This window comes from Capricornis sumatraensis, chromosome 1 (assembly GCF_032405125.1).
Source record: "Capricornis sumatraensis isolate serow.1 chromosome 1, serow.2, whole genome shotgun sequence".
Taxonomy (NCBI): domain Eukaryota; kingdom Metazoa; phylum Chordata; class Mammalia; order Artiodactyla; family Bovidae; genus Capricornis; species Capricornis sumatraensis.
The window spans coordinates 10,674,920-10,788,764 of record NC_091069.1 but is presented as its reverse complement, the minus strand read 5'-3'; the positions used below and the strand labels follow the sequence as shown (position 1 = coordinate 10,788,764).

The window sequence follows — 113,845 nt, the reverse complement described above, 5'->3', positions numbered from 1 at the left end:
ATACAACAAAAGTTGTAGAAATAATTTGAGTGGACATTCCCAAGCTGGTGTTTTAACATTTGACTCTACCAAGTCTTAGTTGCAGCATGCAGGATCTTTAGTTGCAGCATGTGGGATCTAGTTCCCTGACCAAGGATTCCTTCATTGGAAGCATGGAGTCTTAGCCACCAACCACCAGGGAAGTCCAGGGAGTTGTTTTCAATATTAGCAGCTCCTCAGAAAGAGGTGTACTGTGGACTTTGGGTATGGAGAGCCACTGGGGACAGGGGCAAAGATTGGCCTTTGTCTCTCCCCACGTACCCCTACCCCTACCCCTCTGCACACACTACTTCAGGTCATTTTTAATGATTGTATGGAAACTGATCTGAAAGGACCTCCTGTCCAGATGCTTTAGGCAACACAACAGAGGTCCAGGCCTCAGAGTAAATCACACGTCAGGTCTGTTCCACAAATTAACCTTGCAGCCTGTTGCCCCATGTATAAAATGTCCATCTTTGGACTGAACTGTATTTCATGTTAGCACGACAGCCTGCCCTTTGTTATCATACTTAAATTGTTCTCACTCTTGTACCAGAGGTAGAGATTGACATGGTTGAGATTCAAAAATATACCTTCACATCCTAAAATTAGGAATTGAATCTAAGTGTGTAAAATTATCAGTGATTCATCACTTATCAAATCTCAAGAGAATCCAAGCAGTTGTAAAGTGTTGAGTAAAAAGAAGGCCACTGTAAGTTTTTGAAAGGTAAGGGTAAGCAGGAAGTTTCAACTATGCTCAAGAAAACTCCGCTCTTGAAATGGTCCTTGCCTAGTTAAGCATATGGACGAACCAACCTCCCACCCCTTTTCTTAGATTAGGTTAGGCAGGTTTCCCAAAATGACTGAATATTTAAAGAAATGTTTCCTTACCTCAAAGCCCTGAACACTCCCAACACATGAGAGTCTAACCTTAAATGACTAACCTAATTAGAAGCTTTATCACAAAAATTAGACCAGCGTAAATAACAAACATTTATTGGTGTCACTTATGGTAGAAAAAAGTTCCTACACCAGATACACATGACCCAATTGTTAAATAGAACATTTTCAAGGTGAACACACGCCCTAACCCAGCTTTTTTTAACCCACTTTTGATGACAGCCAATTCTTCCTTGCCCCCCACCCCAAGACATGTGAGCAACTGCTAATGAAAAGCAGTAAACAGCCACTTGGGCTATAGCATTTTCAACTCCACTCCAAGGTGAAGATTCCAATTACATTCGAGACTTAAGTTCTCTTAATTTTCTCCTAGCGAAAGTTCCTGAGTCCAGTATTTACAATATTACAGCACTAGCTGAGCAGTGTCTACAACTCATCTTTGTCTGCTGCTTCCTCCTCATTGGTTGGGGGAGGGCCTGCACTTCCATAGAGTTTGCTGATAATTGGCTGAACAATTTCTTCTAGCTCCTTCTTTTTCGCTTTGAAATCTTCAATGTCAGCATCTTGGTGACTTTCCAGCCACTCAATCTTTTCTTCTACAGCTTTTTCCATGGTCTCCTTATCTTCTGAGGAAAGTTTACCTCCCAGTTTTTCTTTATCTCCAATCTGATTCTTAAGAGAGTAGGCATAGCTTTCCAATTCATTTCTTGTGTCAATGCGCTCCTTGAGCTTTTTGTCTTCTTCAGCAAACTTCTCAGCATCATTGACCATTCTTTCAATTTCTTCAGGTGTCAGGCGATTTTGGTCATTGGTAATTGTGATCTTATTTTTGTTGCCTGTACCTTTGTCTTCAGCTGTCACTCGAAGAATGCCATTCACATCTATCTCAAAGGTGACTTCAATCTGTGGGACCCCACGAGGTGCAGGAGGAATTCCAGTCAGATCGAAAGTTCCCAGAAGGTGATTGTCTTTCGTCAGAGGTCGTTCACCTAGAAGTCACACACACACAAATTGTTAGTTGTCACTGATAAACGTTAGTACATTTGGATCTCTACATTTAAGTCTGCAGTGGGAAAGGCACTCTTATCAACTTAAAGTGGGTTGTACTGGATCTGAAAAGAGCAGTGAATTAAGTTACTAGTACTGTTAACAGAATTTTGCCTACTTTATAGCAGTATGAACTTTGCTCGTTGTATTTTAGAAGCCAGCTCTGAAGGCATTTTTAATGGAAAAGAGTGCCAGACAAAAAACAGATTTTAGTCCTGGCTCTACCAAACTCAACACTAAATTAAGGCCTTCTCACCTGAAAACAGCAGACACTTCTCTCCCTAGTCATTTCAACAGTGTATATTAAAAAAAGTCAAACTCTTCAAACACATTATCATGGTATTAACAAATGTAAGCAATTACCTTCATAGACCTTGATGGTAACAGTTGGTTGATTATCAGAGGCTGTAGAAAAGATCTGAGACTTCTTGGTGGGCACCACAGTGTTCCTTGGAATCAGTTTGGTCATGACACCTCCCACAGTTTCAATACCAAGTGTCAGGGGACATACATCAAGCAGTACCAGGTCACCTGCAAAAATAAGTTAACTGTGTTAAGTTCCAATTCAGGAGTCCCAGGAGCAATACCAAGCAGTCCCCACGATCAATAAAACTATCTTCTCCATCTTGCCATTTGGTTAGGTTCTATGCAAAATCATTTCAGAAGCAGTGAATTAAATACAGCTGCTAAGGATCTTGAGACTTCCAGGTCTTGTCATCACTGTACCCTTCACTAGCTCTTTGAGCTTGCTGCTTGTGTTCTATTGCTTTCTAAAGCAACAGCTAATACTCTTCTGATTAAGCTACTGAAGCACTGTGGACAATGCTGACAGACTTACCTGTATCTTGATCACCAGAGAGCACACCAGCCTGGACAGCGGCACCATATGCCACAGCCTCATCTGGGTTTATGCCACGGGATGGCTCCTTGCCATTGAAAAACTCTTTAACCAGCTGTTGAATCTTTGGGATTCGAGTAGAGCCACCAACAAGAACAATTTCATCAATATCAGACTTCTTTAAATCAGAATCTTCTAACACTTTCTGGACAGGCTTCATGGTTGAACGGAACAGGTCCTAGAGTAAGAGACACAATCACTGTGATGATGCCTGTCATACCAACAAACAGTCGAAGTCCCTAAATGCACTGTCCCAAACTCAGAGTCTAACTAGATCTCATTAGCAAAACAAGGAACATACCATGTTTAGCTCTTCAAATTTGGCCCGAGTCAGGGTCTCCGAGAAGTCTTCTCCTTCATAGAAGGACTCAATTTCAATTCTTGCTTGATGTTGGGAAGACAGGGCCCGTTTGGCCTTTTCTACCTCACGCCGGAGTTTTTGCACAGCTCTGTTGTCCTTCCGAACATCTTTGCCAGTCTTCTTTTTGTAGAGCTTGATGAAGTGTTCCATGACACGCTGGTCAAAGTCTTCTCCACCCAGATGAGTATCTCCATTAGTGGCCACGACTTCAAAGACACCATTATCAATGGTGAGAAGAGACACATCAAAGGTTCCACCACCCAGGTCAAACACCAGGATGTTCTTCTCCCCTTCCCTCTTATCCAGGCCATAAGCAATAGCAGCTGCTGTCCTGTTAGGGGAATGAGAAAGAAAAAACAAACCTTACTTAACTTTTACCTTTCCACATTTGGCAAATGTGCCATACTTTTGAATTTAACACTTACGGCTCATTGATGATCCTCATGACATTCAATCCAGCAATAGTTCCAGCATCTTTGGTTGCCTGGCGTTGGGCATCATTGAAATATGCTGGTACAGTAACAACTGCATGAGTAACCTAAAATGGTAACAAAAGGCAGTCAGACATATTTTATCATAGTTTAATCTTTAAGTTACAATCATTTTAAGATACATAATTATATGTATGTGGACTTGCAAGCAGTAAGTGATAAATGAAAAGACCCTAGTATTTTGTTTGATCTCCAGTAAAACATGCAAGTAATTAAAACTGATATACATGGATGTCAGACTTTTAAAATGATGAAAGATCTACACAACACAATCAAAAACAGTAATAATAAAACTGCTCAACACGGTTCTAGAAAATACCTACCTTCTTTCCCAAATAAGCCTCAGCAGTTTCCTTCATTTTAGTGAGAACCATGGCAGAAATTTCTTCAGGAGCAAATGTCTTTGTTTGCCCACCTCCAACATCAACTTGAATGTATGGTTTAGTTTTCTTTTCAACCACCTATTTGAGAGAATAATTACTATTTTCAGACATAGAAGCAATGACATTTTAAACTTTAAAAGAAAGAGGACTGAGACTCACTTCCCTCTCCAAAGTTGGGTTTATTTTGGACCCTTTGAGCTGAATATTTGGGGCAGAAATATTTAAGGTGTAGAAGGTGCCTTACAATTACAAGCCACTTCAGTTTTAATCAGTCTCTTAATCCTAAACTACTGTCGACAGAATAGTTTTGCATGAAATTTCCTTGCCAACTTTACTATCTTCAGTTCTGAAATATACTAGGAGTATAAAATAAAATTACATACACACGACAACTATATCCCCCTTGCTCGTGCCTAAACTTTTTAATCCTAAATACTCCCATCACCACCACCCACTATCTATTTAGAAGGAAAAAACCGGTTCGAACCTTGAAAGGCAAGAACTTGATGTCCTGCTGCACGGACGGGTCGTTCCAAGTCCGGCCGATGAGTCGCTTGGCGTCGAAGACTGTGTTCTCAGGATTGGAGGTGAGCTGGTTCTTGGCTGCATCGCCGATCAGACGCTCCCCTTCAGGAGTGAAAGCCACATAAGACGGCGTGATGCGGTTGCCCTGATCGTTGGCGATGATCTCCACGCGGCCGTTCTTGAACACCCCGACGCTGGCGGAAAAAACCGAACGGAAGGAATCAGCACCACGATGCTCTGGGCAACCCAGGAGGCCACGCCCCATTTTCCCCTCTCCCCAAACCCCACTTACCAGGAGTAGGTGGTACCCAGGTCGATGCCGACCACCGTGCCCACGTCCTCCTTCTTGTCCTCCTCCTCCGCCCGTGCCGTGCCGAGCAGCAGCAGCAGCACCGCGGCCACCAGGGACAGCTTCATCTTTCCGGCACCGTCGGCCAGTAGGTCAGCAGGCAGCTATAGGGCTTCGCAGGAAAACCAGCCACAGGCCGCAAACACAGGAGCGCACCGACGTTACAGAGCTGAGGATGACAGGGCCCCGGATCAGGAGAACAGCGGACAATGCGAAGGGCAGGTCCGAAAAGACAGGCCTCAGCACCTACCTCTCAAACGCACGAAAAGATTAAGTTGAAGCGTCTGTGATGTCTCGGTCAGCGTCGACCGCGCCGTCGCCTACTCCGCTTATATACCCTCCCCCAGCCCCGTCGTGGAGGCCTCGGATTGGCGAAGGCGCAGCTCGTTGGACGTCGCTGATTGGTCCAGGCCACCAAGCTGGCCGCTGCGGATTCGAAGCGGCCTCCTCCGCAGCAAACGTCATCGCTACGCCCCCCGGGCTGACTCATTGGCTGTTGGGCGCGCCCAACAATCACCAATGAGACACAACATCCGCCCCGTGCTCCCGCTCCGTTGGTTTAACAGCTGCCTGTCAGTGACGGGATCTCTCACACCGAGGTGGTTTCCGCCGGTAACAGCTGAGGTCCCACCTCCACGCTGGGCCCTGAGGGGATCCGGGCCCGTCCGGCGTGCCAGATCCCCTCGAGGCAGTAGGACTTGAGTCAGTGCCTTCTCCATGACCCGCCCGCCTGACCTTCCTCCGTCCCTCTCGAGGGAAGCGGCTGTTTTCTCCTCCCCGCCTCCATCCCGTCCCAGGCAGGCAGGTGTCAGCGTAGATGTTGTAATCACCTCCGAACAAATTTCTCTGTCCTTTATAGCTGCCACAGGTACTAGTGTCCTGGGGTCTTTTGTTGCTCATCAGGCCGCTTCTCTCTAGTTGGGACCTAAGCTGGGCACTGCCCGGTCGCGAATCATGGCTCCTGCTACTCACATGCCCCGGCACCCGTGTTTCCCAGGTCTCCCCACATTGCCTTGCCCCACGGTAAGTCCCGGCACAGACCTGACCAAAGTAATTGGCTCCTATACAGAGTCCCCTACACATGGCAACCCTGCCCTTAAGAGCGTGCTAATGCCATCACTCCCACCTTGGCATGTATCATTTTTCTAGCTTGTCACCTCTTGTCTTCCCTCTCCTTGCCATCATTTCCTTTTGTGGCTCAGATTATCATTTACAATGCCTTCTTCATCCTTTATTGATACCTTTTTACTTTCACTTCTGGAAAAGGTCCTATTGTGCTAAACGTATTTAATGGACAAAGACCTCTGGATATTGCCATACTCTTGTAGCAAAAAGTATAAAGGCTGCTATTTACTTTAGCCTTACTATGTGCCAAACATTATTCTTTTGCCTTTTGGTCCTTACAGTTCAATACTTGGCATTTCCCATTTTACAGATGAGAAAATTGAGACTAAAGAGATTAATTGTCACAGAGCTGCTAAGTAATAGAGTTATTATTGATATCCAAGTAAGCTTGACTCTGTAGCCAATCCTCATAATAAGTTTTTAAATTTGTTTATTCTTTGGCCTCAGTGTAGAGCATGTGGGGTATTAGTTCCCCAACCAGGGATCAAACCCATGTGCCCTGCATTGGAAGTGCAGCGTCTTAACTACTGAACTGCCACAGAAGCTCCCAACAGTTTTTTAAAATTAAGTTCACTTATGCAACATATCATTTTAGAGGCCCTACTAGAGATGGGTCAAAGGCCTGATAAAAAAATATTTTGAGATGCTTACAGTAAATTTGTGGGACTTAACCACAGTCGGGAGCTAGTGACTCCAGTATTTTTTGCACTAAATGGTTTCCTGAGATTCATTGGTATGAGCAATACTATGTCCAAATAGCACTGAAACATCTTACACACAGTTGACTAAGATGCTGAGCCTAGGAGTCAGTACTCAGGAATTTTTCTTTCTCCTTTAGTGCTCCTCAAAGGTTATGCTGGTGACTCAGTGTTGACTCCATTTTTACAATTGAAGTTGCATCATGCATCTCTTTCACAGGGCTTGTAATACTGCTGTAACAACTACCCTTCTTCAGGTTACATCAGTCCATTATCAAGATAGACATCCCCATTCCACCACATTGCAGTTACATATCATTTCAAGCAAATTTTCTGTATGTATCATAGTCCATATCCTTTAAAAACAGCTCTCAATTTCAGCCTCATCCTTGATTAATGGAGTAACCCTTGCAGCTCTCCTTTTCTGAGATTTAGAAAAGTGGTATCTGGGCTAACTGCTAAAGAGAATTGAACATATTGGTGGTTGTAGTATTTTTAAAAGTCAAATATATTAGGTAAATTATAGTGTATTCCAAGGTGCAATCATTTATGGATGGAGTAGGAAAATCAGTAAATAAATCTAGTTTGCTGAATGTTAAATACCAATAATAATAACAGTGCTAAGTTATCAATATTTTAGTGCTAAACACTATGCTAAATGCTGTAAGTGCAATATTTCTTTTAATCCTTAGGTAAATATTTTTTAAATCCCTACTTTGGAGATAAGGAGTATGAAGCTCTAAGAGGTAAAGAAACTTGGCCAGGAGGTCACACAGCTGAAAAGATACAGAACCAGAATTTGAGCTTTGGCAGGTTAATTTTTAATTTCTGTAGTCTGGATTGTCATCCTGAACTTCAAGTTTATAAGACTTCTGTAGTTTTTAGGATATAGAGTAGTTACATAGTTTGCAAGTATTTTGATATTGGTGATAGACAAATGTAGATTTTTATCCAGTAATTTAAACAAGCTCAGTTTACTTGTGCTCTTATGGATAAGAAAATAAATTTCTATTTCCCATCTGATCTCAGAAAGCTAAGCAGAGTTACAGTTGATTAGGATTAGATGTTATTTAGCTCCTAAATCTTCCTTTCTGAAAGGGAATTAAAGGCATAGCGCAAGAAGGAAAAGGCCAATGTAATCAACAAGTTGAATATTTACACCCTGGTAAGTTCACATACTTTGTTGGAGAGAATATTCAGCTAAGAAGGCATATGACCGTGGAAACACACAACCTCCCAGAGCCTCAGTTTCCTCTTCTATTGAATGTCAGGAATTTCTGTCCTTCCTTGTCTTGGTGGCTTGTTTCAAGGATCAAATGAGATATTGTATGTGAAAGTTGTACAGTAGTGGTAATGCTATTATTTACCATGTAAATATACTATGAAAATAAATTTTAGAAGTCTTCAAGCAAACCACCTCTTGAGAGTGAATTTTCAACATTACTTTCTATGGAAAATAGTGTTTGGTGATCTCATTGAATTTGACAAAAATTTTTGGAAATGCTTTGAAAAGTGTTACATCTAATTACTCTCTTGTATTGGCTGCATAAGATGTCTTTTTTGATTAAGAGACCGAATAATTCCTCAGCCTTCATTAAACAACAAGAGAGTGAGAGAAAAGTATATCTCCCCAATACCCAAGCTGGGAGTAATAGGAAGTATGAATCCTATAAGATATTTTAGTACTTCTGATAGTGCAATGTATCATTCAATAAGTTTTTTTGTCTTCACTTAAAAAGTGACTTTAATAGTTAATAGAGAACCTTCCCCACACACAAGTGAAAAGTAACAGATGGTGTGTTTTCTGTTCTTCACATAAATATTTTTGGTGAAAGGGATTTAGGAGGATATATTGTGTCAGCGTGATAGAGAAGAAGGATCACGGAGTTCGCAGGCATAAAAATGAGTTCGAATTCTGTCACGAATTGGCATTGATTTCCCTGGTGGCTCAGATGGTAAAGCGTCTGCCTGCAATATGGGAGACCCGGGTTTGATCCCTGGGTTGGGAAGATCTCCTGGAGAAGGAAATGGCAACCCACTCCAGTATTCCTGCTTGGAGAATCCCAGGGACAGAGGAGCCTGGTAGGCTACAGTCCATGGGGTCCCAAAGAGTTGGACACGACTGAGTGACTTCACTTTAGGGTAAGTCACTGAATCCCTCTAACGCTCTGTTTACTAGTCTGTGAAGTCGGACATGACTGAGTGACTTCGCTTTTAAAATGGATGTAATTGTGCCTCCTCACAAAGCTCCTTATGATTGAGGTACTTGATTAATTATAAAGTATTTTATACATAAAATGTTCATTTTAAAAGTTTTCCTTTGAAGTACAGCAAGCTACGGAGGGGCCCTCCCTGGTGATCCGGTGGCTAAGGTTCCAGCCTTGCAAGCCTGGGGGCCTGGGTTTGATCCCTGTGCTTCAGGGCACTAGGTCCCACATGCCACAACTAAGGCCCAGTGCAGCCAAATAAATTTAAAAAAGAAAAGAGGAAGGACTGAACATGAAGAGCTACCTATTGATTTTGAGTGACAATATTTGATGTCTTAAATTTCTAAATTTTTAAAATAGGAAATATATATACATAGCATATAATTCAAAGGGTACAATATACAGTGAAAATAAGTTGGCCTGCCACCCAGTCCCCAGCCCTGTTACCCTACACAAGTGAAGGTTACTGCTCTCACTGCTTTCTGATAGTACCTTCTAGAGATGTTTTATTCACATGCAATGTGTGTGTGCGTGTAACTCAGTTTTAAAACCAATGGTAGAGGATAGTGCACAAATGGTTTCTGCTCCTTTATCCACTTAGCTGTGTTTCTTGGAGATTGTCACAAATCAGCTGCCTTCATTTTTTTTTAATGTCATACTGGGTGCCCTGAATTGAGTATCTACTACATGGTGAATGTTTTATACATTTTAAACCGTTTTATTATAAATTACAATGTGGATGCAGAAAATACAAATGTACAGTTTAATGAAAAACATGAAGTGAATCCCTAAGTATTCAATAACTAGGCCAAGGAATAGAATGTTGTCAGTACCCAGAAGTCCTCATTTTTTCCCCTAGCACAGTCCCCTCCTCCATGAAAAAAAGTGACTTTTCTGGACTTCCCTGGTGGTCCATTGATTAAGAAGCTGCCTGCCAATGCAAAAGATATAGGTTTGATCCCTGGTCTGGGAAGATTCTGCATGCCGTGGGGCAGCTGAGCCTGTGTGCCCACAACTATTGAGCCTGTGTTCTAAGAGCTGCAGCAGCTGAAGGCTGCACATCCTAGGGCGCGTGCTCTGCAACAAGGGAAACCACTGCAATGAGAAGCCCGCACACGGCAACTAGAAAGTAGCCCAGGCTCACTGTTTCTAGAGAAAACCTGCCCACAGCAATGAAGACTGAGCGCAGCCAAAAATAAATAAATAAATATATTTTTTTAAAGTGACTTTATTGTTACAGTCTTCAGAACTTAACCATGTAAAAATACTTCCTCACACATCATGGTTTAGATTCCTTTGTATTTTTTCACTTGATGTAACGGAACCCAAGAGTATATACACTCGTGTCTGGCTTCTTTCACTCACATTGTTTTAAAGTTTTATCCTTATTGTTATGTGTAGCTCTAATTCATTCAATTGTTTAGTATCCCCAAGACAGCACAATTTAGGTTGTATTTAGTATTTTGGCTATTATGAACAATGCTACTGTGAACATTCTTCATGATTCTTGGTACACACGTACACGAATTTCTCTACAGTGTATGACCAGGGTTTTGGCTAAGATCAGGTGTGTAGTATGGGGGCTTCCCAGGCTACACACTGGGAGGAGGAGGCCCCCCCTCCTCCCAATGCAGGAGGTGTAAGAGATGCAGGTTTGATCCCTGGGTGGGAAAGATACCCTGGACTAGGAAATGGCAACATGCTTCAGTATTCTTGCCAGAAAAAATCATGGACAGAGGAGCCTGATGGGTACAGTCCATTGGGTTGCAGAGTCCGACACAACTGAGCGACTGAGCATACACAAGGATCAAAAGGTTTCAGTCAGTTCAGTCATTCCGCCGTGTCCGACTCTGTGACCCCATAGACTGCAGCACACCAGGCTTCCCTGTCTATCACCAGCTCCCGGAGCTTGCTCAAACTTGTCCATTGAGTCGGTGATATCATCCAACCATCTCATCCTCTGTCGTCTCCTCCTGCCTTCAGTTTTTCCCAGCATCAGAGTCTTTTCCAATGAGGCAGCTCTTCACATCAGGAGGCCAAAGTATTGGAGCTTCAGCTTCAGCATCACTCCTTCCAATGAATATTCAGGACTGATTTCCTTTCCAAAGCCTGGAAAAACCATAGTTTTGACTATATGGAACTTTGTTGGCAAAGTAATGCCCTGCTTTTTAACATGCTGTCTAGGGTTTAAATATCCTCAAAAGGTTTAAATATGTTTCAAATATAGTAGATCGTGTTGAACTACGTTCCAAGTGTACACTCTCACCAGAAGTTTATGAGAAGTCCACGTGTTCATGTCATTGTCAACACTTGATATAAACTTTATTTGACAGTCTGAGGCATGTGTACTTGCTTCTCATTGTGGTTTTAATTTCTCTAATTTTAAATGGAGTTGTGTACTTATTCATATTTTTATTGGTCATTTTGATTTCTTTTGTAGGGTTCATAGTTAAAATGGCAACCCACTCCAGTGTTCTTGCCTGGAGAATCCCAGGGACGATGGAGCCTGATGGGCTGCCATCTATGGGGTTGCACAGAGTCGGACACGACTGAAGCGACTTAGCAGCAGCAGTTATGGTTTATTACATAACATATATTACATAACATAGCAATGAGATGGTTAGATAGCATCACTGACTTGATGGACATGAATTTGAGCAAACTCCAGGAGATAGTGGAGGACCGAGGAACCTGGTGTGCTGCAGTCCATGGTGTCGCAAAGAGTCAGACATGACTTAGTAACTGAACAAGCACAACAAAATAAAATTAGCAAAATAGGCACAGGGAAATCAGAAGTCCAGATTTCTAAGAATTTCCTCTCAGTGGGATAACATAAGACATGCTTAATTGCTCCAGGTTCCAAATAGGAAAAGGAGTACGTCAAGGCTGTATATCGTCACCCTGCTTATTTAAATTATATGCAGAGTACCTCATGAGAAACGCTGGGCTGGAAGAAGCACAAGCTGGAATCAAGATTGCCAGGAGAAATACCAGTGACTTCAGATATGCAGATGACACCACCCTTATGGCAGAAAGTGAAGAGGAACTAAAAAGCCTCTTGATGAAAGTGAAAGAGGAGAGTGAAAAAGTTGGCTTAAAGCTCAACATTCAGAAAATGAAGATCATGGCATCCGGTCCCATCACTTCATGGGAAATAGATGGGGAAACAGTGAAAACAGTGTCAGACTTCATTTTTTTGGGCTCCAAAATCACTGCAGATGGTGATTGCAGCCATGAAATTAAAAGATGCTTACTCCTTGGAAGGAAAGTTATGACCAACCTAGATAGCATATTCAAAAGCAGAGATATTACTTTGCCAACAAAGGTCTATCTAGTCAAGGCTATGGTTTTTCCAGTGGTCATGTATGGATGTGAGAGTTGGACTGTGAAGAAAGCTGAGTGCCGAAGAATTGATGCTTTTAAACTGTGGTGTTGGAGAAGGCTCTTGAGAGTCCCTTGGACTGCAAGGAGATCCAACCAGTCCATTCTAAAGGAGATCAGTCCTGGGTACTGAAGGACTGATGCTGAAACTGAAACTCCAATACTTTGGCCACCTCATGCGAAGAGTTGACTCATTGGAGAAGACTGATGCTGGGAGGGATTGGGGGCAGGAGGAGAAGATGAGATGGCTGGATGGCGTCACCGACTCGATGGACATGAGTCTGAGTGAACTCTGGGAGTTGGTGATGGACAGGGAGGCCTGGCGTGCTGCAGTTCATGGGGTTGCAAAGAGTGAGACATGACTGAGTGACTGAACTGAACTGAACTGAACTGAACAACGTGTGACAACATGTACAAAATGTTGCCAATCAAGGAAGCTCATCTGAGCCTAGGATTCCAGGATTTTTATTGGGGGTCGGTCAGGTATACAGTGCACATCCAGAGAGATGTTCACCAGAGAATACATACTTGTTAGTATAAATCAGACGAACTAGTACAAAGTGGCTCCAAAACCCCAGGCATGTGTTCTTGTTTTTTCCTTTTTCTATTCTTTTTCAAATTCCTTTCCCATGTAGGTTATTACAGAATGCTGAGCAGAGTTCCCTGTGCTAAACAGTAGGTCTTTATTGGTTCTTTACTTTAAATATAACAGTGTGCACATGTCAATCTCAAACTCCCAATCTATCCCTCCCTCCCACACTTTGCCCCTGGTAACCAGAAGTCCGTTCTCTTAGTCTGTGAATCTGTTTCTGTTTTTATAAATAAGTTTGTATAATTTTTTTTAGATTCCACATATACACGATATGACATATTTGTCTTTCTTGATTTATTTTCTGAAATTGTCCTTTTCTCGATTTAGAGTTTCTTATTTTGTAATTAGTTCTTTATATTCTACATATTAGTCATTTTTTCAGTGATATGTATTGCAAAAACCCTTTCACCACACTGTGGCATTTGTTTTCAACTCTTCCTAGTGTCTTTAAAAACCTTTTACTTTTGAAAGCATTGCCGACTTGCAGAAAGTTACCTTGCCATTAAAGGACTGTATAGTCAAAGCTATGGTTTTTCCAGTAGTCTTGTAAGGATGTGAGAGTTGGACCATAAAGAAGGCTGAGTGCCAAATAACTGATGTTTTTGAATTGTGGTGTTAGGGAAGACTCGAGAGTCTCCTGGATAGCAAGGAGATCAAACCAGTCAATCCTAAAGAAAATCAACCCTGAATATTCATTGGAAGGATTGATGCTGAATTTCCAATACTTTGGCCATGTGATGCGAAGAGCTGACTCACTGGAAAAGACCCTGATGGTGGGAAAGATTGAGGGTAGGAGGAGAGGGGCCAGCAGAGGATGAGAAAGTTGGATGGCATCACTGACTTAATGGACATCAGTCTGAGCAAACCCTGGGAGATAGTGGAGGGCAGGGAAGCCTGGAGTGCTGCGGTCCATGGTGTCACAAAGAATTGGACATGACTGAGCAACTGAACAACAAAAACAGCAGCAAAATACTAGAATCCCATGTACCCTTCACTCAGGTTCCTCCAGTGTAAGATGGAGGATGTAAGGTGTAAAGTGACATCTTAGATAGTTGGAAAAACTAGGAAGTTGACATCAGACCATTACTTTTAACTAGATCACACATTGCATTCAGTTTCTACCATCTTTTTAGCCTGTGTGTATGTTTGTATATAGTCCTATACAGTTTTTTTCCAAGAAGAATTATTATTTAATTTATAGCCCCGCTGTTTTATATGTACATTTATGGACTGTCCAAAAGCAGTAGTTTTTAGTAACCTTGGAAGTTTTAAATACTCTAAGCAGCTCCTGATATCAAGTTGTCAAATTCCTCACCAAGGACAGCCTTAGATAATCTGTGTGCTCCCAGATAGTAAGTATTCACCTGGCAGCCGTCTGTGCTTCAAGCCTCCATCTTTCACCTGCAAGGCTGGTGGTACTCATTTCTGCCAAATTCTGCACCTTGACACAATTATCAAGATCTAAACCTTAAGTGGCACTTCGGCGTTGACCTGATTTCACTCTTTGACAAGGTCAACATACCTGCAGTTATACTGTGAAGCCTTTCCCTTTCACACGCAAAAAATCCCCTCTTCTATTAAAAATTCCCTGACATACAATCGATGAGCAATAAACTCACCCCCATCGTCCCATCTCCTGACATGGAAAGGCAGACCTGGGGCCTCTGGGGCCTCCTGAGTTCTCACCGTCAGCGTGGTGGAGGCCACACCAGGACACCGCCCTCCAGTGTTCAGGACACAGAAACCTCGGGCCAGCAGGGTTGCGACAGGAACCTCTCCAGACCCAGGGAGTCTGCGTGCCAGGGACCTGGCCCTCAGAGGCCTGGTGGCAGCTCGCCCCAACCCACCCGAACCTCCGGAGAAGAACATCCCTACTGAGAGCAGAGGCTAGAAAGCAGTCTTATACTGTTTTATCTGATGGATAGATTCATGTAACCATCACTAAAATTAAGTTAGAACTTAATGCTATCTTTGATGGCCAGATAGTTTGACAAACGGAAAACATCAATTTTTTTTCTTTTATGGTTGTGCATTTCATGTCTTGTTTAAGAAATCTTTCCTTATCCTGAGATCAAGAAGATCTTGTTCTTAATTATCTGCTAAAAACTTACTTTTTATTGTTTTAATTAATTAACTGGCCATGTCCTGCAGCATGTGGGATCTTAGCTCTCAGCCAAGTATTAAACCAGTGCTTTGATAGTGCAAAGTCCTAACCACTAGACCACAAGGGAAGTCCCTAAAACTTACATTTTTAAACCGGTCTCTCTCAGATCTATATAATTTACTTGGAATTTATTTTTTGATATATGTAAGTTATACATAGTGTGAGTAAAATGAATTTTTTCCCATATGGATACTCAATTGTCCCAACACCATTTTTAATATCAGTGTTTTGTGAGCCCCTGTCTTAATTTCTATAGCTGTATAGAGCTGGACTTTGAGCGACACACAGGTTTGAACTGCATGGATCCACTTACACATGGATTGTTTTCAATAAGAAATAGTACAGTAGTACAGAATCCAAGGTTTGTTGAATTTGTGGATGTAGAACTGTGAATACAGAGGGCTAACTATAAGTTACAGTTGGATTTTCTGTTATGCAGAGGGCTGGTATCTCTAACCCCGCACATTGTTCAAGAGTCAACTGTAATAAATTTTGGTATCTGGTTGGATAAGTCCTTCCACACTGCTCTTCTTCAGGAGTGTCTTTGGCTAATCATGGCAATTGTATTTCCATATAAATTTTATTTTTTATTAAAATTTTATGTATTTGGCTGCACTGGGTCTTGTGTCATGTGGGATCTAGTTCTCTGACCATGGCTCGAACCTGGGCCCCCTGCTTTGGGAGCATGGAGTGTTAGCTGGACCACCAGGGAAGTCCCCCACAAAAATTTTGGAATTAACTTATAAACTTAGCAAAGTAAACTATTATTAAAAAAGCAAGTTACTCAATGAGTCCTATGCCATGTACTTTTTAAAATAAGCTTTATAAAGTATTAATTTTCTATTTAACTTATTTCTGTATTGTAGAGTTTTTTAATTTGCATGAATTTTGCATTTAAAATCTGCTATCAGGAGTAAACAATTTCCATTTTGAAATGATGTTATGATTTATCAGTTTGATATATTATGTAGCCATTAAAAGTGTTGATATCTATGATTTTCAAAAAGTACATAAAGTGTAAGCATGTTACTTTTTTGGTCTAGACATTTTTGCTATTAAAAAATCTCCACTTATCTATCAGGAGCTTAATAAACTTGGAAAACTTTAAGGACTTAAAGCTAAGAGTAATACAAGACAGTGAAACAAGTCATCAGTGAAAGATATAAGATATGATTACATTAAAGATACTTCATACACTGTAAGGGACTTCCTTGGTAGTCCAGTGGCTAAGACTCCATGCTTCCAATGCAGGAGGCCTAGGTTTGATCCCCGTTCATGGAACTAAGATCTCTCATGCCGCAACTAGGAGTTCACGTGCCACAACTAACGATCTCAACTGCAACTGAGACTCAGCACAGGCAAATAAATAAAAACAAAAAAAAAAATTTTGTTTTAAGATTCTTCATACATTGTGACTGAGTGCTTGCTTAGTCGCCTAGTCCTGTCCAACTCTGCAGCTCTTTGGACTGTAGCCCACCAGGTTCCTCTGTCTGTGGGACTTTTCAGGCAAGAATACTGGAGTGGGATGCCATTTCCTCCTCCAGGGGATCTTTCCAACTCAGAAATCAAATCCATGTGTTCTGTGTCTCCTGCATTGCAGGCGGATTCTTTACTACTGAGCCACAGGGGAAGCCCATACATTGTAATTAGTCGTCAGTTAAATTCAAATACAGATAATGCACCAGAGTTTTACGTTGCATTAACATTATAGCTCCTATCATTCTGTACATAACTTGCAATGGTAGAAAAATAAGTTTTATAGTAGATTTCATTGCCCTGAAGTATGAGTTGCATGATTTATGATCCTGTTCTACAGGAGTCATTTTTATCATTTCCAGTAGTCTCAAATTTTAGGCTTTTATCTGTTGTTCTCAATTTAGCCAATAATTTAAAATTCCTTGGCAAATGTTACAAAACTAAATGACTATGTGAATACATTAATACATTGCCTTAAATCAAAAGCTACATCAGCTTCACAGTAAACCTCTGAATATCTCTATTTCTGAACCTGCCAGCGGGGGCCAGTGCAGGACAGCCAAGGGCACAGAGCGTGGAATAAGGCTATGGCTGCAATCTTGTTCTCTACTTTCAACCGGACTGTGTGCGTACAAAAAAGGACTTTGTGAAGGAACTCTTTTCCACCTGTGTATAGGACAGCGTCCATGCCTGTCTTCCTGGATTTTCCATAGGTTTAGAAAAATTTTCCCATTAAGACATAACATATAGTTAATTCACATGTATTTTTTTTGTTATTCAAAGTGTGATGATTCAACCTAAATGCCTATCAATTGGAGATGCTAAACTAAACTAGGATAGAGTATACTATGGAAATATTGTATAAGATTCAAAACAATGCATTAGATTTTTATGTATCTATATGGAAAGATGCCAGGATTTATTATTACATGAAAAAAGTGTTACAGAACATGGAACAATATGTACAGTGTGATTCTATTTGTGTTAAACACCCCACCATTCGCCAAATCTGGATGGATACCTATCAAGGTGACAAGCTTGGCTCCTGGATGGAATTGGATGGGAATCAAGAGGAATTTTTGACCTCTTTATATTGTATACATTTAAAATTTTTAATTTTCTTTTTATTCATTTTTAAAATAAAGTTTTTCATTTTATATTGAGTATAGTTCATTTACAATGTTTTGTTAGTTTCAGGTGTACAGCAAAATGATTTAGTTATACATACTTCTATTATTTTTCAGATTCCTTTTCTATATTACAAAATATTGAGTAGAGTTCCCTGTGTTATCCAGTAGGTACTTATTGATTATCTTTGGCAACCCACTCCAGTATTCTTGCCTGGAAAATCCCATGGATGGAGGAACCTGGTAGGCTACAGTCCATGGGGTCGCAAAGAGTCAGACACTACCGAGCAACATTTACTTTACTAGTGTATATATATTAATCCCAACCTCCTAATTTATCCCTCTCCCCCACCTTTCCCTGATAGCTCAGTTTGGTAAATAATCTGCCTGCCATGCAGGAGACCTCAGTTTGATTCCTGGGTCAGGAAGATCCACTGGAAAAGGGATAGGCTAGCCACTCCAGTACTCTTGGCCTTCCCTTGTGGCTTAGCTGGTAAGGAATCCGCATGCAATGTGGGAGACCTGGGTTTGATCCTCGGGTTGGGAAGATCCCCTGGAAAAGGGAAAGGCTACCCACTCCAGTATTCTGTCCTGGAGAATTCCGTGGATTACAGTCCATAGGGTCGCAAAGAGTCAGACACTTTCACTTTCCCACCTTTCCACTTTGGTGACCATAAATTTGTTTTCTAAGTCTGTGAGTTTCTGTTTTGTAAATAAGCTCATTTGTATCATTTTTTAGAATCTATATATAAGTGCTATCACATATTTGTCTTCGTATGATTTACTTCACTTAGTAGGATAATCTCTAGGCCCATCCATGTTGTGTATCATATATATATTTTATAAGAACAAGAATGAATATATTACTTGTTGGATTGAAAGTAGACTTTATACAAGAAATGTAGTAAACAGAAAACAACCAAGTTAGCCTTTAGCATTGAATGTCTGCCAGCTGTTTGAGTTTGAATTATGTCAAAGTGTAGCATTTATATTTTGACATGATAAAAAGCTTTGGCCTGCATCCTCTGGTTTTACCCTAATAACAACCAAATGGGATAGAGGGGATTGATGATGTCTCTGTTTTACAGTTGAAAATACAGTCTCAGAATTAATTAATAGTAAAATTATGAATTCTCTGCTATACTGGTTTCTATTCATGTTATTCCTATATTTACTTATCACCTAGTTTATAATCCAATTGGCTCAGATGAGACACTAAAACTAATCTTTGCACAAACCAAGTAGGTACCATTGCTTCAAACTAATTCATTTCCCAAACACATGCCAAATAAAATTTCACATAAATGAAGTCTTTGTTTTTGTTTCTCTTTCACCTTGCTCTTCCTCTTCCTAATTTTTATTTCTTTCTAGATATGACCCTATTTTTCTTTCTGGTATAGTTTTCTCTCAATTAACTGTCATATTTCTTTCCTATGTATAGATGCACAATAATGTAAATTTTACTTTTTCCAGGGGCATGTACTTTTTAATCAGGATCTCTTGAGGAACAGCCTCCAAATTCAAATGAATGCAACTTTGGACTAGATGATCTCTGATACAGCTCTAACATCCAGGATTCAATGTTTCTATCACTAATGATGACATTTCAGGGAGCTATCATGGACATAAGGAAAAAATATTTTTATCTGGAAATACCAAAAGCCCCTCAAATCCCTTAGCCTAGCACCTGCTTTCTCATCTTGCCTCCAAGTACTGGCTGTGCACAAACAAAAGGAAAGAGAACACTTAAAAAACAAATTGAGTTCGTCACTGCTCTCTGCTTCTGTGGCAGAGTAGTCTGGGGATTATGAGTTCGAGAGTCTCAAGAACTGACCTCTAATCTAGATCCGGCATGATTTCTGTGGCTATGAACATGTAATTTCATTTTCTCTGTATGTCAAGGAAAGTTCTGTGATGTAGTGGAAAGAAAATGGCTTTAACCACAGCTCACTGTTTATTCATCCCATTCATTTTTTAAAAAAAAAGAAAATATGTATTACATCCTAAGTAGGTAGCATGGCAGGTTCCAGAGAGACAGTGGTGAACAAAATGGGGGTTCTCTCCCCTTGTAGTGAGGTGAAAGTCGCTCAGTCATGTCTGACTCTTTGCAACCCCATGGACTGTAATCCATGGAATTCTCCAGGCCAGGATACTGGACTGGGTAGTCTTTCCCTTCTCCAGGGGATCTTCCCAACCCAGGGATCAAATCCAGGTCTCCCACATTGCAGGCAGATTCTTTACCAGCTGAGGGACAAGGGAAGCCCAAGAATGCTGGAGTGGGTAGCCTAACCCTTCTCCAGGGTATCTTCCTGACCCAGGAATCAAACTGGGGGTCTCCTGCATTGCAGGCGAATTCTTTACCAACTGAGCTATCACGGAAGCCCTCTCTTCCTGTAAAGTGTACTATTAATTGATTCTGAACATCTTTTCATTTCCTGAGTTCACTTTCCTTTGTGTAAAAAGTGTTCAGAATAATCTTCATATTCCATAAGAATTACTGTTACAGTGATCCTTTTCTCCTTTTTTTGGCTGCGGTGGGTCTTCACTGCTTTGCATAGCTGGCTGGGGCGAGTAGGGGTTACTCTTTGTTGCCTGGGCATGGGCTTCTCATTGCGCTGCTTTCTTTTGTTGTGGAGCCTGGGCTCTAGGTATACAGGCTGCAGACAGGCTCAGTAGTTGTGGCTCTCAGGGCTCTAGAGCACAGCTCAGTCGTTCTGGCTTTCGGGGCTCTAGAGCACAGCTCAGTAGTCGCGGCTCTGGGGCTTAGTTGCTCTGTGGCATGTGGAATCTTCCTGGACCAGGGATGGAGCCCGAGTGCCCTGCATTTGCAGGTGGATTCTTATCCACTGTGCCACCAGGGAGTCCGGTGATTCATTGTTCTGATGTGCAGGTTGTGTTCCTTGGATGTACTAGCTGGAAGAAAATATTGAGAACTACTTATCTAGGTCAAGTTCTTCATTTATAGGTTGACAGAGGACTCAGAATGACTAACTGACCATCCCGGTATTCTTTTTACTTACTACATACTGCAATTTCTTCACAACCTTTAAGAACTTCTTGCAACTTTGGGGGCTCTTTCCTTCCCCTTTAACCTGGCCTGTGTGCTCCAGCCCATTTATAGCACTGTACTCAGTGTTAAGTGAGAGCAAACAGTGATCCATTTCATTTTGCTGGACTCTTCCTTAGTGATATGCCATTTCTTTCTTGAAATCCAACCATTCAGTAAATTTGAAGTGTTACTTCCTTTCTAAAGTCATGGCCCATCAATGTGATGAAGATTTTTACCAAGAATCTGAATGCACTTTATAACTTAGCTTATTATTATGATCCTTAATCTGTGTGATTATCCTTTTACCCTAAATAATTCTGTTGCTTTTTTCATTCACTGATTGCTGTGTGTGTGTTTGTGTGTTAGTTGCTCAGTCATGTCTGACTCTATGCGCCCACCAGGCTTCTCTGTCCATGGGATTCTCCAGGCAAGAATACTGGAGTGGATTGCCATGCCCTCCTCCAGGGGATCCTCTCCACCCAGGGACTGAACACAGGTTTCCTGCATTACAGGTGGACTCCACCATCTGACGGAGAAGGCAGTGGCACCCCACTCCAGTACTCTTGCCTGGAAAATCCGATGGATGGAGGAGCCTGGTAGGCTGCAGTCCATGGTGTTGCAAAGAGCGGGACACGACTGAGCGACTTCACTTTCACTTTTCACTTTCATGCATTGGAGAAGGAAATGGCAACCCACTCCAGTGTTCTTGCCTGGAGAATCCCAGGGACAGGGGAGCCTGGTGGGCTGCTGTCTATGGGGTCGCTCAGAGTCGGACACGACTGAAGTGACTTAGCAGCAGCAGCAGCTACCATCTGAACCACAAAGGAAGCATCTGGTTGGTTTGGACAATGTTTTATAATAGAGCTGTGGGATAATCTCTAATCGAATTATTGAGTCAGTTGAATGGCAATATGATAGCAATAATACCTGACGAGCTTACCACAGAATGCTCTTGTGATTAAAAAAAAAAGGCAATAAATCCGAGGCAAATTTTGACAATTTCTAAAGATAATACATCAAGGAGAATGACTAAATGGAAAGCAGTCTGGGAGCTGAATCATATTTAAGTTGTTCCAAAACTGACAATTATCACTTTTTTTTTTTTTTTGGTCTGGAGACGCCTAGTGTTGGAGGATATAATTATTGTGTTCAAGTTTTTGAAAGACTATCAGGGGGAAAATATTCTATATTGCTGTAAGCAGCATAACTACTAGCAGTGGAAGGAAGTAAAAGGGAAATAGATTTTGGTTCAGCAGGAGAACTTTCTAACGTTAAACGCTGCCCAACAGTTGAGCAGGCTGTCTTACTTAAGGAAGTGAGCGCTCTGAAATTTGAACTGTTGAAATAAAAGTTGGACGCCTATCTGGAAGGAGTGTACAAGTGGGAATTCATGCCCGGGAGGAAGTTGGACTAATGGCTTTTAAGGTGTCTTCCAATTCTAAGGTTTATAGGAGTGTTCAGTTAACCTGACATTTGAATATATGTGAATTGTTATTTTTAAAAGATTGTATTAAATAAATTGTCAATCGACCTAAAAACTGTATGGTCAAGTTTACAGTATGTAAAATTTGATAAACATAGTGGGACATCAGGTTTAAGACTGAAAACCCAGGTGTCATTAAAGGCAATTAGTGACACTTTTAACAGAAAGTAAGAAGAAAGCCATATGGGTTTCGAATGATGTGTTCTGGCCAAGTGACACTTGTCACCTAAAACATAAATGCTATAAATTGTTTTACTTTACACATGCTCAGACGGATTTTTTAACATTCAGCGGTACCGTACGCGACAGCAAGAGCGGGTCTTTGGCGAACAAGTCTCCGGAAGCCCTTTCGCGGTAACCCAGCCGCGGAAGACCGCTCCAGCCCGCGGCGGACTCGGGGGTGGGGGGTAGGGGGTAAAAGCGGAAGAGGCGCTGCTGGCCGCGGGTCCGAACTACCAGTCCCAGAGGTCCCCGCGGCTCTGCGCAAGCGCGATGACTTGGCGGCAGCGCCGCCGCAGGACGCAGGGAAGCCAACTAGCGAGTGGCGGCGGCGGGGGCAGCGGCCGTGGCAGTTCGCGGCGAGGGGACGGCTCCGAGGCCGAGTGACGGTCCGACGCAGACCTCGGTGCCCTCCTCCGCATGATCTTCTCGGTAAGTGCACGTCCCGGATCACCCCGCGCCCAGTGCGCGGGCTCCTTGCCTGGCGGCGGTGCTGCTCCGGCCTAGGGCCGCAGCCTGCGCCTGACGGCGGGCCACCGGGTGCAGCTAACCCCTGGGCCCTGGGCCCTTCCCTCCAGCGAGGGGAGACTGGGGGCCGGGGGCACACGATTCGGTCCAGAGGGGAGAGGAGGCGGCGCGCAGGGGACCAGGCAGCCTGGGGCGGACAAGAGGGAGGGACGCGTGGGGGATGGGACGGGAAGGGAGAAACAGAGGCGAGCGACCTGGCAGCTGGAGAACTGAGAATGGGAGGCGAGAAGGTGCAATATCCTCTGAGTGCCGCTGGTGAAGATGTCTTGGTTCGGAGACTCTTGACAAGCTGGACTCAACGGTCTGGGGGTGGAGGGGCAGCCCACCTACCAGAAACATACACACCATATTTGGCATCTTTCCACTTCCTGTTGGAGGTGTGTAAATAAGAAGCTGTCGGTTGCTTCCATCGCCTTTCCTTCAACTTCGTCTTTCATTGACTGGCAAAATTTTAAACGGGTGCTGGCTAAGCAAAGCAGAGAAATAAACAGGTAGTTCTGTCTGTAAATCTGCGTAAAAACAGGGAGGCGTGGTGGTCCGTTCAGACGAGAGGTAAGTCAAAGGAGAACTCAGTGTTTTTATTTTAAAATTTGTGCTAAAAATCAGTTTGAGCGAGGCTTTAAACTAGAAAGGATTTTAAACCTGGGATTCACCATTTGGTGGATAGAATTCAGGAGCTCCTTGAACTAGAATGAGAACAAAACACGTCTTTATTATCTGATAACTGTATTGTCATTATAAGCAACAAACCACAGTAGAGTTAGCGATGCCTGTGACTTTGTCACCAACATAAATAATAGATATTTTTGTGTCATGTTTACAGTTGTTGCAGGTATCTTAAAATATCAATTATGGTACACTCCAGTAAAACATTTTTAAAGTATCATTTATGCTTATAATTTCTTTGGATTATGGTATTATCAGACCCACTGTTAGACCTTGTTATTTGATAATAAAGGTACACATATATTAAAATATCAGGGTTTTTTTTTTCATTCTTTTGCTAATAGTTCAGTATAATTAGTTTCTTTTGTGGTCGAATATAGTTAGTTATGCATTTAAAAAGCAATCTGAGAAGGGGGTCCATAGGCTTCACCAGACTACCAAAGAGACCCATGGCTCAAAAAGACTTAAGAATTTCTGAAGCAGAAATAAGTTTTGGGGATCTGTAAGTTGGCTTGCAAGAATATTTGGATCATTAGATAAGAAAAAAGTCAAAGCAGATAGCACAATAGTGTAGATGAAAGAGGGAATTTTTGTAATCAGGGAAATAAAAAAATCTGACTGTAATCAGAGTAATAGTTTTGAAAAAGAGTATGGACCACAGATATTTCACTCAAGGTACTGAGGAATCAACAAAATAATCTGAGGAAGAAAGGGAAGTGAGTACTTTGGCCCTTAGATTTTTGTGTGAAGGCACCTCCTGGTTCTAAGTGATTAAAGGAATTGAGCCCTCCAAACTCTTATGTAAGTCTGTGAAAGAAAATTTTAGTGTGTGCTGTTTTTCTTTAAGTCATGTAGGCAGTGTGACTTTTAAAGGGGGGGAGGATATTCTAATTTTTCTATCTTTTTTGGGATGCGGGGTGGTGGGCCACACCGTGAGGATTGTGGGATCTTAGTTCTGTGACCAGGGATCAAACTCGGACCCTGGCAGTGAGAGCACTGACTGCCAGGGAATTCCCCAGACTAATTTTTCTATCATTAAGTGAAAACTGCAGGATCTCTCTTCCAGTCTGTTTTCCTGTTGCTGTTCTTTTCATACATGACAGAAAGTAAACGTACAGCTTAGAGTTGAAGAGTTACTAAGTCTTTTTCTTGAAATTTCATTTTAAATTCTTGTAGTTCAGCTGCTTTTTGGCCTCAGACTTCTCACTGACAAATCACTCTTAACATTTTTTCAGAATATGTGTGACTGGAAGTTTGCACCTGTTTGTAAAGCACCTGTCAGCATCTTGTGTGAGATATTTTCCCCTCTAAAATAATATCTGTAATGAAAAACCAGTGCAGCAGACTTTTTAAGAAAGGATTAGGGGAGGGTATGGAAAGCTGAGGAAGAGTCTTTTGTGAAATAGATGTTGGTGCTGAAATAGTTTGTGTTGACTTAAACACACCGTGTTACAAATCACTGCCTTGGGGAGGTCTTGCCAGATACTTTCTGTGTCCTTACACTGCCTCTTTCATCATTCTTTCTCCCTTGCCCCTTTATTTTATTTATAGCGTGTACCTATCTGGCATCATATAATTTGTATATTTATATATATTTATACCTAAAAGATCAAGAGAATTTAGATTGGAGCTACTGCCACTAAATGGGACAGTGGAGATTGGGGAGTGCTGTGTGGATATGTCATTTGAACTGGACATTCAGTCGTAGATGTGATTAGCTACAGGGATACTGGAGAAAGGCCTCGGGTACAGGGAACAGTTTGAACAAAGACAAGGACAGAGGATTTTGTAAATCAAATAAACATCTAAGTCAACAGCTCACCCCCACCTCCCTCCCATCCATCCATCCATCCATCCAGTGCGTTAGGTCTGTAAAAGGAAAAATGGAAGAAAAGATTATGTATAAAGGCAGTTTGTGATGAAGAAAGGCTGAGAAATCTAGGCTCCCCATGAGAGCGTGTGACCATTTGTCTCCAGATGGATCTCTCCCTCCTAGAGCCCACCATTGACATTGCTCCCAGGGAACCTGAAGTCTCTATGCTGAAGAACCAGAGAGGCAGCCTGGGGAAATGAAGAGTGTGGGGTGTGGAGTCAAACAAATCTAGTCTTGAATTCCTTGTCTGCTGCATAATAGCTGGATGATTAGGCAGTAAGTTATTTGACTTCTCTAAAGCTATTTCCTCCTCTGTATAATGGAGGTGATAAATAGTTGTCATATAGGATTAACCCCAGAAGTAACTTCAGGAACATGGCTTTCACTCAGTAATTGCTGGTTATCTTTTGGCGTTCCAGCTTTCAACGTGCTTTCACCCTTTTCCACCTTCATGCCACGTCCCTGACTTTAAAACAGCCACTACTCTTCTGGTGCCTTCTTGGGCGCTGTCACAGTGTTGTCACTTCCCACTTCCCCCAGTCGGCTTTGCTGTGAGTTTGTGAGCAATTTTCCAGTGGTGACACTTAGCACCATAGAAGGTGATACTGCCTGAGAATGGCATTCTGGAAATGGCAACAATATGTATTAACTTTTGTTGAGTGCACCTAACAATATAAAATTTGCCACTCTTTAAATGTAATGTGCTTCAGTTTAGATTAGTTTATTTGGAAAAATTACCCCTGATATTTGCAGAAAATTGAAGCAGGAAAGTAGATACATCCCCAACTGTAAGATGTTTCACTTTTATTTATTATTATTTTTAGTAGTGAGTGTACTGGGGAGTTGGTTACACATTCTCCAGGATAAAGTATGATTTTTTTGAGGGATTTAAAGTCTGATATATTAAAAAAAAAAGTCTGATATAAGTGGGATCCTTGGGGTAAATTGGGGGGATGGAAGAGAGGTTCAAGAGGGAGGGGATATATGTATACTTAGGGCAGAGTTACAGTGTTGTATAGCAGAAACCAGCATGACATTATAAAGCAATTATCCTCCAATTAAAAATAAGTTAAAAAAAAAATAAGTGGAATCCTTTTTACTTGCTTAGGAAAGACCAAAAATAATTGAAAAACAGTTTCTTCTCAAGTGACTAATTAAATTTTCCCCTTCAGCTTTATGTTTATTCACCACACACATTTCCTTCTCTGTAGTTAATGTTTTCTTAGGTAAGAAGGATTTTAGCTGTGTTTTTGTTTTTTTACATTTGAACTGCCTGGAACACAAATTCTATATGTTTGCATAGAATTATTTGTGGCTTTAAGTCTTAAATCCTAATCAAGAATTCATTTGTAAAGGAACAATTTCTGTATTGTGTACAGAAAAAGCTTTTGGCACAAATTGTTTGACTTGTGGTTTGTAAAATTACAGATAATTAAAATTTCCTTCTTTGTGTTTACCTATATTTTCTTCTTTTTTGGATTATGTTTCAGTATGTATTATGATTTTGTAAAAATATTTTCAGAAGGGGAGTTCTTCATTGTTTCTAAGCTGAAACCCAGTTTTGAACTCTGCAATTCAAAGGTCAAAAAAAGTGATGAATATCTGTTGATACTTCAAGTTCTCATATTTAATAAATAAATGGTTGACCAAATGTTTAAGAAAATACAGGCTTCCTAAGGGTCGTTATAATGCCTTTTTTCTTTTCTAAGTTTGAAGATAAACTAGATACTTGTTAAGTATTTATACCCAAAAGGAAAATATAATTTAATGCTATATATTAAGCCCAAATTATCTTTGTATTCACCTTTTCTGTAAGCCATTTAAAAAAGATAAGACTACGTAATAAAGAATGAAATATTGCCATTTGCAGTAACTTGAGTGGACCTAGAAAATACTGTATTTAGTAAGTCAGAGAAAGACAAATCTATGATATCACTTATATGTGGAATCTAAAAATAATGCAAATGACTTTATATTCAAAACAGAAACAGACTCACAGACATTGAAAATAAACCTATGGTTATCAAAGGGGAAAGGGGGTAGGGGGTTGATAGAATAAATTAGGAGTATGGGATTGACTGATACAGACTACTATATATAAAATAGATAAGCAACAAGGATTTACTGTATGGCACAGGGAATTATAACCAGTGTCTTATAATAACCTATAATGGAAAATAATCTTAAAAAAGATATCTATCAATATATAGGTAGATATCTATATGTATCTATCTTCTTGTGTGTGTGCCCAGTTGTGTCCAACTCTTCATGACCCCAAGGACTGTAGCCTGCCAAGCTCCTCTTGCTCATGGAATTTTCCAGGCAAAAATACTGGATCAGATTGCCATTTCCTACTCCAGGGGATCTTTCCCACCCAAGGATCAAACCCTCGTGTCTTGGGTCTTCGGCATTGGCAGGTGGATTCTTTGCCAATAGATAAAAGATGGATATACATATCTGAGTCACTTTGCTGTATACCTGACACTAACACAATATTGTAATCAACTATACTTCAATAAAAAGATGATAAACTATACAAGGCTTTAAGCAGACTGTAACTGTATAAACAGGCAAGATGTCTGCTCATTAATTTAAGATGTCTGTCTGAAAGGGTGCCTGCTTGGTCTTGCTCCGGTGTAATGCCTATACACCCACGCTGGAGACTAGTTGTCAAACGTGTTCAGTTCTATTTTTTCTCTTCCTAATTTATATTTTCAATTTATTTTCTCTGAATCTTTGAAAGGATTAATATTGGGGAATTTAAAAGACAGAACATTTAATCAAGGGATGTTAGCCTATTCCCTTTTTTTCGGGATCAGAATCAAATTATCTTCAGAAGCAATTCAAATTTTATCTAAGTACATCTATTTTAAAAGTTTTTAGGACTTAGGCTAAAGTCATCTATTTTCAGCCCACTCTGAACTGTCTCCTTTCACTTTCTAATGGAGAACTCTGACCCTTGTCTTAATTTTACTTCCACTGTTTATAAATCCTGACCACCTGACAAAAATACATTAGGTCTGAAAGTCATAGCACTTATGGTAGAATTGCGGAATGTTTACAGATGTGGAATTGTGTCCAAAAGGCTTAGGGAAGAATAGATTAATTCTTTTTACAGAATTTATTTCATCTTTACCTTCTTTAGAACCCAAGGAATCTAACTTTGATTTCTCTAAAACAAAGTGCTTTTTAATATCAAATTATTCAAGGGCCTGGTGGGCCAACTTGGATTCTGATGGAAAGTAACTTATTAAGTAAGCTTTCCTCTAAGTTTCTGTTTGTTGCTGTTCAGTTGCTAAGTCTGACTCTTTGCAACCCCATGGACTGCAGCATGCCAGGCTCCTCTGTCCTCTACCAACTCCCAGAGTTTGCTCAAATTCATGTAAAGTTTTTATTCCATCATTGCAAAACATCATGATAGCAGTAATGACAATAATAGCTAACATTTATTGACTTCTTTTTTTGTAGGCATTATGTAAACTAAAGTTAAAAATTCCATAATTTTATGGAGGCATCTTAATGGTTAATTTATTTTTGAAAAGCCATTTGACTAATGAGATTTATTTATTTACTTTTTTTGTGGTCCAGAATGTTCCTTTTAGGTAGAACACAGTGATAATAATGCTGTTTGAAGTTTGATAGTGTTTGTAATTTTATGAAGTACCATTTTGGAAAATGTGATGACACAGACATGTCAGTCTGCCGTTTACATGCTTTCCTTAAATTTGAGGGTGTACTCTTGGATCTTGAAACAGGCTTTACCAGTATTACAGCTCAGCAAAAATGCAGCTGAAGCTCATAGTTCTCTTTCTGCTCTTCTATCTGGTAGTTTTGTGCACCCACTGTATTTAGGGAAGAAACTTAAGTTTATGCTGGGGACGAAAGCTTCCTCAAAGCATGTGGGTGGTGAAATCTTTCTCTCAAAGGTTTGTAGAATGTTCTAAGGGTTATAGGATGTTTTTCACTAGTTTACCTTGATCTCCAGATTTCTGTATGTCTTAGTGAGTTGTCGTTAGAGATTGTTGAATAGGGGGAAATTAGATTTGGTGGTATACAGGGAGGCCTGGCGTGCTGCGATTCATAGGGTCGCAAAGAGTCGGACACGACTGAGCAACTGAACTGAACTGGAGAAGACTCTTGAGAGTCCCTTGGACTGCAAGGAGATCCAACCAGTCCATTCTGAAGGAGATCAGCCCTGGGATTTCTTTGGAAGGAATGATGCTAAAGCTGAAACTCCAGTACTTTGGCCACCTCATGCAAAGAGTTGATTCATTGGAAAAGACTGTTGCTGGAAGGGATTGGGGAAGGAGGAGAAGGGGACGACAGAGAATGAGATGGCTGGATGGCATCACTGACTCGATGGATGTGAGTCTGAGTGAACTCTGGGAGTTGGTGATGGACAGGGAGGCCTGGTGTGCTGCAATTCATGGGGTCGCAAAGAGTCGGACACGACTGAGCGACTGAACTGAACTGAACTGAACTTTGGATTAATTAAATTAATTAAGGCTTACATAACATGAAAGTTCCTGATGCGTTTCTAGATCAGGTGGATATTTTTGTGTTACTTACTGCCTTTGGAGGAGAAGGGGATATAATTTTAATACCATTGCAGTTCTGCTTATTAGTGTATAGTGTGTTATTGTTCAGCTGTACCTAGAAATTAAGTACTGTGTCCTTTTTGTTGGACTTCAAAATTTCACAGTTTTAATTATTCACAGAATTTGTCTGGTCCTGAGTGGAAACTGAGGCAAGGAAAAGTAATTAGCCAAAGGCTGCATAACTAGTGAGCAGCAAAACTGAGATTTGAGCTCAAGAAGTCTTGCTCTGGGATTTGTGTTTTAACTAACCTTGGACTGCCTCTGGGATCTTACCTTGCATATCGTTCTGCAGTTTGCTTTTTTCACTTAGTGGAACCTGATAGGCATGCGGGTCTCCCGCATTGTAGACAGATGTTTAACCATCTGAGCCACCAGGGAAGTCCTCCATGTACCTCTATCTCCTTCTTAGTAATTATGTGGCAGTACATGGAAAGCCGCTTCCCTGGCGGCTCAGTGGTAAAGAATATGCCTGACAATACAGGAGAAGAGATGCAGGTTCGATGCCTGAGTCAGGAAGATCCCATGGAGAAGGAAATGGCAACCCACTCCAGTATTCTTGCCTGGGAAATCCCATGAACAGAGGAGCCTGGCAGGCTACAGTTGATTGGGGTCACAAAAGAACATGACTTAGCAACTAAACAAGTCCATGGAAGGCGTACCATGATTAACTTAATGTCTTTCATGCTTCATCTTGTTTAACTGTCCCATTAGTCATGATTTCAAATAAGATTTTAAAAAGCCAAGATTTTAAAATGAAAATAGTGCGTCTACATTAGTATTTACTAAATAATGCATATTAGCTGTCCAGGTGTTTTATTCTGTCAGTTGGGTGGTCTAATAAAACCTGAGCTTAATCTACAAGCTGTTTGTTACGTGTTGAATTTCATTATTTTCACGGTTTTTCTTTTTTAGCTCTGGAAAAGTAATTAATGGATCGGGGCAGGGGGTAAAATTGACCTTTGGATTTTATTTATTTTTGGTAGGGTTTGGAGTTTTGATGTCATAACACGAAGTGCTGTACTCTTAATTTGAATTTTGGGTACTATCTGACTTTGAATTAGGTACTTACATCTTCAGAGCTGTGTGTCTTTCAGATCCTTGTACTTGTGCCAGGAATAGTTGGTACCAAGTCTATTTTTTTAAACAGTGTCTTACTTTTGTTTCAAAAATGTCAACCAAAGATATTAGAAAGTGTCAGTCGTTTCCATATTTTCCCCTCATGATACACATTTCTTCATTGTAAAGAAACGTCCTTTTTTTGGTACCTTAATAGTTATTTCAGACATACTCATTGGGAAGTTAGTAGGTGTCTCCAGCTTAAATTTTGTTGCTGTTCTTTAATCATTTTGGAACTGAGTTAGCAGCAGCTTGGCTGATTCCTAACTGGAGCATTGCTCTTCATCATTCAGTCGCTTGTTTATTAATTATTTATAAATTTATACATTGATTCAGTACCTGCTAAACACCAGTTCCGCTGCTGAGTCATGGAGATACCAAGATGACTGTGTCCCTGTTTCAGGGCACTTGAAGTTTTATTGAGAAAACAATGTTCTGTTGCAAATAGTCTATGTGAAAATATCTGACTCAGGAGGCTGGTAAAGGCTTCTCAGTTTGGGCTGGGCCCCGCTGCCTGAGTGGGACTTAACTGACCACGAAGAGGAGTAAGCAGAGGATTCTAAACAGAGGACATGCAGAAATCCAGTCTCTGGCAACTCAGAATTGTCATCAGAATGTCATGTATCCCTGTGAGAATGCAGGCCCCTCAAGAGCAGACCTTAACCTGTCCTGTTCATCAGCGCCTAGCACTTCACAGGTGTTTAGTAAACATTTCTTGAATGGGTGAGTGAAGCAAGTATGTTAAATACAGCCTTACTGTCCTTGTCTGTCCATTTTCTGGAAAGAGCTGAGCTCATTATTTTTAATACCTGATGATTTTTAGAATATGTAATTTAAAGAAACATAAAGTGAGTAAGAAACTATTCCTGCATCGAAAGAGATAAATCTTGCAAGAGGAAACACATGTAGACAAATCATTGTAATTCAACATGATTATATTTATTAAAAAAAATTTTGCAGTGGACACCCATCTCTGGTATGGGTTGGTTACGTCCCTGAAAAGTGGTGGGTAATTAAAATCCTATACAGCTAACATTGTAGTAGGTCATTAAAAAATGACGGTCATTTTTTTTGCCTTGTCACATTAGTATAAACAGTACATGAATACTATGATGAAATGTACGTATATAATGAACAAAAAAAGTAACTGGCAGTTCTGTCAAGGTTTAGGCAGTAGTATATAACAATGTTTACCATGCTTGATCCTTGAGTAACATCAGAATTTTTCCTGAATCTGCACACTGCTTTACTGTTGTTTATTTAAAATGTCTTTTTTTGGGCCCCTTAAAAATATCTTTAAAGAAGCTTTATGTTATTACCATAATGAAGGGCTACTATCTCTTGCCCTAAATAGAAACCAAGTTAAATATAATAAAAACACAGCAGTGTTATAAAACTTAGCTTGCTGCTGTTTGCGGAAGGTGCCGAGTTTGAGATCTGCTGTCCTTTAATTGAAAGGAGAGATTAGCAGGTGTTGGGCTTCCCTGGTAGCTCAGCTGGTAAAGAATCTGCCTGCAATGCAGGAGACCTGGGTTCGATCCCTGGGTTGGGAAGATCCCCTGGAGGAGGGCATGGCAACCCTCTCCAGTATTCTTGCCCGGAGAATCCTCATGGACAGAGGAGTGCTGCAGTCCATGGGGTCACAAAGAGTCAGACACCACTGAGCAACTAAGCACAGCACAGCAAGTGTTAGGGAAATGTTGAAGACAAACTGGGGCCTCGCTTAGGTTTTCTCCATGGTGTGAATAGGAGAACTGAAAGAGACTTTAAGATGGAGTAACTTTCCCACTCGGTGTCATAAGGGAGGAAGGATGTACCCTATTTGTTAGAGGCAGTTCCCCCAGCACTTAGCAGTGGGAAGAGATTTGGGGGCTGGGCCTCAAAGGAGAAATTTGAGTTCACGTAAAGATAAGGAGGATATAGGCTTCGTGTGTGTACGTGCGTGTGTGCACGTGGATGCTCGGGTGTGTCCGACTCTTTGTGACCCCGTGGACTATAGCCTGCCAGGCTCTTCTGTCCATGGGATTTTTTCAGGCAAGATAACTGGAGCAGGTTATCATTTCCTCCATCAGGGGATCTTCCCGACTCAAGGGATTGAACCCATGTCTCCTATGTCTCCTGCAGTAGGGAGGAGAGTCCAGGAATGAGACTACTCAGATGATGAGACTCTTCATAGTCTGAAGGGTTGACTGGAGGAAGATGATAATCTTGAATTTTCCTAACCTTTCCCAATGAAGGGCCATTTTGATTTTCTGTTCTCCCACATTGGAAGAAGGCAGAAGATACAGTCAGAGCATAGATCACTTTGACAATATTGATTACTGTCTGAGGTCACCTGCCCACAGGAAATCCCAGTTAGCTTCTAGAGACAGAGAGTGAGGTGACCAAGATTTTCTGGTGCCAGTTAGGGAAGAATTGATGCTTTTGAACTGTGGTGTTGGAGAAGACTGTTGAGAGTCCCTTGGACTGCAAGGAGATCCAACCAGTCCATCCTAAAGGAGACCAGTCCTGCGTGTTCACTGGAAGGACTGTTGTTGAAGCTGAAATGCCAATACTTTGACCACCTGATGTGAAGAGCTGACTCATTTGAAAAGACCCTGATGCTGGGAAAGATTGAGGGCAGGAGGAGAAGGGGACGACAGAAGATGAGATGGTTGGATGGCATCACTGACTCAATGGACATGGGTTTGGGTGGACTCTGGCAGTTGGTGATGGACAGGGAGGCCTGCCGTGCTGCAGTTCACAGGGTTGCAAAGAGTCGGACACGACTGAGCGACTGAACTGAATCTGGATTAGTCCCTAGTAACTTTTTCTAAACTTTCATATACCATTTCTTTAGTAGGATCTAGGTTATTTAGTCGGGAAGTCCAACTAAACTTGACTTTGTCAGACAGTTTGAAACTTTCGAAGAAGAGGAGAGTTGTCCAGCTACTGACTGACATATTAATAGTTGGAAGAGGGGTGAATAGAAGAAGCAACTTTGACGGTGAATTAAAGCACTCATTTTGGGGAGGCAGATGGCATGGTGGTTAAAATCTGCGTAAGCCAGGTACACCTGGATTCTAGTCTTAGCTTTGCTAGTTACTGAGTTGACCTTGGGCAGAATATTTAATTTCCTCATCAATAAAAGGTGGGTACGAATACCTTTCAGGAATGTTACACAGATTAAATGAGAATTTCCATATAAAGTACCTGGTTGGTCCCTAGTAAGGACAATCCTGAAATGCCCAGTGGTTATTATTGTTTCCTAGGCACGAGTACATTTTACTGCTGCTACTGCTAAGTCACTTCAGTCCTGTCCGACTCTGTGCGACCCCACAGATGGCAGCCCACCAGGCTGCCCCGTCCCTGGGATTCTCCAGGCAAGAACACTGGAGTGGGTTGCCATTTCCTTCTCCAGTGGATGAAAGTGAAAGTGAAGTCGGTCAGTCATGTCCGACTCTTAGCAACCTCATGGACTGCAGCCCACCAGGCTCCTCCACCCATGGGATTCTCCAGGCAAGAGTACTGGAGTCGGGTGCCATTGCCTTCTCCAGTACTTTACTACCCCCAGCCAAAACTCTGCTCTTCAAGCTCAACCACTATTACTTATAATGGCTTTAAAAATTTTGCTATTAAGTGGAAATTAATATGAAAACTGACATTTCCTAAACAATTCTGGCTGGGAAATTTATTTGCCTTGCTTCTTTTGACCAGGAATTAGTGCAAAATGTTAATACAGCTGTGGAACTTTTGCGTTAGGAGGTTTCTGTGTTTTGTTTCTGATCACAGTGAACTGAAAGAAAAAATATTCTTAGTGTGATAGTTTAAACAGTACAGTATGTTACCAGATGTTAGTGGGTTCTGTGACATCAGCTAATGATAAGTTACAGTGTTCACGTGCAGTTCTCAAATTCATATATTTTTTCTTACTGAGAGAAGTTGCTAAATTGTATGCTTAGATTTAGAATTATGTTATTTATGCAACAAAAAATTAAAACAGACTGTACTTTTGAGAACAGTTTAATTTACAGAAAAACCTAGATGAGCGTGCAGGGAGTTGCCATACACCCAGCATCATGTTCCTGTTGACATGGTGCATTTGCTGCAATCATTGAACCAGTATTGATAATTATTATTAATTAGAGTTCATACTTTATTCAGATTTCTTTGGTCTTTACCTGATGTCCTTTTTCTGTCCCAGGATCTCATCCAGGATATGTTACATTTAGTTGTTATTATCTCTGTAATTTTTGATTGGATCATCTTAATTAACCAAATTATTTGTTTGCAAAACATGCTTTATTCTCAAAAAAAGCCATACCTATGTGTGGCATATTATGTTAATAAAAATGCTCTTTGATTGAAGCTAGTTGGCCTTTAATTCCACTTTTAGTAAGCCTTTATGAGGGTAGGTTTCATCATGTGAGCAAGTAGTCTGTCTTAGCTTTTTAGTTATGTCTGATATTTCACACTTACTTTCATGGAAAGCTTCATTTTGGTTGCCTCTGCCGTGTGAAGGACATGGAGTATGTCTCATTGTGTCCTAGCGAAATGATAAAAATTACTCTGCCTCTTTTTTGTGGAGGAACTAAGATCCCACAAGCTGTGCTACATGGCTTGTGGGATTTTACCTCATTGACCAGGGATTGAACCTAGACCCTTGGCAGTGAAAGTACAGAGTCCTAACCACTGGACCACCAGGAAATTCCCTACCCTACCTCATAATTGATAAGAATGGTGATGTCCTATATCATAGATTATTTATACTTCACAATCTTCTCATGTGAACTATACTATTTAGCATATGAAGTAGGTAAGAGGTAAGAGCATTATCCCAGTTTTGAAGATGGGGAAGCAGAAACTTAGGTGAAATCACTAGCCACAGATCACGTTGCCAGTAGAAGTCAGAGCCCAGTCTTAAATCCCTCAGCTCTTCTTACTGTAGTTTTTTGTTTGTTTGTTTGTTTTAGTATCCTTTCCATTGTGTTGTATGAAATAATTTCTATAAAAAATGATACAGTAGTGAGTGTTTTTCTGTTACTGACTTACAGAGTTGATCTTGAGTTTATTAAATTCCTGAAGCCTGGTGATCTCAAAGATCCATGGGATCTCAAAGAACCGAGCAGCTGAACAACAGACAGATGATTAGATAAACTCTCGCTGTTACTTAAAAGTTTAAAACTCTTGGCTGCATATCATTAACTTGGGATGCTTTTGATTAGAAATTTTCATCAGCGAAATCATGAGACATAATTCTCATACCATAAAACATTTGAAATGATTTCCCCCTACTTTTGAGTCCTTGAGTTGCCGGAGTTCGTTCAGGCATAGTTGCTGACGTGTGTAATACGTGTTTCCTCCTTGGAACTTTGAACGCATTTTCTAATTCACGCATTTCACTTTATCTGGTTGTGCTTCCTCCCCATGCTCTGTGTTAGAGTAGGTATGCTTGCTTATCAGGAGTTGACAGGCTTTTTCTGTAAAAGGCCAGATAGTGAATGTTTTAGGCTTTGCGGGCATATGGACTCTGGTGGACTCTGGCAACAATTCAGCTCTGCTGTTGTAGCCTGAGAACAGCCATAGATAATATATAAACAAATGGACATGGCTGTGTTCTGGTAAAACTTTATTTGTACAAGTAGGCAACTGGTTGAATTTGACTCACAGGCTGTAGTTTGGCAGCCTCTCCTCTACATAATTGTAGGAACGATACCAAAACTCAATGTGCTTCACTTCTTCCAACTAAAATCTCCCTCTAGGCTCTCAGTGATAAGTCTTCCTAACATAAGTTAAAAAGGTTAAAATCTGACTTAACACGCATAGGTATGCTGCTGCTGCTGCTGCTAAGTCGCTTCAGTCGTGTCCGACTCTGTGCGACCCCATAGACGGCAGCCCACCAGGCTCCCCTGTCCCTGGGATTCTCCAGGCAAGAACACTGGAGTGGGTTGCCACTTCCTTCTCCAAGGCGTGAAAGTGAAAAGTGAAAGTGTAGTCGCTCAGTCGTGTCCGACCCTTAGTGACCCCATGGACTGCAGCCTACCAGGCTCCTCCGTCCATGGGATTCTCCAGGCAAGGGTACTGGAGTGCGGTGCCATTGCCTTCTCTGATGCATAGGTATAATTGATTTTATTTTTGTAGAAAATGTGGTTAAGTGGAACTGAGGTTAATATAGATTTTCAAAGTTCAATCATTGACCCCTCCAAAAAGAAATTATCTAACTTTGAAAATGCTTGCAGCTTTCAGGGAAAAAAAAAATCAGTTTGTTACTGTGAGATACACCTAAAGTTAATTTAAAAATTCTTTGATTTTTACTTAAGTTCTTTTTCTCAGAGCAATTTGTGATAATGCAGTAAGCAAAACTATATGAGAACTTCTTGTGTTTTGCCTGTGGTACTGGGGGCTGGGCATACACAGGTCTAAGAGAGAATTCTCATCCTTTGAGGGGACCCTTCATTCTTGCTGAAAGGACAATAGACATTAAAGATGAAAATAAAAAATAACAGTTCCAATTTAATGGTATGAATAAGCACTGCTTTAGGAGTTCATAGTTGGAATTTATCACTGGGGCAAACTGTATGGTTGGGAAGGAAGATTTCATTGAGCTAGGCCTTGAAAATTTAAAGGAGCAAATAGGATGAAGGTGCATTGAAAATAAAAATGAAGAGGCATAAGAGGGTTTGTATAGAGAAATAATGTGAGATTAGGACTGGAGGGGAGGGTTAAAGGAAAACTCGCCCTTAAACATTAGGTTAACAAGTTTGGAAATTATCCTCTAAGAAGTAAGGAATAAATGTTAATTTTGAATGTGTAGTATTTTTAATGTTTTCAGTACAATGTGCTTATTGTAGTTAACATTTATTGATTTTTTTCATAGTATTTACCTCTCCTCTTTTCCTGTCCATCAGAGACTACACACTTGTTCTTCCTATGTTATTTCCACCTCTGCTTATGAGGTTTCTAACATGAATATGTGACTGAAATGCCTCTTTTTCATTCATATATTCATTCAGCAGATGTGTACTGATGTGCATGATGTGATGGATTCTATTCTACTCAGTGTGAACAGAACTGGAAACAAATTGGGCATAAATCCCTCCTCTTAGGGAGTGTATATTTTCTTGGGGAGATGCTAAATATATAAGAGAGATAAGTGAAATGTATAGTAACCAGTGCTAACAAGTCAATCCTAAGGGAAATCAGTCCTGAATATTCATTGAAAGGACTGATGCTGAAGCTGAAGCTCCAATACTTTGGCCACCTAATGCGAAGAACTGTCTCATTGGAAAAGACCCTGATGCTGGGAAAGATTGAAGGCAGGAGGGGTAAGGGACAACAGAGGCTGAGATGGTTGGATGGCATCACCGATTCAATAGACGTGAGTTTGAGCAAGCTCCAGGAGTTGGTGATGGACAGGGAAGTCTGGTGTGCTATAGTCCATGGGGTTTGCAAAGAGTTGGACACGACTGAGTGACTGAACTGAACAAGAAAAATGAAAGCAGGGAGACATAAAATGAACATGTGATAGAGTGAGGGTTGGAATTTTATGTAGGGTGGTCGAGAAAGACTTCACTGAAGAAGATGACTCTAAGACCCAAAGGAAGTAACAGACCCAGGTGGGAAGCAGGTGGGAAGATACTGGAGTGGAAGTATGCCCAGCAGGTTTGAGAATCTGGCTGAAATAGAATGAATATGGGGGTTGGTAAGAGAGTGATCTAATGTCCTTCTTTGTGTGTCTTGATGAAATTATTAATAGTGTCTGCTTTCATTCCCAGTAGTGTCCCAGTTTGGATGGTAAGTTATATGGTCTGGTAATAGGAGGTGAAGTCAGAGAGCTAAAGGGGGATAGAGGCAGACCATGGAGAGCCAAGAAAAAAAGCTTTTGGAGGATTCTGAATACACTGATGTGATTTGACTTAGGCTTTCCCAGGCTTTCACTTAGGCTCACTGTGGCCACTGTGTTGAGAATAGGCTGAGAGCAACGACTGAAGCAGAGAGCCTGTGGAAAATCTCTTCTGATGCTTCAGTTTTCTCAGTAAAGTAGGAGGCAAGGGGCTGAGAATGAGGAGAGGGGAAGAGGTTGGGGATCTGAGGAGAGAGGATGGTATGGATTCATCGCCTGGGGACTGGGGAGTGGTGGAGGAGCTTGTGGGAGTGACAGGCGTGTGCCGTGCATCAGTGAGGGCTCGCGTAGGGCTTGTGATCGTGAGTTTGAAGTGATGCTAGCATGGTTGTGTGTGTCGGTTTTCTCATTTACAGGTAGAAAGTAGGAGTTGGGAGAGCATTAGGTTTAACTGGAATTGAGGGTTAGTCAAGTGAGGGGGCAAATTGCTTGCTTCCCAGGCAGCGCTAGTGATAAAGAACCTGCCTGCCAGTGCCAAGTAGATGTACTAGAGGTAGGTTCGATCCCTGGGTCGGGAAGATCCCCTGGAAGAGGACAACCCACTCCAGTATTTTTGCCTGGAGAATCCCATGGACAGAGGAGCCTGGGAGGCTATAGTCCATAGGGTCACAAAGAGTCAGACACGACTAAAGCAACTTAGCGTGCATGCACGGAGCAAATTGAGAGTGCATTCGGCAAGTGATCATAATGATTGACTATGGGATTTGTGCTAGTTGGGTAAGGAAGGAAGCAGAGACAGGAGGAGGCTGAAGGTTAGTTAAAAAAAAAAAATATATATATATATATAAAATAGGCTTAATGGCTTGAAATTCTTGGTGGGGTCAAATGATCATTGGAGTTTGAGAGTTGTAGGGGAAGGACAGACTATAGTATATGATAGCAGTAAGGGTGGGTAGTAGGTCGTATAGTGTGATGAACTTGAAAGAAAATGCTTAGCAAGTTTACCTAGTGTTCTGGATTTATTTAAAATATGTTCACAAAAATGTCTTTGAAGACATTTTGGGCTTTCGAAGGGCTTAGAAGGTGAGTTCTTGTTCGGATATTTGAAGTATTACCTTCACGTGATTTTTTATTTTTAAATATTTATGTATTTGGCCATGCTGGGTCTCAGTTGCAGCCATGTGTTAATTTTTTTTTAAGTGAAGGTTTACTTGAAGGTTTTGGCTGCATAGATTGGTTCATATTTTGCTGTGTCGTTAGAAACAGTTTATGCATCCTATCTTGAACAGAATTTCTGTTCTGATTGGACTGTGAGCTCCTTGAGATTAGGGGACCTGGCTAGGTTCCAACAATAGTTGATAAGATAGTTTGTTAAGTTGTATTAAGGCATCAAGAAAGGTACAGTTTGAGAACTGCCAAAATATTTTCCTCTATCATTTTATTATGAAAAACTTCTAACATAAAGAAACTGTTGAAGAGTAGTACATTGATCACCATATACCCACCAACCAGATTCAACAGTGTTTATATTTTGCAGTGTTTTACAAATCTTTTAACTTTTTCTTGACTGTGTACAAGTGAGTTCCAGATATCCTGACACTTCACTTCTACATACCTGAGCGTGCATCTCTGAAAAATATAGTGTTCTCCTGTGTAACCACCGGATTTTTCTGAGCCATTCCTGTAGAGATCAGGGAAATAGTGAAATGTACTGGCTCTGTCACCTCTCGCCCACTTGGCCTCATGCAAGTTACTTAACGTCCCTGAGCCTTAATTCCCTTTGCTGCACGGTTCCTATCTCAGAGGGATATTGTGAGAATGAAGTGTGTAAAGTTCTTAGAACCACACCAGGCAGAATTTTCAGTTTATAAAGTGTTTTCTCACATAATACTCAATTGTGGTATATACCACCGCAGCCAACCCTTGCCATCGGAGTTGGAAACATCTTCCTCGCCATCTCCATGTATAAGTGTCAGCAAGCTAGTATCTTCTGCCTCCAGTATCTGTCATATCTGTCTGATTCTTTCCACTGCCACTACAATATTTCTTGCCTATCAACAAGTTCGTAGTGTTTCTTCATCTAGTTCCATCCCTATCTCCTCATCTTTCTCCTTACTGCCAGAGTTTATGTTCTCAAATATAAATTTAATCTTGTTACTCCATTTAAACTCTTTCCCCATCTCTTACAGTCCAGTTTCTTTTTTTTTACAGTCCAGTTTCTTAACACTGGCTTCTGTGTACAGTCTGTCTGTAGCCTTATCTCATTATACATTGAGTCCTCTGCCTCCAGCCTCACTCTTAACACACACAAACACACATGCCCCCAAACTGTAGGAAGTCATGTGTAGTTCTCTGAATATCACACACATCTGTGCTTTTTGCTTGATTGGCTCTGTGTATCTGGAAGTCTACCCCTTCCCAAGATCTTCTTTTCGTCAGGCAAATTCTTATCCCACCCCTGCCTCCCCACCCAAATACTTGTCTTCTAAGACCGGACTCCCGGTACCTAACTTTTCAGTCGCTCCTTCTCTTTGTCCTTACTGTACATTGTACAGCCTTCAACATATTATCCATATTTTGGGGCAGCCACTAACTTGCATGTGTAATAGAATGGGGGTTCTATTAGATTAGAAAGTCCTTGAGGACTACGTGTTATCTTTGTTTTTTTTCTGTATCCCTAGTACCTAATGTGTTGCTCATGCCAGGCACAAAATAAATGTAGGTATTGTGTCCACGTTTTATGGAGAAAAAAGCCTGAAGTTTAGATAATATGCATTATGTACCCAAGGTAACAGAACTATTAATGAAAGATAGAGATCTTTAAGAGCCCATTTCCATTTTATTTTCATTAACTATAAACTTCTCATAATTACAACCATTTGTTCAGTGATTCTGTTCTTGGTCTGTGGATTTAGAGCCCCCTAGAGGATGTTAGAATTCCCTCGTGGAAGTTTACAGAGTCATGTGTGTTTTCTTTAGACTGAGTTAATAAGATTATATATGTTTGGCAGCAGTTTTTTTGAATGTACATGAATGCTTTTGTGACTTAATAGCAAATCATCTTGGTGAAGTAGACATATTTAAAATCTTTGGGAGGAAAGCAGTCTGAGGGTCTTAATACGGGAGACCTGAAATAGTTTGCTGCTGCTGCTGCTAAGTCGCTTCAGTAGTGTCCGGCTCTATGGGACCCCATAGACAGCACCCCACTAGGCTCCCCCATCCCTGGGATTCTCCAGGCAAGAACACTGGAGTGGGTTACCATTTCCTTCTCCAATGCATGAAAGTGAAAAGTGAAAGTGAAGTCGCTCAGTCGTGTCCAACCCTCAGTGACCCCATGGACTGCAGCCCACCAGACTCCTCCATCCATGAGATTTTCCAGGCAAGAGTACTGGAGTGGGATAACATTGCCTTCTCCGAAATAGTATGCTAGGTAATTGATAAAGTACAAGAAAGTGTTTTTTTGAAAGCAGTTAAATTCAGGTTAGATGATAATTCCAGAAACTTTCCTAGAAATCAGTAGTTCATTAAAATAAAGGTTAAAAATCTCTGAAGTCAAACTTATTTTAAAAATTGTTGAATCTGTTTCATTATTTAAATTTGAAAGTGGCTTTAAATATATTTCCATTGACTCTCATAATATTTAATTCTTGGTATTTTTTTAAGTCTTAGCACAAAAATATTTATTTCATATATATAAACGTATTTTCATTGGATCTATAAACATATTGAGAGTTCTGTGGGCTAGGTTCGTTCCTCTTTCCAAATCTGAATTCACTGCAAATTATATTTTATCAATTCCAAATAAACCCACTATGAATCTGATTGGTTGGGACAACATTTTTGAAAAGATTTTTAATATATTTCTTTTATTTAAATTTGTTTTTATTTGAAGGGGGATAGCTCCCCCCCAACTTTATTGAAGTATAATTGACATATAGCATTGTGTAAGTTTAAGTTATATAATAACGATTTGTTACACATATATTGCAAAAGTTTGCCATAGTGAAGTTAGTTAATGCATCCTTCACCTCATGTAATTACCATTTGCTTGTTATTATGATGAGATCATTTAAAGCTTTACTCTCATAGCAGCTTTTAAGTATACAATCTTTATGTTTAATTCTTTAAAAAATTTTTTATTCAGATATATATTCAACATTGATTTAAATATAAATTCAACATATTCAAGTGTAAATTCAACATTGATTTACAATGTTGTGAAGTAACTCAGATATAAGTATCAGTTCAGTTCAGTCACTCAGTCGTGTCCGACTCTCTGCAACCCCATGAATCGCAGCACGCCAGGCCTCCCTGTCCATCACCATCTCCCGGAGTTCACTCAGACTCACGTCCATCGAGTCCATGATGCCATCCAGCCATCTCATCCTGGGTCGTCCCCTTCTCCTCCTGCCCCCAATCCCTCCCAGCATCAGAGTCTTTTCCAATGAGTCAACTTTTCGCATGAGGTGGCCAAAGTACTGGAGCTTCAGCTTTAGCGTCATTCCTTCCAGAGAAATCCCAGGGTTGATCTCCTTCAGAATGGACTGGTTGGATCTCCTTGCAGTCCAAGGGACTCCCAAGAGTCTTCTCCAACACCACAGTTCAAAAGCATCAATTCTTCGGCACTAAGCCTTCTTCACAGTCCAACTCTCACATCCATACATGATCACAGGAAAAGCCATAGCCTTGACTAGACGGACCTTAGTCGGCAAAGTAATGTCTCTGCTTCTGAATATGCTATCTAGGTTGGTCATAACTTTCCTTCCAAGGAGTAAGCGTCTTTTAATTTCATGGCTGCAGTCACCATCTGCAGTGATTTTGGAGCCCCCCAAAATAAAGTCTGACACTGTTTCCACTGTTTCCCCATCTATTTCCCATGAAGTGATGGGACTGGATGCCATGATCTTCGTTTTCTGAATGTTGAGCTTTAAGCCAACTTTTTCGCTCTCTTTCACTTTCATATGGTTTATCACAGGACGTTGAATATAGTTCCCTGTGCTATACAGCAGGACCTTGTTTATTCATTCTGTATGTAGCAGTTTGTATCTGCTGATTCCAAACTCCCAGTCCTTCCTTTCCCTACCACTAATGTTTAATTCTTAATGAGAAGCATTTTTCTAACTTAATGACTGCTGTCTGGACACAACGTTGCATTCTGCTATCTGGGCCACAAACGCTTCTATTGCTGATATAAAACATTTGTGGTCTGGCAGGCATTCTGGCTTCAAGGGTACAGCTTAAATAATAATGCTCTAAAATATGTGTGCTGTTCTTTTCAGTTTGTTTAGCTACTAGATGAACAAGAATTGTGTGATTTCATTCATTCCTGTGGCAAATACTTCTTTACCTCCTGGCGTGAGCCAAACCCTCTCCTTAGCCCCGAAATTACAGCTGTAAGTCAACAAAGCAGACAAGCCTTAGTCTTGGCGGTCCTTGCCTTTCAGTAGGGAAGCCCCACTCTAAGCATCTTGAACATTCATGTAATATAATGCTGAGTAGGGGCAAATGCTTAATAAAAGGTCAGAAGAGGAAATAAGTGATTTTCTCTGTTTTAGAATGAGTTATTTTAGAAGACCTTTCTCAATAGACATTTGAGCAGAGAGACCCGAAAATAATTTTGTTTTTCTTTTTCACTCTTAGTGATCAGCCTTTGTCCCTTCTCCACATTTGAAGATGGTGAAGCTAGATATTCATACTCTGGCCCATCACCTCAAGCAGGAACGCTTATATGTGAACTCTGAAAAACAGCTCATTCAGAGGCTTAATGCAGATGTACTTAAGACAGCCGAAAAGTTGTATCGTACCGCATGGATTGCTAAGCAACAGAGAATTAATTTGGATCGGCTTATCATCACCAGGTAAAGAAAAGGTTTTGAGTTCAGAAATTTTATAAACCGCTATAATTCTGCTTATGGCAGTTACATAACTGCTAACAGCAAATAAACAGATATATTTCTAACAAAGTGCATTGTTTAAGATAACTTACATCAGCATCCCAATGGTGAGTCTTTGCTTATTTTGTTTATTAATGTATTGACCTAAGCACTGTTGTAGAGAATTACAACTTCAGCATTAATATTTTATACCACACCGTTTAATTTTGTACATTGGCATTATATAACATTTTATTGTTATAGAGGGTAAGTTATCTTGTTTCCTAGTTTTCTCCTAATATTATTTAAAATACACATTTTCATGTTTTGCTATTTTGTATCTACTTTGCAGTTTTAGAAACCTCATTTTTCACTGTGTTAATACTTCTTTATTCTATTGTTCCAAGAAGCAATTTTTTTTTTTTTTTTGGCTGCACCACAGGGCATGTGGGATCTTAGTTCCCCAACCAGGGATTGCACTCATGCCCTCTGCAGTGGAAGTGTGGATTCTTAACGACTGGATCACCAGGGAAGTCCCTCAAGAAGCAGTTTTTAAGTTTAGAAATAGTGATACTATGGTATACTGTCTAGAAAAGAAGACAGACATAGAAGAGTACATACTGTATGATTCCATAAATATGAAATTCAAAAAGATGCAGAACTAATCTTCAATCCTAAAGGAAATCAACCCTGAATATTCATTGGAAGGACTGATTCTGAACCTGAAGCTCCAATACTGATGCAAAGAGCTGATTCATTGGAAAAGACCCTGGTGCTGGGAAAGATAGAAGGCAGGAGGAGAAGGGGACGACAGAAGATGAGATGGTTGGATGGCATCACTGACTCAGTGGACATGAGTTTGAGCAAATCCTAGGAGATGGTGAAGGACAGGGAAGCCTGACATGCTGTAGTCCACAGGGGTCGCAAAGAGTTGGACATGACTGAGCGACTGAACAACAGCAACAATCTTCAATGATAGAAATCAGAATAATGGTTATTTCTCAGTATTTTTCATGGAACCTGATTTAATATGAGAAATCTGTCTTACTTTGTACTTTTTGGTTTTGACTTTATTTACATATTCAGGTGCTGGTGGTCTAAAAGATTTTAGCAATTCCTAGTGATCTCATTGCTGGGACTGTAACCAACTCATGTTTCCATGCTTCAATATAGTATATGTGTTATATTATCATTGTTGTTAATTTTGTTATTTTGCTTGTTTGCTCTGTTTTTTAGTGCTGAAGCTTCCCCTGCTGAGTGTTGCCAACATGCTAAGATTTTGGAAGACACACAGTTTGTCGATGGGTATAAGCAACTGGGATTCCAGGAGACTGCTTATGGAGAATTCTTGAGCCGACTAAGGGAAAATCCTCGTCTTATCGCCTCCTCCTTGGTTGCTGGAGAGAAGCTTAATCAGGAGAACACACAGAGCGTCATTTACACAGTTTTCACCTCTCTCTATGGCAACTGCATTATGCAAGAAGATGAAAGCTACCTCCTTCAGGTGCTGAGATACTTGATTGAATTTGAACTTAAAGAAAGTGACAACCCCAGACGACTTTTGAGGAGAGGAACCTGTGCCTTCAGCATCTTATTTAAGCTTTTTTCTGAAGGACTATTTTCTGCCAAACTTTTCCTCACAGCTACTTTACATGAGCCGATCATGCAGCTGCTTGTTGAAGACGAAGATCACCTGGAGATCGACCCAAACAAGCTGATTGAGAGGTTCTCCCCAGCTCAACAGGAAAAACTCTTTGGAGAGAAAGGCTCAGACAGGTTTAGGCAGAAGGTTCAAGAGATGGTGGATTCCAACGAGGCCAAACTTGTGGCCTTGGTGAACAAATTTATTGGTTATCTCAAACAGAACACTTACTGCTTCCCACACAGTCTGAGGTGGATCGTGTCGCAGATGTACAAAACTCTCTCCTGTGTAGACAGACTGGAAGTTGGGGAGGTCAGGGCCATGTGCACTGACCTCCTGTTGGCCTGCTTCATTTGTCCTGCAGTTGTCAATCCAGAGCAGTATGGAATAATCTCCGATGCTCCCATTAATGAGGTGGCGAGGTTTAACCTGATGCAGGTATGCTTTTGCTGGGCATTCAGTGTAAGGTCAGTTGATTGGGCTTTGGGGTGGGAACAGAAATATGCTGACATTGTTTGTATGTTCTTAACATTCTCTTCCCCCCAAAGTGTCCCAAACATTTGCTTCTGAAGTTTTGGGTTCATTTTTAAATGGAGTCCTCACACACTTTAAATATTTAGATGATTCCATTTTCTAGAACAAGGCTACCATCCCTTTCCCATGATTTCACAATCCAGAATAATTAAAAACTGAGAGGGTCTTTTATACTTCCTTTGGTAGCAAAACCTATCCTGAACTAACAAGAGGCAATTTATAGTCCATTTCGTGTTAATGAGTATTTGTGTTTTGCTGCAGGAATGTTAATGTGTCTGATTATAGAATGCCAGCCTAAATACTGGACATGTTGCGTGTATATGTAGCCAGGCTTTCTAAAATCTACAGAGTTTGAAATCTGAAACTCTTCTGGACCTAAACATTTTCAAAAGAAGATTTTTGGATTTATGTTAACACTTTCCCCCCCAATCATCTGAACTACTGAAATCATGTTTTTATTTCTTAAGGGATTCTTTTAATTATATGTTATTCCCAAAAATACTGTGAAGAAGATAGAGTTTATTTGGAATAGCATATATCTTTGGATGATTTTTTTTTTTCAATGATAAGCTTTTTTTTTCACTATTAGTTCTGTCATGTTGGGGTGTTTAGAAATTACATAGACATCCCTGAAATAAAATTAGAATTTCTTTGTCATCTCTGAAACACTAAATTTATTCTTACGATAACATCATTATAGTTCTATTTTTGTCATTCCAGTAGAGATAGAATCACATACTTTCAAAATGAGTAAAAAGGGGGATTGTCCCAGATTTGAAGATGATGCTATATGATAATAACTTTCAGCAAAATATCTTTAGAGAGTAGATTAACAGTTCCCTTTTGACAGTAAGGATCTGGCTCTGAGAGTTAATATTTACTTTCAAAACAGCTTATGTTCTGTAGGAATTATTTGCTTTCAAGTCTAGAAAAAATTTTTTACCTTGAGTACTTTATGAACTATAGAAAAAAGTACTTAATAATATTTTGTCAGCTTTTACAAATTAAGTTTTTAAAGATATGGTAAGTACAGTAGCAGAAACAAAGGTCATGTACCTTCATTTCCTATTGTTGATATAATATGCATTAAAGACAAAGCAGAAATTTCTACTTATTCATTATAGCTCAATCTAAACATAATAAAATGTAGTGGGCTTCCCTGGTGGCTCAGTGGTAAAGAATCTGCCTGCCAATTAGGAGACACGGGTTCGATCCCTGGTCTGGGAAGATCCCACTTGCTGGGAAGCCGCTGGATGTGTGCACCGCAGCTACGGAGCCCTTGCACTCTAGAGTCTGTGCTCTGCCTCAAGAAAGGCCACCGCACTGCAGCTCAAGAGTCGCCTCTGCTCATTGCAACTAGAGAAAAAGCCTGTGCAGCAATGAAGACCCAGTCTTGCCAAAAATAAATAAATAAATAAAAATTTAACAAACAGAAGTCCTTAAAATATAGTAAAAGCTGACAGAGTCAAGATGCATGTTTTATTGGGGATCCCCTTTTGTATGCTTGGTTAGATGGTGTGGGTATTCTTATGAAACATGTTTAGAGTAGAATGGAGATGCTTTCACAGTGGGGACTGTCTCTCCAGCCTGCGTCTTCCCACCTCTGTTCTGGGTTGCAGGTTGGCCGCCTTTTGCAGCAGTTAGCAATGACTGGCTCTGAGGAGGGAGATCCGCGGACAAAGAGCAGCCTTGGAAAATTTGACAAAGTAAGAGCAGATCCTATGTCATGTGAAGGACTCTGTATGGAAAGTTCTGCTAAAATATTAGTGAACCTGCTCTCTTTATTAAATCTTCTCTCTCAGTGATGTGTAAATTAAATATTCTTTTTAATTATGCTTGGTTTGGCTGTAGAGGATACAGTGTTGGATCAGTAGCATTTAAAGGAAGATGTCAGCAAAGATTACTAATGCTCACTTACTGAAATGTTGAGGCGATGCCATTGTAATGAGAGCCAAAGAGCTGTTAAGATTATTTTTTAAAGTTTGATTTTTAAAAATTGTTACAAAATTGTCTATGAATATATGAATCAGCAATGATTGTATAATTTTAAGTGGATTTCATAAGTTAACGTGGCATTGTTCAGTTGATTTAACTAAATAAAAATTTATCATATTTTTAGTAGGCTGTACATTCAACCTAGATTAAAATTCAAAGGTTATGTAGTGAAGTTTCCCTTCCACCTCTGATCTCTAACCTTCATTTCCTCCTCTAAAGGTTCTTTATATTATCAATCTTTTGTGCGTCCCTCAAGAAGTCTATATGTATATTCCTAATATATTTTTAGGAATATGTTTTCCTAATTACAAGTGGTAGGACTGTGTGCACTGTTTGCCTCATGTTTATTTCACATACCAGACTATCTTGTTGGTTATTTTATATCAATTTATAGAGTTTAATTTTTTCCAGTGTTGGGTTTAATATAATTTTCAAGAAGAAAAGCTTTCTACGTGCTTGTTTGTCTTAATCAGAAGTTTTGTTCCCTTTATTTATTTTTATTTTTTAAAAAAATTTATTTTAATTGGAGGCTGATTACAGTATTGTATTGGTTTTGCCATACATTGACATGAGTCTGCCATGGGTGTACATGTGTTCCCCATGCTCCCTTACTTTAAAGGGAGAGTGTTTCACAGTGATTTTTTTCTCCTGTTTGGACAGAGCTGTGTTGCTGCTTTCCTTGATGTTGTGATTGGAGGCCGTGCAGTGGAGACCCCGCCAATGTCCTCCGTTAATCTCCTGGAAGGGTTGAGCAGAACTGTGGTTTATATAACCTACAGTCAGCTTATTACTCTGGTAATGGCTTTATTCTGTAATAGAATTTTTTTTTCCTCAAAAGTCATTTATCTAAACGTGGGCAGACCCATAGATGAATACATTGTGTGAGAAATATACACTGTTTGAAAAATTGATCTCCCCAGCTAATGTCCTTTTTACTTTTGCCAGGTGAATTTTATGAAGAGTGTGATGTCTGGAGATCAACTGAGAGAAGATAGAATGGCTCTTGACAACTTACTGGCAAATCTACCCCAGGCGAAGCCAGGAAAAAGCAGCAGTCTGGAAATGACTCCCTACAATACACCTCAGCTGTCTCCAGCAACCACTCCAGCAAATAAAAAGAATCGATTGCCTATAGGTAAAGAGAATTTCTCATATTGAGGCTTTCCTTTAAATTAATGTTTCTTTATTAGGTTAGGCTATTGCTTAGTGATAGGGGGTATAGTTTTCAGTAATTTGGAGAAGTTCTTCTCTTCATTTTTACTGGGAGTAATTCAGGTTTTAACATTAAAAATATATTGCACTGGATTAGTTAAAGTTCATCAGTAGGCTTTAGCTTTATCTAGACATACTTTTCGTAATTGATTGGAATCATGGCCCTTACAGTATACTTATATTTCAGTGTCTGGGACAGTTTTGAAAATGTGATTTGCTCTAAGTAGTCATTATTTGAATTAGGTAGCCCTGTTCTTTCCACAAAGTTTTAAATAATATAATAAAATAATATTATTTTAGAAGTTTTCTATTGGTAAAGTTGAAAATATATAGTTACTATTTTTCATTATTAGTAATAGTCAATCTTTTATGACTGAGTTAAGATCTTTTTTATTTTATGAAATAAGGCAAAACTTTCATTTTATTTTGTCAAGTTTATTAAGAATTGGGCTTCCCAGGTGGCTCAGTGGTAAAGAATCCACCTGCAGTGCAGGAGACACAGGAGACATGGATTCGACCCCTGGGTCAGGAAGGTCCCCTGGAGTAGGAAATGGTAACCCACTCCAGTATCCTTGCCTGGGAGCTTCCATAGACAGAGGAGCCTGGCAGGCTGCAGTCCACGGGGCCACAAAGCCTCAGACGTGACCAAGCACACACGCAGTATCATCAGTAGGGGTGTGGCAGCATGTTCTTCATGTGTTTGGCTTTCATCATCCCAAAATGCAATTTTCAGAACTAGAGAAATAAAAAAGTAAAACTTGACATTCAGTATTATAGTCTATTTGTGGTTGTTTTTTTTTTAGCATAAAGAAACAAGTGATGTTTGGTAAACCAGAGATTTTTTTTTCTCCATGATTCGCTTATGTACATTAGTTCTTTCATTTCTCGTCATCCAGAAGTGTCATTATATAAAAGGAAAGGCATCATGGAAAGTAAACTGCAAATGTTTGCCCATTGTGATTTTGTACAGTTGTGTGACCTGGTCGTTGAACTTATTTCCTGTTGTAAGAGCTATGTCCGTTATTCAGAGGGTCGATTTTCTTTCTGTTTAATGCCTTCGCAACCCAGGACAACAGTTAGCAGCCATCGCTGCCTGGGATTCCTCAGCCACCAGTCTTACTGCTCATATTACTCTAGTAACCCCGTTTGGTGGGTAATAGGCTGTTCCTCTTCTTACGTAACTTTTATTTAAGAAATAGTTTATGAAATCGTGCTCCATGTGCATGTTGCTTTTGCTTTATGTAAATTGCTACATGAATTTTGATTACTTGCATTTTTACAAATTATAAAGTTTATTTCGTAAGATTCATGTAGTTGTTCATAAAGCTGAATTTAAGCTTACAATTCAAGAGAAGACAGAGTCAGTGAAGAAAGGTGTGAGTGAAGCCTGTTTTAGACTTTTGGAAGTGGGTGTGTACTTTGAGTTTTTGAAAGTACGAGCGATTGATGAACTGATCTGCAGCACTCTGGAGAGAACATGATTATTTATATTTCTGTCTTCAAGTAGGTCAGCTTTCACTCAAACTGAAGGTGAAAGGCTTTTGTTATTGTTGAGTGTTTTGGCTTTGTCTGTGTTTTTTATTATTTTGTACAGAAAGAGTATCTATTTCGTATTCTGGTTGTATCAAATTGTAATGGCCTCTGAAAGAAAACTGAAACTTATCACAGAGGACTGAAACTCATAGAGAAATTGTTACAAGCTATCTAAATCTTTCCCTTTCCAAAGTTCTTAGGAGATCTATAGGATGAAACACTTTCTAAAGCTATTATTATTTACTTATAGACAGGGGCAAAAGCACCACAAAATAATTAGGTCCTTCATTAGTTTAGACTGTTCCCATAAAGCAGAAGGGAAATGTGTATTCAAACATAGAGAACTCTTCTGTATCTTTGAAAAGAGTTTAATTCAGTTCAGAAAAAAACAATGTTTTGATTCTGTTTTATTAACAGTTGCCTAATTAATGCGTATAACTTTGTATGGCTATCAGATTTCCATATGAAATTTTCTAATGCTTGTGAGTGTAGTTATGAGTATGGGAGACCTGTGGCAGTTAAGTCATTATGTTGTAGAAGCAGTTGAAGATATCTTGAAAAGATAAAATAATGCTTTCCTTGTCACCCCCAAGTCTTAAAGTGATTGAGGCATGTTTGCTGTTGGGCAGGTGTAATCTGTTTGTCACTCCCTGTCAGGTGACCATGGATCACTGTTTCTGTGGATCAGTTTTGAAGGAGAGCTTGTGTCAGTTACTAGAAGAGCACCTGGGAAGATATATATATATTTTTCTTATTCACATTCTCACCAGTCTTTTTTGTGCATGCGCAAGTGTTCTACATTAATAGAAAATATATTTTTGTATTAATGTGCCATTTTCTTAATTTTGTTTTTTCTGTAAATTATCATACTTGAAATTTTTTTGTTAGCAACTCGGAGCAGAAGCCGCACTAATGTGCTAATGGACTTGCACATGGACCATGAAGGATCAGCTCAAGAAACCATCCAAGAGGTGCAGCCAGAAGAGGTGTTGGTCATTTCCTTAGGAACAGGTCCCCAGCTTACTCCAGGGATGATGTCAGAAAATGAGGTATGATTATATTGTTACACACACTGATAGCTATTAACCTTAAGAAATTTAGATTTTTTTTTTTTGGCTATGCTGTGTAGCATGAGGGATTTTGGTTCTCCAAACTGAGATTGAACCCATGCCCGCTGCAATGGAAGCTGGGAGTCTTAACCTCTGAACCATCAGGGACAGACCGCTGACCCTGAAGCCTCAAGTTCCTGCAGTCCTGAACTGCCCATTGACATCTGATTGCCTGTTCAGTCACTGACACCAGTAGGGTCCTGGAAAGGCATAGGTTCAGTTCTTCTCATTGATGTACTTTCATCCCAGGGGCACTTAGGCCCTGTAAATGGGTTTTTAGTTAAAAAAATGCTCATTTAATGTTAGGAAGAAATTAAATTTGCATTTGCCATGGTTTGTTTTTCTTATCAGCAATCTTTCCGTTGTGATAAACTCATGGCTTTTTATTTTTTCAGGTCCTCAACATGCAGCTTTCGGATGGAGGACAAGGAGACGTCCCTGTTGATGAAAACAAGCTCCACGGTAAACCTGATAAAACCTTGCGCTTCTCCCTCTGCAGTGATAATCTGGAAGGAATATCTGAAGGTGAAGGGTTACTTCATTCAAGGAGTTGTGTGATTCAAGTAATATTTTGTTTTCTGTTCTTTAAAGGAGCCTTATAAATTATAATTGTGCCCTCTGTGCCTCTCACTGAGGAGAGTAATGAAGTTTTCCTCTAATGATCTTGAACAGTTGGCTGTAAAGATTATTTCTCTGAATAAAATTAAGATGGCAAGAGACCTTTGGTCATATAAAGTAGAGAAGATGTATGTCTTTACTGAGACTTGAATAATACCGAGTTTATTTCACTAGTATTAAAATATACCAAAGGTTATAGAGCTCCTTTAGAGGGATTAATGCATGTCTAAATGGAAAAAATGGACTCATAATATTTCAGGATGTTGTGTATACTTTTAACCTTTTAATGAAGCGGAAAGATACAATGGAAATAGGATAGGAATTAAAAAGGAAATAAAAAGGCAAGATTGTAAAGTGAGAATATGTCACTCCATGTGCAAGGACAAGCTTTATTAATGGAAGAGTTTCAAGTTGATTAACATTTTAGGATAACATAAACAGTAATAACTTTTCCTTTTTTCCCCCTCACTTTTAAAAATGTAAGTAATGTGCATTCATTCTAGAGAATGAAGGGAAAAAATTGAACCATCTGTAACCTTACCATTCTATTAATAACAGTTAACATTTTGGTTTATTTACAGCAAAATTAGGCTTACGCTGTTCTGCAGTTTTTTTGGTTTAACAGTGCAACAGTAACATTTCCCTTTGTAATTGAGCATTCTTAAATAACATGGTTTTTAATGGCTGCTTTCTTTAACTTCAAATGGGCATGTCTCATAATATATTTAAACTTTCTTCTATGATTGCACAAGTAGATTGTTTCCACTTTTTAGACATTATAAGAAGTCCTGCAACAAGCAGCCTTAGAGGGAGTTTGATTAGTTCCTTAGGATAAATTTCTAAAAGCAGAATTCCTGGCTAAAGGGTGTGTTTATTTTTAGGGTGTAACAGCATTAAAAGCACTTTAATCAGTCTTTTATTTTCTTATCAAGGCATGAAACATTACATGGTGGCTCATGACTGTCTTGTAAAGTTCACTCACAGTATAAACGTCTCTCTAGGTCCTTCAAATCGTTCTAATTCAGTGTCCTCACTAGACCTGGAGGGGGAATCTGTGTCAGAGCTTGGAGCAGGACCTTCTGGGAGTAATGGAGTTGAAGCTCTGCAGCTGTTAGAGCACGAGCAAGGTAAAGTGAGGTCGAATTCAGTTGCTCAAGTAGCAAAGAATTTACCTGGTCACAGAATAAGCAATCTGTTTTCCTGTGAGTTGGCTGTGTTCAGTTGATTATATAATGACCATTAAACTGGCATTTATTCATAGTTCCTACAGTTCTTAAAAATGTGTTTGGTTGGGAATTCCCTGGCAGCCCAGCAGTTAGGACTTGGCATTTTCACTGTGATGGCCCGCTTCAACCCCTGGTCAGGGAACTCAGATCCGTAAGCTGCATGGTGGAGCCAGAAAAAAAGATGTTTAGTTGCTAAGTGGATTATTTAGGCTTAAATTACATAGAAGAATTAAAATGAATTGCTTGAATTGTGTAATATTTGGTAATTCAGTTCTGTAGTATTACAATTTTAAGGGGTACAAAGATAAATTCTGAGGGCTCAAGGAACTTAGAATAGGGAGAAAATGGACACAAATGATTAAAATTATCATAAAAGTGCATTGGCAGTTCTGGGTAAGAAATACATGTGGTTCAAAGTGTAGGGAAAAGCTTATTGGGAGAAAATAGTAGCCTTGAAGCCTGGCTGGCATTGGCATTGGCATTGGCTGAAACTAGAGGTACTCTAGGTAAAGTAATAGTCATAGTATAAGTAAGTCAAGGAGCTGTTTCTCAGGAACTGTCAAGTAGGGTGATAATGTGAGGTTAGGATGAAAAGCAGATAGATCGCTGTTGTCCTTGTAGAAAAAAGTTCTTTGAATTTTTTTTCATTTAAAGATCACTGGTGGATTTTTTTTTTTTTTCCCACTGGTGGATTTTATGGGAATGTTTATTGCCCTCAACTGGATTTGAGGCAGTGACTTCAATGGGTGTTTTTTACACCTGGGGAATTAGGAAAAAAGGAAAAAAAAGAAAAGGCATTTCCCATGTCTCATTTCTAGAAATCATGGTTTAATCTCTTTTTAGAAAGGAAAAAGAGGGTTGCCAGTCAGGTTACACATGGGCTGAATAAAAGTAAGGCTGAGTTTTACTGTATCCGTTTCTGCTAAGTCGCTTCAGTTGTGTTCAACTCTGTCGTGTTCGACTCTGTGCGACCCCATAGATGGCAGCCTACCAGGCTCCCCTATCCCTGGGATTCTCCAGACAAGAACGCTGGAGTGGATTGCCATTTCCTTCTCCAGTGCATGAAAGTGAAAAGTGAAAGGGAAGTCGCTCAGTCGTGTCCGACTCTTAGCGACCCCATGAACTGCAGCCTACCAGGCTCCTCCATCCATGGGATTTTCCAGGCAAGAGTACTGGAGTGGGGTGCCATTGCCTTCTCCACTGTATCAGTTTATCACTATATTATTTAAGATTAAATTTTCTGCAAAAAGCAGAAACCTAGAATATTAGCTTAAGATGGAAGTTGAAAGAATATCACTTCTTTAACAAATCTTTTAGGTGATCCTGGTATTCTTTTTAAAAAATATTTATTTATTTGGCTGTGCCAGGTCTTGGTTGCGGCATGAAGGACCCTTAGTTGCAGCTTGTGAACTCTTAGTTACAGCTTGTGGGATGCAATTCCCTGACCAGGGATCAAATCTGGGCCCTCATGCCTCTTGGATCACTGGTAGTCAAAGTAGGGAGCTCTGCTAATTTTAGCTGGGCATCTGTTGGTCAGTGCGGAGCTGGCTAGTCTAGGATGACCTTTGCTTTGTTCCGTGTGGTTTCTCCTCCCCTAAAAAGCTGGTTTCAGCTTGTCCTCAGGGCAGAAGCAAGGATGAGAGAGCAGATGTTTGTAAGATCTCTTGAGGCCTAACCTCGCAACTGGCACACTTCCTCTTTATCCTTTTGGACAAAGCAAGTTACCATGCCTGTCCAAATTCGAAGAAGGGGGCATATATCCCAATTCTTGAACAGTGTCACACTACAGAGGACGGGGAGACAGCTGATTATATCAATTGCCCCAGTTAACTGACCGGAAAGGGGAGGACATATGTTGAGCTTGGCTCAGACAGGGATAGAGTACATCCATGAGGGAATAATTCCGTGTTTTGGTACTGTGTGCTGAATGGTCATGTTCAGATATATAACTTGGAGTTCAAAGACACAAAGTTCTTTAAAGTTGATTTTAAAAATGGTAGCTATGCTGTGATTTTTAAAGTGCTTAATTTTGCTTTTGCTAGCTACCACGCAGGATAATCTTGATGATAAGCTCCGGAAATTTGAAATCCGTGACATGATGGGACTGACAGATGACAGGGATATATCAGAAACAGTGAGTGAGACATGGAGTACAGATGTCTTAGGAAGTGATTTTGACCCTAACATTGATGAAGATCGCTTGCAAGAAATCGCAGGTAACTGCTGGTGAATGTCTCTGGAAGATTGCTGTTCAGTTATTCGTATCCACCCACCCTTCATGGGAGGGAGCTTCCGTGCTCTAACATGGTGTGTATGTTAATAACTGGAAAACTGAGATAATTGTATGTGACAAGGCATTTGTGTATTTTTTTTCTCTTTACTGAAATATAGGTAGTGTTTTCTCTGTCTGCATTTAAGGGTTCTTCCCCATACAAAAAAGAAGAACCAATCTTTTGAATTATCTTCTTGTCAATTCTTGTTTGCAGAGCTTAGGATATGTTCTTAGTCTATGATTAGCATATTCTTCTTTTGAAACGAAACACTTTGCCTTAAAGTGAAAATTCGTATAGGTTATAGCTGTAAAGCCTTTCAGAGTAATATGATATTGAGATTCTCTAAAACCTGAATTCACTTCTGGTTTAATTCAGCTCCAAAGAAGGAGCAGTTTTCTTTTCCTGCTTTTCTAGTATCAAGTTTAGTGAGATACAGTTTCCATATGTTAAAATTACCTTTTTAAGAATCCTATTCTGTCCCTTCTGAAAGAGTCACACAGTCTTGTAATCACCATCTTTATTTTCTTCTTAAATCATGGACCATTTCAAACAAATACAGGAGAGAACCGTACACTGAGCACCATTACCCATCACCCAGATGCAACAATTGTACATACACACCTGGCCAGTTTTGTTTCATCTCTTCTCCCACCTTTTTATCCCCTCTCCTGATTATGTGATTATGTTTAGGCGTGTTCCAGACATTATTTTATTTGTAATTATTTCATGACATATGTTTCTTTTATTTAAAAAATTTTAAATTTTATATCAGGGTATAGTTGATTTACAATGTTGTGTTAGTTGTGATTCAAGTTACACATATACGTCTGTCTACTCTTTTCTAGATTCTTTTCCTATGTAGATTATTACAGAACATTGAGCAGAGTTCCCTGTGCTATATGATAGGTCCCTAATGACCATATATTCCATATATGGTAGTGTACATATGTCAATCTCAAGCTCTTAATTTATCCATCCCTGCCCCCCATCTTTTCCCCTTGGTAACTGTGACGTGTCTTTAAAAGGTAATTTTTGCCAGTAACCTTTTTCTAAAAGTTCTTCATCTACTGAAATAGAATTTTATTAGGTTTAATCAGAAATAGTGGAGCGTTCTGAATTTGACTATTTTTAACACAGATGTACAACAGTGTTTAATCTTTCTGTTTGTATTTTTAAGAAGTATAAATAGATTTCTCAATTGGTTTTGCATTATTTTGTTCCAGATGTCAAAGTGATTTTTTTCCCTGTAGGTGAGCTGTATTTGGGCAATAAGCTGTATTTGCAGTTGAATGAATGCTACAAAGGAGATGTGTATTTTCCTGAAAATACACTTTATTGCTCTGAATATGTGGCTAATGTGCCAGAAAAAAACATTTGGCCAGTATAATTTTCTGTGGTTAAATGTCTCTGAGTGTTTTTAATCCCTGAAGGACTATAATTATTAGAGAAGTGCTGAGGACGCACAAAATTTGCTGAAAAACAAGAGTGAAAGCTCGTTGCAATGACGTGACCTAATGAACTGTGTTTTCTCAGTGGAGACCAAGGTGAATAATAGGAAACTGATTGAAAAGGCATTTGTGCTATTGTGACCCAAGTGGGAAATTTGTGTTTTTAGTGGTTTTATTGATCGAAATTACTCTTACCTTGGCTTTTTTCTTGTGAGTAGAGAGATTTTGTTAGCTTAGTGTTTGCCCTTTCTTCTTTATCACTGCTCTTTCCCTGAGGATCTTTGTTAACCCTTTGCTCCCCGTTGGTTATGCAGGTGCAGCAGCAGAGAACATGTTAGGCAGTTTACTGTGCCTGCCAGGTTCAGGGTCCGTGCTTCTTGACCCCTGCACTGGTTCTACCATATCAGAGACAACAAGCGAAGCTTGGAGTGTAGAGGTATTGCCAAGTGACTCAGGTTAGTATGCTGTCATTGTTTGCTTTTTGATTTGCACAGAAGTTTTAAATGTAAGGCATCCTAATTTCTATATTATGTATACCTTTTGTCAGATATATGTTTGACAAGTATGAGGCAATAACATTGTTAAAAACTTCAAATGGTAAATTAGTTTAGGATGTTTTGTGTCCATCAAGAAAAAATGTAGTGTTGGATGGCAGAGGCTAAGATAACAGGTGCTTTCTGACTTGGTTCAGTTATCTTCAAAGCAGTTGTTAGTAACTTATCAGGGTTCTATGTGGAACATTGATTCAGTGTCTCCCACTAACTTACTGCAAGAGAAGAATAGCAGCACAGCTTGAACCTGGTAATAAGCATGTTTAGATTTGGAGAATTTAACCCAAAAATACTGAATGTATTTTTGAAATGCATTGAAACTGAGTCTCTGGAATCCCAAAGAAAGAAAGTGAAGTTGCTCAGTCGTATCCGCCTCTTTGCGACCCCATGGACTGTAGCCTACCAGGCTTCTCCATCCATGGGATTTTCCAGGCAAGAATACTGGAGTGGGTTACCATTTCCTTCTCCAGGGGATCTTCCTGACCCGGAATCAAACCCGGGTCTCTTGCATTGAAGGCAGGCGCTTTAACCTCTAAGCCACCAGGGAAGCCCAAGGATTATTATAAATGTGACGGTGGTTTAGTTGCTCCGTTGTGTCCAACTCTTGCAGCCTCATGGACTGTAGCCTGCTAGGTGTATTTTGTACTTTCTTTTATGTATTGCATTTCTGCTTTTTTTCTGCTTATGAATTTAAATCCTTGTCTTCAACTAAATATCAACTACCAGGATGCAAATATAAGCAACTAGGTATCTGAATTATATTCTGTTTCATCTGCTTGGCTCAAAAATATGAAGTGATTTTGATATGTGTTTTTTAACCTTACCACATTCAGACATGCTAACCTGTCCATAAGGAGATGGTAGGATTAGCTCACTGCCAAACATCCGTGAAAGTGAAGTCTCTCAGTCGTATCCGACTCTTAGTGACCCCATGGACTGTAGCCTACCAGGCTCCTCTGTCCATGGGGTTTTCCAGGCAAGACTACTGGAGTGGGCTGCCTTCTTTCTCCAGGGGATCTTCCCAACCCAGGGATCGAACGCGGGTCTCCCGCATTGCAGACAGGCGCTTTACCATCGGAGCCACCATAGGAATTATTTTTTAGAAAGTGGTTGATTTAATGGCAAGCTCGCCTGTATTCTTTAGTTCAGTTTTAACCAGAAGAAAGAATACTCTGAGATTAGTGATCTGGAAGCAGAGTTTTCATCTGTGTACAGTGAACTGGCCTGTATCGGGATAAAAACCACAACCTTGACTTCTTTAACACTTGATCTAACTGGCTTTGCTAACTGGCCCAGACTTGGAGGTCTGTTTGCACTGAGTCCACTCATGCCCCAGTAGCTTTCTTCATCTGGGTCACAAAAGCTGAAACTGTGATGTGTAGCAGAATCACTAATGTGGTACCTCACTTCTGCTTAGAGGCCCCAGATCTAAAGCAGGAAGAGCGACTGCAGGAACTGGAGAGCTGTTCTGGACTGGGTAGCACATCTGATGATACGGATGTCAGGGAGGTCAGTTCCCGCCCCAGCACACCAGGCCTCAGTGTTGTGTCGGGTATGTCTGTCTTGTTTTAAGGAATAAGGACTTGAAGGTGTGTTCCCACTTCCCCCTTTATAAAGTCAATAGCAAAGATATATATTTTGTTTAAGATCTGAGTAACTCCCAGGAAACAGTTATTTCTAGGGGATCTGGCATCTATGAGAAGTTACTATGTGCCTTTATCGAACTTGTCAGAGTAGTTGATAGACAGTCCGTGTGTGTTCCCTCTGTAACTCTCTGTTCTTGGTAGCCTCTGCCACTGTATTTAGCTGTCGTGTGGTAATTCTGATTATGTTGTACAAATCAAGGTAAATATATTCAAGCAATAGTACAAGAAAGGGTATAATACCAAACAACTCCCTTGTAAAGAACTGGGACACAAAAAAATGTGAGACTATATACATCTCTCCAAACTTCATATACCTTCTGTGTGGTTATTTTGTTGTTCTTGCTCTTTATTTTTTTTACCATATATATATATATTTCTTTTTTTTTTTTTTCTGAAGGTATAAGTGCAACTTCTGAGGATATTCCCAATAAAATTGAAGATCTGAGATCTGAATGCAGCTCTGATTTTGGGGGTAAAGATTCTGTCACTAGTCCAGACATGGATGAAGTCACCCATGGTAAGAAGGGGAAATGAGAATGACTTTTATTAATAGAAATGATCACATCCATGACTGAAACTGTCCACCTTAACACATTGCTGATGGTGATATCCATTGCTATACATCTTTGGGGCATTATGTGTATAAGGCCTTAAAATAAGGTTCACATGCTAAATTTCATTCAGTTAATCCACTGTAGGAATCAGTCATAAGGAAGCAGTTGATGTATGGAGAGTCTTACGCACCAAGATACTCTTCATAATATTTATATTGGTAGAAAACTTAAAACAACCTAAGAACTGAAAAATAGCATGGCTAAGTGAATGTTGAAGTAACCACTTATTAGAACTTGCACAGCTGTTTTTTAAATACTTTAAAGAATATGAAATAATTTGGAGAAATACCTAGAACATAATATCACTTGGAAATTTTATCTTAAAGCATTTTATATATAACATAATGTAAAAAAAAAAACAAAACGTATCCTAAAGAAAGCACTGAGAAGAAGCACCAGAGTGCTGTAAGTAGTGATTTTATATACTGTGTAATGGTGTTGTTTTTTTTTAATTTATTTTTTAATTGAAGGATAATTGCTTTACAGGATTTTGGTACTGGGTTTTGAAGTACTTTTATTTTTACATTTTTGTTTATTCTAAAGCCAGGTTTCTTACCCTCAACACTGTGAACATTTTGAGTCAGGTGATTCTTTGTTGTGGGGGCCTATCCTATGCATTGTAGGATGTTTAGCAGCATCTCTGGCCTCTGTCGGAAGCATACCATCCCCTTCTTGTGCGGTCGTGACAACCAAAAGTGAAAGTTGCTCAGTCATGTCTGACTCTTTGTGACCCTGTGGACTATATAGTCCATGGAATTCTCCAGGCTAGAATACTGGAGTGGGTACCCTTTCCCTTCTCCAGGGCATCTTCCCAACCCAGGGATTGAACCCAGGTCTCCCGCATTTCAGGCGGATTCTTTACCAGCTGATCTACAAGGGAAACACAAGAATACTGGAGTAGGTAGCCTATCCCTTCTCTGGCAGATCTTCCTAACCCAGGAATTGAACCGGGATCTCCTGCATTGCAGGCAGCTTCTTTACCAACTGAGCTGTCGGGGAACAACCAGAAATCATTGCCAAATGATCACTTCGGTGGCACAGTAAGCCCCAGTTGAGAACCACTGTTCTAAACCAGCAGTTTTCAGAGTGTAGTGTCCATGGCCCACTGAGGTCCCTCATGACCTCTCGAGGGGTTGGGGAGGTATGAGGTCAAAACTGTTTTCATATAATAAAAGGTTATTGTCCTTTGTACCGTACTGATGTTGCACTGATAGTGCGCAAGCAAAGATGGGTAAATTTGCCGAGGCCTTTAGGAGAAAGCAGGACAGCAGGACCAGGCTACCAGTCACTGTATTCTTCTGAGTTAAAAAAAATTATGAATGTGTTTGATAAAGCAGTAAAAATTATTTTTATATCTCAACCCTTGGTATAAAATTATTTTTATATCTCAACACATCTGTCTAATATTCTGAAGACACAGGCAGTACCCCTAATGGATTTCTGCTGTATTCTGAAATATGATGATGTGTCTAAGGAAAAGCTTATATGATTGAGTTATGAGCTGAAGTAGCTGGGTTTATTTTTGTTTTTTTCCTTGTTTGCTTTTTCATGAAGCATTGTTTTTACTTGAAAGAATGATAAGCTGTAGTTATTGGTACTTGGGTATTTGGCAGACATTTCTTGAAAATTAACAAAATGAGCCTGTTATTTCAAGGAAAACAACTGACAGGGTAGAGTCTGTTGCCAGTGATAAAATTCAGGCTTTCAGAGAGAAATCAGAATTTTGGAAAGCTTTGTGTCTACCTCCATGAGTATGACAGATTACTGCTATTTAAAAACTTTTCTGGTGAGATTGGTGGTGATACTTGAGAGTGTCATTTTTTCTGGATATTATATGATGAATGGTGTCAACATTTCAAAGATCTGCATTTATCTAGTTGAACCAGTATTTTCCAGATGACCAACACATGATGTTACCAAATCATGCTTGGGTAAAAGATTCCTTCAAAGTGTAAGACAGACCACTTGAATTTTAATGTAACAGTACAAAAAAGTTCATTGGTCTGGTTTCAGCTTCCAAATTGTAGCTAACCTTTAAAAAATAGTTACTACTGCCAAGGTTTGGTATAGTATGCGAAGAGTAATATCCACAGTTTCCTGAAAAGGCTGTTAAAATATTATCTCCTTCCTACTTGCATATCTGTGTGTGATCAGCTTTTCCTTATATACTTCAGCCACAACAGCACAGTGCAACAGATGGAAAGCAGAAGCAGATATGAGAATTTAGGTGTGTTCTATGAAGGAATTTGCAAAAATGTGAAAGTGTCACTCTTCTGGCTTTTTATTTTGGAAAATATAGTTACTTTTCACCTAAAAAGGTTATTTGTGTTACCATTTAATGAGTGTATTCAATTGAATTAATATATATAACATTTTAATATAAAATTTATTAAAAGTTTAAATTTTTTATTTATATGTTCTTTTCAGTTTTCATTGCTAGTATGGTTAACTATCATTAGATATAACCAACCTTATATGAGATATATAAAATATCTTATTATGTATCTTATATCTTATATTAGTTATATTAGATATATATAACCTTATATATAAGTAAGGTTTTAGGGTTAAGAAATTTTAAGGGACTTTCCTGGCAGCCCAGTGATTAAGACTCCACACTTCCACTGTCAGGTATGTGGGTTGGAACCTGGTTGGAGAGCTAAGATACCACGTGCTGTGCGGTGCAGCCAAAATATAAAAAAAATAATTAAAGAAATTAAGCATGTTTTAACTTCCCTGGTGGCTCAGACGGTAAAGTGTCTGTCTACAATGCGGGAGACCTGGGTTCGAGCCCTGGGTTGGGAAGATCCCCTGGAGAAGGAAATGGCAATCCACTCCAGTACCGTTGCCTGGAAACTCCCATGGACAGAGGAGCCTGGTATGCTGCAGTCTATGGGTCGCAAAGAGTTGGACACGACTGAGCAACTTCACTTCACTTAAGCATGTTTTACGTGACTTAAGACCAAAATCTTGAGAACTGATCATTCTAAGCTATCTTTCCTAATGATAAACTATTTCTGTAATTTTTAGAAAGGAAAGTAATTATAAGACAGAACAAAAGGAAAATCACATGGAAAAATCATACTATCATTATCAAAAAAGAACTCAGACTCAGAAAGTTTAGAGCATCAGTTTCTTTCCTGTATTTGTAAGTTTTAGTCTCTGCATTCTTAGGTGATTTAATAGTCTCTTGTTTTGATTGTTTAGACATGTGCTTAGAGGGGGCTTCCTAGGTGGCACAGGCATCAAGAATCTGCCTGCCAGTGCAGGATATGCAAGAGACGTGGGTTCGATCCCTGGGGTGGGGAGATCCTCTAGACTAGGAAATGGCAACCTGTTCCAGTATTCTTGCCTGGAAAATTCCATGGACAGAGGAGCCTGGTGGGCTACAGTCCATGGGGTCGCAAAGAGTCGGACATAACTGAGCTAGCTCTCATGCTCAGAGGAATCATCTTTTACTCTGTGGCTTTAAAGTAACGTATTCTAGAAGTTCAAGTTTGTTTTGTGGTATAATGTAGCTTGACTCACTTTTGTTATGAGTTCTCTTTTGCTGAGAACAATAGTGAATTTCAAGTTTTAGAACTTTTAATTTATGCTCCTTCTGTAGGTAGTATTGTCTTTGTTTTTATAGGTGAAGGCAAAGTGGACTCAGGAAACTTACAACATTCTGAAAGTTTTGATGATTTTCATCTTCTGGCTCTGCTCTTTGCAATAATCACAATATAATTTGGCCATTAAAAGTAATAGGCATATGGGTACTAGACCACTTAAACATAATTGAAATCCATGTATGTAGATAAAAACCTAAAGTGAATCTGATGTGATCAGAATACTGTTGATTAGACTGTTTTTTCTGGTATGCCCCTCAAGTTCTGACTGGTCAAAAAGGAAGACTGTGGAAGAGAGAGCCTTTTCCGCTGTGTGGAGGCTGCCTGAGTCGCGCCTTCTGACCTGATCACACCGTCTGCCCCTGTCTTTCAGGTGCCCACCAGCTGACCTCGCCTCCGTCTCAGTCAGAGTCTCTGCTTGCCATGTTTGACCCACTGTCTTCGCACGAAGGTAAAGTAGTCAGGTGAACTTTCTGGCCCCTGTTTTATCACGGCCAGAAGAGCAAAACTACAACCCCTTTGTTCATGCCTTTTGGGACCAGCTGTGTCTCGGCTGAGAACGTGTTTCCTGTGTTGCAGGGGGAGCTTCTGCTGTGGTAAGGCCGAAGGTTCACTATGCCAGGCCGTCGCACCCGCCCCCAGACCCCCCGATCCTGGAAGGGGCTGTGGGAGGAAACGAGGCCAGGTTGCCTACCTTCGGTTCCCATATCCTGACTCCAGCTGAGATGGAGGCGTTTAAGCAAAGGCACTCGTACCCCGAGAGATTAGTTCGCAGCAGGAGCTCCGACGTCGTGTCTTCTGTCCGGCGCCCGATGAGCGACCCCAGCTGGAACCGACGCCCAGGGAATGAAGAGCGAGAACTCCCTCCAGCTGCAGCCATTGGTGCTACTTCTTTGGTGGCTGCGCCTCACTCTTCATCTTCATCCCCGAGTAAGGACTCCTCAAGAGGAGAGGTACGGGACACAGGCCATGCCGAAGAACTTGCTCCTTACGCGCAGCTACAGTTAGTGTTCCATCTGCCTCGTTCTCTTGATACCTGACATTAATGCGGAATATATAAATCTAGGGTGAAGGAAGGACAGTAGTCATGTCTAAAGGTGGTTTGTCAGTCTGGTATGTCCAGCACCTTAACCCACTAAAAAAATCCCTCTATTTTGGTTTTGTAGTATCTTGCATTTTTATGATACTTTTAACTTTTCTACAAGTGATTTTGTATCTCATTTAAACCTCACAGTTTCCTTCAGAGATGGATAGAGGAACTGCTTTTTTTCCTTTTCCAAAAAGTTATTATTTTTAATCTTTTAGCACTCACAGAGTTACTAAAAAAAGTTGGAATGAGACACAAAGAGCCTCCCTCCCCCAGCCTTGTGAGACTCAGGTGCCAACCCGACGCTCCAGTGCGTATCTCTCTGTCTTTCAATGTAGAGAAGCATTTCCAGTTCAAGAACAGCAGAATTCATATCTCTCATTCTGTGTTTGCAATTCCCTTCTCCAACCGTGAGAAGCCTGCTTTCATGATTCTTCATGTAGGTACTTAATTGATGAGTCTCCCTGTATGTAATGAATATCCCACCCCCACCACTGAACCCTCCCTTGGGTGCCCTCATTTCCCTTCTTAGGTTGTGATATCCCATTCACATGGATGCCCTCAGAGAAGGTATTTTTAGTTCCAGTTTTGTCGATGAAAAAACAGAAATAAAATGATTTGTCTAAGGTCATATCGTAGATTAGTAAAGGAATTATAGTCTCTGCCTTCTGACATGTTGTCTTAATGAGAACCCATAATTGATGATCAAAGCAGCAGCTTTGCAGTTGGTCACATCTAGCTTTGAGCAGCGTTGCCACATCCAGTCTGTATAACTTCGGGGAAGGTGGGGAGATAACCTTTTTTAGCCCCATATTTCTCATCTATAAAGAGGGGTTAGTAATAATATTTATCTCCTGAGACTAAATATTCTTGTTAAGCCCTTTTGCTGCCCTGGTAGCTCAGACAGTAAAGAATGTATCTGCAATGCAGGAGACCCAGGTTCGATCCCTGGTTTGGGAATATACCCTGGAGGAGGGTATGGCAACCCACTCCAGGATTCTTGCCTGGAGAATCCCATGGACAGAGGAGCCTTGCAGGCTATGGTCCATGGGGTTGCAAAGAGTCAGACACGACTGAAGCCACTTAGCACCCACAAGGCTACTGTGAAGTTTAAATGAGGTAATACATGTTTTTCATTCAGTGTTTGGCACACAGTACATACTTAGTTTTATTACTAATACTACTGCTACCGTCTCTCCAAATCTCTAGGTTTTATCTGCATTGCATTTAGTCATCCCTTATGAGTATTTATTGAGTGCCTACTCTATGCTGGACTCATTACCCTTTTGGCTTGCTAACAGTAGTGAGATAATGCCTACCCTCAAGTAATCAATCAGTCTAATGCTTGAAAGGTATACGTCTGTGTTCCAGAAGCTGCCTGTACCACAATAAGAACAGTTGTGCTTTGAAGACCAATGAGTGGTTTTTGTATTTCACAGAATAACTAAAATCCTTTTCATGGTAATCTATCCTGCTGTCCAACTACAAATAAAACATCAAACTTTTTCTACAGACTGAAGAACGCAAAGATAGCGATGATGAGAAATCAGACAGGAACAGACCTTGGTGGAGAAAGCGTTTTGTTTCTGCCATGCCCAAAGGTAATTTTATAAGATATCAGAATGCAATAATAGCAACAAGAAGCAAAGCCCCCAAATCTCTTTCAGAGAGCTAAAATTTCAACTCCTATGGGAGGTTCTCACAGGGCCTAAGTTTCATGCTGTTTTGAGGTTATAGAAAATGCTTTCACTCAGGTGAATGCTAAGGTACAGCTTTAGAAGTGATAGTTCCTATTCTTTGCAGGAAGTGGCAGTGGTTTCATAAATGAAAATCAGGCAGGTCACAGTTGTTTAAATATTATATTCCATTGAAGTTAAACATGTAGGACTTTTGACATATGTATTGCTAATAATTACTGCAGGAAAAAGGGATGCTATAAATGAACATTGAAAATTCATTCTTTACATTCTTGGAATAAACTTAAGCTTCTTATGTTTATAATCATTGAGGATGATAATACCCTGAATATTAGTGTTTATTCTGGAAGGCAGTTGTGTAGCATTGTTCGCTTTTTTGTGTGAATAGCCTGGCATCATTCCAGTAGGTATTGAAATCTGAGTTGGCAAAAGCATCTCTTCTAGGAAGGAGAGATTGTCCAGGACTAAAGGGAGGGGTCTTCTTCTGAAGGCCTCTTCTCGGCACTGTGGTGCTCAGGAGCTGAGGACCGCTGCTTTCACGCCAGACTCAAGCCCACTAGAGGAGGAGAGAATGAGGCTCAGAGCTTTGAATGTGTTGTGTTTTTTTTGAGCAGAGGTTAAGAGGCAGTGGTTTTGATTCAATCCCAATAGATTCCTGTTAAATCCTTCTTCCTGTGGCAGATGACCTCAAAGCAGATTCTGAAAACTTCTCTAAGAACCTTCAGTGCTATGTTAAGAATGATAATCAGTGGACACTCGGGATTTCTTAGCTTTTAAACTTTTCACCTTCCTTCCACTTAGAAATGTTGGCACACCAGTTAACTCCAGAATGACTGCTGTCTGCCGAGTAGTGCAGTATGTTATATGTCACACTACTGACTTTATTTAATTTCCAGCTCCTATACCATTTAGAAAGAAAGAAAAACAAGAAAAAGACAAAGATGATCTGGGGCCTGACAGATTCTCAGCACTCACAGGTTTGTAGACCCATGGGCTTCCTGGCTCCTTCATTCCCAGAGCACATATTTCATAACACTTTCTCTTGGGTGCCATAAACGTTGCCTTTTTAGACGAGTGTGTCTGTGTGTGTACAGTGGGGAGTATGTTCTTCATAGCTCTGTGGTTTCCAGTTGGCGGCCACAGTGAGCTCTTCCTACAGACCGCCACCACCATCATCATCCTCATTGTCATAACTTCCGTTTATGATGAGGTCCCTGACCCTGAGCCTCTAGGCCTGCCCTAGCACCCGACATCTTAGTGGGATGATGACCTCCCATGCCTTTGAGGAAAGTGTGGTGACGGTTTTAGCGCTGTGCATGCCATATCTTTGGATCACTGACAGTAGTTTCCTCTGACATTGATCGTAGAAGTCTCAGTTTATTTCCGTCTGTAGTTCTTGATTATTCAGGATCACTGAAATTCTGTTTTACCTAATCATTTCCTTTTTTCCCTGAGAAGTGTTCAAACAATATCAGTAGATTTGTAAACTTGACCAATTTTTTTACAGCTTGAATCATTTTAACATTGTTATCTGACCCAAGGAATATATAACTAGGGGTTGGGTTCTTACCTCATGCAGCATTTGTATTTCTGCAGCTTCTTTTTGGCATATTATGAATGAACACCCTGAAAGGAAAAAGTATGAGAGGTAGTATTGACAACCCAACCATGAACTTGATAGCTGTGTACTATCTCCAGTGACTGCAGAGCATCTGGAGGGAAATTAATTTCTCATCTCTCTTTTTCTTATGTTGGTTTTAAATTATGTCATCCTACTCAGGTGAAATGAAGGTTTTTATTTAAAAATGGGATAAGTTTCAAAAGAACATCCTCCTCAAAGAGCTCAGCATAGTACAGGTAGAATCCCATTTCACTGCATAGCCCCGTCATGTCTAGCTTTGAAATATATGTAGACAGTTCTATGTCCCGGCGTACCTTCCTGTTTATTTAATGAAATGACTTTCCTGGAATAAAGGGTTTTTAACAGCAGTAGCTGTGCTTTCAGGCCAGGTTTCCTGCTGAAAGCAGTCAGGCCTCATTCAACCAGCAAATACTTGTTGAACATCTGACTCATGCTAGGCACTGTGCTAAGGGCTGTAGGTGTTAAGTCAAATCACACATGAATCTTGGCACTTAGTCTGATTGAGAAGAATTGGAAAGGCATACTTTTGGCAAGATTTTCATGTTTGTTTCCTTACCGTCCTCCTCGTTTTAGACCACCACCACCATTTACAGAGTGGAATACTCAATGAAGAAATCTCAGGTTTTCAAAATGTTTGAATTAGTAACTTTGGAGAAGTTTAAAATTATTTTTTATTCGTGTCTTTAGGCAGTACATTTTTCTTCTCGGTGCCTAAAGGAGAAGCTAAGTTGACTAAATTTTTCCCATAAAATATTCCATTTTGTTTGTGTTTGATTCAAGCAGTTTAGCTGCCCGACTGGTGCAGACATTTCTACCCACTCTTAAGTAGACTCACTGAAAAGTATCATTAAATCAATTTTTTGAAATGTTATGAATTTCTTAACAGTCTGTGCATCATCTCACTACCTTAACTTTTCTTTTTTTCATATTCTTTCTGAATCTTTCCATATCTAGACATGGCTTTTCATGATTAAATCAGAGTTGTATCCTTTTACCACATGTTACTTCATAAACCCTCTCCCAGTGGCTCCTAGACATAGGTGGTTTTTTTTAATCATTATTGGCTCTTAGGTCATCTATCATGATTTTATGGCAATGTAAACCATTCTCTTGCTTTTGGATATTTAATCATATGCAATTTTTTTTTTACTATGAAAAACTACTTAAGATAAGTTGGAACACTCATCCCCTTGTACATATAGCATTTTTTGTATGTTTTAGTTATTTGTTCTTATTGTTTATTGTCCTCAGATAAATTTTTTTTAATGGCATTATAGAAATAAAGGTTATAAGCAACATTATTGCTTTCACTATCTTTAGCCTTTTTTCAGAGCCTTCAACAGCACTCAAAACCAATAGCAGAAAGAAGATTTTGTAACACTAAAGGTTTTGTAAGTTTGCATTTTGAAGAAGATCATGTTTTATTAGGACTCTCTTACATGCATTGAAATTATTATAGCAGAAATTAAATTATTTTGACAGTTGTTTCTCCCTACAGTTTACCATAGTTTTACAGAGACACAAACACTAAATATTGTTTTTTGTAGAAAGAGAAGAAGAACCTGTGAGCATACTACTTAACCTCTTTCTACTTTGATTTCCTTTTCTTGAAAATAGGGGTGGTAATGGTACGTCCCTTGTAGGGTTATTGTTTGGCACAGTTCTTGGCACGTGCTAAGTGCTCAATAAATGTCAGCTGCTATTCACATTAGCTGCAGTTAACACATAGGAATATATAAATTCTAGTGATTTTTTTTTTTAAATATATGTTTTAAGACTTAAAAAAAAAATGGGATTCTACCAGAGTGTGGATATTACCTGCTTGGCCTAGATCTGTCTCAGGAATTTACGTTTCACCATGGAACTCTGTTTTGTCCCATAGATCTGTAGCACTTTGCTTTGTTAACTGTTAATTAGTGGCTTTGCCATCTGACTCCAGGAAAACATAACTGATGTGCTTATTTTGCTGACAGGATAGTGGGCCTGTCAGTAACCAGGACTGCACCTGTGATGGTGGTAAACCCCTTCTCTGTGTACCCCAGGTACAATTCAGGCAGTCTCCCAGAATGTCTAGAATCTCTGGGAGCGCCTCTGACACCACTGCATGCACAGAAGTGCTCTCTAGTCCAGCACCTGTAACTGTCCTGGTGAGATTAAGTGAGGTCAAATATGAATTGCCTGAAGGTTTTAAATACGGTGTAGAGAGAAAAATTCATGGAAGAAAAGTGGAGGAAGGCATTTTAAAAGTATTTAAAAGGGTTAAGTTTTAAGTCTGAATACGTTTTTTTCCTCCTTCAGCATAGAGATGTCTGAATAAATGAAGCCTGCCTATAAAAATGCCTTGTTGGAAGTTCTTTTGGCATGCATTGCTAATAACAGTGATTGGGGTGTAAACACTGTAGAATCCCATCATCCATTCAGTCTGCACTGAACTGTTTGACAATGTCATGCAGAAATCTGACGATGATGAGAAGGTGGAGCTAATCGTCCCGATTTCGTGCCTTGGCAAGGCTCTCAGACCTAGACCTGGGATGAGCAGGCAGCTGCATGGTGCCTCTTATAACACTGAGATATGTGCTCTTTTTAAGTCTTACCTCCTAATCCGCCTTTGGGATTATGCTACTGGTGTCGTACTAACATCAGAGTGGATGCAAACCAAGGGGCACTGATTCTCCTCCTCCTTTCCCTCCTGCAGATGATCCCAGCCCGAGACTCAGTGCGCAGGCTCAGGTCGCTGAGGACATTCTGGACAAATACAGGAATGCCATTAAACGCACCAGCCCCAGTGAGGGAGCGCTGGCAAACTACGAAAGTGCAGGTGACCATCCTGATACAGAATGGAATGGGAGCTTTTATATCCCTGCCATGAAAGTGGTCTGAACTGAAAGTAGCCTCTTTCTTTTTTAATTTTTTCTTTTATATTGGAGTATAGTCAATTGACAGTGTAGTTTCAGGTGCACTGCAGAGCAACTCAGCCATACATACACATGTATCCATTCTTCCAAGTAGCCTTTCAGTAGCTCCCGTAAATAGTTGTCAAAAAACCATGGTATAATCCCCGAGATTACTATTAGAGCGAGTCTCTGACAAACTGAACATGAGTTGGCTCAAGGGGGACTCACAGGAGCCTGAGAAAACCTCCTACACTTTTAAGTTTTAAAATAACAAAAAAGTTGGAATAGTACAGTGAAGGTCTGTTATATTTCATCTGCCTAGACTTACCAGTTGTTAATGTTTTGCCACATTTTTATATGTATGTTTTTCCTGAAGCATTTGAAATGATTTCCTGAGAATAGAGATTTTTTTTCCACGTAGGCACAGTGTCTTTGTTATACTAAGGAACTTTTCATTTCTTTGGACATGCATGTATTATCTAAATGGATAAATTAGAAACAGAAACAACTGTGGGGGCACCATAGGTCTGTGCTGGCTGCATTTGTGCATTTGTCCCCGGCTCGTTCTCAGGCAGGGAGGACTGCGGGGGTGTCCCTTGGAGTGAGGATGAGGGGTCTCAGTGTGGCCTGGCTGAGAGGGTCACAGCCAGCTGCTTCCTGACTGGGCAGGATTCCACGTCTGTAAAACGAGGGTGTTATGTGAAATGATTTCTGAGACCCCTTTTAGTTCTGTGGATCAGTAATTGTGGTTACAGAGTATTATCTTTATTAAGTTGATAAAGGTTTTCATTGTTTTGGATTACAATTGGATAAGAAGTAAGATTATTCTCAACTGCTCTCTTGATATATTATCATTGCTGTCAGTTTATTTATATAGTGTTTGAAGTTTCTTTTTTTTTTTTCCCTTTCTCTCTAAGAACTCTTTTCAGAAGGCACAGCTTAATTTATTGTTGAGTTGCTCTGAATACCTACCAGTGCCAGAATATTCTGGATTAACTTGCTTATCCTTTTTGCGGGGGGTGGGATTTGTTTAGAAGTCATGGGTGACGGTGAAAGCGCACACGACTCCCCTCGTGACGAAACCCTGCAGAACATCTCCGCTGATGATCTCCCGGATTCTGCGAGCCAAGCGGCCCATCCTCAGGATTCAGCCTTCTCTTACAGGTATTTCTTGTATACGATTTAGAACCTTTGGGTTTGAATTTTTCATCACCATTGCAGTCACTTCAAGTCAGGTGTTTTTTTGAGTCCCTTAATAAATATGTAAAGCAGGGAGGTAAGACTTTGCTCGCCTTGTGGATGTCATATATCAAAGGCTTTAATTCAGAGAATGAAAAAACCAAGCAAACCTCATGGGCTCACAGGGACCACATATTGCTGAGTAACCCACTTCCCCAGTAAGCCTACTGGAGCCCTCCCAGTTTATCATCTTCCTCATTCCCTTGATTTCTAACACGGTTTGAGAAAATGACTTTAGGAGCCTGAATAGTTGTACACGGGCTTAGTTGCTCCAAGGCATGTGGGATCTTCCCGGATCAGGGATTGAACTCCTGTCTCCTGCATTGGCAGGCAGATTCTTTACTACTGAGCCTCCAGGGAAGCCCCCGGATTATCAGTTTTAAAGCATTAATCATCTGTCCATCTCTCTGTTTCTGTCTCTGTCTTTCTAGCTTTTTAAACTTTTTATTTTAGAAACTTTCTAGCTTGTACAAAATGGCAAAATACAGCAATGTACCTATTCCCCAGATCTGTTACTAATACGTGGCCAGTATTGTTTCATGTTTACTTCCTCCCCCACTTAATTTAAGTAAACTCTTAATAGCATATCATTTTATTTACTTTTATTGAGGTATCATTGATTTATAATATTGTTTAAGTTTCAGGGGTACAACGTAGTGATTCGCAATTTTAAAAGATCATACTCCATTTACAGTTATCATAAAATAATGACTGTATTCCCTGTGCTGTACATATCATTTTATCATTAAATATTATGGAGCTTTATACTTTTTTTCTGTGGTAAAATGGGGTGGGGGGTAGTGGGAGACAATTTTTATTTTCCAGCCATGACTTCACTGCTTCATATATATTCGGAGTCTTTACAAAGTAGGCAAATATCACAGTTGATTGAGGTGATTCGTAAGTTACTCATTTTTGAGGAAGCAAACCATTAAGGTGGGTCTCAGAACCAGTCAGGTGAGGTGGACAAGTGATAATCCTGCAATGGGAGCAAACTCTGGCTTGCTCTTAGAGGTGTTTTGACTCCTTTTATTGGGAGGCAGCCTCAGCCATTCTGAAGAAGCTCTGATCCCTGCTCTCCAAGACCCTCCCAGGGTGAAGGACTGCGTTGTTGAGGAGGGTGATGTCTTGTTGAAGGGCGCTCTGCCAGGTGGTAACAAGAGGTTCAGTGGTCAGAAATTGAGCAGGTTTTGGTTCAATACAGAGGTTTGATCAACAGGGCAACAGAAAGGTCTTCTTGTCACAAGCTTTTCTTGTGGCAGGATCAACATTTCTTGAGAAATGTGGTGGAAGGCTTCCTTAGTTTGGGTGCTGAGATGGTCCCGATGACTTCTGTTGATTCCTTCCCAGCTTGGGCAAAATCTGGCTTTCTGACTCGTCCTTACGTTTAGCATAGAATTTAGTGGATATTGGAAGGTCAGAAAGGATTTGTTTTATTCTAGTGACTTTACCAAATGGTCCTTGCTCAGAGCACCTTTACAACCTTGCTTCTCAGATAACCAGAAGGCCCACTCCTTAAGCAAGGTGTCAGTAAGTTAAAAATTATCTTTTATTTATGACCATTTGAAACATTTGAGTCCTGAGCTAGCCTATTAATTTGTGTATGTGTGTGTGTGCTAAGTTGCTTCAGTCGTATCCGACTCTTTGCAACCCTATGGACCATAGCCCACCAGGCTCCTCTGTCCATGGGATTCTACAGGCAAGAATACTAGAGTGGGTTGCTATGACCTCCTCCAGGGAATCTTCCCGACCCAGGGATCAAACCCGTGTTGCTTATGTCTCCTGCATTGGCAGGCAGGTTCTTTACCACTAGCACCACCTGGGAAGCCCATTAATTTGTATAGTAAATATGATAATAGTTTATAGAATGTGACCATATCTGGACAAAGAAATGACTATATTTTCATCTGTTTTTTAGAGATGCAAAAAAGAAACTGAGGCTCGCTCTTTGCTCTGCGGATTCTGTGGCTTTCCCAGTGCTAACCCACTCAACAAGAAACGGTTTACCAGACCATACAGACCCAGAAGGTAGGTTGCTATGTGAGAGTTTATTTTTTTCCTATGCTTCATAGGAACCATATGAAACTGCCAGTATTCAACTGTATTTAAACTATACAGCAGTTCCATCCAGTTCAACTTAACACATTTATATTAGCATCAGTTAAGGGCACTTGGATTACTGATGGTTTGTGAAAATGTTCTCTAATTGGTTCTGCTTAATTTTAATGATACAGACATAACTGACATCCCACAGGCTGAGGGATGAGCTTCGACGTATATAAAGCCTATGGAACTTCTCAACAGTAACAGAATTCTGATGTTTTTTTATTTAGACAATGAAATTGTTTGCTTCTTAAAAGTGCAAATAGCTGAAGCAATTAACTTACAAGATAAGAACTTAATGGCTCAGCTTCAGGAAACAATGCGTTGCGTGTGCCGCTTTGATAACCGGACCTGTAGGAAGCTGCTGGCTTCTATCGCCGAGGACTACAGGTAACATCCCCAGCCTGTTTCACTTGTATGCCTGTTTTCAGCTGCAAGTATTTTCTTCTCAGCCCTTATTTCAGAAATGAATCTAGGCTCACTGCAAAGTGCTGGGCTTTCCTAGATGTAAATTTCCAAGCAACATTTGTGGATATTTAGTCTGGAAGTGTAGTTGTAAGCGAGCAGCTCTTATTAGGGCTTCTCTGATAGCTCAGTTGGTAAAGAATCTGCCTGCAACACAGGAGACCTCAGTTCGATTCCTGGGTAGGGAAGATCTGCTGGAGAAGGGATAGGCTACCCACTCCGGTATTCTTGGGCTTCTTGTGGCTCAGCTGGTAAAGAATCTGCCTGTGGTGCCTGGGTTGGGAAGATCCCTTGGAGAAGGGAAAGGCTACCCACTCCAGTATTCTGGCGTGGAGAATTCCGTGGACTGTATAGTCCGTGGGGTCACAAAGAGTCAAACATGACTGAGCGCCTTTCACTCACTCACAAAGAGTCAAACACGACTGAGCGCCTTTCACTCACTCACTCAGATCTTACTAACAGAATACAGTTGACTTCAGCTTTGCCCAAAAGCATCTTTGGTGGAGGTAGGGCCAGGATAACTAGGATGTCATTTCCCTCTTTTAGTGGTGATAGAAAAGACTGCTTCCATGGACCAGGGAAGCAGGAGGAGTCCTAGGAATTGTTATCGTTTGCCTGTTGCCTGTCACTGCTGACATTTAAGTTGAGAAGCTTAGGAAGTAAAGAGGCCTAGGGAATGGGTGCTATAATGATTGTTGTATTTAGACTATAAGCAGATAATTGGTGGTATATTTAGTGATCTCATGGTATATCAATCTGTATTTTGTTGTTATTTTAGTCTTTTGTAGAAGTCAGCTTCCTGTTAAGTATGAGGTTCTACCAGCATGGAGACTGTGCTCCAATGCAGAACAGACCAGTGATGTGAAGAGATTTAGTAGTGTTTAGGGAGTTAGCGAGCTGAGTGTTCAGACCAGTAAATGGTTCTGTTTCTTTCTTTCTTTTTTTTTTAATTGAAATATAGTTGATTTACAATGTTAAATTAGTTTCAGGTGTACAACATAGTGATTCACTCTTTTTAAACATTATACTTCAGTTACAGTTGTTATAAAGTGTTGGTTCTGTTCTCTGTGGTGTGCATTCGACCCTTGCATAATTTTTGGCTGCACTGGGTCTTCATTGCTGCCTGAGGGCTCTCTCTAACTGTGGTGCGCGGGCTCCTCACCGCGGTGGCGTCTCTTGTTGCAGAGCACAGGCTCTAGGCTGTGCCGGCTTCAGGAGTCGCAGCACGCGGTCTCTAGAGCTCGGGCTCAGTAGCTGTGGCACGCAGGTTTAGTTGCCCCTCGGCATGGGACATCTTCCCGGACGAGGGATTGAACCTATATTCCCTGCTTTGGCAGGCGGACTTGCAGCTGCCGGACCACTAGGGAAGTCCTGACTCTGTTTCTTGAGCTGGCAACATAACCAGTTCTCAGGATGGTTGTCTGCAGCCCGATAGGCTCATTTGTAAAACCAGTCTTCGAGGTCGTTTTTTTCCTTTGGAGAAAAGTCAGGACTCTTTCCAGGGAGGGTGTGCACCGTGTGTCTGGTGTCCTGCAGTGTCTTTCCTTTCAGGAAGAGGGCCCCCTACATTGCTTACCTCACTCGCTGTCGACAAGGACTGCAGACCACGCAGGCTCACCTGGAAAGGCTACTGCAGAGGGTTCTGCGGGACAAAGAGGTGGCCAATCGATACTTCACCACCGTCTGTGTGAGGTTGCTGCTTGAGAGCAAAGAGAAGAAGATCAGGGAGTTCATTCAAGGTAACCAGAGACCCTTTGGTGAAGCCGTATGTTAGCCGGAAGATTTGGGAAGTTTTCTTTTGCTACTTTTTAAGTACCTACGTGTCTAAGAGCAGTTCCTTAAATTCCCAGTTATTTCTTAGTACTTAAACCTTGATGTTCAGCCAATAAATGTCATGTTTATCCTGGTTGAATATCTATAGTTTATTTAAAAATTGGAAAAATTAACAAAGTTTTGGATGCACCCAATTTTTCTTTTTTTTTTTAAACAAAGCATATTACTTTGTAACAAACCTCTTGTTCTTAAACTTCTGCACGTGTCTTACCTTTCCCCTGTTTTTAATGATTTGGATGTATTTTCTCCCCAAATGAAACCATGCCCAGTTACCTCCAGCTTTGAGAGCATGGTAGCTGAATAGGTAGTGGATTATGATTCTAATAGTTTTCTATTTTTAACTACTTTCTAATGATTTCCTATTTAAAATCGTTCAAATACTCTATTTTAAAGCGTATTATTTTGCATTGGAGACTTTCAGAAACTCACAGCCGCTGATGATAAAACCGCCCAGGTGGAAGATTTTCTGCAGTTCCTGTACGGTGCAATGGCCCAGGACGTCATATGGCAGAACGCGAGCGAGGAACAGCTTCAGGATGCTCAGCTGGCCATCGAGCGAAGTGTGATGAACCGGATCTTCAAACTTGCCTTCTACCCGAATCAGGACGGGGACATACTCCGTGACCAGTGAGTGCTCCTGCCTGTGATCGACTAAGTAGGGCTATCCCAGCCAGCCCCATAGTTTAGACAAGCTATTCACCAGACATAATATCTGAGTAATAAAGGAAAAGATACATGTTTCCTTTTTGCACCTCTCAGAGTTACCAGACTGGAAAGAATGAAGGTGCTCCGTTCTCAGAGGTGCGGGGAGTTGGGCTGGAGGGTCGTGTACACTGGTCTGGCCGTTGTGGAAGGCACTGCTGTTTACTCTGCCACAGCTGTTCTTCCCTTCTTTCTACTACCTGCTCTTACCCTTCAGATCAGAACTTGGACCTCACTTCCTCAGGGGAAACCCTGCCTAGCCTGTCTGCCTGGGTGAGATGCCCTGGCAGGGCAAAGCACTTGCCCCCATTGCAGTTTTACACTTGAGTCGTGGTTTCTCTCGCTGGCACAGCTGACATTTCGGGCCAGATGATTCTTTAATGTGGGAGGCTGTCCTGTGCCTTGTGGGACATGTAGCGTCATGGCTGGCCTTGGCTGGTAGTACCCTACCAGCTGTGAGAACCACACTATCTCCAGACACTGCCAAGTGCCCCTTAGGGGCAAAACTGCCCCCTGTTCCAGATCACTGGTTTGTGTGATTGTTTGATGAACGCCTCCATCCTCCACCAGCTGGTTCCTTGCATGAGTACAGGAACACAACGCTTCATTCATCTCTCCATCAGGGCATCAAGCACAGTGTGTGACTTCTGATATGTACTTTTTTATTTATTGGGAATGATATGTATTTGAATATCAAAGTATCAAGAAATATGTGGCATATGAATTAAATCTCAATAAAGCCTATTTTTAAAAACAATCCTAAAAATACTAATCTTGAAAAAAAATATCTAGAAGGGTAACAGTGGTTATTTGGGGGTAGTGAGACAGCATTTTAATTTTTTCCTCTTCTGCATTTTCTCGACCACTGGTTTACGACCCGGTTTCTGCCCCCGAGTGTGTTGCTCAGTGGCCGCCGTGTACCCCCGGCAGTGACAGTGGCTCACTGTGCCAGCGACCCTGAGGGGCCCATGTAATAGGACCTCAGAGTGGAACACTGGTGGTTGCTGTAAGATTTTTTTTTTCATGGAAATTTAAAAATATCTCATGTATGTTTGAGAGAGCTCACTTTGGTGTGAGTGGGTTAGGATCGTTCCCACCTGCCTCTCTCACTTGTTCCTAGACTTGGGCTTTTTACCCCTCCCCAAGTTTCTGTACGAAATTTGCCAGCTGGGTTCTGTTTTCTCTCCGGAGCCCCAGTTTTTGGCTTCCAGGGTGGGATAAGGAATGGGAACATTCAAACTACTGATTGCAGAGAGCACCGTTGAAGCCGATTATGCCTCTGTCTCCTCCGTGTGGTCTTTGCAGGTTTATAGAGAGTTAGCACTGTGTTCTGGAAAGAACACTCGAAGGCAGGAGGCTGGGTGTAGCCTCTGCTCACCACTGTGTGGCCTTAGGGAGATCCTTCACCGTTTTAGGCCTAATCCTTGTCACCTCTGAAATGAGAGGTGAGCGTCCTCAGCGTCCCTTCTCCGTCAAAGCGTCTGTGCTCTCCAGTTTCTGGCCTTTGACCCCTCCACTTCTTGGCCTGTTCACCAGTTAGCTTGTCCAGGAAGCATCCAGGCTAAGGAATTCCCTCACCTCTCCCGTGGGCGCTGCCCTGGTCCGGAAAGGAGGGGTTCCCACTCTTCCCCCTGCGTCCCCTTGGCTCACTGAGTCTTTCTAAGCAGATCCTAAATGTGAGAGTTTTTGACCAAGACAGAAAGAATACTTATAGCTAAGAGAGAGTCTCAACTGTAATGGTAATCTGTATCTAGAAGTGAGTCTAAAATGGTGTAAGTGTGTTTTAAGGAAACCGACTATAACTACCTGCATACCTTCTTTTCTGAATTATATATTTACATATGTGTTTTGGGGCATTTTCAGGGTTCTTCATGAACATATTCAGAGATTATCTAAAGTAGTGACTGCAAATCACAGAGCTCTTCAGATACCAGAGGTAATAACAGTTTATACAGTATGGATGGTATTATTCAATTAAAAGTGTCTTGGTGTACTATGTACATGTTACCAATTTTTCAGGGAAGCAGAATATAGTAAGTTATAAAGAAACCACTTGCACTGGATGTCCTTCAGTCGATAAAATTCTCAAAGGTCTTTCGGTGGATTAAAATTCCCTAGCCTGGGAAGGGACCTTAGTAGTGAGAGGTGAGTGGAGGGAGGGCCAGCCTGGGAAAGCCCCCGCCCTGACACCACCCCCTTTAGGCAGGGCTTCCTGCTCCCAGCTCACTCCTCCTGCGGCAGCCACACTCTCCACGGATGCTTTTATAATCATATAGAGCCCCAAACTCCTCACCACGCAACAGCCAGTGTTCTTTCCAGAACATTCTGCAGGAATGTCCCGTATGAAGGGATCTGGTGGAACTTCAAAGAGAGTGTGAAAACTCTTGTTCAGGAGAGGGAACTGAATCTGAGTGTGGCCTCAGAACGACCTTTTAGATCCTGATACTAACATTTTTACCTGTGTTGTACCTCTTACAACATCAGAAAACAGGAAGGTTTAGGTATATGAGTTTTCTGGTTGTTTCATTAGAATCTGGATATTAATTGGCATAAAATTTTTAATTGTCCTTGATTTCTAGAGCTGCTGCAACACAGGTACATACTAATTTTTAAGCTATTTTAAAAGTAGCGTGTCGGTTCTTTTGGAATCAGCTGCAATACATAGATAAGTCCCATTCTAGCTCTTTAAGAAAGATAATTGCTTAAAATTTTACGAATTCTAGGTTCTGTGTTATCATATGCCTCTACTATATATCTGGGTGGGTTTGTTTGTTTCTCCTTTGGGGCCACATCATGCAGCTTGGGGATCTTAGTTCCCCAGTGACCAGGGATGGAACCTGGGCCCCTGGCAGTGAGAGCTCAGAGTCCTAACCACTCAACGGCCAGGGAATTCCCCTGGGTGGTTTTATTTTAAAATGCAAAGCAAATAATTTAAAAGCTTAAAAGTTAGGCTTCAGTCCTGAAGTAGGACGATGGGGAGGAATTGCAGTTTGGTTTTTCTGAAAAAAGGAAAATTGCAATTTGGTTTTTCTGAAAAAGGGAAAAGGCAGTGGCTTCACCCATCCGCCTCCTGACGTGGAGGTTGCTCTGGTCACTGCCTTCCACCTGCATGACGGTCTGTGTGTGGTCTCGCTTAGGTTTATCTTAAGGAGGCACCATGGCCCTCGGCACAGTCAGAAATCAGGACAATAAGTGCTTACAAGACGCCCCGGGACAAAGTGCAGTGCATCCTGAGAATGTGCTCCACGATCATGAACCTCCTGAGCCTGGCCAACGAGGACTCCGTTCCAGGGGCCGATGACTTCGTCCCTGTGCTGGTGTTTGTGTTGATCAAGGTAGGTCCTCGCTCCCTCCCGTGAGAAGAGTTGCTTTGACTCTTTTACAAGTTTCCAGCTCTGTGATACCCAGGAAGAAAGTAGCTAATGTCAAGTTATGTTCTGTCCAGAAGTTAGGGTTTTCCAAAGAAAGGAAGAGCTAGATTCCTAGATGAACATTTTCAGCTTTTTTAAGCAGTGCCTGAAGGTCTTCCTTGGAGCTTGGTGGCTAATTACTGAATGAATGAATGAGGGCAGGTTCTCTGGCCGTAATGTTTTTACCATCTTCTTTCATGTTGAATTCTTCATGGTGGTTATCACATAAACTGCTACATTTTCCTGTCATCGTTCTCCTCTTTTGACCTCATGTTTTATTAAGTGTACCATATTGTTTTTCAAAGTACTGACACCTCTTGTCCTTTTTTGACTTTAAAGTGTCACCATTCAAATGGTTTATTTTGAACATTTTGGTTTGGAGATGGGGACCCTGCAGATTGGGTGCACAACAGCCACCCAGTATGTGTTCCAGTCAGCTCAGCCCTCTGGTGATGTCTAAAGTGTATTTGACATATAGCTTACTAATTCTTAATGTTGCGGTATTTCTGCAGCCTGAACTCTTAGCTCAGAGTCAGAGCGCTGACTCTGAGTTTGTGCGGTCAGCCTTCTTCACTCTTCCTCTTGCCCATTGCTCAGCTCTCTTCCACAGAGGATGTGTTTAGTCTCTATACAGAGCCAGTCTAAGCCCCTTTTAAGGAACAGGCCTTAGCTTGTCCTCCTGATGTAACACACCTGAACCTGGAGGTGAACGAGCAGGAGCTTTTCTGTGCTACCTCCTGCAGCAGAGGGCCTACTCTTGTTTAGTTTTTTCTTTTTCTTTCTCGGGTGGTTCTACCCGTACTTACTAAACAGATATGACTCAATTTGTCTGCAGCATTTCCTTCCTTATCTGGAATCCTGGGATGTTGAGTGAAGCCACTGGGGTTAGTTCAGCCCCTCTAAGGACCAGTGAGGTCAAGTGCTTTGTTAGGCTAGAAAGCTCTAGATAGTTGAGCTAGGATTAGAACCTAAGTCTTCTTTCCAATACACTGTTGCTCCTCACAGTAACTCCGGTTTACAGATTAGTTCCAAAAAGGATTTGGGGGATTATTTTCAAAAGGACTGGTGTCTCTTTTTCACAGGAAAACATGTGAAAGATGTTACCATAAGTGTTTTTTCCAGCTGAGTAATTGACTTTATTTTTCACTTCTCTAGGCAAATCCGCCCTGTTTGCTGTCCACTGTTCAGTACATCAGTAGCTTTTATGCCAGCTGTCTGTCTGGAGAGGAGTCTTATTGGTGGATGCAGTTCACAGCAGCCGTGGAATTCATTAAGACTATCGATGACAGGAAGTGAACAAGACAAAGGCCCACCGAGGCAGCAGACTGCTAGCGGGGCAAACAGATCTCTTAGAAAATGTGCCAGCTGCTTTGAAAGCTGAAGATTGTTTTTGTATAATATTGTACAGTGTTCAGACCTTTTAAAACAGATCTTTACTAAACAGATTAATGAGCTAACAAGCAGGTTCTCTTTTCTTTGGGTTCTTTTCCTTTCTGAGTTACATATTTCATTAATTTCTTGTCCCTACATAGAGAATAGTACTGCAAAAAGGGACCACATTTTTCAGGTATTTTGAAATACAAAAAGAAAAAAATAATCTCCTAGAAAATTCCTAGATCTCTGTTTATGGATACTCATTCTTTCTTTTCATTAAAAAAAAAAAAAGAACAGTACACCTCTTTCAAGATGCTGTCTAATCTTGGATGCATCTAACAGAAGGAAAATGCCAGTTGCACTGAGGATTATAATAGTGGTGACATTAGTGGCATTATCTATAAATACACTCACCTAAATTGAAAAGCTAAGAAGGAAATGTAAATATGATATATATTTATATTTGATGTAATATGGACATCTTCAGATTCTAATAAACAAGGAATACTGCTGATAGTAGGTTGTCATGTACCCTCTTGTGAAATGGTTTCCTTGACAACATTTAAGCTGAGCTTAAAAGCAAAAGGCGAACAAATACACAGAAGTATTTATTAAAGTGTAACACAGCTTATTGAACTTTCTAGGTATGGAATTTGATGCACAGGGCTGCCTTTGATGAGGGGTATAGAACTTATTGAATATATCACTTAGACTTTCTCACCCTGGACATCTTTGAACCTGCAGTAGGAGATAGACTGTTTGTTTAATCATCATACATGGCAAACAAAGGAACAGCAGATATCTAGCCCATCCTTGCGGTACTTCTCATCTGAAATGCTAAATAGAGTGTAGAAACCCCAGCCAGAACTCCTTACAAACCTGTAACTGTAATATATTTTTGATGATGATTCACATTGAATGCACAGACCAGGAATTCAGTGAATGTCAGTTTTTTTAAAAACTAATTTGTATTGTCTGCTTTAGTGATACGAGTTTTACTAGTGATAAACTATTTTAGTCAACCATACTATTCTTACGGGGGGAAAAAACCTATTTTGGCAGGTTTCTGTGCCTTTGTTTCCCTCTTCTGAACAAAAATATGTGTTTCTGTATTTTGGTTTGATCGTGTGTTGCTAATTAATCAGGATTGGGTTTTGGTGTCTGAGAAACAGGCCAAGGAGGCCCACCAAAGCTTCAAGCACAAGTCTTACACATAGGCCATCACTGACTGGTTTTGCTCTGTATGATTCCTAAACGTGTTTAACTTCTTTTATGAAAATTGGTCCCCTCCTTGGAGTCTCTTGTTGCTGGCAGCATTTCCAGGCATGTTTAAGGGAACTATGACCAACAGCCTTGAGCAGATCAGGACAGAGGCTGTCTCTCCAGGAGCTCTGTGCTCCACTGTGCCTGAAGAAGCTGGGTTTTTTTTATGCCTTGACCTCTTCTCATTCCTTTACTCTAAAATACTGAGATAAGTTGCAGAGGATTGTGAGATGTGGTTTCTGCCTTTTAGGGGCAGATCAAAATTAAAGTAGTATGAAAAATGTCCTCTTGAATGTTAGATCAAGAAATCTATGTACAGTCATGCTTCATGGACTGTAACGGTGAAGCTCATGTAGGTCTTAGAAGTCAGATCCCATCATAGATACTTTACAAGACAAACTGTCTTAACATGATTTCTAAGGCAGAGGGGGGAGTTCAGCACTTGATTCAATAAATGTTAAGTGAACAGAAGTCTTGGAATAGTTGAAATTTATTGTTTGGGGATTTAACTCAGAAGTCAATGCAATTTTTCACCCCCGTGGTGGTTACTAACTCTATTCCATGTTACTATGGAAATAAATATGAAGATGTGGACACTGCATGGGGGCTCTTTTCTGTGGAGAAGGTGGTGAGTCTGTATCTCCTAGAGGCAGGAGGTAGGGCTCTGCAGGGCTTGAGACAGTTGTGAGAGGAGGACCTCAGAGCTTTGGCATCACAGCTACATCCGAGATGGAGGTGGGTGCCTGTGTCTTGACTCAGGTGCTGGCAGAGAAGCGCACAGCCCAGCTGTTTAAGGTTAAGCTGTTTTCTTCTGGAAGCTGGTCAGGAGTAAGGACTACTTCATCGTTAACTGTCACTGGTAGTTTTGTAACAGGGTTTAGCATGGTGTTGAGTTCTGAGTTTAGGAGTTGGTAACTGCCTGCATGGGCTTCCCAGGTGGCTCAGCAGTAAAGTATCTGCCTGCCAATACAGGAAACTCAGGTTCGATCTCTGGGTCAGGAGAAGGGCATGACAACCCGCTCCAGTATTCTTGCCAGGGAAATCCCATGGACAGAGGAGGCTGACCGACTATAGTCCACTGGGTCACAGAGAGTCAGACACAATTCAGTGACTAAACAACTGTGTGTGTGGCAGCAGTGGGCGTGAGATAGGGAGTAATCTGATTTTATTCTTTCAGGAAAGGAATAGTTGTCTTTCAGTTGTTTCTTAGCACAGTTCCTCCCAGGACATAGGTTATATGAAGGATTGTGCAAAAATACAAAATCACACGTAGGAAACCTTCAGTAGCCACCGATTATTACATGGAATTTACAGAGCAAATGAATGTTAAATGTTCACTGAAATTCTGTGGAGCTATCTGACGAAAAAAATCAGCTCATATTTTGTATTAATACCCTGCTTCCAGAGATAGTTAAGTGATAGAATTATAGATCGAAGATTATCTTTTATTTGTAAAAGTATTATTTTTTAAATCTAGTAAACATTTTGTTTTCTTTCTCTAGGTCAAATCTCAGCCACAGTTAACTGATTTCTCCTACTTTTTCTCTTCAAAAACCTGTTTATAAAAGCCATTTTATACAGATATGAAATCACTGTAAGAGGGTTAGGTTTTGTGAAGGATGGAAAATAGATGTGGATGAGATGCATGGGTTTTTCTCTCCCTGTTGTGTCCTGGAAGCTTTTGTTTAATGTAGACTTTCAACCTACATGTCCCTGAGGTACGTAAGCGAGAGAACTAAAACCCGTCCCAGGCAGTGACAAGGTCTAGTTTTGGCCACAGGAAGCTGTACCTGACTGTGCATGCCGGTCGGCACTGCTCCCCATTGCCTGCCGTGGGAATTCCGTGGCCAAGTGAAGATCAACATTGTGAAGATTTAACAGTTTCTGTGTCTGATGGGATTGGGTGTGAAAAGGGAAAGTAGGAACACACTCGCTCAGAATTGTTAGTGGATTGTGTCGAAGTGATAGAATCGTTAGTGGATTCAACTTCCTCCATTGATGTGTGTCCTGGTCTTTCTCTTCCCTTTCCATTCCTGCTTTATTTTGTAAGGAAAAGTCTGCCTTCTGTTTAGTTCTTTTAACTAGTAAGTTTATTCTATATGTAATTGCCATACTTTAGGGGGGAAGTCAGAAAAGATCTTCTTGAAGCTCAAAGAATTTTTAGTTGAGTAGATGAACAGTGATGAGATATTTGAGGTACTTTGCCAAAATGCTTGAGAATGTTGCCAGATTAATAATCATATATTTTAGAATGTAGGTTACCCAAGGAGTAGGGTGACCAGGAATAGCTTTATTACTCTCGAGAATACTTGGAGAAAGGAAGATACGCTTTGCTTCAGTGTCAAGGTTGGTGTGGTTGGGCTGTGGCATTACCACAAAGCTGCATGTCCCCCAGGCCTGTGCTCATCGAAGGTTAAATAACGCGGGAGAGAGTCCTCTACACCTGGTTTGTGGCAGACACTGTGAGCAGGAGCCACACGCCTTAAGAATTCACCTCTGCTGAGTTGTTCTGTCTTGTCTACCGTATTCTTGTGTTTCACCTGTATGAAAAAGCTTTGTACTGCCTCTCCTCTTGAAACTGATAAAAACCTATAAGCCTCAGTGAATGAGCTTGCACCATCTTGTATATGTACAGGAAACCCATCCTGTCTCCTAATGTGATTACTCATGTACAATATCATTGTGTAAAATTGATTAAAAAGGGAGAGCAGTTGAATTCATTGGGTTTTATGTTTCCATCATCTCTTTTGTATTTGGAAGCATTTCTGAAAATTTCTCTGACTTCTCAGATATAACTAAGGTTCTCCATGAATTCACACTCGACTTTTTCATCTGAACATCTATTTGTTAACTGCAGTACAGGCAGGATTTGGAATCATCCAGCAGTTGCTGATGAGATGGTGCACACTCACTCTTAACACGGTTCCTGTCTGAACCCTGTATTTAGTTAGCTATTCATCAGCCTTGGTTCTGAGCGCAGAAGTCCTAATCATGTTATTCACGGGATCCTTGATTAATCTCAGTTGAGGGGAGTTTCTATTAGCCAAGGAACCCTTGTGGCAGAGGCCAGCTCATTCTACTCGCTGGTGGAAAAGCACTTTGTTCATATTGATTGCACTTAATTTGGAAGGAAACATTTAAAAACTGGATTAGGGTCCGGTTTTCACTCAGTCTGTTCAGTATTAAAATTAATGCTATTACTTTCCTAGAACCGAAAATAGAATTCAACTTTTCTTGCCAGTTTGGAATTCCCTATGTCACCTGGACTCTCGTTATATTTGTGCCTACTCACCCCCCTCTCAGCGGCTCTGTGGCTTTTCCCTCAGGATGCAGAGCTAGTGATGTTCAGCTAGGCCTCCCTGCGGTGCTGCCTGTAAAATATGTCACGATCCTGAAAAGTGAAATCAGGTCAGAAGCTCCTCTTGGCTGTAAATGTGTCTCTACCTAGAGATTTAAGTATTCATTGAAGAGCTTTCGAGCCGGTCATTTCATTCCAGAAGAATCCTGTTCCATCTTAGGGTACCAAATAACAGTACAAAGACTTCAGGGGGAAAAAACTGATCAGAGAGGCAGGAAAATCCAGTTATGAGGATCCAGGAAGCATCTTCCACATTTTGTGCTAAAATGGAAAAAGCTCTCAATTCTGTCATTGAACCTGTTGTTGACAGTGAACATGAAAACCGTGGTAATCTCATTTCTGTTAACGAGGATTTCAGCATATTGCTGGCCCAAATCATTAAATTTTATGCTCCTGTCAAAAAGTATCCAGTGTGATTTTTAAACAGGGACCATTTTACTTCAGCTCTCCTTAGCCCTACTAATTTGTAGTTTTGACAGAACTTTTGTCACCAAGACTGTTGGTTAATATACATAACTGCTGATGTCCCTTATAAGTAATTCCTAGTGAATTTAGTCAAGAGATCTGTCTGATCTGACTCACTCTGACCAAATAAACTACATTCTTTGGGAAAATGAAAATGTTAGTCTCTCAGTCGTGTCTGACACTTTGTGACCGCGTGGACTGTAACCCACTAGGCTCCTCTGTCCATGGAATTCTCGAGAATACTGGAGTGGGTAGCCATGTCCTTCTCCAGGGGATCTGCCTGACCCAGGGGTCAAGCCCAGGCCTGCGTTGCAGGCAGATTCTTTACCATCTGACCCACCAGGGAAGCCCACAGTCTTCAGGGGTGGCACTCAAAACAGGTCCATTTTTAAGTACCCTAGCTGCTGCTGCTAAGTTGCTTCAGTCGTGTCCGACTCTGTGCGACCCCATAGATGGCAGCCCACCAGGCTCCGCCGTCCCTGGGATTCTCCAGGCAAGAACACTGGAGTGGGTCGCCATTTCCTTCTCCAAGTGCCCTAGGCAGTTCGGTAAAAACGCTGTTTTCAGACGTCACTGTTAAGAATCACCTGGTGCTCTTGCTGATAAATCAGCACGCATGGGGATGGGACGGGAATCTTTAAACAAGTACTCCAGGTGACTGACTGATTTTTGTGGAACTTAGAGCAGCAGCATGAGTCAGCATCTCACAAAGTATGGGCTGGAGGACCATGTGCACTGTCCACCTGGGATGATAAACTGCTGACTCATTATTCCTCACAGGGCACATGGAGTCAATTTTGGGGGAAGAACAGGAGGAAAAATCTGCATGCCTAGCAAACTCCCCTTCTGACTCTGATGCTAACTAAAAAATGGGTGATCTGTGAAAGGTGTTCAATTTCTCAAGTTTTGGCTCCACATCCCCAAGGTGGGTGGCGCCCCTTTTAAAGGATACAGGGCCTGGCAGGGACTTCCTGGTGGTCCAGTGGTTAAGATTCTGCACTTCCACTGCTGGGGGCAAAGGTCCAGTCCCTGATGAAGGAACTAAAATCCTTCATGCTGCATAGCACGGCCAAAAATGAAGAAGGATAAAGGACATAGTAGCCAATCTGATATCCTTTAAGGATAGTTTTTTTTCTTTTTTAAAAATTTTGCTTAAATCCAAATGTTTTCTCTTTTGATAATCTTCTGGTTATATAAAAACTGTTTTTTTCCCAAACCTCAAATTGCTAAACATTTGATAATCACAGTGTTTGCATTTCAATGTGAAAACTTATCATCTAATCTTCCTCATTGTTTTAGCTTTTTAAATGGCTGTTTGGTTTCTGTTGCCTTCGCTGTCCCGTGTTAAGTAACAGTGTTGTTTCCAGCAGCCCCAGCTTCCAACTGGATTTTTCTCCCCCAGCTGGATTTTTTCCCCTGGCCTGCCCTCTGCTGAAAGTGAGAGAACCTGTAAGCGGGCACTTCCCCTCCTGTTTCTGATCCTCTCAGTCAATACGTGAGTTCCAGCCCCTTCCTCTCTCACTCACTTTTTGATCGGTAACAATTTCTTTTCCTTCTCCTGTGGCTGTGATGGCGACAGTTGAGGCTGTATCTGCTGCAGCTGGCACTTCCCTGATGGCTCAGTTGGTAAAGAATCTGCCTGCAATGCAGGAGACCCAAGTTCGGTCCCTGGGTTGGAAAGATCCCCTGGAGAAGGGAAAGGCTACCTACTTCAGTATTCTGGCCTGGAGAATTCTATGGACTGTATAGCCCATGGGGTCACAGAGTTGGATGTGACTGAGCGACTTTCTTTCTGCAGCAGCTTAGAGGTAGCAGTCTGGGAGTGAGCCAGCCTGGTTGGGTGGGGGGGAGACAGAGAGAGGCAGGCGCATAAGAAAGTCACAAGTGACAGAAGGGGAGGTGCTAAGGCTGTCCCACCAGCACAGTGTCACAGTGATGCCCCGAAACACCTCCTCCACAGCAAAGCTGGGCCACACCAATGGGATCATCTAGATCATTCTTGCTACTTCCCGGAAAGCCACTGGTTTCAAGTGGTATGTGGTTGTAATCTCAGGTCCAGGAGCCTGAAAATGGTTCTTGTTTTACATCTGCCACTAATCAATTCTAAGGCCAATGAAAACCTCTTTGAAGGGTTTTTCCTGAGTTGGGCTCTACTACCTCAGTGGTCCTGGACATCCAGTCTTGGTGAATATATATGTATACACGGACTTTATACATGGACATACAAATATGTATATGTGTGCATATATGTATGTGTATATGGGGCTTCCCCAGTGACTCAGCGGTAAAGAGCCCGCTCCTGTAGTTGCAGGAGCCGCAGAAGATGAGGGTTCGATCCCTGGGTCAGGAAGATCCCCTGGAGGAGGGTACGGCAGCCCACTCCAGTATTCTTGCCTGGAGAGTCCCATGGACAGAGGAGGAGACCAGCGGTCTAGAGACCATGGGGTCGCAAAGTCGTACGTAAATGAAGCAACTCAGCAGGCAGGCAGGCATGTGTGTATATGCATATGCGTGTGTGTATATACATGTATGTGTGTGTGTGTGTGTGTTTATATGGTCTCGAAATAGTTCTCCTGTGCCAGCATTTAAGGAGGGATGTAGTAGAGGGCAGTGACACTGTGGAGGTTGCCAGCATGGACCATAGGTGTTTGGAAACCCTGATGGAAGAGGCTGCCCACTGAGCTGACTCAAGAAGGGACTTGAGACTCCAGCCAGTGCACATCAGTTTAGGCACCCAGCTTCTTTCTAATCTGGTTTAATGAGCTTGAACCAGGATTGATGTACTGTGGGTGACCAGGTACAGGCTGGGTAATCCTAGAGAAGCACTCTTCTCTGACATCAGCCAGCAGAGCCAAGGGGCAGTGTTGGTTCTGCGTCGTGACATCCCAGGAACAGTCTAACGACCTATGAACACAAAAACCGCTCCACCTGTTTTTAACTAAAGGCTTCCCTTGTGCACTTAGTCATGAATAATAGTGACACAGCTTCTGAAACTTCCCTTTATACTGTCGACTGGGAAAAAAAAAAAAGGCGCAGTGTAAGAGCTGTGAGTCCAGTTTTATTTGGGGACTTACTGAGGAGATGGCTCTCAAACAGCTTTGAGGACCTGCTCTGGAAGAAGGGGAAGGCTGATACATACGTGATTTTGGTGAAGGCAGTGCACACAGTGAAGCGCGTATCTCACTAACAGGTTGCTGCAGGTCATGAGAAGGCGTCCCATGAATGATCTTAGTGATTTTCCTAGATGTGAGAAGATGCAAGAAATTGGGTTTGTGAAATTTTCTCCTGAAAATCTCTCTCTGCCAGTTTTTCCAGACGAAGCAGTGCCTCATTCCTGATCTCCACCCTGAACTCCTTTCAGGGGGTGTTGAAGGTCAGCAGCTGCAGTGGCTATGACCTAACCCTCCTAAAAGCAGGTGGCCAGTGACTTTAGTTGTCCGTTCTTTTCTGGATTTGGCTATTTCAGTCTTTAGTGGTCTAGTCCACCCACCTCTTCTATTCCTCACTGTCCCAATCCCTGGATCACGCACACCCCCTGAAGCGTCTCTTGAGGAAACAGCTCTAATGTGCTTTTTTTTTTTCACCTCCATGATCACAACTGATGGATTTCCATGCCTCCCATCCCCCCTTTCTCCTAGAGTCAGTCAAGTCTGATCAGATTTCTCTTCTGTCCAGAATCTTTTCTATTTTGCTTCCAACCTGCATTTTCATCCTTATGCCTCTGTCCCTTCTTCCCCTCCAGCTCCACTCCTGCCCCTCAAAGTAAATCGTGCTTTACCTGCATCACCCACAAATTGGCACTGGCCCTCTGCCTCTGCGAGGATCAGCTTATGAACCGCTGCAGCTGCTGACCTTCAACACCCCCCTGAAGGGAGTTCAGGGTGGAGATCAGGAGGAATGAGGCCCTCTGAGCTCTGTGAAAAACTGGCAGAACGGGTCTTCAGACAGATAATTTCAGGAGATGATTTTATGAGCCCAGTTCTTGCATCTCCTCTCCTTCACGGTGACCTCCGCTCCTTGCGGCTAGCAGAAACGCTCTGCAAAAAATATGTGCCTGATTGCATGTACTCGCCCTGCATAAAATTATACATACTGCCCTCCTCCATCCCACCCTCTTTGGAGCAGTTTCTCAGAGCCATCTGAAATGCTATCTCTCAAGCTATAGTCCTCATTTGACCCCAAATAAAACAACTCACAACCCTCAGATTGTGCACTTTTTCCCAGTCAACATCTGCCCCTAAGCCTCCGCCTTTGCAGCGCCCTCTGGTTTCAGTGCTCTCCCTAAGCAGGCTCTCCAGCTCTTCTGGGCGGGCGACTCCCCAGATGTCCACATCCTTCCCTCCCTCTCCTAGGAGGCTCATCCCCCTACACTTCTCTACAACGTAGTGATCTCTCTGGAACCTGAGCTCTCCTTGGGGACTGTCCGATCCCCAGCTGGCAGGTGTCCCCAAGTGTCATGGGCCGGGGAGGAGGGTAGGAAGTCAGACAGTAGCCTCTGGTTGCGGGGATTCCACTCTTTTTTCCTCCCAGATTCAGTCTTTGCAGGGACAGGGGCTCTCTCTCCCCTCCCTTCACGTGGTCCGGGGCCGAAAGCTCTGCTCGTCCTCGGGAAGACACTGCGCCCCAAGCCCCGGACCTCTATCTGGGAGACGGAGGTGAGCGCAGGCTCCCGGCAGCCCCGTCCCGCTGCGCGCGCCTGTGTCTGGGCCCGCCCACGGGTCACCCTGCTGGGACCGCGCATCCCCAGCGGAAGAGGCCGGTTCACCGAGGTGGTCCTTCGAGCTGATGGAGGGTCGGATAAGGAGTCCCCCACCCAGCGAAGTGCCGGCACAGCCGCGCCAAGTCCAGGGCGGGCGGCCGGGCGGCTGGCGGGGAGTTTGGGAGGTCAGGCTGGCCGTCCAGGACGCCTACGGTTCTCCAGCTCCAGCTGGCCCTCGACGGCTCTTCCAGGGCCCGGGGCTGCGCTCGGGGCCCAAGCTGCCTCTGGACACCCGAGCCCGGGGGTCTCACCCTTCCTCCCTCACTTGGCGGTCTAGATCCCGGTGCCAGGTGGCTGCCACGAAGAGTTGGTGTGGGCCCTGCTGGACCGTCTGGGCCCCCCCCCGGTGTCCGAGGACATGCCACACTGTCGCCTGTCCGGTGTCTGCTCCGCACCCACGTGAGGCACGGGCGGGGATGGAGGGTCTCTGGGGCCCTGCGGAGCGCCGCCCGGCTGCAGCCTCGAATCGGGCCACGTGGTCTTCTGTTTGCACCGCCTCCCCGCCCTCCTTGTTCCGCAGGCACGGGTTAATCCTACACCGTGAAGGAGTAGGAGTAATTATTATCTCTATTTATTTATTACTTTAGGTGGGGTCTACAAACCGGTGTCCTCTGGGGGCAGCAGTATCGTGTCGGGTAGGAAATCCTGGGATTTGAACCCAGGGCAGCAGGGGTTCCTCCCCCGAGGCGTCCAAGAGCTGCGGGGCGGTGGGAGAGGGCTGCGGCGGGACCTCGCTGTTCGCCGAGTCGACTCTGGACTGGCCGGTTTCGCCCAGGCCCCTGCTTTGCTGTTGCTTGGGCGACATCTTGTGGCCAAGGACGGGTACAGACCCGCGGCGGCAAAGGCTGCGGAACGAAGGCCCCCCCTCAGACTCCTCTGGAGGAGGCCACAGGCTCTCAGACTCAGAAGCTCCAACCAGCCCCCTCGCATCCACCCTTTCACTGAACTCTTTTCTAGGACAGCTCCAGGGAGACCCCCCAACTCACTTGTGTCCCCTGAGCTAGACACACGGATATACTGGGTTCCTCTTGGCCCACCCCTTATTGGGGCAAATTAGCATTATATAGCAAGCTAGTGACCAGGGCTTCCCTGGTGGCTCAGACAGTAAAGAATCTGCCTTCAATGCAGGTGATCCCTGGCCCAGGAAGATTCCCTGGAGAAGGGAATGGCAACCCACTCCAGAATGCTTGCCTGGAGAATTCCATGGACAAAGGAGCCTCATGGGGTCGCAAAGAGTTGGACCCAACTGAGTGACTAGCACACAATGGGCAGGTTATTATTCCCATTTTGCAGATGAGGCAGCATCCCCGAGTAACCACAGCAGCACTGGAGCCCAGCTTTGTCAGGCTGCAGCATGCTGCTGGACACAGGGCTGAGAGCTGCGGTGTCGTGCACCCCACGGTCCGGGGAGGTGCTGCCAAGGGTGGAAGTATTATTGGCCACAGGAATGCCTTGGGTTCATTTTTTGGTGCTGAGCACAGAGCTGTGGGCTTTACAGAATCTCACAGAACCCTCACCTGTGAGCCGGGTAGCATTATGAGCCCCATGTTACAGATGAGGAATCTGAGGCTCGGAGAGGTGAAGTGGCTCACCTAAAGCCACCCAGAAAATCAGTGGCAGAGCCAGGATCTGATCCAGGTCTGGAGGATTCACAAACCCTTATTTAAAAAAAATATATTAATATTTTTAAAATATATTTATTTTTATTTATTTGGCTGTGCTGGTTCTTAGCGGGGGCATGTGAGATCTTCCTTCTTCGCTGTGGCATGGGGATCTTTAGTTGAGGCATGAGAGATCTTTCCCAGTTGCCGCAGGTGAGATCTGGGATTCCCAGGTGGCTCAGAGGTAAAGAATCCCCCCGACTGAGCACCATGCCAATGTAGGAGATGTGGGTTTGATTCTGGGTTAGGAAGATTCCCTGGAGGAGAAAATGGCAACCCACTCCAGTACTCTTGCCTGAAAATCCCATGGACATGGATAGAGGAGTCTGGTGGGCTACAGTCTGTGGGGTGGCAAACTTGGACACGACTTAACATGCATGCCCATGCAGGATTTAGTTCCCTGACAAGGGATGGAACCTGGGTCCCCTGCATTGGGAGTGTGGAGTCTTAGCCACTGGACCACCAGGGACTTCCCCTGAGTCCTTATTTTTAGCTATTGGGGACCCTGTCTGCTTCTCTGCAACATATCAGCCCCATAGGATTATGGGAGAATCATGTCAAGCAGGAGTGGCGAGAGCTTTGTGAACTGTAGAGGACGGGGCTGCTGACGGTGCATTATTGTCCTGCTCCTGGTGTGCAGTTCTCCTTGGGCGAGTGAGCCCCTTGAGGGCAGGGCTGGATGCTCATGGCATCCTCAGGGCCCAGCGCGGATCTGGTACCCAGTGGGCAGTCTGGGGAGCAGGGAAATGCCCACTTTCGCACCCATCCCCATGAGGCCCAGGTCCACTTCCTAGGGTTCATAGTCGAGGCAAGGATAGTCAGTCTCTGCCTCCTGATTCACTTCGTTCAGAGGAAGGGGTGACTTTCTCTTCCTCCTTGGTTGCGATAGGCTGGCACCTGGACTCCCACGCGGGGCCCAGAGGGAGAGGGCTTCGTGGCGGGAGATCCCTCGCAGGCCCCGAGAAAGCAGCAGGGCGGGCGGAATATAAATGCGCCTGTGAACGCGGAGGAACAGATGAGAGCGAGCCTCCAGGTGACTGGGTGGAGAGGACCCACAGGGGCAGCCGCCTCCTCTCGGCGCACAGATTGAACCCATGATGAAGATGAATGGAAACCCCTTTGCTGGAAAATGTGGCAATCAAGACGCTACCTGGGCCGGGGCCCTCCCACCAGCTCGGCGCAGGGAAATGTTAGGATTCGGAATTTCAGCACCAGCCGCATGGTTAGCATGGAAAGCAGGCAAAACTCGTGATAAGCAGCCCCAATTAGAGGATAAATGATACAGGATGCCCGTTAGTTTGGCAGGAATCTGTGGACTCAGCGGCTGCGGGTGGGTATCAGACGGCCCCTGCAAACAGACGCCAGCTTGCACAAAGAAACGCAGCCCGCACGGCTGAGGATCCCGGCCGAGCCGTGGAACCCTCGACCAGGGTGCGGTCCTGCCCAGAAGGGTTTCCTGAGAGTAGCCGTGGGGTTCTGAAAGGCTGGTTGAGGGTGCGGAGGTGAGATGACTTTGTGGGTTGCCTAGCACTTGCTGATGGCAACAAATTAAACTTGTAGCTTCCAAAATTCCACGCGGGGAGGCAGGGCTCATGGGGACCCTGTGTCTTCATCTTTCCAGGCTGAAAAAAAATCCCCCCCCCCCCGCCTTTCCCCCCCTCAATACGTCCACTTCAAAGCAATGTGTGTGATCATTGGGTGACATGCACCGTGGACCAGGAAGGAAGGTTTGCCGGGCGTATTAATATTGTCGACCAGATTGCAGGGGGCATGTTTAACTCGCTTCAGGTGTTCTCGCAGCATTGGCACAACGGATCAGCTAATTACAAATCATGCCTATTTATTCATTAAACAGGGCCTGGGGGAAATTCAAAGAGGCAACACTGTCTTCACTTCATTCAATTTGCAGTCTGTGATTAAACGGAACACAGCTGCAAGACAGAAATGTTGCCTAATATCCATCCGCCTATTTTTCCTAGCTCAGACGGACCTGTTCTCTGGAGGCCATTTCTACCCTCAAGTGGGGTCTTGTCATCCTTCTTCAGCAGTTATGCACTCACAGACTGCTTGTCACTCTGAGCAAGGGCCAGCACCAGCACCAACGACTCAGTTTCTTCATCTGTATAATGGGTTCGTGATCCTCTGGCTGTTGGGATGGGTGTTCAGTGGCTCTTCTAGGCACCAGTCAGAAACTGGATGGTGAAGATTCTTTCTGTACCCCTTACATTCTGAGCTGCCATTAAGACACAGGCCCCAGGGTCCCCCAGACAGCCCTGACCAGGGGAATCTGCGTCTGCTGCTACCATGGGGACCCAGCACAGAGCCTGGCACATAGGGACTGCTTGCCCAGTGCTGGGTGGAACTGGCCTGGTGTTTCCTGTCCATGACCCCGGGCGTCCCGGTGTCCCTCTGGGATGATGCGGCCAACAGTCTCAGTTTGCCCAGGATGTGGGGTTTCCCAGGATGTGGGCTTTTTAGAGCTAAAACAGGGACAGTTAGTCAGTTTGCTTTCAAAGTCCCATGAAACTCTGCTTTTCCAAGTTCCCTAAAATAAAAAAATTGAGCTAACTTTACCTTCAATGCTTGCAAACGTGTGGAAGGCCCAAGGGTTATTTATTATCATCAATAAATTATAAGAACCAAATAGCCAACATTTGGTTAGTGTTTTTCAATCCACAAACTGCTTTTAATTTGCAGGATGAGTGTTTCAGGGCTTCCTTTCCACTTACTCAGCGTCCACGGCCTGAGCCCCTAGGGCTGGTGTGGGAACATAGGCTATCAGGGGCTAAGGCAGGAGGGCCCTGGTCCCCTGTGAGGCTCCTTGAATTCTGTGACTCTCAACTCAGGTCACGTTTCTGTCCCTCCCTCCTGCCTCTGTTAGAGGCATCCACATCTAGAAAGGGTCCCTAGGCAGAAAGTAAGCTGTTAGCCTGAACCATATGAAAATAGTCTTTTTCTGGATCCCCAACGCTGAAATATCATCATTTTCATAGGGTTCAACCTCAGCTAATAGCGGTGAAGTTCAAGCCATGAGCAACTGGAGACAACTTACTTAATATCTCTGAGCTTCTGGTGGCTCAGATGGTAAAGCGTCTGCCCACAAAGCGGAAGAACTGGGTTCGATCCCTGGGTTGGGAAAATCCCCTGGAGAAGGAAATGGCAACCCACTCCAGTACTCTTGCCTGGATAATCTCATGGACAGAGGACCTTGATAGTCCATGGGGTCACAAAGAGTCAGACACGACTGAGCGACTTCACTTTCACTTTCAGTGTCTCATCAGAAAAATGGGGCTCTTAATTAAGTTCCTCCGTTCTGGTGTTGCTGTTGGAATTAATGAGATCATTCATGGATCAGGCATTTCAGTAATGCCTGGCACTTAGTAGGTGCTCTCTGAATTAGAGCTTTTATTTTCCGCCTGTATCTGTCGTGTCCTTCAGCTTTCTGAGCTGCTTGTGGTCAGCCACGCAGCAGGCGCCTGACAAATGCTGATTGAATGAAGAAGTGGAAGTGTGAATAAACGTGGCTCTCTCCGTTAGTGTTTCCCAAATGACCTTGAACTCAGACAGGCTGCTTTCCCTCCGCTAAGCAAGGGGCTCTCCCTCGGCCCTCCTTCTCTCGAGGCCTCTTGGTAAAGCACCCCGTTTCTCCTGTGGCTCCCCGCAGGGGAACTGATGGGTTGCAAGACGTGTTTCCATCCCCCCTATGGTTTCTAAAACATACAAATCATTCTGGCTGCACTTCTGTGTTTCATTACGAGGAATACACATTTGAAAACAACAGAGGGTGAGGTTTAAAAGCAACATGCAATTTTTATTACATATATCTCCAAATCTGCCATTAGGCCTGTCCCCGCGGTGTTATTGACCTTGATTCTTTCTCATTTGCATCCTGCATTTTTCATCCTTTGGAATATGGTGTTTTGGGACTTCTCCATCATTAAGTGGATTTACAGCAATTTCCCTGTGTGTTTTCTCCAAGGGATTCTGTTATGAGATGCACATTAAATCTCCATTAATACCTCATTATCCTACTGATAAGATTACCATGATAATGAGGCAGAAATTCTAATTGTTTCACTTCTTATTGTGCCTTCCATTTAATCCTTTACTCTACCTGGAAGTTGGTCACGAGCTGGTGAGCACCAGGCAGAAAAAGACTTTCCAAAAGGAGGACCCAGAGGGTGGGATCTTCGTGATCAATAGTGATGGAGGGAAAGAAAGGAGGTGGAAGAATGTTTAAATGAACTTCCTGGGCCAAAAGTTTGGCGGTGGAAAGCCATCTGGGGTGGGCCTAGGTGGATTTACAGAGCTGCTCTGCTCCAGCCTGATATACACTCAGACAAGGCGCATGGGTGCACATGCACACACAGACATGTGCTTAAGCACATGTGCATCCACACTCACGTACATAACCACTCACATACGTGCACACAGGACACACGCACAAATGCACACACACGCACACACAGGCCAAGTTCCAGAGAGGCTAGCCTCATGACCTCAGGCTCCATTTTCCTATCGGCCTGGACCCCCTTCCAGACCATCCCTTACTCTGGAACTCTCTGTAAGCCTGTCTTCCAGACAGATGAGCTCATTTCACTGAGTCAGAGGAATGGGGGCCAGAAGACACTGGGGGGAGGGGGGGAAGGGACAGAGAAGAGAACCTCTTCAAGGGACAGCCTACCTTTGGGCTTCCCTGGTGGTCCAGTGGTTAAGATTCTGTGCTGCCACTGTAAGGGGCATGGGTTTGATCTCTGGTCGGGGAGCTGAGACCCCACATGCCACATGGCACAGCCAAAAATTAATATATATGTGTTTTATAAAGGGAGAGTCTACCAGTGGTCACGTGTGGATGTGAGAGCTGGACCATAAAGAAGGCTGAGCACTGAAGAGTTGATGCTTTTGAACTATGGTGTTGGAGAAGACTCTTGAGAATCCCTTGGACTGCAAGGAGATCCAACCAGTCCATCTTAAAGGAAATCAGTCCTGAATATTCATTGGAAGGACTGATGCTGAAGCTGAAACTCCAATCCTTCGGCCACCTGATGTGAAGAGCTGACTCACTGGAAAAGACCCTGATGCTGGGAAAGATTGAAGGTGGGAGGAAAAGGGGACGACAGAGGATGAGATGGTTGGATGGCATCACTGACTCAATGGACATGAGTTTGAGTAAACTCTGGGAGCTGGTGATGGACGGGAAGGCCTGGAGTGCTGCAGTCCATGGGGTCACAAAGAGTCGGACACGACTGAGCAACTGAACTGAACTGAACCTATGGTCATGTGCAGTTGCTTGAGCTGCAGAAGCACCTCCCTCTTGACCTTTATCTTGCCCTTCTACTTGGAGAGTAGGGCTGAGAGCTGCAGGAGCCCCACCTTGAGCAGAGCTCTTGAGCTGCAGGAGTTCTTGAGCAGAAAGAACTCTTTGGGGAGTTCCCTGATGGTCCAGTGGCTAAAACTCTGTGCTCCCAATGCAGGGAACCTGTGTTTGATCCCACATGCTGCAAATAAATTAGTTAAAAAAAAAAAGAGGGCTTCCCTAGTGGCTCAGTGGTAAAGAATCCACCTGCCAGTGTGCAGGAGACATGGGTTCCATCCCTGGTCTAGGAGGATCCAACATGCTGCAGAGCAGCTGAGCCCGTGAAGCACAGCTCTTGAGCCTGTGCTCTATTAGAGCCCTGGAACTGCAGCTCCTGGAGACTGTGTGCCCTAGAGCCCTTGCTCCATGAGAGAAGCCACCCTAATGAGATGCCCGTGACCGCAACTAGAGGGTAGCCCCTGCTTCCAAAACTAGAGAAAGCCTGAAACTCAGCAAAGACCCAGCACAGCCAAAGAGAAAGAAATACAGAAAATATATATATACACATTTACACACACACACACACACACACACACACACACACACACACACACATATATATATATATATATATATATTTTTTTTTTTTTTAAGAAAAGAATGAGCGCATTCAAGCCTGTCAGTGGCACAGTGTCTGGAGAAATGGCATGTCTGTGAGCCCAGTTCCTCAGGTGTCCCAAAGCCAGGCATGGCCTAGAAGGCAAGAGACTGAGCCACTTCCAGGAACAAGCTCTGTGATGCCAGACGTTATAAGCATTGCAGTAAAAATGCAGTCTTTCTACAGTGATCATAGATTTAATGGTGAATTCCTGCTAATATTCTGGTTTCTTCTGCATTAGTTCCCTAAGTCTCCCATCAGTAAGTACCACAAACTGGGGGGCTTAAAACAACAGAAGGGTATCCTCTCACAGTTCTGGAAGATTGTCGTTGTTCAGTTGCTAAGTCGTGTCCGACTTTTTGCAATTCCATGGGCTATGGCATGCCAGGCTCCTCTGTCCTCCACTATCTCCCGGAGTTTGCTCAAATTCATGTCCATTGAGTCGGTGACTCTTCCTCTGCCACCTCCTTCTCCTCTCGCCTTCAATCTTTCCTTTCCCAAAGCATCAGGATCTTTCCCAATGAGTGGGCTCTTTGCATCATGTGGCCAAAGTATTGGAGTTTCAGCTTCAGCATGTTTCATTGTTCTGGAGTATGCAAGTCTGAAACCAAGGTGACAGCAGGGCCATGCTCCCTCTGAGACTCTGGGTCAATTCCTCCTGGCCTCTCAGCTTCTGGCGGTGCTTGTAACTTGATCACTCTGGCCTCTGCCTCTGTTGTCACACGGCTTTATTCTCTCTGTGTGTCTCTTTTTCTTATAAGGACATCAGTCATATTGGATTAGGTTCCACACTAATGACCTCACCTTAACTTGATTGCATCTACAAAGACTGTTTCCAAAAATGCCCCATTCACAAGTGCTGAGAGTTAGGATTTCAGGGTATCTTGCTGTTGTTCAGTTGCTAAGTTGTGTCCAACTCTTTGCGACCCCATGGACTGCAGCATGCCAGCTTTCTCTGTCCTCCACTGTCTTCTGGATTTTGCTCAAACTCATGTCCACTGAGTCGGGGATGCCATCCAACCATCTCATCCTCTGTTGTCCCCTTCTCCTGCCCTCAATCTTTCCCAGCATCAGGGTCTTTTCCAATGAGTCAGCTCTTCACATTAGGTGGCCAAAGTATTGAAGCTTCATCTTCAGCATCAGTCCTTCCAGTGAATATTCAGGGTTGATATCCTATTGGATTGATTGCTTTGATCTTCTTGCTGTTCAAGGGACTCTCAAGAGTCTTCTCCAGCATCACAGTTTGAAAGCATCAATTCTTTGGTGCTCAGCCTTCTTCATATATATTCTTAGGGGACACACTTTAACCCATAACACCTTCTGAAATATATCCATGTAATTAAAATGTTAATGATAATATTAGTCAAATACTAGTACAGTTTTCAGAATTTGTGAGTGGATTCTCAGATCCTGAGGTCAAGGGCTGGCCTAGATCTGATGGCCCTCACTGTTTCGTTTTCCATGGCAGTTGTAGAACCACAGATTGTCAGAACTGGAAAGTCTTTCTGAGACCCATCAGTGCAACCTCATCATTTTCTTCATTGTATTTTAACCATTTCAATCCCCCTTCTCCCAAAATATATAAGCACATAGTTTAAAAAAAAGTCAAATAGTACTAACAGCTCCTAACAAAAGCCAGCTGTCCCTTGACCCATTCCTACCTCCTTCCAGAGTCCCTTTCCCCAAAGGCAATTACTCCAAATGAGCTACAAGGGAAGACCTTAAACAATTTACAGGCACTTAATTCATATTTGTCAATAATTCATTTGTACCACTATTTCTCATCCCAGCAGCTTTAGACATTTTCTACTCGTTTCCTGTAATGGAACATGAAAATTTAATTCTCTTACTCATCTGCCCTCACCTTTCTCTTTTCCGTGCTCACAGTGTAGGTATAAAGCAATATTTGTTAAATCGGGACTCAGCATCCATGTAAGTGTTGTTCACATCTGAGCCTTGTAAGAAATTTTGATCACATTTCCTTTCTCTGGTAGCTTTTTGGGTCCTCATGTTTTCGTTTGATTAGTTTTTTTAATGTCCCAATTGTTAATTCTTCCCCAACTCTTTAACGCCTCTGAAGTCTGTTTTCCGTGCAATATAATAGAGATCTTGTGAGTCTGAAAACGGCTTTATACCATGCACTTGTGTGATTGATAGTTTGGCTGGGTGTGATATTCTAGGTAGGAAGTCACATCCCCAGATAATTTTGAGAGTTTATTCCATCGTCTCCTACTTTCCACCATTGCTGTTGATCTGGTAAATGGTATTTAAATCTGGAAATGGACACACTTCTTCTTTTGCAAGGCCTTTCTTCTGGGATTTGAGTCATTCTGACCAGGAGTTGAGTTGAGTTTGGGTCATGTTGTTATGGCGACCCTCACATCTCTCTAGCATTACCTGGCTCCGCTAATAGTTCAGTTCAGTTCAGGTCAGTTCAGTTGCTCAGTCATGTCCAACTCTTTGCGACCCCATGAATTGCAGCACACCAGGCCTCCCTGTCCATCACCAACTCCCGGAGTTCACTCAAACTCACGTCTATCAAGTCAGTGATGCCATCCAGCTATCTCATCCTCTGTCGTCCCCTTCTCCTCCTGCCCCCAATCCCTCCCAGCAGCAGTCTTTTCCAATGAGTCAACTCTTCCCATGAGGTGGCCAAAGTATTGGAGTTTCACCTTTAGCATCATTCCTTCCAAAGAACACCCAGGGCTGATCTCCTTCAGAATGGACTGGTTGGATCTCCTTGCAGTCCAAGGGACTCTCAAGAGTCTTCTCCAACACCACAGTTCAAATGCATCAATTCTTCGGTGCTCAGCTTTCTTCATAGTCCAACACTTACATCCATACATGACCACTGGAAAAACCATAGCCTTGACTAGACGGACCTTGATTGGCAAATAATGTCTCTGCTTTTGAATATGCTATCTAGGTTGGTCATAACTTTTCTTCCAAGGAGTAAGTGTCTTTTAATTTCATGGCTGCAGTCACCATCTGCAGTGATTTTAGAGCCCCCCAAAATAAAGTCTGACACTGTTTCCACTGTTTCTCCATCTATTTCCCAAGACGTGCTGGGACCAGATGCCATGATCTTCATTTTCTGAATGTTGAGCTTTAAGCCAACTTTTTCACTCTCCTCTTTCACTTTCATCAAGTAATTAGTACCACTAATAGTACTGAGCATCAATTTCCTATTCTTATTATATGCATATCTTCTTTGATGAAGTGTCTATTCAAATCTTTTGCCCATTTTTTAAGTGGGTTGCTTAACATTCCTTCAGCGTTTCTGTGTTTTAAAGGTTGGGCTTGATTTGCCACAGGAGTTTTCTCAGTGTCTGTTCCACGCTCAGCTTTCGGTCTGCCCACTGTACTTGGCTCTGCACCTCCCATGGCCTTGCCCCTCCTCTAGCTGCACCTTTAGCCTGGCTGGGGGAGGAGCATTCATTGTTGTTTTACAGGCAGGAGCTGGATCTTGGTGACCCTGCCGCTCACCTGATGGCAAGTGAGGTCTAAGGGTCTGGGCCCAGGATGTGTTTCTACCCCACACCCAGAGTTTGAGAGTTTTGACTAATTATTCACCTTTCGGGAAACCACAAGTCTGGTACTGTGTGTCTGTTGGTGCCTTCCGTGTGCCAGGCTCCCCTGGGCCCAGAAGGGGACAACACGGAGCAAGTGTCTTGTTGGGACACAGGGCTGTCCTGGTGGCTCTCGCTGGAGACTCCCCTAAACCACTGGGAATTGCGGTCTCCACTGTACAGTAGCAAACCTGAGCTTGGATGGGAAGACCAGCCCATTAGGGCTGGAGGGGCAGTTCCGGCCCGGGTCCAGCTCCTTGCCAGGTACATCCGGCAGCTGAGCCCTGCCTGGAGCTGGTGGCCAGGGCCGTAGTCACTGGGCCTCCACTTCCCTCCACCTTCCTCACCACCCTGAGGCAGGAGATAGATGGACCCCAGGCTAAACAGCTGCAGTTTGTCCCCTGTGGACAGATACTCCAAGATGAAGATAATAGCAGGAGGATAATAGGAGAGGCTGAGCCCTGCCCAGATAAAAGATGGAGACCACATATTTCTTGTTCTCGAGGTGGAGACCTTTCCCACTGTACATGGGCAGAAAAGCTCCCTGGGGGTCAAAAAGGGAGTGATGTCAACCTACTGGATTCTCTCCTGGAATCCGTCTTGACTAAGAGATGCATGTACACACACAGGGAGGACCCTGAGAAAAATCCAGTACGGACTCAGAACCAGGAGAAACAGGATGATTGGCCAACGGAAACCCAGAAGAAATGCCCCATGTTAGTGAGTCAAGCTACCGCAAGGCCTGGCTGTCTGAATCTGCTTGTGTGTGCCTATTCACACGTACTCTTTTTCCTCTTAATAAACACTATACTTGTTTCACTAATTTCTGTCTCTTTGTGGGAACTTATTTCTACAAAGCGGATGGGCCAGGGACTTGTCGCTGGACACTAGTCCCTGGTGGTCCAGTGGCAATGATTCAGGGCTCTCACTGCCACGGCCTGACTTCAAGCTCTGGTCAGGAACTGAAATCCTGCTTTAAGTCACTGCAGACCAAGGCCAACCGAGATCACCTCCGTGCCAGCAGACCCACAGGAGGGGGACGGAGCTCTGAAGTCCACTTGTGTGGCTGAGTGTGAGTTCAGGCTCAGAGGCCAGGTTGGCTGGTGCTGACATTTATCAACTGGGACACCATAGGGAGGTGAATTCCCTCCTCAGTTTTCTCATCTGTAAAATGGGAATAGTTTATCCCTAGCTTGCAGGTGGTTGTGAGGGGCAAATGGGGGAATATGTGAGGTGCCCACATGGCCAGGCCACTGGCAAGGGCAGAGCTGGGTGAAGAGGAGTCCACTTTGCCTAGAAGTTGCTGTGCTGGTCTGTCAGGCCCCCTGGGGGTACCCGTGGCTGCTCACCGTACTCCATCCAGGCAGGGCAACCTGGCCCTCTGCCTCCTGAAGGGAGTTAGACCAGTGTCCTATGAATTTAGTAAGGGAACCATCCAGGAGAGATTTGGAGTAGAGAGGGGTTGGTTAGCAAATCCGAACCTCAGTCACTGTTATAGTCAAGCTGTAGTTTTTTCATTAGATATGTACAGATATGAGAGTTGGGAGATGCTGGGCTGGGACGGGTTGAGCCTCTGGGGTGGCTTTGAGAAGAGCGGGACCAGGCCTGAGGCCCTGCAGCTGTGACCACCCTTCCCCTAGGAGACCTGATCTTGCAGGATTTTGGATGATCTAGGGGCCAGAGCAGGGGAGTCCGGGATGAGCAACACCTGGGTGCCCCAGTGCTGGAGACCCCTTGTCCCTGACTCATCAATAAGGAGTCTGGAAAAAAAAAAAAAAAGGAGTCTGGCTCACACCATCCATCACACAAACCCCAACCCTCATTTATGCCTCCCCCCAGTCACAGAGTGATGGGACACCACCCCAAGTTCAAATATTTTATTGCCTCAGGGACTTCCCTGGTGGTCCAGAGGTTGGGACTCTGCACTTCCAGGGCAGGGGACCTGGGTTCTGTTCCTGGTAGGGAAACTAGGATTCTACATGCTTTGTGCAGAAAAAAAAAAACAACCCACAAAAACCCCAAAGCCAACCAAACAAAAATCTTATCTCTGTAAAGTTAAAAACCTGATTCTCTCTGTAGAGAGCCTGTCTTCAAATAAGGAAGTCCTTAAGGTGAGCCCTAATACAGTGTGACTGGCGGGGACTTTGTGTACTCAGTTGCTTAGAGGGGTCGACTCTTTGCTACCGCTTGGACTTAAGCCTCCCAGGCTCTTCTGTCCATGGGATTCTCCAGGCAAGAATACTGGAGTGGGCTGCCATTTTCTTCTCCAGGGAATCTTCGCGACTCAGGCAGGGATCCAACCCATATCTTCTATCTCCTGCATTGGCCGGTGAGTTATTACCACTAGCGCCACCTTGTGGGGACTAGTATCCAATGCTGTGTGCTATCCTTAGTCGCTCAGTTGTGCGACTCTTTGTAACTCCATGGACTGTAGCCCTCTAGATTCCTCTGTCCATGGGGATTCTCCAGGCAAGAATATTGGAGTGGGTTGCCATGCCCTCCTCCAGGGGATCTTCCCAACCCAGGGATCAAACTCAGGTCTTCTGAATTGTAGGCGGATTCTTTACCATCTGAGCCACCTGGTAAGTCCTAAAATCCAGTTAAGAGGAGAAATGTGGACTCAGAGAGTGTGCAGGGAAATGGCCTGTGAAGATGGAGACAGAGACTGGGGTGGTGCTTCCATGAGCCAAGGGACATAAAAGTTGTCCCTGCCAGGGTCCAGCCCCGGTGGATCCAGAGTAATTTGAAGGGGAGACAGAATCGGCGTCCTAGGAGAAAGCTATTTAGCTAGAAATATAAAGAGAGATTAGAAAAGAATAGTGTAGTAGGAAAATTAGTGGAGAAAAAGAGGCTGAATAACTTGGTTTACTTGGAATACCAATAAAACTCCAAGACAAGGAATTTGCATCACCTACGTAGGCCACCGGCGCCCACTTGAATAGTGGAGGGTGCCTCGCCTTGGGCTCCCTCTCACGTGGGTCTTAGAAGCCAGGGCAAAATTAGCAGGCTTGGTGAGCATCCATGCTCCATATGGGAATTCAGCCAGAAGGGGAAAGAAAGAACGACACGGGTGAATCAGTCTTTCCAGAAACTGATCCATTTTCTTTATTTTCAGGTTTGGTTATATACTTTTTGTTATACTTTTTGTTATACATAGGGATGAATACAGAGTCACGTGGGGTCAGCAGACCTGACTTTTATCAAAATCAGGTGCTTCATATAAATGTATACAAAGGTCTTAGGGGTTTTACATCATCTTCTGGCCATGAGGCCTGCTGACATTTTATGGCCCTTTCTGAAAATGGTCAGTCAACCAGAAAACTTATTCTTCCAGGGGTGAATTTTCTTAAACCAGGCGCCACCCTCCGAAGGCACCAGATAATTCCTATCTAATGCACCAGTTGCATTCCTATAGGGTGAGGGTGCAGTGGGTTACAATTAAGAAAGGAATTTACTTAGCTTAAGGTTTAACATGATTAATCTTAAAGGTTAATACTTATTCCCCTATATGCTAGTTATATTCATTATAAGGGCAGGGAATATGGAGATTTAACAGCAAATATTGGCTCAACAAATGAAAAACCCTTCACCAATATAATTTCTAATCAACCCACTATACTATACTAATAATTTTCCAACTTCTCAAAAGAATCTGTATTTAGAAAGTTTAAAGCATCTCGTGCCTCTCACAGTTGGGAGGCTGTAAACAATCACATGTGGCCTGACGAAACTGCTCAGGCAGGCTAGAGAAACTTCAGAGGAGTTTGTAAGTTGAAACACTCTTGTCATGCCCAGGAATTTTTATTGACTGGAACTGCAAGTTAACTCCTTCTCCGAGAGAGGTGGTGGGGGACAGCCCTCTGTAAAGTCAGAGGTGTAGGTGAGAGCATAAAGCAATAAAGTAGGCAGACTCTGGTTTTGGGGGTAGATGCTCGGGAACAGGGGGTTTCCTGAGGCTCAATCCCGCCTTTGCATAATGCCGAACCTCCTTCCTCATGACCTTTGCCATGGGCGGAGTTCCTCACACTTGCTCCCAGCATGTCCCCAAACCGCTGTAAGTGAGGAATGGATTCTCCCTTACAACCCTGGAAAGGAACCAACCCTGCTGACACCTTGACCTCAATCCTTTGGCCCCTGGAACTGTGAGACAGTAAATTTAGATTTTAAGTCACCTAGAGACTGAAATTGAAGAAAGTAGGGAAACCACTAGCCCATTCAGGTATGACCTAAATCAAATCCCTTATGATTATACAGTGGAAGTGAGAAATAGATTTAAGGGACTATATCTGATAGACAGAGTGCCTGATGAACTATGGAATGAGGTTCATGACTTTGTACAGGAGACAGGGATCAAGACCATCCCCATGGAAAAGAAATGCAAAAAAGCAAAGTGGCTGTCTGAGGAGGCTTTACAAATAGCTATGATAAGAAGAGAGGCAAAAAGCAAAGGAGAAAAGGAAAGATATAAGCATTTGAATGCAGAGTTCCAGAGAATAGCAAGAAGAGGTAAGAAAGCCTTCCTCAGCGATCAATGCAAAGAAATAGAGGAAAACGACAGAATGGGAAAGACTAGAGATCTCGTCAAGAAAATTAGACACACCAAGGGAACATTTCATGCAAAGATGGGCTCAGTAAAGGACAGAAATGGTATGGACCTAACAGAAGCAGAAGATATTAAGAAGTGGCAAGAATACACAGAAGAACTGTAAAAAAAAGATCTTCAGGACCAAGATAATCACGATGATGTGATCACTCACCTAGAGCCAGACATCCTGGAATGTGAAGTCAAGTGGGCCTTAGAAAGCATCACTACGAACAGAGCTAGTGGCGGTGATGGAATTCCAGTGGAGCTATTTCAAATCCTGAAAGATGATGCTGTGAAAGTGCTGCACTCAATATGCCAGCAAGTTTGGAAAACTCAGCAGTGGCCACAGGACTGGAAAAGGTCAGTTTTCATTCCAATCCCAAAGAAAGGCAATGCCAAAGAATGCTCAAACTACCAAACAATTGCACTCATCTCACATGCTAGTAAATCAATGCTTAAAATTCTCCAAGCCAGACTTCAGCAATATGTGAACTGTGAACTTCCAGATGTTCAAGCTGGTTTTAGAAAAGGCAGAGGAACCAGAGATCAAATTGCCAACATCCGCTGGATCCTGGAAAAAGCAAGAGAGTTCCAGAGAAACATCTATTTCTGCTTTATTGACTATGCCAAAGTCTTTAACTGTGTGGATCACAATCAACTGTGGAAAATTCTGAGGGAGATGGGAATACCAGAGCACCTGACCTGCCTCTTGAGAAATCTGTATGCAGGTCAGGAAGCAACAGTTAGAACTGGACATGGAACAACAGACTGGTTCCAAATAGGAAAAGCAGTACCTCAAGGCTGCATATTGTCACCCTGCTTATTTAACTTCTATGTAGAGTACATCATGAGAAATGCTGGGCTGGAAGAAGCACAAGCTGGAGTCAAGATTGCCGGGAGAAATATCAATCACCTCAGATATGCAGATGACACCACCCTTATGGCAGAAAGTGAAGAGGAACTAAAGAGTCTCTTGATGAAAGTGAAAGAGGAGAGTGAAAAAGTTGGCTTAAAGCTCAACATTCACAAAACGAAGATCATGGCATCTGGTCCCATCACTTCATGGGAAATAGAAGGGGAAACAGTGGAAACAGTGTCAGACTTTATTTTTGTGGGCTTCAAAATCACTGCGGATGGTGACTGCAGGCATGAAATTGGAAGAAAAGTTATGACCAACCTAGATAGCATATTTAAAAGCAGAGACATTACTTTGCCAGCAAAGGTCCGTCTAGTCAAGGCTATGGTTTTTCCAGCGGTCATGTATGGATGTGAAAGTTGGACTGTGAAGAAAGCTGAGTGCTGAAGAATTGATGGTTTCAAACTGTGGTGTTGGAGAAGACTCTTGAGAGTCCCTTGGACTACAAGGAGATCCAACCAGTCCATTCTAAAGAAGATCAGCCCTGGGATTTCTTTGGAGGGAATGATGCTGAAGCTGAAACTCCAGTACTTTGGCCACCTCATGTGAAGAGTTGACTCACTGGAAAAACTCTGATGCTGGGAGAGATTGGGGGCAGGAGGAGAAGGGGATGACAGAGAATGAGATGGCTGGACGGCATCACTGACTCGATGGACGTGAGTCTGAGTGAACTCCGGGAGTTGGTGATGGACAGGGAGGCCTGGGTGATGCAATTCATGGGGTCGCAAAGAGTTGGACACGACTGAACAACTGAACTGAACTGAATTGAGAGTATGGTATTGGTTACAGCAGCCCTAGGAAACAGCACCACCAAGCCTACTGCCTTCACTGGGACGGGCTGGGAAGCCAGGCCCCCAGTGTCACTGGGTCACGTGCCTGAAAGTTTGGACAGGAAGCGTCCCTTCCTTCTGCTCATCCTGAGTCTACTGCCTGCCAACCACTTTCCAAGCCTCAGACACGGCCCAGGGTCCAGGGGCTCACTGTGGGGCTGCCCAGGCCTGGGTCCCTGGCCCCCAAGACTTGAGTTGGGGACCACCCATTTTGTTGTTGGTGTTTCTGTCTTTTTATGAGGGGCTCTGTTCTCACAGGGCTTCCCTTGTGGCTCAGCTGGTAAAGAATCCGCCTGCAATGGGGGAGACCTGGGTTCAGTCCCTGGGTAGGGAAGATCTTCTGGAGGAGGGCATGGCAACCCACTCCAGTATTCTTGCCTGAAGAAGCCCTGTGGACAGAGAAGCCTGGTGGACTGCAGTCCATGGGGTCTCAAAGAGTTGGACACGACTGAGAGACTAAGAACAGCACTGTTCTCCCAAACCAGTACTCCCTGTAAGAGACTCAGCAAGTCTGGAAGCTGGCAAAGCTTTTGTAGATGAGTCTCCCACCATGTGTACAGTTGGGGAAACAGACACAGAGACGGTCAAGGCCCGTCCCAAGGCCACACAGAGAGAAATGACAGGCCTGGGTCAGCAGGGCTGGGGGGCTTTGTGCCAGTGAGAGGCCATGTCTCGGCCATTCCCTCCAGTAGCAAGTGCTGACTGGTGTGGGCTTCGAGGCCTGGGGAGACCAAGACCCTCCTCTCCACAGCCCCTCCCAGAGTGACCTCCTGCTGCCTGCCCCCCACTCCAGGACCCACAGAACTCCCCCTGCACTCTCACCTCCAAGCCTTTCACAGGCGACCCTTGTGCCAGTCAATGTCCATCTGGAGCCACCAGGTCCTGTGGGATGGGGGGGGGGGCTGTAGTTTAGGATGAGGTCTGATGGGGTCATGGAAGGAGCTGAGACAGTGATGACTGAGGGAGAAACTGGGAGATCAGAGCAAAAATCACAACCAGCCAACCTGGGGAGGAAGGTCCGGCCAGCCGGCCAGCCCCTGACTGTGGAGGAGGTGCCCAGAGGTCTGTGTGTAGCTCCCACCTTTCTGGATCTGCAGCCGTAAACCCGCAAGGCATACAAAGTCCCCTCCATCCATCTCAGGGGCTGTTAACTCCTCTCCCAGCTGTGTCACACACGCCCTTTGATACCCTAGAAGCTGGGCACTGATGAAAGTGTGGCTGCTTTCAGCGCGCTCTGTTACGTGAGGGGGAATGAGAGAGGAAGAAAAGGGAAGAGGAAAAGGACCGATCGCCTGCGCAGTACACTCATGGTGGTTTTCCTTGGTGGCTCAGCAGTAAAGAACCTGCCTGCTAATGCAGGAGGCTCAGGTTCAATCCCCAGGTCAGGAAGATGCCCTGGAGAAGGGAATGACAACCTACTCCAGTATTCTTGCCTGGGAAATCCTATGGACAAGAGAAACCTGGCAGGCTACAGAGCACAGGGTTGCAAAAGAGTCAGATGAAACTGAGCGACTGAACAACAAAAACAACGTGCTCCTGGTGAACAAGGGAGACATGCAGTCCTTGGTTCTGCAACAGCCTCATGGCTACGGTGGCCGTTAATTCCTCTGCCATCACCCGTCCACATTCTCTCTGCCTGCATCAGGCACCCACCCAGCTGGTTGCAGTTCCTAACTGGTGGGGGGAGCCAGGCATTTCCTCCTGAAGATGGGTCAGTGTTCCTGCCCATACTGAGCTGGAATTTCCCTTCCAGCTATATCCCTCCTTGTGCTGTGTGCTTAGTCACTCAGTCCTGTCCGACTCTTTTTCGACCCATGAACTGCAACCTGTCAAGCACCTCTGTCCATGGGGATTCTCCAGGTAAGAATACTGGAGTGGGTATATCCCTCCTCACTCCCATCGTATTAATATGTATATACGTATATGCATGTATGTGGCTGTATCACGCAGCATGCAGAATCTTAGTTCCCCAGCCGGGGATCAAACCTGCATCCCTTGCTATGGAAGCACAGAGTCTTAACAATTGAACCATCAGGGAAGTCCCCCATTATATATTTAGCAGCCCTGTTTCCCCAGATAGGGCCAATCACCCCCTTTTGGCTGTTGATTTGGCAGCATAAGGAGCCCAAAATAGCCAGAAGGAAACATTGCTTTAGTGGAACTATTGTTATGTCCTCCAGTGTGAATGTTTCTCCTTTGGGAATTCAAAATTGCAGGGATGGGAAACAAACACTTTGCTAGTGAGAAAATGGTGAAAAGAACTACTCCCTCTTCTATCCAGCGCTGACCCCTACACTCGTGAATCCTGACTGTGAGAGAGACGGCCCCGTGTGCTGAATGCTGACTCAGATCACAGTCTGCACCCTGGAGGATCCTGACCCAGCCCTGTGAGGTACTGCCCCACACTGGTGCCTTCCCTGGTGGTCCAGTGGCTGAGACTCAGAGCTTTCAATGCAGAGGGCATAGGTTCAATTCCCGGTTGGGGAACTAAGAGCCCACATGCCATGAGGCCAAAAAGTGAAAATTTATTTTTCAGGCTTCCCAGGTGGCACTAGCAGGAAAGAACTCACCTGCCAGTGCAGGAGACATAAGAGATGCGGGTTCAATCTCTGGGTTGGGAAGATCCCCTGGAGGAGGAAATGGCAACCCACTCCAGTATTCTTGCCTGAAACACTCCATAGAGAAGCCTGGCAGGCTATAGTCCATGGGGTCACAAAGAGTCAGACATGACTGCAGTGACTTAGCATGCATGCCCAGTGCCCAAAACAGTGTCTCCAGAAGATCATCCCACTTTTTTTTTTTTAATCTATTTGTTTGGCTGTGCTGGGTTACAGTTGTGGCCTGTGGGGTCTTTAGTTGCACCATTCAGGACCTTTAGTTGTGGCTTGTGGGATCTGGTTCCCTGACCAGGGATTGAATCTCATCCCTCCCACCCACCTGGTATTGGGAGCTTGGAGTCCTAGCCTCTGAACCATCAGGGAAGGCCCCATCCCACCCTTCTCTAAAGCCAGCTGCTTTAGTGGGATAGGGAATTCCATGTGAATCAGGGAATCCCATGAGC

At 42.6% G+C, this 113,845-nt stretch overlaps 2 protein-coding genes across 2 annotated transcripts; one reads left to right on the top strand and one right to left on the bottom strand.

The window, feature by feature from the left end:
- Nucleotides 1-1,011: 1,011 nt before the first annotated feature.
- HSPA5 (heat shock protein family A (Hsp70) member 5) lies at nt 1,012-5,305 on the bottom strand. Its single transcript, XM_068987040.1, has 9 exons — nt 5,223-5,305; nt 4,916-5,141; nt 4,586-4,817; nt 4,039-4,176; nt 3,650-3,762; nt 3,165-3,555; nt 2,804-3,041; nt 2,329-2,496; nt 1,012-1,907 (listed from the first exon to the last, which is right to left on the bottom strand). The coding sequence occupies exons 2-9, from the start codon at nt 5,038-5,040 to the stop codon at nt 1,345-1,347; spliced, it is 1,968 nt and encodes a 655-aa protein (XP_068843141.1). The 5' UTR covers nt 5,041-5,141; nt 5,223-5,305; the 3' UTR covers nt 1,012-1,344.
- A 17,536-nt stretch (nt 5,306-22,841) lies between these two features.
- Nucleotides 22,842-84,796, top strand: GAPVD1 (GTPase activating protein and VPS9 domains 1). Its single transcript, XM_068986943.1, has 26 exons — nt 22,842-22,925; nt 44,737-44,954; nt 46,206-47,049; nt 48,765-48,851; nt 49,801-49,935; nt 50,086-50,275; nt 52,774-52,934; nt 53,390-53,519; nt 54,614-54,739; nt 56,881-57,054; nt 58,874-59,014; nt 60,528-60,662; nt 61,154-61,273; nt 65,352-65,429; nt 65,558-65,931; nt 67,579-67,666; nt 68,659-68,739; nt 72,100-72,222; nt 73,333-73,462; nt 75,456-75,565; nt 75,871-76,030; nt 77,657-77,844; nt 78,352-78,565; nt 80,504-80,576; nt 81,778-81,975; nt 83,206-84,796. The coding sequence occupies exons 2-26, from the start codon at nt 44,770-44,772 to the stop codon at nt 83,344-83,346; spliced, it is 4,386 nt and encodes a 1,461-aa protein (XP_068843044.1). The 5' UTR covers nt 22,842-22,925; nt 44,737-44,769; the 3' UTR covers nt 83,347-84,796.
- The last annotated feature ends 29,049 nt before the right edge of the window (nt 84,797-113,845 follow it).

Bases quoted from the DNA above. Each gene is read 5' to 3' on its own strand.
- HSPA5 (XM_068987040.1), bottom strand. From the start codon at position 5,040: ATGAAGCTGTCCCTGGTGGCCGCGGTGCTGCTGCTGCTGCTCGGCACG. The intron at 3,556-3,649 runs GTAAGTGTTAAA...TTCCCCTAACAG, and splicing joins ATGAGGATCATCAATGAGCC to GACAGCAGCTGCTATTGCTT. The intron at 2,497-2,803 runs GTAAGTCTGTCA...TTATTTTTGCAG, and splicing joins CTCTGGTGATCAAGATACAG to GTGACCTGGTACTGCTTGAT.
- GAPVD1 (XM_068986943.1), top strand. From the start codon at position 44,770: ATGGTGAAGCTAGATATTCATACTCTGGCCCATCACCTCAAGCAGGAA. The intron at 78,566-80,503 runs GTGAGTGCTCCT...GGGCATTTTCAG, and splicing joins GGGGACATACTCCGTGACCA to GGTTCTTCATGAACATATTC. The intron at 80,577-81,777 runs GTAATAACAGTT...GGTCTCGCTTAG, and splicing joins GAGCTCTTCAGATACCAGAG to GTTTATCTTAAGGAGGCACC.